At 37.9% G+C, this 123,763-nt stretch overlaps 6 protein-coding genes and 2 non-coding genes across 11 annotated transcripts; 3 read left to right on the top strand and 5 right to left on the bottom strand.

Annotated features, from left to right (window-relative positions):
- Window positions 1-3,753: 3,753 nt before the first annotated feature.
- On the bottom strand, window positions 3,754-30,203 carry lmf1 (lipase maturation factor 1). Its single transcript, XM_042507798.1, has 11 exons — window positions 29,989-30,203; window positions 28,460-28,769; window positions 26,916-26,926; window positions 24,488-24,636; window positions 15,827-15,892; window positions 8,765-8,932; window positions 8,187-8,367; window positions 6,990-7,143; window positions 6,302-6,485; window positions 5,284-5,396; window positions 3,754-4,512 (listed from the first exon to the last, which is right to left on the bottom strand). Exons 1-11 carry the CDS (start codon window positions 30,197-30,199, stop codon window positions 4,326-4,328), a joined length of 1,734 nt encoding a protein of 577 aa, XP_042363732.1. The 5' UTR covers window positions 30,200-30,203; the 3' UTR covers window positions 3,754-4,325.
- Window positions 30,204-31,903: 1,700 nt separating this feature from the next.
- On the top strand, window positions 31,904-35,435 carry LOC121958699 (transcription factor Sox-8-like). Its single transcript, XM_042507795.1, has 3 exons — window positions 31,904-32,471; window positions 34,114-34,364; window positions 34,641-35,435. Exons 1-3 carry the CDS (start codon window positions 32,005-32,007, stop codon window positions 35,378-35,380), a joined length of 1,458 nt encoding a protein of 485 aa, XP_042363729.1. The 5' UTR covers window positions 31,904-32,004; the 3' UTR covers window positions 35,381-35,435.
- Window positions 35,436-38,288: 2,853 nt separating this feature from the next.
- On the bottom strand, window positions 38,289-74,659 carry LOC121959189 (arf-GAP with dual PH domain-containing protein 1). 3 transcript variants are annotated; one of them, XM_042508401.1, is made up of 11 exons: window positions 74,380-74,659; window positions 60,368-60,495; window positions 55,701-55,792; window positions 52,559-52,641; window positions 47,050-47,162; window positions 46,799-46,945; window positions 44,770-44,853; window positions 44,517-44,579; window positions 43,718-43,789; window positions 43,364-43,592; window positions 38,289-39,635 (listed from the first exon to the last, which is right to left on the bottom strand). In XM_042508401.1, the coding sequence occupies exons 1-11, from the start codon at window positions 74,468-74,470 to the stop codon at window positions 39,607-39,609; spliced, it is 1,131 nt and encodes a 376-aa protein (XP_042364335.1). In that variant the 5' UTR covers window positions 74,471-74,659; the 3' UTR covers window positions 38,289-39,606. The 3 variants fall into 3 exon arrangements, with proteins under 3 accessions (XP_042364335.1, XP_042364337.1, XP_042364336.1); XM_042508403.1 differs by having other exon boundaries at window positions 38,290-39,635; window positions 60,368-60,451; window positions 74,380-74,398; XM_042508402.1 differs by lacking the exon at window positions 60,368-60,495 and having other exon boundaries at window positions 38,290-39,635; window positions 74,380-74,445.
- Window positions 41,019-41,091, bottom strand: trnar-ccu. Its single transcript has one exon. It is a non-coding gene; the product is annotated as a tRNA-Arg (tRNA).
- On the bottom strand, window positions 41,654-41,726 carry trnar-ccu. Its single transcript has one exon. It is a non-coding gene; the product is annotated as a tRNA-Arg (tRNA).
- A 1,526-nt stretch (window positions 74,660-76,185) lies between the features above and the next one.
- On the top strand, window positions 76,186-78,057 carry LOC121959249 (cytochrome c oxidase assembly protein COX19). The gene is made up of 3 exons (XM_042508476.1): window positions 76,186-76,356; window positions 77,529-77,640; window positions 77,742-78,057. Exons 1-3 carry the CDS (start codon window positions 76,275-76,277, stop codon window positions 77,833-77,835), a joined length of 288 nt encoding a protein of 95 aa, XP_042364410.1. The 5' UTR covers window positions 76,186-76,274; the 3' UTR covers window positions 77,836-78,057.
- A 21,047-nt stretch (window positions 78,058-99,104) lies between these two features.
- LOC121958468 (RNA-binding protein with serine-rich domain 1-B-like) lies at window positions 99,105-107,295 on the bottom strand. Of its 2 annotated transcripts, none has more exons than XM_042507405.1 (7): window positions 106,995-107,295; window positions 104,915-105,061; window positions 104,476-104,646; window positions 104,230-104,332; window positions 101,593-101,746; window positions 101,230-101,368; window positions 99,105-99,826 (listed from the first exon to the last, which is right to left on the bottom strand). In XM_042507405.1, the coding sequence occupies exons 1-7, from the start codon at window positions 107,216-107,218 to the stop codon at window positions 99,535-99,537; spliced, it is 1,230 nt and encodes a 409-aa protein (XP_042363339.1). In that variant the 5' UTR covers window positions 107,219-107,295; the 3' UTR covers window positions 99,105-99,534. The 2 variants fall into 2 exon arrangements, with proteins under 2 accessions (XP_042363339.1, XP_042363340.1); XM_042507406.1 differs by lacking the exon at window positions 106,995-107,295 and adding an exon at window positions 106,624-106,667.
- On the top strand, window positions 107,259-108,437 carry LOC121959112 (solute carrier family 2, facilitated glucose transporter member 11-like). Its single transcript, XM_042508298.1, has one exon. It carries the CDS (start codon window positions 107,259-107,261, stop codon window positions 108,435-108,437), a length of 1,179 nt encoding a protein of 392 aa, XP_042364232.1.
- Window positions 108,438-123,763: the final 15,326 nt, after the last annotated feature.

Here is a 123,763-nt window from a genome sequence, read left to right as displayed (position 1 = left end):
ATAGCACGGCCAAAGTTTCCCAAAGAAGGAGACCTTTCAGGCTCTGGTTCGTAGAAATCAGAGGAGTGGGAGGATAAGGCAGGTGACCAAGATCTTACTTCTATCATCCTCACTTTGGGCGCCTTGCGGGGAGAAGAAGGCCTTCGTCTTAGCTGCTTTCTGGTGGACGAAGACTCATCAGAGGATGAAATGCTCTCACCTCCTTGTCCTTTCTGCCTTCTAGTGTATGAAGGCATCTTGTCTGCAGTAGAGGAAGGTATAATTTTCACTCTCCTAAAAATTATTATCGATGTCTGACCCTATTCACGTTGCAGATCAAACACTAACCATCCAAGAAACATACAAATATCTTGAAGTATTCCTCGACTGTCAACTGACTTATCAGCATCGCATTCAGAACCTTACTAAAAGGTATCGACAGATTATTGGACTGGCCGATTATTGTGGCCGATATTTGGCATTTTAACTGATTATCTGTACTGGCACTTTACTTTCAATCATCGCCTATAAAATGAATGAATTAACAAGTGCAAAGAAAGCGTTGGCATGGTAGGAACTTTTAGTTTGGAAAACCTCAGTTAGCTATTTTTATCTATTCATTTTTATTTAAAACAGTTATAGCCAGAGATAATTTTTTCAAACTGAGATTTCATCCCACATTAAAGCAATAACCTCTATTATTCATTTCAAACAAACATGCAAACACTATCTAACGCAAGGACTTAGCTGCAACTACTGATTCAAAACTCAAATACCATCTTGCTCACTCCATTTAAGACCTCTAGTATGTGATGTTTAAGTATCTGCCTATCTATCTGTTGTCTTGTCTCTTTCAGTTGTTTTTAGTCCTTTTATTTTGAAATGTGATATGTATTTGTTCTGCTGAACGGGAAACAGTTTTAACTATGACACACCATACACACCAAATGTTACTGTTAATTTCGTTCTAGTATAACTAAAAATAAAATTTGAAAAAAATAAATAAAGGTATCTCACCCCTTTTTCCATGCTGTCCTCTAATGGTCAAAGGCTCGTCTTCAGAGGACGAAGGGCCATCACCCATTTGTCCCCGTTGCCTCCCGGTGGTTGGAGGCTTGATTTTTTCCCACAGCACAGGACTCTCACCCCTTTGTCCGCGCTCAATCATGGTAGAAGGGTTGGTATCTCCACAAAACAAAGGTATCTCACCCCGTCTTTCATGTACCCTTGAGGTGGTGGAAGGGTCAAGGTCTCCAGGAGAGGAAGGTCTCACAACCCTTCGTTTCTTCTTTTTCTCAGGAGAGGAGTACTTCTCTCCTGAAGACCACGGTTTGGGAGATGGATTGGGGTTTAGTCCAAAGACGGATCTAAACATTCTCTCACTGGCTTATTCGACAATGACGTAAGGAAAACTGCAGACATAAAGACACACAGCAATTATTTCACTGGAAATTACATTTCTTTTTCAACCAGCAAACTGAGTAAATTCTTAACTGACTTTCTACCTCCACTAAACTCTGAGTTAAGAAATGATAAAACTGTATTAATCCCCAATGATTTAACAGAAATATAATTACCAAAGTAAAATTAATCGATAAATATTTCTTAGGGTTATTTCACTGTGCAAGTAAAATGAACAAAAGCTAATTTTGAAAAGCAGGTCCATCAAAAAAAAACCTAATTATACTAAACACTAAAGAAAATCTAAAATCATTCTCTTCATTAACATGATATTGTTGCAACTAATGCAGTTGGTGCAACAACTGATAATAGCTGAGCTGAGCGCTATCAAATGTGGTTATATAAAAATAATATAAAATGATTATAACAATAATCAATATAATATAGGTGATAATCGTCAGAAAGTTCAAAACATTAATCTCTATGCTACTATGAAATCTTTGTTTTCCACAATTGGTTCAAGACAAGCTTTTTCTTGAACATGATGAGAATCTTTTTATGTGATAAGTAAACTATAGACAGAATAAACAAAGAGAGGACTCATATTCAGCATATTCAGCAAAATACTGTTTAAATAATATTAAAAATTAATTTCATCTGTCAAAGAAACTGCAGAGGGTCACAACTGCATGAACTGCAAATCTTTAAATTTATGTATAGTCTCCTCTAAATCAAAGAAACACTACAAATGCTATCTATCTATCTTTAACACATGCAATTTAAGCAACAAGTAAATCAGAGTTAACAAATTAAAATTTTGTTTTGCTAGAAAAAAAGTGAATTTTTATCTCATGGTTACAGCACATCTCCCTGTAGATGTATTTAGAATGTAACTAATGAAAAAAGTAAATTACTTGACAGAAAAATGTGCTAAAAGTAAATGTACTCGTCCTTTGACACAATTAACCATAAAAAGGTCAGTAAATAAAGTAGTAAGGTCTGCAGTAAAAGTTATCTTACCTCTCCAAAGGCTGGTGTAGAAATGAGACTGGAGTTTGTCCACTTGTTTCAGTTCTACTGACAATTCTAATGTTTTTTTGTTTGTTTGTTTTTGAAAACAAACAATGCTAGAGTGTAACTAAGAGTATTTTCTTTAGTAGCCTTTTGTACTTAAGTACAAATTTGAGTTTTTTCCATTTTATGTTCCCATGTACCGCTCCACTATGGCCAAAATTCACAGAAATGAACCACATTAAATATGATCATTTAAACTTCACAACAGTTTGTAAATGACTGCATTAATTTACAAAAAAAAAATCCACAATATTGAATATATTATATTAAAATAAAATATGCCTAAAGTAAGAGTATGGCAGAGGAAGTACTTTTACTGCCAGTAAGATGGGAAAAGATGGACCCCTTAAGAAGAAAGTCAATTTACTATAAAATTGAAAAATATTTTTATGTTTTTGCATGTGCAGGATGATGAGGAATTAGCAAACACATTGTTGGGAGACAAAAATTGGTAGAGTTGTCAATTTTGTTGTTATAGCACAAAAATGAAAATGAAAATCTAGACCTGGGCTAGAACCCCCCAAGCTCAAAACAAGCTATCTCACTAAATAAAACAAACTATAATCAATAATCCGCGATTATGTAGAAGCCCTTTAGCCTCACCTCAGGCTGACTGTTTTTTTTCAGGATGTCTTCCTCCAGCAAGCTTAATAAAAACGTTGGCTGATTCTAGCTTGCTAGCTAATATGCTAGCATACTGTTGAAAACACAAAACTATACCACTACTATATACAAATATAAACAATAAAAAGTCACATATTACTACTAAATAATCTATGTAAATTGTACTTTGAGTCAGGATGCCCCCTGAGGGTTTCTTGCCCCAGAAGTCTTTACATTTTTACTTTTTAAAAAATCTTTCATTTCAGCCCATGGCCCACTGATGAAAGCACTTGCATTTGCAGAATTATTTGTTATTCTAACTTAAAATCATTTTTGTTTCATATTGACAGCTTAGTTAGGGAATTAATTTAAAGGGACAAATACTTTTTAAAAAAAAATAGCCTACTGAAATGCTCAATAGGTAAACTAATGTCTAAAATTACTTCATTTACTTTATCACTGTACATATTGAACAAATCCAGTGCAAAATATACACACACATATATACAAAACATTTTGTTCCTAAAATTTCACCCTTAATAGACCCAGATGATCAGAAGAAGCTAGAAAAACTGAGTGCTTTTGTTAAACAGATGGAGAAAATTAGTGACTGCGACGTTTTTAGATGAAGATGCACATTTTCAGACTGATTACGACACTTTAAAAGAAAAACAACCAAAATCAAAGCAGCATAACAAGAGACATTACATTTTTTTATTCTGCACACATTCTTCTTCCATGTCGAAACGTAGTGCCTACATTACCCAAAATGCAACTTGACTGAAGATAGTTTTGGTGTGTTATGACAGTGGTGGTTTGACACAGAGAGCAGATAACAGTTATGTCCCAATTAGCTCAATCTGTTCTAAGCAACAGCCCCAAAATGTTCTGTCAAAAAATGAGTCTCTCATTTTTTGACAGAAAAACAAATGTGAAATGTTGGTCAAATCACATTCAATTTTGGGATTTTACTGGGGTTATTTAATGAGATACAAGTGGCAGTTAAAATTTCTGATATTTTGATGCATCCCTAAATTAAATCTTGAAAAAAATCTCATTGTGAGAAGATATCAGGATGTTTAATTTCAGTTTTTAAAGCAGTTATTTATGAAACACTACAAACTGTAAAAACCTGATGATATATTTGGGTCCTTTTAACGTGTGTTCGACTTCAGCTGCGTCACACTGAAACTGACACTGAACTGACCTCTTTCCAACCTCAACCCCTGAAGTCCTCAGCTCTCCTCTCGCAGTCCGAGGTCATGGCTTTAGCTCCTGTTTGGTCGTAGGTGTGGGTGGGGCCAGTTCCTGGACTGGAAGTAGCCTCTAAGTCCTTCCAGGTCCACGGGAGGGAAGTAAGCTCCGATACGTTTTCTTAGCCACCACTTCCCCTGAGCTGCGCTGCTGCTGCCCGGCTGGCTGAACTTGTACTTGAAATGTTCCCCTCGAACCCATCTGAGACACAGGAGGACACGGACTGGAGTGAGGTCACATGTAACAAAGACATTTTCAATCATGTTTCCAAAATCCCAAATGCACCAGATGTGAATCAATTCAGTTCAGTTCAGTTCAATTCAGTCCAGCTTTGTTCTCATTTCACAGATTAAATGTTAGCAGCAGAGTCAGATGGCTCAGATATTCAACAGCCTAACAGCCTGCAGTTCATTGCACTGTGTCTAATGGCTTGCTTTAACTACCCGTGCTCCTCTCATCCATCCACCTGATCTTATCAGCTCAAAACAGATTGACAGATTAATTATCCACCCCGTGACTCATCAAACTGCTGCTGAGAAAAACACAACTCATGACGGCTTCCGCCTGCGTTGCACTCACACACTCACAAAAACGCCCAATTTAGTTAAGAAACAAAACCCTTTTCTACCACCACACACAAATATAACTTATTCATTTTAATCAGAGGTATATGTATTTGTCCTTAAAAATTCATTGTGAGACAGGGCCAAAAAATTTACATATTTTACATTTATTATTTTTGCATAAGAAAGACAATATGTGCCTGTTGCTTCACCAGAGGGGGCTGTAGCACAGAGAATAATGGGACTGTCATTTGATTTACCTCGTACTGTAATGAGAGCTTGGTCATTAACAGGACAAATATGTGCTTTTAGTGAGATTGATGTTGACATAAAAAGCTTTATGCTAATAAAAGTTAATTATACATTATAACCACCCTGCAGTAAGGATCTCTGCTGCAACTGTGTTTACCTGGGAGTTTCTCGTCCTTGGAAGGGGTTGTGGTCAAGCAGGGAGAGGACTGTGCTGTCATTGGACAGAAGGCGTCCTGCTATGTGGATCACCCACTCACTCTGCTCGTAGGTCTGTATGACGACACGGAGACAAGTTGTTAGAAAGGGAGAGAATATCAAAGAAAAAAATGTGGATTTACAGAGGCAGAGAGATACATAGAGTGTAGTGAGGCAAAATAATCAGGACAAAGGCAAAGAGACAAGGAAAAAGAGTTGGTATGGCATACATTTTTTTGCATAAAATGAACACACAAAAATATACATAAAATATATAAAAGTCTGATAAAAGAATAAGAAACAGAAACACAGATGAACAGTGGCAAACAGATAAATACCAAAAATCATCTTGTTTAATTGATGTAAGAGAAATTACTGCCCTCTAGTGGCTACACACAGTAAAATCCTACGCAGTATTCAACAGCTGAGGCTCACAACAAGATCTAAAACGAGGGGATTTCTGCTGATAAACCAGCTAAAAGGGGGAAACTAATTTCTACTAATTTCTCATTTACTAATATCCCTTTTTTGTGTCTTGGCCTTGTTACCTTCATGTTATCAGAGGTGACAGCATGCTCTTGTGTTCTGAAAACAAAGACGCTGATAAATGACTAAAAATCACCACATTTTGGCACCAACATCAGCCAAACTCTACATACACACACAAAAACATTTAACATCTTCAACACTCTCTACATCTGTGATAATCAGCTTAAGACCCACGTATTTAATTCACAATAAAAATAAGGTGATGGACTCTGGTCCAAGCTAAGCTCCTAATGTCCTAAAATCCGAGAAACCTCCTAAAATCCTAGAAATGTCCTAAATACCATAAACATCCTAAAATGTCCTAAAATCTATGAAACATGTATGGTACTGCTGCGACTGGCCCGAGCTACTGTCATTTTGCAAAAGTGGCTCCAAGCAGAGCAAGTTGAGTATCCCTGCTCTGCATCGTCTCCCGTAGTTGTTCAGTATACCTGAAAGGCAGCAAACCACATGAGCCAGTCCAGCCGGTAGTGGTACGGTGATATGAGACACGGTCGTTGATAAATGTCCCCCGGCTTACACAGGAACTGGTACTCCTCCCAAATTGCTTCGGGGTCTTTGGGATCCTGGCTCAGAGTGCCCTGGAAAATCACCTCAGTACGCTCCTTAGTAATGCTGGACAGACGAGAAATGAAGTTACAGTAGGTATGATGATTTTTGGAAATGCTTTATCAGCTGATGGGAAGAGGATTTGAGGCTACAGAGTTATAAAATACAAATGCAAGACGTGTATGAGGGTACAAGATTTCAAAGTACAGATGGTGTCACATTTTATAACTGCAGTTAGTCATTGTTTATGTCTGGGGCTTTTATCATGAAAGGTAAACAAAAGATCTTGTAAGAGCTGCTCCAGTCAAGGCTGAAAAAAGTAATAAAGTTTATGGAGAATATGGAGCCTCCGTGTTGTTGTTTTATAATCTTCATGAATATAAGCACAACAGGATTGGATGATGCCATTATTTGTGATGCAAAAGCTCCCAGAAATTGATTTTTTACTAATTCTATAACTTTTCCATGCCTGAGAAATGTGATTGTCAAATGCCATGACTTTTCCAGGTTTTTCCATGACCATGGGAACCCTGTTGTCCCTATGACCCCAGTGACCTGACTGCACTGTACCTGCCAAAGGCACCGTAGGTGTTGACGATGCGCAGCGGGTCGAATGACGTGTTCATCACCTGCCTGGAACTGAACAGGTTCATCACCACGGGGATGCTCAGGTAGCCAATCAGAATGCCCAAAGAAATGTTAACCACTCGACGTATGAACATACCTGTGTTACATACACACAAACACACATAGAAAGAGTGGAAGAGCACACAATGCACACACACTCAAGACACTGCTCTGAGTCAAATTTAATTAAATTGCAGGAGCACTGAATGCCTCTGCTCCTGTTTGGCTGAAAGGAGCTGCTATGGTATTTGTTTACTTGTTAAAGTTTTGTTGACTTTTAGAGAAATTATGTCTCTCACGTCTGCAGTCCAGGATTTCAAAATGAGACAGAGTAACCGAGAGGAAACCTGTAATTACAGCTTACATAAAGGTGACATATTTGTTCGTGTCTGGCCTGGAAGGGAAGTGGATTCATCCATTTGCTGCAGGCGACATGTCTACTGTGTGGATCTATGTGTGTATATGTGTGTGAGATGACTTTAAAACTTCCTCAGTGGGAGAGGTTTGACCCGTTAGATCATGGGACAGCCGGTATTGACAAATGTTGGCTGAGTCCACATCACTTCCTTACTACCCGTCTGCCTGCTTGTCCCGCGCATGTTAAAGACATCAACGTAATCCAACTTTTCACACTAAGAGACTTTCTGGGTCTGCTCAAATGATTAAAACACACTCCAGGTAGGAGCCTATTTTATATTCAACATTGTACAGTCAAGCAAAGACACTAATGGGTCCAATGAGACCAATTAGAGAGGGGCCACTGGAGCTTTAACCACATTTTAAGCAGTCTGTATTGTAAAAAAATCATAAAATGTAAGCCACTTCATGTTAAATTCCAATAAAATGGATGTCATACTTTTCCCTGCTTCTCAGAGGTCCTAGTGCTAATCCCTTTTCTTCCCATAACTCTCCCTTTTTCTTCTATAATTCCTTTCCTCTTGTAGCCATTAGCCTTCATTGTTAGATACCAACATTTGCACAAGAGTCTCTGGACCCAGTTCCCCTCCCTCCGACCCTACACAGACTCTCTCGCTTCAATTGTTTCGTCAGTTGCTCTCAAGCCATGATTTTTTTTCCCTCAAATTCACAAACATTTAAGGATTACAAGGACCAATGTGCTGGTATACAGCCCATAAATACCTCTGGTGGGTTTTGGGGTGCGTCCAGCTGCATCCTCATTCTGTATCTCAAGCACTGCCCTCTTGGCTCCGCCTCTAGAGCGAAACAAGAAGGCCAGAGATGCGTCGTCAAAACAGGCCAGACTGGGAACAATGGTCAGCCAGTTCAGGAAGCTGAGGTTGCCACTCACTATCAAAACCACCTACAGCACAAGAGACAGACAGGAAAGACACCCAGGTGAAGCCACAGAAAACATTATCATTAAATGCTTGATTGATTATTCTGCATCACTTTCGTATCACTTACACATTTTATGGAGTTCAACCAACACCAAGACGGTTAAGTGCAGACTTATTTTGAGCCATGCAAAACTGACATGAACTCTGATGCCCACTGCACATGATGCACAAATTTAATTAAAGTGCACAGCAGCACATGATGCAATAAAACACATAAATGTAATAAAACATTCACTTAAATTATCAGGTAAACATGGTTAATGTAATAAAAATAGAACATATAATGCTATGACTGGTCCAAAACCAAGTTTAAATCTAAGACATCTCACAAGACGCCACAATTATCAGCGCCAGTGTTACCTGGAACAGGATCTGGATTGCTCCGTTGACCATGCACATCCGCCTGCCCAAGAAGGTGAAGAACGGGAAGACAAGCTCAATGAGGTGGTTTGACATTGTCTCAAAGCGATGGAACCACCACGGGGAGCGATGCATGTAGTAGGACATGGGGTTAGGAACTGGCTGGGTCTGAGGGGAGAAGGAGGAGCAGAGAATAAAAATGACAGGATTAAAATTTGTGTGACCCAAATTATCTTTAAGAGCATTTTTTCAGAAAAGTTTAAAAGAAATACTTCACTCCCCAAACGAGCATATGCATATGAGTGACTCGCTCTGAGTTACACAGAATTTGTGAAGAAACCTTTGTTCTTCTTGTATGCCTCCACAGTAAATAAAGAGATAAAAAACTGAGAAAAACCTGATGAATTTAAGTTATAAGGGTTGACATTTAATAACAGTAAACCTACATAAAAAACATCCTTCTACAAACTCACACAACTCAGATGATTTTGAGTCTTTCACAATTTTGAGAGCCCTTTCCAACAGGGAACTGAACCAAAAGCGAAACTCATCTATGCTTTCTTCAACTCCATTGATGAAAATAGTAATTTTACCTAGCTGAACAGGGGAGCTGCTGGTCTTCCATAGCCTCAAATCTGTTAGTTTGTCTGTGCTATTGTGTGACTATGGTGTTTTAATGGGTTAATTTGGATTACGCAAAGTCACACAATAGCACAAACAGACCAACTGATGGAGGCAGTGGTAGACCAGCAGCTAACATGTTCAGCAGGGTGAAATTACTGCATTAGAAAAGTTAAACTTTCAGTTCTGTCGGAGAGGGCTGTCTGTCTGGGAAGTACTTAGCATGCGAATTTTACTGCATGGGTTGTGTGAGAGTTTGTAATCTAATGATTTCATGAAGTATTTTTGTTGTTAAATGTGGACTCCTTTGACATCAATTCATGAAGAATTTTCTCCTGTTTTGGATTCTGCGTTTACCATAGAGGCAAGAAATGCTTCACAAATTCATTCTAACATAGGATGAGTAATTGATTTACAAATGGTCATTTGGCTGGTGATGTATCCCTTTAATACTTGCAATAATGCTAAACATAGACTTCTTCAGCTGCTTAAAATGCATGTTTTCTCTGCTTTATTTTGGCACTAAAATCTTGTCTGAGTCCAGGAAGGAGAGTAATTTATGGTGCCACGCCTTGGGGGAAACATTTCCATGTCTAAATAAAGGTGGAACTTTATTTAAATGAAGGCAACACCACCTACGCACAAAAAAGCACCCATACATTACAGAGCTGGGCAGTGTTTGTGTGTGTGTGATTAATTGTGTGTGTGAGAGGTGGTCGCATGCAAACCGTGTAATAGCTGAACATGCAAATAGTGTCAGGTGAGGTGGTGAAAAATAAATACAGCACAGAAATAGGTGGGAGGAAAAAAAAACAAGACACTGGCACACTAGTCTATACTCTTATTGTTTTTATGGAATGGAAATTTTAAAAAAAAGTTGGGGTTATTTAACCTGTAGCTTACCAAAACACCCCTGGAAATCCTAGGGCGAGGAGCCTGCAACCTCAGACAACCAAACAACCCCACCTGACCTGCAAGCTAGCTGCATTACAAGAAACAAACCGAAGCAAACAAAACAGCAACTATGCCGAAACACACCTACGCAGCCCCCTGAGAGTCGAGACAGGAGGGGGATCTGCAGTTTCTCTGTATGTTTGAAAGAGAGCAGTGTGTCAGAGGGGGTTAATAAGGCTTCACCTGGCGCCAGTGGCTTCCGGTGCTCTGTATGTGTGTGTATGTCAATCTACATTACCCTAAAGGCTGCTGACAGTTGAGGTTAAAGCAGAGAAACTGACCCAGCATGGAATAAGGTCCACATTGTAGTATGATTTGTCAGGTGACAACACATTTTCTAAAATAGTACATTTAATTACGTTTTAAACAGCCCCATTACATAAGTATGGAAACCCTAAGGGGCAAGGGGGAAAACAAATCTGGTGATCTATTTTCTAAGTCTGATCTAAATTGTTTTCTTTTTGTGTTTATGACTTAAGGAACAGGTGATAAAAGGTTTTGCCGGGATATTCTTGCATAGTTTCTTAATGGTTTTTTTTTTTTTATCTGTAAAAACAAGTGAAAACTAGAATTACCACCTTGCGGTTGTATGCCTCTGCGAACCAGTCGAGGTTGCAGTCACAGATTACATCCATGTCTGTCCAGACTCATATGTATCTATGACAGTTGACAATGCTTCAAATATGAATGTTGTTATATGAGTTATATGATGCTTCACACACATCTCTCCCCCAGCAGCATCAGCACAGTTTCAAGGTGGACACCCAAGATTTGTGTCACCAATTTGGTATCTGACCAAATGTCTCCCTTCTGTTTCAGAGATACAGTATGATGTTCAAAAGTGCTTTTGTGGAACATAATGATGTCACAGTGAAGCTGACCTTTTGGAAATGAAATGTCATCACTTCATCATTTTATGCTATTACACATTTGTGTAAAATTTTGTCATAATTATCATATTATTTCTTGATTTATGGCATCAACATTTGTGCCAAATTTGAGGAAATTTCTCCTAGGCCTTATTGGGATATCACATTCACGAGAATAAGATGGAAGCAGGGTCACAGTGGCCTTGACCTTTGACCACCCAAATCTAATCAGTCCATCATTGAGTTCAAGAGTGTTTGTGCCAAATATGAAGAAATTCCTCCAAGGTGTTTTTGAGATATCATGCTCACAAGAATGAGACGAACAAGGTCACAGTTAACTTGACCTTTGACCGGCAAATTCTTATTGGACAACCCAAAAACATTATGCCTCCAGGCCAACAGTAGTTGTGGCCTGGAGGCATAAAAAAGTTGTTTTGCTATCATAATGTTAATAAGTTAACATGTTTCATAAATAAATTTAAAAAAGGAACTTCTACATATTATCTTTGCAAAACCTTTTTTCGCCTGTTTTTATGTTATAAACACAGGTGACGAAACAATTTATATCGTACTTAGAAAACAGATATGAATCTGTTTGTTTTACTTCCCCGGGCCTCCATACATACAGTATGTCAGCATGTACCTAACTAGAAGAAATCCCCATTAAAACCATTTTCTTGTATTTCAGAGCCAAATTCGGACCTCAATTAAAGTGACATGGCTTTTGTTAGCCACTATGGCTTTACTTGGAAATTTAAGGATAATGGTAACTACATAAATGTAGAGTAACAGTAGCACGAGAGAGACTATTGCAGAGGCATCTATCATTGCATCTGTGACCATTTGACTTACATTTGTCATGTGGACATGCTAATGCTACTGTATCTACTGAATGTTTTTAGGCAAGTGTTTGCTGGTATATACACACAAAAACCTGACCCTAGACACCTGCTGATACATAGCTGGATTAAAAATAGAGCAGGAACTGACAAGGACATGATAAAGTGTAGACACACACAAGCAGAGGGAAGGCTGTCAGGTGACACAGATGTGTAGAAATCACAGCAGGGTACATTGGAAGCCACACTGTGCTGATTTACACATGAAAATGTCCAGCTTACACTTTGATGTTAGACATGATTCTCCTCATTTAAGTTCATCAAGTACACATGCTGCCGCTGTCCACATTTTCCTGCATTTTTGTTAAAATACTGCTTCTCCGGTACTTCATTTAAAACATGAACGATCTAGACAATATAATGAAGTCTTTGGTTCCTTTAAGCCATTGGAATTTGGAATCCATGCATTGGTGAATTTCTCAATTATTTTGTTTTTGTGTAAATTGTCACTGAAAGGCTCCATGTACCCCAGAGTTTCCTTTACCACTGCATAATTATAGTTGTTCACTGTGCCTTATGAATTACAGTTATTTAGTCTGAATTCAGAGAGGAGTTTTAATGTCTTTAGACATTCAGGGTCCTCAGAGGATGAATCCAACTGACTTTAGTTACCTTAAGACTTATTTTCTCGCACCACCATGAGGTTGACTGTTCATTTTTAAATGAGATGTCTTGGCAACCGATGACAGGATTGATTGCCATGAAATTTGCGACAGATATGCAAGTTCCCAAGAGGATAAATTGTAATTACTTTAGTAACCCTGAAATATCTCAGCATCTACATGATGGATTGGCACCTAATTCTATACGTACATCCATGTGCCTCTTAGAATGGATTTTACAACTTTGCTGATTTTCCTCTAGCACCAGCATGAGGTTGACTTTTCTTAAAATTATTGACATAAATCTTTGCAGCTAACGATTGGATTGCCAAGAAATGAATGGGGGTGAATTTTTCAAATTCATAACTCCATTTGCCTTGAATGGCCTCCAAACAAATAAGCCATTAACACTATGTGAATACTGAGCAACTTGATAAGAAATGTTCAAAAAAATTGCTAGAAATAAGAGGACTGAGATTTTTATTTTAAGATAGGGATAATGAAAGAAAATAATGATGGAAAATCAATATTTTTAAGTAGCATAATTACATATTTTAAATTATGTTACAGAATATTTAAAATATTATTATTTTGTTGTTTTTTTTTGTTGTTTTTTAACATTCTTTGTTGCTAATTTTCACGTAATTTTCTTGTACATTTTCCTAATTTCTTGCTCATTTCATCTAAAATTACTCATTTCCTGCTTCCCATTGTTTTTTAAGAAATCAAGTCAAGTTGCTTGGGTTTTGAGGGGTTAAACTCTCTTAAAACAAAGCAAAAGTACTAAACTTATGACTCACTATCATAATCTACATATGCACAGCAGTGAATCTACATATACAGAGTGGCTCAACCGAAGAATGATTTCCCCCGTTCAGCTGATTTCATTTGATTAATTACCAGAGAGAACTGAGACCATGTGATATTTTACAAGAAACAGAGATAATAAATTAGGGTAGAGAATAAAATATCCAATCTCATATTTCATTTTACAACCCCCCGGGTGGAACACCACTGATTTCCATGGCATTAGCATTGCTAAAACTGATCTGACCCTGGGAACTAAAAGTTGGGGGGGTTAAATTCCAGCAGATTTATAATGCAGTGTTCAAGTAAACCAAATGACTTTTGTTCTCCAAACTTAATAAAAAGGCAGAAACCATAACTGTGACAGTTCATATATGAGGTATATCATTCCTGATCATGGGTGCATAATCTCTGCTCCAGTTATCCAGCCCCACAGGAGCCATTGTTCATTCCCACTGCATATCAGGCTGTGTGAGATATTGTATTTATATGTGTGTGAGTGTCATCTTCAATCATCGGGTCCCAGAGGAGCCAGTGTATTCCTGTCTATGTTAATTACAGAAGACAGCCCTCCTCCCTCTGCGGCTTGGTAACACAGAGCAGTGTAGGTCTGAGTGGTTGAGCGTTCCACAGGGGAAAAACAAACACCACCCCATGGTCCGCACAAGAGGCTGATTTATTGAAACCCACAACAGCGGTGACTGTAATGTGTTGCCCTGTGTGGTTAGCCTGATGTGAGTTCACTGCTGTCTTGTCATCTTTCAGGAGACAAAGCCATGGCACAACATTTTTGTATATCTAGATCAATCTTGAGACATTCAGACTGTCAAAGAAAATGGGCCTTTGGGAAATTTAGAGAGTTATGCTGGCTGTCTTCCCACAAGAATGATTCAATATAAAACTGTGATGCAACAAGTGCCATCTAAGCTGGTAATTTGAGAGCTTTTGTGATATCTTTTGTGCCCAGGGTTCATTGCTTTGTGGTGTTTTCTCTGCTCTGTGCTTCCCAGGAGTAAACAAACAGCCTCAGGATTTTATGGTGAGAAAATCTGAGTTTCTTTTATTTCCTCTGTCACTCATGATAACTACCTTGCTCTCTTTCACTGCTGTTGCAGCTACAAACATCAGTGCACATATTGCAGATTTTTCCCATGAAAGAACAACCAAGTACCAAGTGCTCTGCACAGAAAAAAAGCTTTCATTCAGTAAGTAAATCTTAAATTTCAATTTATATTATCAATAATTGTTCATTAACAATTGTTCAGATGACTACACTCAGTTCTGTTTTAACATATTTTGACTCCGTGTTCTACTTTTGTAGTCCAAAACTTTATTTTTTTGGTTGGGTCTTACCACTCTCATCAGTGTCATCTTCAGTAGGCCGTTGTTTTCAGCAAAAAAAGCTCTGATAAACCTACTATACACTAACTTCTCAAACTGCTAAGTTAAAGCCTTGCTAGTAAAGACAGCAGAACAATTCCAGCTTCTTGAATGTGAGTGTTTTTGATTTTCTCTGTTTTATATTATCATTATCTCCACCAGAATAATTATGTCTGTCCACAGTTATTCTCAGAAACTACCAGACCAATCAGTCTAATATTTGTTTGCACATTTATGCCTCTATGCTCAAGTATCTGTCATGGCTGCAGTGATTCATAATTGTTGAAAAACTTGTTTTATTGACTGTTAACCATCATTGATGGCGGAATCCTCACTCAACTCAACCAGCCAGTATTTGGTCAAACATTTTCAACAAAATCATGCAGCAAAAAAAAAAACAACCAAAAGGTATTTCAAGCAAGCTGCTAGGCTAAAAACAACAATCCTTAATGTCCATTTTAGGCCACATTTTAGGCCAAAACTTACATCTGTTGAAAAGTTTGATCCCATTTTACACCTGAGCAAGTAGGCACAATAATCTCACAAACTAATGAACCAATCAGCCTAATATTTTGTGCCCACATTTTTGACTGTATACCAAAGGACCTCATTTGATTGCAGTATTTTACAATTATTGAAACCTGTTTGATTGACTGTTTTCTGGCATCATAAACTGCTGACTCCTGCCCTTCCTGGGGTTTACAAGTGATTTGAAAAATCACGTAGCAAAGGCATGGAGCAAAAGGCTTTTCAAGAAATATGCTAGGCTAAAAACAAGAAGCCTTAACATCTGTTGTAGGCCAAATTTTGGGCTGAAACTGACATCCATTGAAGAGCTTGGTACACACACACACACACACACACACACACACACACACACACACACACACACACAAACAGTACACAAATAATAAACTCTGTGTCACACACCTCGTAGTGGTAGTCCATGCAGGTGAGGTCTCTCCAGCATTTGTCGCCTCTGATTTTAATGAGACCCTGAAAAAGACAGAAAACAAACAAACATTTTACAGTTTATCATGTGCTGCACTCAACAAGTGGTGCCGATGTAAGTCATGTCAAAAAAGCAACCATCAACAGTGTATAAAAAAATCTGATTGCAGACAGCATTCATTTAAATCCCATATTTAACTGTTCAAAAGGAATAAAACCCTCATCCTGGAATTATTCATGAATGGAGCAGGCGCTATAAATGCATTTACCTCTATAAATACATGTTTCAACTGCACATTATGCTTTTGCCATATTAAAAAATACATCATTTGTAGATAAGAGTCTGAAAATCACATGAATAACCACATCAAAATTGAACAGATAAAAGTAATTAGGAAATGGAGTAAAAGGAAGAAAGTGAAAAAAGAGTAGAGGTGAGCTGATGTGTGGTGTCACTGTGCTGTAAATTCTGGGTCTGAATCACTTGTACCTGCCTGCATTTAATATGATTACACTTTTGTTCTGTTGCAAACACATAGATAGTTTAAAATTAGTTGTGAATGTGTTTTCTGCATGTTGATTCCATGCAGATACTGTGCAGGTAGAATACACCGGAGAATTAAACCTATTGCAAAAACAGTAAAACTAAGCCGCACTAATTAACTATGAAGCAAGATTCTGTTACAGCGTTGCCTATTTCTCAACTCAGCTGTTTTCAGAAACATTATCTCTTACTCTTGTCTCTTCTGTCGTCATTCAAAAAAAGTTTGTTACTGTGCCTGAATCATCTGCAATTTTGATTTTATCTGCTTATATTATCAAAATGTGTTGCGTTTTCTTAGTGTGTGTATGTATGATTAACTATACTGTGTGCCTTTTTTATCTTGATGTTGTTTGTCTTAACCACTGATCATATTATATCTTTACATTTTGTATTTATTATTTTAGGATGCCTTTTAACATCTGGCAAGGGACAACAGATGAAAACTCCCCAGCTATTTAGGGTGCATTTGCATTTGTTTAATGTGGATAAATGTACATTATACCTTCTTAAATAAATACATTGAAAACTACTAGTTAATAAGTGAACAGGACTGAAGAAATCAGAAGTGTTGTGAAGCATGAAAAAACAAAAAAATGTTCTCCATCTCTAGGCTTGTGTTTGAAATAATGAACTCAGGAAGTACTCTCCTATCAAAGACTCAGGTATTTTGGGAAATGAAGGAAATCACTAACTGAGGTAGATGATGCACAAAGGTACAAAATTACTCACAGAACTCATTGGGTACTTGGAAATAAAATTATTTTTAAAAAGACTAAAAGTGTCTAAAACAGGATTTTTTCATGTGAAATAGGAAATAAAAAACAAAACTCAGCCAGAGACACTGACAGAAATGTGTCCTCCGCTCCCAGCCTGTTTTTCACCAAATAAACTAAGTAAATACAGCGCTATCCAGGACACGAGACTGTCAATATTGACACATCAGCCCGCCATGTGCTCGGCATGGAATGTGGAATAAATCAGCCGCTAACCAGATTTAGAAAAACCAGGACATTTCACTCTGTTTATGAGCCTGGCTGTTGACTGCAGCTGCTGGATGTTGAGATGATGCGACCGAAGATGTCGCTGATAATCAAATTCAGTCATGAGATTCTGAAATGTCATCAATTAAAGGCAGATATACACACCACTGACATAAACAGAGCAGTTTCCCCACTGTGTCCAGACCCTCAAGAAGACCACTGAGATTGAAGAGAGTAACAAATACTTTTCTATTTCGACACTTTAAAAATGTAGATAAACTTCAAATACATGTCAATGGTTTGCTAAAAAAAAGGGAAATTCTCCATCAACTTCATCACTAAAACTGTGACAAATTCTGTCAGCATGTTATACTAATTAGTCACAGTGGGAAGTGGTCCGACTTGCTAAAAAAAGGAACTTTACCTCATTCAAAACAACTGAGGTAAAGACCACAAGTTCTGTCTACCAGGTACACCGAGACTGACAAAAAATACATATGACATGAGGTAAACCGCTGAGTATCAATGGCAGAGACTGGCAAAGCAAAGGTTTACCCTGGAATGCAACAATAAAAACAGGGTTTAAAAAAAAAGCAAGGGGAACCAGGGAGGCAGCACCACAGCAGGGTCTAGTTTATGCTGTAGCAGTCTTGGATTCAGCCCTTTGACGAACATGTATACATATAGACACGTATGTATTTTTTCAGCATAACTGTCACTCAAGCAAATTGTAAAAAGCAACTAGGAGATATGATACTTTTTAAAAATGTACTGTTGACAGCATCTGTAGAGTACCCCAGGAATAAGTCCTGAAACCTGGATACATGTTAGAATGTCAGCACCTCCGGTTACCTTATCTCAAAGTCTATGGGTTTTCTGAATGGGTCTTTGGTTTGATGTCTGAAATAAGGTCTGTAGTTAACATATGCTTAAGAGACTTTTACATTTTGCTCATAAAATACATCAGTAAATAACCAAATTGTGACCTTTGAAGCTTTAATGTGTCTTAATCTGCCATAATCCAGAATCCAATTGAAAAATCGCATAGGTTTTTTGATGAGGGAGCCTGTGCAAAGCTAACTTCCGCATTGACCTACAAAACGTCATCGCTGGGGCACTCTATAATATTATGTTTTAAACTTAAACAGCACAAGTAGTTCCCCTAAACATTAAAACCACTGACAGATTAAGTGAATGATATTGCTCACCTCATTACAATGCCATGTGCCATGTGCTGGTGTTCATGTACACACCACCTGAGATTCTCCAACCACCCAAACAACGTTGCAGACCAAGTATCCCCACTCATAGCAGCAGTAACAACAACAACAACAACAACACCCTAGTGCAGAACATTAGAAAATAGAGCCAAATTAGAGCCCTGCAAAACAACACTAATCTTCATCAACCAATTATTTGCCAGCTCCTTGCTCATATGAAAAAAAAGAGAAAAACTATATTTTTAAATTAGGTTAGGGCCACTATGCAGCAGAGAAGCATCATAGGACCTCATCTTCAACTACATCTCAAAGTCACTGTCACCCCAGATATTTATCATAACAGTCGAGTCGAACCTATCCATTCCAGTCTGCCAGTTGTACACCGACATCCTGTACCAGTCTGCATGCCAGCAAACACCGTGTCCCAAAATCCTTAGCAACAGGCAAACCAATCTGATCTTCACTCACAAAACACATTCTCACGCTAACACTAATCCCGGTTAACACCCAAAACTCCACACCTAGCATAGCATTTCCAACTGTTGGAGTGTTTTAATAGAGATGTTCCTGCCAGCAGCAAAATGTGTAATCCAATTCACAATCACTGTGCCAGCACTTTAAACAGGAAGCTCATAAATATCAGCAGAAAAGCAGAGAAATGAATTATTTCAGAGTTTCTTCACAAGAAATCTACTTAGGCAGCTCATTCTGTGACATAGCATTTAATATAGAGTCCCATATGAACTGGCCTTATCGTGTATTATTTTATTTAAGGAGTACTTTACCCCCCAAATGACTATACTGTATGTAAAACAGTTACTCAAACAGTTACTTGAATTTGTGAGGAAAACTTTGTTTTGTAGCAGCAACACTATAAATAGACTACAGTAAATACAGTATTCGTCTACTACTCCCTTAGCATATTTCCTGTTTGTTTTCTCTTAGCAAATGATATGCTATCAGTAACTGTTAGAAGGTAAATCTGGGTTATCTGTTACCAATTTTATTAGCCTGTTTAAAGTATACAGTTGATAGCTGAAATAAATCCCTAAGGCAAAGACTAGTACAGGAAGAAAAACTGTCCTCTGATATTTTGTTTGTGCCATGCTGGGAACTATGCATTCACTGTAAATCCAACTGACTGGACTAAGTCATCAGGAGCTGAGGGGCCTATTAAGACACTAACAGACTTAAAAATGATGAAGAATGTCCAACATATGAGCCAATGTTGGAGGCTGAGGCAACTATAAGAGGGCACGCTAAATGTATTACCCTCGCACAGTAATTAAAGGACATTAGACTATGACTACACTAAGGTCAGTAAAACCTCAAATTAATTTAAGGAATAGGCAAAAACGTTATCAGGCTGCATATCAATCAGCACTAAAAAGCAAGCTTTTAAACTCTGCTCTAATGTAAACCTGACTAATTGTGCATCCGAATATTTGCTGTATTTCATACTTTGAGCCAACATGGTCCTATCTGATCACATTAGCTGCACTTTTTTGTAGCTTATCGCCTGATTACCCACACAAGCTGCTGATGTAACCAAGCAGCTGCAGCACAAATCACACTCGCTGCTTTATGTCCCAACACAATTTGCATGATGTATTAAACGCATCCAGCTTTGCTGATACGGACTCTAATATAATCAATTAATTAGCAAATATTTCTATGAGAGCACTCTTGTTTAGCAGAACATATGCTCATCTGACATTTGTTTAATTCTGGCAGCCATATGTTGGAACTGATTATGTTTGGGCAACCTGCTGTGCCATTAGTGTGCATTGAAGTTCTTTTTGTTTTTATTATAGTGAGCTAGTTATCGCCAATATGAAGTGGTACCTTAATTATCTTAGCAGATTCTGTGGTTTTTATCAAAGGTAACCTAGGTAACTAGAGCATATTATTTATCTTTTGGCCTACACATTTGAGTTCCTCTATATCCTGGGTCTTTAAGTTTTAATGCATGTTTTTTGTTGTTGTTGTTGTTGTTGTTATTGTTTGTTTGTTTTTCAGAGTTAAAATATGTCTACAATATATTGTCTACAACAATGTGTGTGACAACACACATTAACATGAATCAAACACGTTGGCAAAGATAAATCAGCCTATTCATCAAAAAAGTCATTTAACTTACAGAAGACATCATTAATGACAGGCTAACTGTCACCATACTGTGTGTAAAGATGAACGGTGCTTCTCCTCTTCCTCCCACTGTACAAAAATTAAGCCATCTTGTGGTAGTGACATCATTTGGAGCTAGAGTTTGCGCAGTAGCTATCCAAAGTTCCCGTCCATACATCCCTCCAACCAATCGCGAGCAGCACCTTTGATTATGAGCGTATAGGCTGGCACACACAGCTGTGAATCATGATGTCAAATCTCTTTTTATGGTAACACTTGAAATTACATCAGGGTGATTACAACTATCTAAAAAATCATAAACCATCTTTGGGGAAAAAATGGATTTGACATGTACTTTAAGTTTTTTGTTCCATCCATGCTTGTCCCATCCCATCAAGTTAGCTCACTAATGCTATATCGCTGTGCAGCACCTATCCATAATGGCAGGCGAACTAGTTTAGCTCACGGTTAGTTTAACGTATACAAATTGGCTGTTTTAACCACCAGCAAAAGTGCAGAGGTCAAGAATCATGCACTTAAACATTTTACTGCTGCTGATTTAGAAGCTACAGGCAAGTGCAAACTAAGGAAAATGCAAAATTATTCAATGTATAGACACAATTTTCTACAGTGTACATAGTCGGGGGTCCCTGTTCCATCGCTCTTTCTGCTATCAGGTCCTTGACATAAATAACCTTGAGGACCTCTGCTCTATATCAATGCAATACTTTTCCACAACACCTTCATTCATTTTTATCTTTTAAAGAAGTTTCTGTGTTGCAACAGCTGGTTAAGATTAATAACCGCATAATGCAACATCATTAATAGTCATACAAAGTCATCTAAATATAAGATAACCATTTAAATGCATTTAGAAAATATTTTATCCCCTTGATGATGTGACAGCATGTACCATGATATGGGGACAGAAAAAGGGCATCGCTTTACATCACAGATTAAAGTGTGTAACCAGTGTGACGATTTGGCATATTTTAGAGTCATGCTGTGAAAATACATCCAAGAAACATAATGGGTGGGCTCATACACCCCATCTCCCACTCGCTTTCAACAACTGAGGGGTCCTTTGAAGTGTGTGTTAAACCATGTTGTCCTCGCAAGCAGAGACTGTATCGCAGTCACAGAGCAGTGGTGAACCACAGGCTGTCAGACAGATAAACGACTGTGACCAGGGTGGATCAAACATTGAGGGACTGCGGCTCGGGCAGGACTGCACTCGACACACACACACACACGCACAAATACACACAAATACACACACACACACACACACACACACACACACACACACACAAATACACACACACACACACACACACACACACACATATGCTCACTGTGAGTCCTCCTACTTGTCCACCTAATGTCTAGGAATGTTCAATACACATTTGAGTAAAAGGTGAAAGGTGAGAAAAAGACATGACGCTGAGTAGCTGTGAGGAAATCATAGCCTGGTGACACTTCTTCCCTTTGTTTATTGTTGGACATCTGGATTTGATTTCCTGACAAAGTGCTCAAATTTTCAAGTTCTGGATGTCTGACATTCTTACTAGCGCTCAAATGCAGCATTATTACACAAGAAAAAATGAAAATCTCATTGTGAAAATCCCAGATCTGGATTATCAACTAAATCGAATCATCTGATTCAATTGGTCTCCAATTGGGGAGATCTGTTTAGTAGATTTCAGAGTATTTTACGGTGACTCCTACACATACTTTGCACACTCTCTGTCAGGGTATCACCAACGCTTTCTGCTAAAGTCACTGGAGGGTATTAACCAATGCAAACATTCAAATTCCAAAAAATAAACACAAGCAGAATTTACAAAGTTAGACAATTTCCTATTAAACGGTAAAGTATAATGTCAGTCTTTACTCAAACTGTGAAACATGTAGGATAGTGGCCAACTGTGATGAAGAGATGAAGTTAATATAATACTGGAAAAAACTGACATTATTGGAGTTGCAACAAAACAATTTTTTTCCATATCAATTAATCAGTTGATTAGTTGTTAATTGATAACTTATTAGTATATAAAACATTAACAAAGTAAAAAATGCCCATCACTATTTCCTGGTATCCAAGGTGTTGCTGACAATTGCTTTGTTGATCAGCAGTGTCAAACCAAAAAATATTCAACTTAATGTAATGTAAAAGGAAGAAAAGCAGCACATTTCAACATTCTGTCAATCGATCTGTCGTTGCACAGCACACACATAAATAACCAAATCTCTTCTAGCAGTTGTTAAAGTAGCTCTACAAAACTTTCAGAGTATATATGCCTGCCATGATTAAAACATATGCCGCCACGTGCTGATTTGTTTTTTCGGACCCTCATTAGGAGAGCTATTAAAATATATATACCATTCAGTTATTCATTCACCACACTTTAGAAGTGCAGAGTTTACTCTGGGCACAGACGGAGCAGTAGAACAGCTGATGTACTGAAAGCGAAACTTAACTGTTCATTATGCTGTGTCTAACAGTTTGCTTTCCCCTGCCACTGCAGCAGCTGCTCTTATCATCCAACTGATCAGATCAGCTCTGATCTGATTGACTGATCAATTATCCACCCATAACTAAAAATCCTCAAACTGTGGTTAAGGAAAAGAAAATCTTATGCCCAATTTCCACCTGCGTTGTGTTTACAGACCCATAAAGACATCTGAATTTAGAGAGGGTGGACCCCTTAACCCCAAAGCTTCAAGTTGTATTTAAACACCAGATACATGCATTATTAAGCATACTTGTCTTATCAAGAGTTGAGCTCCAAAACCTGATGTATATTTCTGGTAACAAAAATATAATGTCATGGGCAAAAAAAAAATCGTACATCCTTTTATAAAGTTATTAAATTCTTTTTTTTTTTTGTTACCCAATACTTTACAATTACATTTAGAGCATAAATGCAGTCAAACATACCATAATGAATTACATTTCTGCAATCACCTATTCATTAAAAGTAAGTGCAGACAAGGTGTTTTCAAACGGGAGTGATCTGATTTGACAACTAAACTCTCAACATTGTAGTGACTTTGCATGTTGCTAAATGAATGGAAGTCTCTACAGCTGTGAGTCTACACAGTCAGACGAGACTGAGGTGGTTCCCCCTCGTGTTTCAGGTCTCTTCATGGTCCTAATAGGAAAAACCCCGCGGGATTTCTGGTAAGTGCAGTGATTGGCAGATTAAACCAAGCCGGTGGTCTAAAATTCACCATGGAAACTGTCAAACAACCAGACATGTTGTTTAGCCGACCATATATTTGGGTTGGATTTCTAAATACTGGCAGTGTTTTCCAGCAAAGCACTGATCCAAAAGTAACGACCAAAAATCAGGAGGACTAACACTGGAATATCCCAGGAAATTATACTGTTGCAAAATGGTTTTTATTTCTCCATGCTGGTTTGCTGGATGTGTTCAGGTGTGTGTGTGCAGGACATGACTTTCTGCTTAAATTTACAATATAAGCTTCCTCCTAGACAGAACTATCATTAATGTCTGTGCAAAGTTTCCCAACAGGAAATACGTTAATCAAGGTGAGGGCAGTGAATGGCTTTTAGGAATACTATATTTTATTGTGTTTGACAAGTTAAACAGCTGCTAGGAGAGGTTACATGCAAAAATACATCCAAAAATGATCTCATTGTTATTTTTTGTTGTTTTTTAGCCATAGCAGTTGCGCTCTCTTGTTTCACTGGTACGAGAGATGAAACAAACCCTTGTATGTATTTGTAAAGTGTTTTACTCACAGCGCCAAGCATGATGCGAACGATGAGCCATCTGAAGGTCCAGATGCTGATGAGAGAGGGGGGACAGAGACGGGGGACCTGGGACAGAGTCCACAGCGGACACAGAAACATGGCCAGAAATCCCGTCTCCAGCAGCTGACTCTCCCAACCTGGACAAATCATCAAAGCATTATTTGTAAAAAATTGTTTTTTCTAAGGAAAGAGGCAGCATGCCACAGAAATGCAAACAATGGTTCATGCTATAAGCTGCACACTCAGGTTAAAGCACAGATATTGATTTGTGAGCTATGAGTTGTTTATAGCTCACACTAGTACATGATGTAATGTCATTAAACAGGATATTTCTGTTAATCAGTGATGGACTGACCCCTCAGAAACTTTGCTTGGTGCTGCTTAAAGCAGTTGATCATTTCAAACATGGTAAGAGCTGATTTTAATTATATGCGCTTATAGATATCAGTATGACAACACTTTGCAATGACAATTCTAACATGCTGATGTATAGCTGGTATAATGTTTACTGTGTTTAACACAATAGTTAGCATGTTAGCATGCATGCATTTGCTAATAAATGGATATATACACTATGTACAATATACTACCGATTCGTACAACAGTCGAGACATGTGACTTAAAGGGACACCCTAAAATCAAAAATACAAATTTCACTTCTTACCTGTAGTGCTACTTTATTAATCTAGATTATTTATTGTGAGTTGCAGAGTTTTGGAGATAATTCACAGTAAAGATGTCTGCCTTCTCTCCAATATAATGGAACTAGATGGTACTCGGATTGTGGTGCTCAAAGTGGCAAAAAAAAAAAAAAAAAAAACACTTAAAAAACTCAACAGCAATGTCTCTTTCCAGAAAAATGACCTGTTTACTCAAGATAATCCACAAACCTTGTTGTGAGCAGTTTCATGTTGGATTTTTATTCTTAATTACACCCGCCGTATGTATCATGGTGCAGGAGGAAGTCTGCATCTCATCTCATATACGAGAGGCTGGTGACAGTGCGAGATGTAAACATTAACGGCGTCTTCCTTGGCTGAGCTGTAATGTTAGTTAGCTCCATGGTGCTAGGTGAGCAAGCGATAGATGCACACTTCCTTCTGCATGGTGAAACAGTTGGCAGGTTTAGTTTGGTAGAAAGAAAATAGTTCCGACATGAAAAAGCTCACAACAAGGTCTGTGCATTATCTTGAGTAACCAGTCATGATTTCTGAAAAAGGAAGGTTGTTTTTTTGCCACTTTGAACACTACAAGATGAGTGCAATTTAGTTCCATTATATTGGAGAGAAGATAGATAGCTTAACGCTCGATATCTCCAACAATCTGAAACTCACACCAAAACAATCTAGACTGATAAACAGCACTTCAGGTAAGAGAAAAAAATATGTATTTTTGATCTTGGGGTGAACTGTCCCTTTAAAGCTGCAAATGTCAACCTTGTTTTGGTGCTAGAGAAAAGGTCAGAGTATCTTCAAAAAATGGTCACAAACTCCGTAATAAGGGAGTACGGACACGATGTGAAGATTGTTTATCAAAAGAGAATATGAGTTGATCATTGAAAATGGGCACGTTATCCCAGAGACTAATGCCCCAAACAGGCCTCTGGTTTTCAGTCTAGACTTGAGAACAATCGGAGGAGCTTATTCTGCAGACTGGAAGCTGCACTGTCAGCTGCAGGGTGATAATAGACCCAAAAGCAAACAGAGAGTGAGGGAGAAAAGACAGTGAGAGTGAGAGAAAAAGAAAGAAAAAAGTTTTTAAAAAAGAGTACCAGAAGCCACAACTCCCGACCACAGACACTGGCCTGGCGTCTCTGACTGACAAAGTGTCATTAACCAATCACAGGGCTGCCACTGACCTCGCCACTTATCTGGGCTGGAGCCCTGCAGACAACCTCCTATTTATACTTTCCTTTCTGTGCTCCCTCTTTATTATTACCTTCATGACAGTTTATTGGGTTCACTGAGTGAGGAAGCACATCAGTAAACCGTCAGTCTGTGAAGGACTGTGTTTTAACCCATTAACTGGTGGTAAACAATTTGGGAAACAATCATGAGAAAGCTGGAGACTCTGAGATTGAATTCTCAGTGTAATCTTACAGGGTTGTCCATCTCAATGCTCTTAAAAGAAATAAAAAATGTTTATCTCTTCTGTAAAAATATGCCTATTTCTACTCCAAACACATCTGTCTGACTATCTACATGAACGCACCAAATGTGTTAAAACACGTCAAGTTTGGTTTGAGAGACTTTACCCTGTTGGTTTCACAATAAATAAATGAAAATGACATCCAAACCTGAGATTCTTGCATAAACGCTCTGCCTCAAATCTTCTATTTGATGTGTAGGAACAAAGGAAGCAGTCCGGGATTTTGTGTTAAGGTTGAAAAGTGGTGTTGACGGTGAAGTTCACTTACCGAAAGAGTACCTTGACAGAGAAAAAACAAACAGGACACGTCAATATTATAAATGTGGTGCATTCTTAAACATTTAAGGAACTAAAGAAAATTAAATAAATAGCTAGGTTAACTAAATTTGAAGATTAAAATAAAAAAAAGATTTAAAGCTGCAATATATTTTTGCCACTTGGGGGCAGCAGAACAAGCTGGAAATAAGCCCACAGAAACAGCACAGAGTTTTGAGGCCAATTTTAATGGTGCCCAAAAGTTAAATCACACTGCCACGTGATGTCACACTTTTTCTCAGACTTACATTGTGAAAGGAAAGTCTGGAAAGTGGTGGATACATTTTCTGAGTGTCAAACCACCACAAAATGACTCACTTTACTATCAGTACCATTCAGTCCGATAACATTTCAAAAGTAAAAAAGCGCTGCACCATTTTAGTTATTACCATTCTAGTTAGTGGAGTGTTAAACCAGAAGTTATCAGTTTAGCCGGCTAATGTTAGTTGCCTCGAATGCTGTATCAAGGTCTCTTAATACATCCATGGCTGGAAATAAAACAGTGACAATTTAAAACCTTATAGAGTAGTTTTACAGGTGTTATGGTAAACCTGTCCTCTTAAGAATATTCTCATTTATGTTATTTTCTCATTTCGACCTTCAACTCCAAATCCATTTTGGTGTCTCAAGTTGCTACTGGGACTGTAAACAATGAGCACTGCACCGCTGGCTACACTGGAACCTTCCAGATGTTGTTTGTTGCCCCCAGAGGCTAAATCACTGATTGCGTTCAGCTTCTGAGATTGGGTTTAAATTAACACTTCGATACACTCCTTGATGCACTGAATAAAGAAATTAGATGAAAGCAGCAATTTGATATGAATTTGACAAAACTGGAGATTATTTTCTTTATTTCAAGCTGCAATAATTCATTTTTTGTCCATTTGGGGACATAGAAAGCCGCAGACGGACACAAAACTACACCGACACAAAGTAAGCATTAATTTGGAGTCTTGTCTCTGTCCTGTACAATATTCACCGTCTTTTTAGCTCTGTTTTTATCTCTCCACCAACTAATGAGAGAAATATCTGGCTCTTTAGATGCTAAATGCTCCACTATGTTCATCAGCTAGTTGCTAACCTTGTGTGCTATTTTTTGCTGACTGATTTGTGAGCACTGGATTTATGAGCTTTTTTGATGACAATAGCTATCTTATGAGACTGAAAACAATGTTGAAAAGAGCAGATTTGTGTGCCACATAACCAAAACAATAACCCAAAATAGAACGAAAGGTTCCAAACAGCAGGGAAAAACACTTGGGGTGGCAAATTTGGGTGATAATTCTGTGTGGGTTCGTAAATGCAAACACAAAAATCTTTATTAGTGCTACTTTGAAAAAATCACGATGACGGAAGAAAAGCACAATCTAAAAGAGTTGAAATTAAATCTGATAATCTAGTTTGCAAAGTTGTACAAGGGCTATCAATTCAATATATCATTTCCATATAATCGCTGTTTAATGGGAGTATTTATGTATGTGTATATCCTAAACTCACCACAGCTGTCCCACGCTGACCAGGGAGTGGTAAAGCACCCACAGCGTAAACATGATCACCATATTTGCCATTCCCGTCACCAGGACAAACGCAGACAGTGCCATCCCCACCAGTGCGATGCCGTCCAGGTTGGCGTCCATGTCGCTCCAGTCCAGTAGCCAGAGGATGGAAGGTGTGTACGCGAAGGCGGCCATGCCTATCTTTCCCCCCACGTAGCGCTTCACGCTGTTGAGGTAGCTCTTGCAGGGCATTAGACCGTGCTCGCCTATCAGCTGCTTGTTCTGGTTGTAGGCAACGCTGAACGCCACAACTACAGAAAAGAAAGCAGACAAGAGGGAATGACGGCAAAAACACAAACATGGATTAATGCTCATTTACTTGATTAACATTTTATTTTACATAAAAAGTGCCAGAAAGATGGATGTGGCATATTTCCACCTTACTACATCTTTTTGCATCACAAAGGAAGGGAAATTTTACATGTGACAGAGTGAAATGTCTTCTCAGGAATATCCTCATTTCTAAATTGTAAACAAAATAAAAGGATGTATTTGAATGTCCCTCCTCTAAGCCAAATAAAAAATATAACTTTCTTCCCAGATGATGATTTTTACAATTCCCGTAGTGACAAATATTTCTAAATAACTTGGCAAAAAAATGCATCACCCTCCTTTCACCATAAGTTACTTGTCAGATTTTTACAACGTACCCTTTGAAAAGTGAAAAGTTGAATACAAAACTGTTTATTTTGGGGAAAATGTTTGATGAGATCTGTAGAATAAAGTGATTTTAATGAAATAGCACTATTGTAACCTCAGATTTGTTTTTTTGCTGACAGAAGCTACTCCCACTTGATGTGTTCAAGGACAGTCAGGTATTTGAAAATCCAGTGTTGTTTTGTTTGTTGGTAGTTTTGTTTTCAGGCTTTTCTGGTTATGATAAATGGTGAAATTTTGGCAATTTTTACAGAAAACATTGGAAGGTGTGTTTTCTTTAAAACTGGACGTAAAATAAAGACAAAATACAACGATTTAAAGCTGTGTGCCCCTCCCCTAAGCCAAAATAAAAAAACACAAGTCCATCCCAAGAGCTTGCCTCCCACTTTTGGCACCATCTCCTCCCTTCACATAAATAGGGAACAGTCCCTATTGAAAATCAACACTTGCAACACTCAATTACACAACCTTTTATATCACATTTGTTTTACACATATTAAATAGTGCACTGATCTCTATCATTGCAGAACACCGGCAAATCTACCAGTGACAGAGACAGCAACTTCAAGAACTAACATGAATTCATATTTTATAGATTTTTAAGGCAGAGTTGACGTTACGGTTAGGAATGAAGACAATAACGCACAATTTCTACGCCAGAACAATAATTGAATACAAACGACAAAGCTAACGTTTCAAGCGTCGTAGCTTTCTAAAAAGCTGTCTATAAACAAAATTATGACTATTTATTTTACTTTAGTGTATAGTACGTCCTGAGAATGAAAACTTGGCGGTAAAAGTCAACATGCTTACAGTAAATGAAGGCGACGGAGCGCAGCAGCACGATACGAGTGAGCCAGTAAGTCCCTGTCTGTAGCGACTGAGGTCTCTTGTCTTTCTCCGTGTCTTCGCTGGTCTCTGCTCCATATCTTTCACCGCTGTCAGGACACTTTGACTCTGTTTCACCGCTAACGACACGTCTTTTCCTCACAGAGCTCTCTGAACTGTCACCGGTGGCCGCCATGTCTGCGGACCTCACGGTCACGTGACTAAACACACGCGGAAGTGCATTATTATTATTATTATTATTATTATTATTGCTTGGAATGAAAATAATACCGAATAAAAAGAAAATGTGAAAAGATAAAATAATGATTTAAAAAACAAATGTGAAACGTTAGGAACTGCTTGCTATTTATATGTTATGTTATTTCATTTTTGACTATGGGGAGGGACATACAACTCATAATGGTCCTATTTTATATTTATTTTAAATACCCATTGAGCCCCCACAGCTGTCAGTTTAAAAGACACGTTTTATTAAAGAACTACCAAAATTAAACTATTTATACCATCACCACATACTGTAAAAGCAGAAATTATTGTCAAATTTTAAAATTTTGGCAGTCCTTGGGCACACAATGTGTGACAAAAGCCTTCAATCCAAAAAATCAGTTCATTCTATACATCTCATTTAAATTTGTGCATGAAAAATTAACCCTTTACACTGATAATATCCTGTAAAATATATCAATTCTGTACCCTTATATGCACCACTATAGTGACAAACCAAGGCTTTTTTTCAGTCATGGCAGGAAATATGGTTATTTGTGGTGGAAGGATCAGAAAGGGAATAAAAATATTTGTAGCTTCAGGAACGGTCAAGATAAAAAAATAAATAAATCGCATCTAAATCACAACTAAACAACACTCCTCCTCTGATAAATAGAGCACTGTCCATTATCGCTACCTATTCTATGTCTTTTCATCAAAATAAATAAATTAATTAATAAATAAATATCCATAATACTTGCTAAAAGTATCTCGCAATGATACGTTGTGAGCATGTGCAGATTATGAGACAATGAGGCCCTGGGCACAGATATTCAAAGGGCCCCAACTCCTGCAGCATAGGAGCAAGACACACAGACTTTGCAGTCGTTCTGCAACTCCTTTGTAGTCGTTATGCTACTTAATGTGGCGTCACTTTGTAACCATTTAGTGTCTCCATGTGGTTGTATTGTGTCTCTGTGTAGCCATTTGTTGTCTCCTTGAGGTCATTTTGTATTTGTTTTTTGGTCGTATTGCCTGTTTTTGAAGTACTTTTTGTGAATTTTTTTGCATGTCTTGTGTGTGTGTGTGTGTGTGTGTGTGTGTGTGTGTGTGTGTGTGTGTGTGTGTGTGTCTTTAGTCTTTGTGGTCGTTTTGTGTCTCTTACCAGTATATGTTAATTTGATTGACATTTGGCAGGTGAAGACCCAGGGCCTCCCTAACAACTACTGTGAGCTCATATTTTGCCTATTGAAAATCAAAATAGTCACTTGCCTCAGATAAATGTAGGCTATAAGAGCATAAGATATGTTACCTGTTTCTGAAATGTAGTAAAATAAAAAAGGCATATCCTAAGATAAATTCAAAATACTTAGGCTAAGTAAAACAGTTAACGCCTGCCTCTGAACTTAGACAAATCGATCAAGCAATGGAGGTCAAACTTTTATTGCGTAGATTTGCATCTAAACGATCATATTCATGAAAGTTATTTAACTTGTAAATGTAATATTGAAATTTTACAATTATCTGCCTCCTCCTGCGTCCTTATGCCAAACTAGGAGGAACTCTGCGAGTAGAAGTTTGCAAAGGCCAATAAGACACGAGGGGTGGAGAGATGCAAGTACTAAAGAGAGTACAAGTACTAAAAAGAAAACAGAGTCTCGTCAAACTTTGCCTGTCTGTTGAGAAAAACTTGAAAAGGAATAGTTCAAGACGAGAAATTTGGGATTTTACCTGATTTCGGGGTGAAACAGTCTTCTTACAGAGCCGTGCGTATTTATGCACTTGGAGAATCCTTCCGGAACCGAGACATATAGCAACATTTTACCAAGAATGACAGAAGAGAACAAGTCTATGACAGACCATCCGCGCAGTCCAGCAGGCAGCGACAGTTCCGTGTCCCAGCATGGATCGGATTCAGAGTCCCCGGCCTCTCCAGCGGGCTCCGACGCACAGGAGGCGGCAGCGCGCCCGCCAGGGATTACGCACAAACAGGAGGGCAGCGAGGAGGCTGAGCGCTTCCCCGCTTGCATCCGCGAAGCGGTGTCTCAAGTGCTGAAAGGTTATGACTGGTCGCTGGTACCGATGCCCTCTCAGGGGGAGAGAGGCCTTAAGAGCAAACCTCACGTGAAGCGGCCGATGAACGCGTTCATGGTTTGGGCGCAGGCAGCGCGGAGAAAGCTGGCGGACCAGTATCCTCATCTGCACAACGCTGAGCTCAGCAAGACGCTGGGCAAACTGTGGCGGTGGGTACTGAAGACAGAGAACCTCTACTTTAATGAATCAGCAATTGGTATTGCATGCAACTTCATCTGCAGATCACCAGAGTAATGTGTCCCAAACCCAAATCCTACTTTCCCCTCACTGAATTTCATTCAAACACGATGATTTCTTTAAAAATGTAAACAATCTTCTCATAAAACGGCAGCTGACAATTAAACACAACTACTAAAGTCATTAAAATCCTGACAATTACCTCAATGGAATTTTACATAAATACAATAAAAGGGATTAATGGCACACCTTGCAAAAATACCAAATGATGTAGAATTAGGCACACAGAGAGGGGGTTAAATTAGTTTTTCCTCCATGTGCAAACAAACATTGTTTAAGGAATAGCTAAATTCAAAGCTGACTGGTGTGTAATTTTCTATTATCTAATCCTAATTCAGTTTAAAATGCAGTCAGTGGTGGAGGAAGTTACTTCATTTACAAAGTAAAAGTAGCAATATTGCAATATTAAAATACTTCATTTAAAATGTCACTTAAAAAAGGTTATGTGAGTATTATTAGTGTTATTAAATGTCCATAAAGTCTCAAAAGCAGTCATGTTAAAGAAAAGAGACCCTAAATTGTTGGATTTAAATTGCATTCTACTGATGTTGAGGTAAGACTAATACTATTAAATACACTGGATGGTTTTATATATAACAGTGCAGCATACTTTATTATCATATGTTGTGTGTGTGTGTTAAGTCTTGTTCTGTAGAGTAGCTCCTAACTCTAGTTGTCAGATGGTGGAGAAAAAAAAATTGCCATTTTCTTTCAGATTTTTTAACCCAATCATTAGACAAAATGCTGGCATTGTGTATTTTTTGCAAACAAGGATTTATACATTAATATGAAGTAGATACTTCAAAACTTTATGCATCTTAAAGGTTCAACAGTGCTGTGGCTAATGTGTGGTTAGGTTTAGGCACAAAAAAACACTTGGTTGTGGTCATAACAAGGTCGAAAAATTACCGGTCGCTAAAACTCCCATGTGTTGTGGCAAAAATGCTGCTAGAAATTTAGCCTCTGCAAAAATGTCTCTGTCAAAAAAAAAAAAAAAAAAAAAAAAAACACTTTACATTGCAATTGCCCCACTACATAACACACAGTGATGTCTTGGTAAAAAAAAAAAAAAAGTTAGTTAAAAGAAAAACATTTTTTGTAGCCCTATCCCTGGTGAAAACACAGCCACTTAAAAACACTCACATGTGATGGGTATAAGCTGCTTGAAACACTTGTGATGACTCACTAAAAACAACAGTTTTTGTCATTCTTTAGTGTCAAAGTGTTTTCTGAAGCTTTGCAGGTTTCTTGCTTTGGTGTCACAACATCCACCATCCTCTCCACCTCCTGATGCCAAATCTCATATACAAAACCATATTACATATGTTAAAATGATACATATTAAGCATACAAAAGTAACATATGAGTGGTTTGAAGAAACGACAATGCCAACATTTTTTTCTGGCAAAACATTTGTGTTTTGATGACACTGAACACAGAATATATGGCAACATGTGTATGCATTTTGGAATGAACATATATTATATAGCCATTGTACTTACTGGTATTTAAAAGTCCTTCCATAACCCAATAACTCATCCATTTCTTCCTCAGACTCCTCTCTGAAACAGAGAAGCGTCCCTTCGTCGAAGAGGCCGAGAGGTTGAGGATGCAGCACAAGAAGGACTATCCAGACTACAAGTACCAGCCTCGGAGACGCAAGAGCGCCAAACCGGGACAGGATGACTGTAGACCTGGACTGGTCCAGCAGCAGCATCAGCAGGGCTTGTATAAGTGTGAACCAGGGGTGGTGCGGCTGCCTGGCAACGGGGAAGTGCACCATCATTACCATCTAGACAGAACAGGTGAGATATAATCCAGATATCATCAGGAAGGGTCGACCGGTATTGGTTTTTCAGGGCCATACCAATTATTAGTTTTTAATGGATTAATCTTTTCGGTGATCATTAGACTTAAACGTCGACAAAGATGATTGGCAAAATGCCATATATTGGCCCCGATAATCAGCCAGGCCAATAATCTGTTGATTCCTAATCATCAGAGCAAGTGTTGCAACTTACCTTTTCTTACCTTTATTGCTTCAGCATGGGGATATTGATTGGTACTTCATTGGTTTTTAGGTCAGTCTCACGGACCTCCAACACCTCCGACTACCCCTAAAACTGACCTCCACATGGGGAGCAAACATGAGAGCCAGCGGCTTGTGGACAGCAGCACCGGTTCACTTCCTCCTACCAGCCGTCAGAACATTGACTTCAGCAATGTGGACATCTCAGAGCTCAGCACTGACGTCATCAGCACCATTGACGGATTCGACGTCCACGAGTTCGACCAGTACCTCCCTCCCAGCAGCCATGGCTCCACTCTTCTTACTCCACCAGATAGCAGCCACGGACACAACAACCCTCCTGGATCCTTCGTCCTGCCCAGCATCCACTCGCACCCCCACAACGTCCCTACGTGGACACCCAAAAACATGACTGGAGTGCCACCATCCTCCTCCAGTCGAGATGGGTTCCACGAGGACACCAGCCAAAAACCTCAGATTAAAACTGAGCAGATGAGCCCACGTCACTCCTCGTCCACTCCTCCACTGCCACAACCTGAGTACACCTCCCTCAGTTCCTCCACTTCCTCCTCATCCTCCGCCAACCAGTCTGACTACACTGACCTCCAAAGCTCCAGTTTCTACAGTGCCTTCTCCGGCTACCCTGCCAGTCTGTATCAGTACCCGTACTTTCACTCCTCTCGCAGGCCTTACGCTACACCTCTTATCAACAGCCTGGCTTTGGCACCTCCTCCACACAGTCCTCCCTCCAGCTGGGAGCAGCCGATCTACACAACACTCAGCAGGCCTTGAAGAGGAGAAAAGTTTGGTCTTATGGACAAAAAACTTAAACTCAGATTGCCTCAGAACAGTGGCCTACCTAAATGACTTTATGGGAGTTTATGGGATTTCTGAAGGACAGTGCTGATATCTGTTGGCCAAATCTTTATGTCATGCGTCAGTATGTTGTTACATTTATTCATTTTAATGCAAAGAAATTTGTAATATTAACAATGAATTGGTGTTTTGACTCTTTTCTGAGTGAAAAAGGACTGAGGTGTGGCATTTTAACTGCACTGGACACAAAAATGTTCCATTAAATCTCCACTCCAATGGAATTTTGGTATTTACAACAGAGAGTTTCAGGTTTAAAAGCAGTTCTTTCACTTAACCTGACTGAGTGAAAAAGTTCATTTAACCCTTTGAAACCTTAGCAAATTGGCTTGATTTACACCAGAAACATGGGAAAAAAGGCAATAAGCAATGAAAGAAGAAATTACCCTAAAAGAAATTAGTCAAAAATATCAGAAAATTACCTGAAAATTAGTGGAAAAAGGAAAGGGTTTCAAAGGGTTAACCTCACCTTCAAATCAGTGGGGTCCAATGTCAACTTTAAAATGTTTTCATTCAATCTGGAGGGATTTTTTCCCTTTCATATGGTGGAATTATGATTTTTTTTTTTTTTTTTGGCAGCAAGATAGTGTTTTATTTTTAACCACAGGGACAGAGACATTGTGTTTCTGTCTTCCTGTAATGAATGTAGACTGTCAATGATGACTCTGCATAGCAAGCAGTAAGAATGAAAACACAAAACCTGCTCAACGTGAGAGGACAGAAATGTTTTTCCATCAGCCTGATTTAAAAGATAATGTCTGTTGAAGCTGGTTGTATTAATGATTTTAAAACCATTTAAATTAATGAAAAAAATAAAAATATAAAAAAGGCGAAGCCACCCCTCTCCCCTGATAAATAAAGAACAGTCCCTTATACATGTAGGTGACATTAGGAGCAGGTTGCAACAAGGTGCCACTGTGGAATAATCAGGAAAAATGTAGATCTCAACATTACAAGATGCAAAAAGAATTGGATATAAGGGTCAAAGTCACAACACTCAACAGAATCTGATCCTCTTGCGTTCACTGCTGACCTGTTGCTCTCTGCTGCTGCATTTCCAGTTTGTTTCCAGTCCAACAGCTGCTCCTGCTGGGTTTCCTGTGAGGAGATTAGCTAATTTCACAGTCCCGGCTCTGGCTGGAGTGTCGGCTGCAGGGCCTGATGGACGGGACAGCTGGATTTAAGTTTTCCATGCACTGTAAATGAAATGCTCTGCTGACTTATGACAAAGAAAAGAGCCTCAAATTATTGTCTAATCTGACTTTAATGTTTTTTATTTACTAAATTAAAGAGTTTTATAGAATAACTTAAAAATGACATTCTAACTATATTATCCCAGTCAAACTCTATATGAAGCAGCAGCTTGACTATTAATAAATGTGCTGCAGTGTGTGCCAACACCTCACAGACCAGACTATCATCAGGACAAACACGGCTGCTGCTGAGCTGACGTCCCACCCGCCTTTAAACACTTCCTGTGTGGGTCCGAGCTGCCTGCAGCACCTCAGTGGCTCACTGTCTGCGCAGTTTACCATGACAACCTGGTTGCCAACGACAACAAGACAGCCAGACAGAAGCAACATTGATTTACCCATAATTCCCTAATGCCCTGGAGCCAGTGTGCGTGTATGTGGAAGTTTGTGTAAGAGTGGCGAGATCATCAGGTGACATTTGGTTCACACTTTGTCCCACTGTGAGTGTGCAACTCTTACAAGTGACCTGTGAGCGCCATCTGCTGTGAGATATGATAAGTGAACAGCAGTGGTGGCGAAGTACATGAATTGTTTAATATTTCAGTACATGTACATACTTTGAGTATTTCCACTTACGCTACTTTGTACTTCTCCACTACATCTCAGAGGCATATATTGTATATATATTGTACATTTTACTCCACCACATCTGGCCGTTATTAGCTATTAGTTATTAGCTTACTATTAGCCCTTCAAAACTTGGAGCGACATCAATTTTCCTGTGCTATTTTCAAACACCTTCATGAGTATTGACAACCTGTGAAATCTGAGCAAATTGGTTTGATTTTCTTTTGAAAACTTTGAAAAAAAAGAGCAATGAGCAGCTTGGCAAGAACTGCTCTAAAAATAAGAAGTTTTGAACAACTATTTTTGAAGAAACTAGAGAAAAATATCCCAAAAACTATATTTATAATTGCCATGATTATATATTTAAAGTTATTTTGCAGAAGTATCATTTTTTGAGGCACTATTTTACTTAATAATTTCCTTTATTTTTTCACACATTGTTTTGGGCTCATAATGTTTTTCTTGCCCCACTTTCAAAAATATCAAATTCAGACAGAATTATAGGTAGCTGTCACATATGAACAGACAGAGGGAACGCAGGGGGAAAATGAGGAAATGTACGTAATAGTAAACAAAACATTCATTCATTGACACTTATAAGAGCTACGTTACATCAACAGCCACAGAAAATAAATTAGCTGTCACCTTACATTATGTGGTAAATAATCCATGGATGATTACAATCTCATCAATTTCATTTCACACAATAAAATTCCATGACTTTTCAAAAACTTTCAATATTTTTTACGAATTCCATGATTTTTCCAAAACTTTTAATATTTTTTTAATAATTCCATTACTTTTTCCAGGTTTTTTTTTACCCCTATATATACTGTGGGAACCCTGCATATATATTGTGTATGGATAAATAGCCCATACAACCCAACTTCAAAAAATCAGAACTATCCCTTTAAGCAAAAATCTCTTATTGCCAATTTTTTCCCAACAGCTGAAAAAATGGCATTTTTTCATAACAGAAGTGCTCCATCTGCTGGATAAATGCACCTTACTGCACTTTAAATGTTGCATTGCCTTGACAGTGCTCAGGCTTAAAAGTAAAATAAAGTTCCCTAGGGGCTTTATAGGAAAACTCTGGAATCAAATTAATTGCTGGGGTCTGTGAATGACATCACTACAACAAAGTCTTTGTAAAATAAACCTAACCAATAAGAATGAGGGCCAAAAGTATAAAATTTGAACCCAAGTCAAGCAGAATTATCCTTCAGTCAAACTACCTAAAGTTGGAAAGCATCATATTTACAGTGTGTCGTCCCACCGAGCTGAAATGTCTTAAAACACTGAGGAAAAATCAAACACGGCCACATGATTTCAGGTTCATCTGTATTCATGTTAAGATTTTCATAATGAAACAAACCATCACTGTGATTTAAGGGTCAACACAACCATGTGTCTTTTAAAACAAGATGCAAAAGAAACCAGTTGTAGAAGTGTTATATAAATTACAATCCTGTCACATTACAATCCTTTAAAGCAGCAATAATAACTGTCTACGATGACTCAGTATGTTTCAACAGTACAAATAAATAAAGAGAACAGCTGTTAGATTGAGGTTGTAAAAGAACCCTGTCTGGATGCACATCAGCCACCTCCAGCTACGTTAACAGCTACGGTGATCACTGAGAGTTTGTCTGTGTGTGTGTGTTTTTATGCATATTTGTTGTTAACAGCACTTTGTAGGTTCAGGGTTTAACAGGGTCTCAGTGCCAGAGGTTCAACCTCACAGCGTCCTCAACGAAAACATCACGATTCCACACACACACACACACACACACACACACACCCACACACACACACGCACACACACACACGGTAAGCCACTGTCATCAAAAACTGTACATTCAATAAATTAACAATGCATTGTCTTTGTTAAGCAACCAGTGAAATGACTCTAGATTACATAATTACATTAGATTACAGAGAGAATGAACCGTTCACGAGACGAAATTTGAGATAGGGGAGGTCGTTGCAGGGAAGGGGTCCACACGGCTGAGGAAAGGAAGGATGATGATAATGTATAGCACAAGGTTGGTAGGCGCAATAGTGATGACATCATCTACCCTTTGGCCTCGGATCACCAACGTTTCACCCCATGAGGGGCCTTCAGTCCCGTTAGAGTTCAAGTTTTCTACACAGATAGGCTTGAGTCCCTCTTTCTATTTCTTCACACCATCCTATAACCCACTCCTGTCCCCCAAAACCACACCCCAGCGCCTCCCGCCAACGTTCTGTGGTCACACATTGGGATTGTCTCTTGATCTGAATGAGACTGGGCCGGTCCAGCTGAGTTGTGGCTTCCTGCAGTCTTCAAGGCTTGTGTTTAAAATGGGCCTCCACTGAAAAGACAGACACAAAAAAGGTTATGTTATACAGAACAACATAACTAATATGTCTGTTTCATTATGGTACCTGTACATCTGATCTTTGGTATTTGAGGTGCACTCATGCTTTCACCTTAAAGTTGCTCAGAGTCAATACTTCAACAGTCAGTGTTGTCTTAAATTAGATTTGCATTCACTATTTCCCACTTTTAATTTCCTTCAAAATACACTCAACAATAAATCAAAATGCAGCAATTAGAGCAGTGTGATCATATGCGTAAAAAGTATGTTTTTATGATTAATGCCTGTGTATATGGCTATCAAGGCATCATTAGAAACCCCCCACACCCCCTTAATTTTGGAAATTTCCTTTTACTTGACATGTGCTCATTTGGTTGTCTTTTGTTTGTTTGTTTTTAATTGTCATACTTGCAGTGATATTCATCTGTTTATGTCTTTTCAAGTTATTATGTCATAATAATAATAATAATAATAATAATCAAAGAAAAAAATGCAACAATTTTGTTTTTTCTCCCATTTTTCACAGATTATAGATCTAAGACTTTTTTATGCACTAGTTTTTTTTTACGGTAAGAAAAAAGTCACATCTGTGGCGTTGTGTTGTGCGATCAAACTGCATGTTTTAGGTTGGCCTTTTATTTGTGACCAGCCCAAGACACACCTGTGTACTAATGATGTTGTTAAATCAGTACCTTGATATGTCTCACCTGTGATGGCTCATCTTGGCAAAGGACAAGTACTCACTGACACTGATTTTAACACATTTGCAACCAAAATCTATCTTATGAGTGCATTAAAAAAGCCTTAAATCAACGCAAAAAAGCGACCAAAAAAAGTTTTGCATTTGAATTTATGTTTAGTATAAATTGACAAACATTACACATTCATAACCAACACACTTTATTTATAGAACTAATTTAATATAAAGACATGCCATACAAGACATGAAATAAAAGGTACCCTGTGATTTTTTTGTGATTTTGTAGTTACTGTTTCTCAGTCAAACAGTTATGTGTATCTTTGTGACCTCATAATATTCATATCCTTCCTAAAAGAAAATACAGGGTGCAATTTTAAGAATTAAAAATCTACTTTTTTTGTCTAATGCTTTCTTGATAATAGTCTGCTTCATCTGTATTACTAGATTAAGACCAAGCTGTTTCAATTATTCATTTTGAGTATGAATATGGGCAATAAATTCCAGTATTTTTCTTCAGAGAATGACAAATGACTGACAGGCTAGATGGCATGTGACTTAATACAGAACGAGGGGATGAGGCGTGACTACAAATGTAGCATGTAGACATCAATGGGTCAGTCAGAAAGCAGTGAAGAAGGGCAGCCACCTGCCAGTAATTCACTGTTGAGTTTAAATATCACCCCAGATGGGACTCGAACCCACAATCCCTGGCTTAGGAGGCCAGTGCCTTATCCATTGGGCCACTGGGGCTTCACAGTTTATAAGCCAACCAGTTCCAACAAAGCCAACCTGTTCAAAAAAACTAAAATTATCACCGCACACCAGTTAAGATGCACTTACAGTTTACATCCATGTCTGTGAAAACATGGATGCTTCACACACATCTTCCCTCCGGCAGCAACAAAGTCTTTTTGCAAAATATTATGATATCACAGTGGAGTTGACCTTTGACCTTTTGAATATATAATGTTATCACTTTATCATTTTATCCACTTAGACATTAGCGTAAAATTATGAGTTATGACCAAAAACATGTTTCGTGAGATGACAGTGACCTCTGAACACTAACTTCTACTCAGTAAATTTTTGAGTGCAAGTGGGCATTTGTGGCATTTTTGAGGAAATTCCCTTGTAACAAAGATCTGATTGGATTACATGGTTGACCCATTCAAAGTGAAGACAAATGTGATTTTATACTTGTTGGTGTGTCAGTCAAAAAGCACACAAAGCAGCAGGAGAGACAACTGGGACCTGGAAAATTACTGCCAGCAGAGGACTGAGTTTTGTTCTGCCACCTCTCTCTGCTGTCAATCACCCCAGATGGGACTTGAACCCACAATCCCTGGCTTAGGAGGCCAGTGCCTTATCCATTAGGCCACTGGGGCTTTACATTCTTGACTTTCACCACTTCTATCAAAATGCATCCAGTTCCAATATAATACAACACCATGGGACGCACAGTGTGTGGTTTTCACTAACATAACAATGGCCCCTAATGCTCCTGTAACAATAACAGAGAGAAAACAAAAAGAACAGAAAAAGGAGTGGGAGAACATGGAGGCTGGCTCGCTTATAACTGGGATAGATCACCATGGCAACCTATGCTGTATGGCTAACCTGCTCCCGAGCAGGTTGAATTCAGAGGATTTGATCCAAATGTGTAAACAGCTTGACCAATCACATCACTGGGAAGTCATCTTTGCTACAGGATGCTGATAAGATGATGGATGCTGATCTGATTTTTTCAAAACAACCGATGAAAGAAGTACAAAATGAGCTGGCACTGAGTTACAGATGCTAGCGAAAGAGAAACTAGACAGGAAGCGACATGGTGATGTCAGTTGGTTCTCATTACAACAGACATATATGGAAGTAAATACTATACTAAAGGCATATATGGTAATTATTCTGGTGACTTTACTCATGTCACTGTGTCAGTTAGAAAGCAGAGGCAGTGACCACTAGTGATACCAGTGCAACAAACAAACAGAAAGAGGAGGGGGAAACATATAGACACAAAATAGAGAACTATCAACAAGAACCGTGACGTTGTGCTAAAATGTGTCACTCATATCTGCGTGTCAGTCATCAACCTGCTAGTAAAACACTGCTTGCAGAGAACAGTTTTGGTTTATCAGCCTCCAGGCAATCAGAGCCTAACATTCAACTTCAGCATTACTCTGCTACCAGTCACCCCAGATGGGACTTGAACCCACAATTCCTGGCTTAGGAGGCCAGTGCCTTATCCATTGCCACTAGGGCTTTACACAACACTGAAAAAGGCATACCTTTTTTTCCCAGTTTTTCATGGCAACCATTTTCTGTTCTTAAAAAAGCCTCTCCACCCTGCTGTTCAGTACAAAAAGTACAAATATGGAACAAGGGTTGTATTGATTTCCGATGTTTGAGCCAGCAGCACAGGTAGTAACGCTGGTCACCCCTGAATCGACATCTGGGTGAAAAGTGTGTCCCAGCAGGATGGGACAGGTGTGACATTGTGATGATGTGTTATGTACCACTGGGAGATTTGACTCAAAGTAGTTGACGGCCATTAAAGATTTCTGCCGACTGGGGAGGTCCAATGAGGTCCAATGAGATCAAGCCCCATATAAAAGACAGTAAATGATTGTTATTGGCATGTTATGCCATTGTTATTCTTTAGAAGAATATGCCCATCTCGTATGTTACACGTTACACTCAAAGAGCAAAGATGTCATGATGTAGGGTCATCGTTGCAGCAAGATTTTGGGATCTGTGTCAAAAGAGCAAAAGTTATCTTTGTTTACCTTTGTTAGAAAGAATTTTTTTCAATTTCTAATATCCACTGCTGTAGTGATTGCTGATGCTGATTTTGTTAGGATATGGACAGGGATGCCCTGGATAACGTTTCCTTTCTTTGGAGAGACCGATGAAGAAGTTAAAATCACTGATCCATAATGCTACTAACAGTCAGTGTGCTTTTAAACATAGAAACACAAATACCAAAAATAAAACAGAAATAAGGCCTTGAAATTTCGCCCACCTGCATATTCCTGTGGCCTCATTGGTCGATTGATGACCCTCTGAAAGGCGGCTATCCAATCCCGTTGCTCGGCCTCGGTCTCGCAGGCAAACAGGAACTTCCTGTCCGGCGTGACGATGGTGATGCCATGGTTCCAGTGGTAGCCCTGGGTGGAAGAGGGCAAGCCGGACAGGACGGTGTAGCTGTTCTCCTTACTGCCAATGAACACTTCACCACGGGCGTAGGCATCCTGAGACAGAGAGAGAGAGAGAGAGAGAGAGAGAGAGAGAGAGAGAGAGAGAGAGAGTGGAGGTCCTGTGAACTAACTGAGTGATCAGTCAGGACAAAAGGAAAAGTGTTAAAGGCGCTTCTTACCAGAGGATCTTTGAAATACATGAGTCTCCTGTCGTCCATAGTAAACCACCTCTTCTTGAAGCCCTCTGTGTGCTGTGGCAGAGTGAGAGAGACAATTACACTCTGAGGTGAAAATCTAAGTAGGTCAATAAGGTTTCTGCAAGTGTCAACAAACTGAGGCCTTTTGTTAGGTTAGGTAAGAATTAAATGTGACAAAGTCTTTGCTTCTTAAATGGGCATTTAAACTAAAACTACTGCCTTGCAGTTGTATGCTTCCATGAACCAGTTAAGTTGCAGTTCACTTTCATGTCTGTTAAAAACATGGATGCTTCACACACATTTCCCCCCCGGCAACACAGAAGATCTATTTGATCGACACAGTTTCAAGATAAGAGTCACCAATTCTGTATCTGACCACATGTCTCCCCTTCTGTTCCAGAGGTATGACGTTGAATCATGCCCAGAAAAGTGTTTTTGCGGAAAATTATGAGTTCAGCTTTGACTTTTTGGATAGAAAATATCATCACTTCATCATTTTATCCCATTCGACATTCTATTGAGATTTTGTCATTATTAGTGTATGAATTCTTGAGTTGGCCAAAAACATTTACTGAGGTCACAGTGAGCTTTGAACACCAAATGCTAATCAAGTCATCCTTGAGTCCAAGTACACATTGGAAACCATGATGCTAATCATGACCTACAGACACTTTGGTCAGATTTGGGCAAACATAACAGTGAAATTGAGTAAAAACAATATTATTATTCCTGATTTGACATTACAGCGGTTGAATCCAGTGAGTTTAACCATGGCACAAACCTTTGGACCTGTTTTCTCCATAAAGCCCTCCTTCATGAAGTTTCGGGTCAGTTTGGGCACCAGCTGGAAGAGCAAAGACAAAAGAGAATCATATAAAATAAAAGCATTCATGTAATATTAACAATAATACCTGTCACAAAGGAAAGTGGTCTATCATAAAGCTAATGAATAATTTGTAATGCTCTGTTCCATTCTTGGGTTAGGAGTGCGTCAACATGCTCTGTCAGAGTGTGCTGTGTGAATAAATCCTCACCTCCTCGTCACTTGCTCCAGGGAAGGCCACCTGTAGGTAGTGGAACCTGGCCGCTCTGATAGCATTGAACCAGTCAACCATCTCCTATAAAAAAAAAATAAAATAAAAAAACACCCTCAGTGGCAACATGTCACACAGTATCTATTCACTTGGGCTCTGGGTGAATAATGTGTTTTTTTTCCCTCAGATGCAAGTGAAGGCATCACTAAGGTGTAGTGAAAGGCATCTGTGCTGTGCGGATGCTGCAGTGCTGTCGATAACTCCACCACAGAAGGAGAGTGACGGTGACACCAAATGAACCCAGTGAACTCCTTCTGTCACAGCCTTAAGAAATCCGTCTCAGCCAGCAGAGGGAGCAGCGCCACTACTGTCACAGACCGAATGGCTTATTTACTGTATATCTATCTTTTCTCTTGGCTTTTCTTTTTTCACTAACTCTCTCTCTGTCTCTTTTTCTTAAGAAACACAGGGCACATACATATATAATTAAGATGTTCAGAATCACAAAAGTGAGAGTATATAAGTTTAACTGTTTCTAAAATTGACATAACTTTGCAACTGCTTTATCAACTCCTTTCTCTTTCTTAGAAAAAAAAAAGACTGTGTTTATTGTCTTGGGAAACTATATGGCGAAAAATGGGACCCATAAAATGGACTGCAACCATTGCATTTATAAAAATAAAAATAATGTCCTCAAGATTTGCTGTTGACTGAGCAAACTACACAACATAAAAAGCTTAAACTACTGCTACAAAGATAACAAATAACACAAGATGCACTTATCTGTATTCTAGTCCACCAAGTCATGTGGAACTGATTAATATGTGAAGATGGACAGCACTGACATTTGGGATCTAGGCCTTGACCTCATCACTCCCCACAAGGCAAGCTGAGCACAGCAGGGAGTGTGGAGTGACGTTAATAACTCCCCTGGGGAAGGTAAAGTCAGACCCTACAGGTGGACACTGCAGTGGTTGTGGGGTTTTTCCATGATGAAATTCAAGTTCATTGAAGAAAACAGCCTAAAAAAAATTAAACATAGCTTGCAAAAACAATATATCACATTGGACATACAGTGCAATCTGCAAGTAGTGAGAGTGCAACACATTTTATGTTGTTTTACTCTTTAAATTAACACAGCACCCATAACGTTAAAGTCCTGACTTGCAGCTTTACGGCTGCATCCACACTTTTTTTCCATCACGCTCCAAGGTTTTGAACAAGGTTCTGCACCCTTAGAACAGTCTAAGGGTGCAGGACACACCGAAATGGCTAGGGTGACAGACGCTCAGCAGTTAAAAATTGACCAATGGCCGACCATCTGCTTGATGTGTCAGGGTCTTCAGACCTGATTGGCTCTTTTCCCTGAATCCAGACATCGAAACTTTTAAATAAAATTTAAATGTCAGCACTTTACCCTTGTAGTCACTGTGTCAGAGCCAAAACAACAAACTGTGTCACTATCTAAATACTTTCTGACTGCAGTGTAGCTACTGGAGCTACTGTTACTCCAAAAGCCAAAATGAATTATTAAGGGACATTTCAGAGTCCAAGTGTGTTTAGTAAAGAAGATAGCATGCATATTATATTACTGTGTTAGTGCCCTGTATTGCTGCATTCTAGGACTTGACATGGAGCATATCAGAAGAACTAAATTGTAGCACATACATTGGAAAGTCTTTTAAACCATTTGAAACCCAAGAAAATTGGTTTGATATCTTTCAAACAAACATGGCAAAAAGGCAATTAGTAACCTAAGAAGACATGACCCAAAAATTAGCACGGAATGAGTAAAGTGACTAGAAAATTCCTGAAAATGAGCACAAAAATGAAAGAAAAAGAAAATGACCCTAAAAAAATATAGTAATTTAAATCAATTGTTACAAAATATATAAAAAGCTATGTATATATTTTATTGGGTAACATACTTTTAAACCTGAAATTTTAATAACACCCCACCCTGATGTCGATCCAGGTTTTAAAGGGTTAAAGGGCAGTGTGTACAGTCACAGAGTTCATGTGTGTGTACCTTAGCGTCACTGTGGTAGACAAAGATGTTCCTTGTGCTGTTGTCTTTCAGGTAGGTAATCTGCAGGCCGCAGGGGTTGCCAATCTTAGCGGGCTGGAAGGTGGCGTTGAGGGTCTCGATTTTCATCACTGCTTTGGGATCCCTGGCCTTGGTGGAGGAAGACACGGACAACAAATAAGACACTTCTCTGGCTTTATACCATAGTTTCTGTGGTAAACATGCTTTAAAATCTGCTGTATCATCTTGCTTACATCCTGCTTGTTGAAGTATTTCAGTGCCCCCTCCCTCTCTGACAGGATGAACTTTCGGCTAAGAAACTGACCGTTGTCTCTTCCTCGTTTCCATAGAAACCCCTCTCTGTACCCTGGGAAAAGAGAAAGAGAAAGTGTGTTTGAGGCTCTGTTATGTAAGAGCCATCAGAGCAGATGAGAGATTAAAACAGAGGAGACATTTATAACAGTGATGGTGCGATTTTGTAACTGGTTGGTGTGAGATGATACCTCGATTTCAAAGACTGTTTGAAATTGCATTTAGAAGACGAGGATGAAAAAGGAGACGGAGGGAGAGAGAAAACACAACATCCAAGTGGCAAACGAGACAAGAGAGGGGAGACTTTATCGGGAAATGCAGCATGAGACAGCACAGAGGGAGACTTTATTGTCACTAAAGAACATCCTTTTTCATGTTAATGATATGCTGCTCTATTTATAGCCCGTAATGTCTTCCTCCTTGGTCTATTTTGGTAAACTTGCCCACACTGCCTTCTTTTCTGTCTTTTCTATTTCCGTCATGCTGTGATGTGTTTTCTCTCTAATCTGGATCTTTTTGTGGCTTCAGGGGAGAAAGACATCGGAGTATAATCAGGTGATTCATTTGCATTTTAGTCATTTGACTGTTGTTGTAATCCAGAGTGTTTTATAATGAGCAGTGACTGAGGAATAAACTTAGACTTAAAATGACACGTAAGGGATAAAAGTGGAGTTAATTTGCCTCAATTATTAAAAACTAGGGGAAAATGTCCAGCAAAAATATCATTAGAATCATTATAATTTTATATTTTAAATTATATTACAATATTTTTGCTGGTTTTTGCAGTCATTTTGAATATTTTATTTATTTATTTATTATTTTTCTTTTTTTTTTTTTTTTTTTTTTTTTTGCTTATTTTTAGGTGATTTTTTGCAACTTCTTTCTAATTTCTTGCTACTTTTTAGGAAAAAGCGAATAAAAGAAATGGAATAACTTCATAAGAAAGACTTCTAATGTGTATGAAAAAGGAATAAATGGATAAGGGGAGATCAATAGGTAACAAGCTGTCCTGTGTGTAGGATTTAGGAGGATATATTAGCAGAAATGGAAAATAATATAATAAGTATGTTTTCTTTAGTGCATAATCAACTGAAAATAACACCTGTTGTGTTTTTGTTACCCCAGAATGAGCCGTCTATATGTAAGCAGGTCCTTGCCTATGGAGTCTGCCATGTTGCATTGCCATGTGTCTACAGAAGCCCAGAATGGACAAACCAAACATGGGCTCAAGGTAGGGTCATTTTCACATTTTCATGTATGCCACCTTAGTAATAAGCTATACTGCAATGAGCAGAGCCAGAGCTGCACTGATTTGTTATGTGAAACTGCTCTAATAAAGTTGTCCAGTCCTGCATCATGCATATTAGAACCATCTCCAGAATCAAATCACTATTATCTCATTCAGACCTTTAAAAAGTAATTCATGCACCATTTTTATCCAGACTCGAGTACTGCAACTCACCCCTCTCTGGCATAAATCAAAAATCACTTTCCCGCCTCAATTAGTTCAGAATGCAGCAGCAAGGCTTCTCACTGGTTTTAACAGACGACATCACATCACTCCAATCCTGGCTTCCCTCCATTGGCTCCCTCCATTTAGAACTGATTTTAACATTTTACTGATCACTTTATAAGCTTGTCTGGGTCTGGCCCCAAGCTACATAACAGAAATGTTGACTCCATATGAGCCAGTTCGCAGCCTTAGATCCTCAGGTGGCGCCGTTCGGGCTGTTCCAAAGTCGAGACTTAAAACGAAAGGTGACCGTGATTTTGCCATCAGTGTATTGGCTCATCACGGCTTTGGAAGGACCTGCCCGAGGAGATAAGGCTACAGAATCACTGACGTCTTTTAAATCACTTCTCAAAACCCATTTATGGACTTGCTTTTATGTGATGTTGTCTTTTTATTACTGTTATTTATTTTATTTTTTTATTTTTTTTATTTCCTTTTATTTCTGGTTTGATTGCGTTAATTGTTTCTGTTGTTGTTGTTTTTGGACTATTTCTTTTTATTATTTAATATTAACATTATGTGCCCTGCATCTTGCATTATTTATCCTGTGGTTTTAATTTCATTCTAACTCTAGCCTTGTTTCTTCTTGCTTGTGTTCAGTAGGACTGTCTGGCTTTCTGTTGTCGTACCGCAGGCTATATATCTCATTTCTGCTTTGCTTTGGTTGTCAGAGCAAACTCTGTTTTTAAAAGAGCTATATAAATAAAGTTATTATTACTACTATTATAATGTGTGATATTCTGTCAAGTTTCTGCTCATGTGTTTGTGTACACTCCATGTTTTATTTTGAAATGTGTTCTCATTGTGTCTAGTGCTACTTTTACTTCCTGAGTTTTCCTGCCTTTGTTGATTGCCTCATATGTTTCACCTGTGTCCTGTTTCACTCCCTATTTAAGGCCCACTATTTCCTCTGTTCAGTTGCCAGATTGTTATTGTGGTCCCTGTAGTGTGTTCATGCTCTCCAGCCTTTTCCTTGTGTTGTGTGTATCTGGTTTCTGGATTCTGACTCTGCTACAATTAACAGACTTTGTTTCTTGTGGATTTCCCTGAATGAATTTTTCTGCCTTCACTGACTGATGTGTATGACCCTTAATCACCTCAGTAAAAAATTGGATTTGATAAACAGATAATACATCCATGATAAACAGTGTTTGGTGCTTTTCTCTGCATCAGAGTCCCAGTTTTGTGCTAAATCATTATATATTTGGTATTTTTACTGTTTTTAACTTTTTAAAACCTGATTTCAATATCAATTTTTCCTATGTTGCCTTCAGATGCCTCTCACAAGCTACCTGACACTTTGAAGCCTGAACAAATGTGTTTGATTTTTGTCAAAATTCTGTCTTGTGTACCTGCTTTGATGTCCCTTTGATGCTGTAACAATGCAAATTTCCCAATCATGGGACTAGTAAAGGATTATCTGATCTTCAAACATGGGGAAAACAGGCAATGCCGGACTTGGCAAGAAATGTCCCACAAATTGTAAGAAATTAAGTAAAAGGTAAAGAAAATGACCTGAAAATTTGTTTTAAAAAGGGGGGGGGGGGCTTTAAAATATGATTATAATCATTATAAATTTCTATTTGAAATTGCACTTTTTTGGGTCTTTTCCTTGTTTGGTTTAGTTTAGGTTTTTTTGTTGTTTTTTTTTACTTTTCTTTTGCTTAATTTTTTGGGCCATATATTGTTAACTTGCTTATTGCCTCCTCATGTGCGGCAACATGCCAAACAGCATCAGAGCTGTACTGATTTGCAACGTAAAACTGCTTTATTCGTTGTTTTCTACTGGTTTAACTCAGTGGATCTGTTTGTTTTGGAAATAAGAAGACCTCTGTGAAAAACTCTGCTCCTGATAAAAACCTTCTGAACAATAAACACTGAAGGAATTTTAACCGGGAGAAGTTTAAGCTGATTTGAATCTGCATTTCACCACTAGAGGCCACCAAATCCCCCAAAATCTTACACACTGCACCTTTAAAGGGTTGGTTCACTTAAAATCGAATCCTTTATACACAATTTCTTAACCCCACTGCCCTCTTTTCCATCTCCTTATTCAATGTCCGCTGCCATTGATTACCTCTCTTCTGTCCTTGCGTCCTTTGTGTGTGTGTGTGTGTGTGTGTGTGTGTGTGTGTGTGTGTGTGTGTCTTTGCAGCTGTGACTTTCTGACATGAAACATTCACCTACACTGGCATTACCTCATCGATCGATAGCCCTCCTTGTCCCCACCCTCGCCTCCTTCCCTAACACTCTTTTCATTCCTCCTATCCTTTGCATAGCCAATCAATATTAACATTGGCTGCTGTGGAGGCCAGGTTACTGCCAGTTGTATATCTCAGCCACACACACACACACACACACACACACACACACACACACAGATGTCATGCTCCTCACACTGAGTGATGAGGAGAGCATGAATGCACAAATAGAGATAACAGAATGACTCATATTATAACACTAAGCACATGTGTGCGTGTGTGTGTGTGAGCATGGTTCTCCATTGTAACAATAAACGCATGAGGTCACTGCAAGCCAATCAGAAAGCTCCATCTTCAACAAGACGTGAAATGTATACTAGTTGACACACACATTTATCCCACACACAAATACTGAAACCTCATCCTCCATACACACACACACACACACATACACACACACACACACAGAAACACATTGTTTTAATGGCACTTCTGTTCTCCTGCAGTAACAATTACAGTGTCACAGCATGAATATAACGACAGCACTTTAAACTGCAAACATATACACAACCACTTAGGAGAAGATGGATGAAAATGAGTGTTTCAAAGTCGCCGATGGATGTTTCAGGATAATTGAAATCCAGCTACCGGCATCCACTGGGGGAATGTTTGTCCGAGGAGTTTTCAAGGTTCTGCTTATCGAAGGGTAAACAAAGCAAGATTGGCACAACAACAGAGCTGCCATTTTTGCTTTTTTTTTCTTCAGATGGAAAAACTGTGTGTGAGCGTCATTGTGCAAGCATGAATCTCTGTGTGTAGCAACAATATTGTTGTATTTTTTGGGGTCTTTGTATTCTGAAAATGATTATTTAAATTATCTGTGATCTAGGCCTACTTCACTGTGCAGTTTCACAAAAAACTAAACATTACTACGACAAAGCCCAACATTTTTGACTTGCAAAATGATGTTTTAAAGATTATAATTCATGGCACAACCTAAACGGGATCAAAAAATAATTTGTCTCCCGTCGTTGACTACGGTACATCGTTTTTTCCAAAATAAAGTCCCATGGAAAACATTGGAAGAAAAGTGTCTTTGGATCTCTAAAGGCTAAATGAAGAGGTGAGGAAAGCATTATGGAGCTGTGAGGATATTTTACTAGTCCTACCTCTTAAGATTAGCTGAGACTCAAATGTTGCAGAGGGGCTTTTCAGGCTTTCTCTGTATGCAGAGCATTACCAATCTATGACATTTTAACTTTTTTTCAAAGCTGCATTTGACATTTTGGGAAATAGGCTTATTAACTGTCTTTCTAGATGATACGTTTGATACCTCACTCAAATCTCTGCAGTTCGCAAGAATGAAACAAAGAGTATACAATGTTTATTTGTGAGCTTTAGTGGTGGTGGTATGCAAATTTTCTCACATTTGGACAGAGTCATGCCGAAAAGTAATTATGGAAAGCTAAGCTTCCTGTCTCCTGGCTCATATTTACCACACAGACGTGAGAGTGGAATCAATCTTCTGATCCTTCTGTCGGCAATAAAGTAAATTAGTGTATTTATTAAAATACCAAAATATTGCTTTAATAGTGTAGCTGAAAAGTTCTTTCAATGCACTGATCATAATAAAATATTCAAGAATTCACCTTCCAAATGGCAAAAAAAATCAAAAATATCAGCTTGGATGAGGGTCTTCACAAGTACAGTAATACATACATGTCAGTATGCAAATACCTGCAGAGTAAGGCTCCTGTTTTTCAATAAACTCAAACTCATTCCTCTCGTACTTGGCTCTGATCCACTGCTCTCTCAGCATCCTGAGAAAAGAAAAACACACACACAGTTAGCTCTTACATCAGTTACACACTCACTAACTGCTACAATGCTACGAAAACCTTTTTTTTCTATAATTAAAATGGCTAATAATTAATAAATAGCAAATAAAACCTTTTTTGTTTGCTGTAACTTGTCATTATAAATTAAATGTTGATTGTGCAGTGTAATAGCTATGAATAAGGACATCATCGACGTATAGATATATTGTCTGTGGAGTGCTGCAGTGATGACGTTTTTCTGTGGGCCGATTCAGAAGTTAAAGAAAAGTGAACCAGGTTTCAAAGGGTTAATCTAAATGCTTACTTTCTACAACACTCACAGACATGTCTCTCACTGTATCGCCTCTGTTACCACTGTTTCTACCAAAGCTGCATTTAAAAGAAGCAATCTCAATTTTTCTTCCTCTTCAGTGTGTGAAGAAACAAATGGCAACAGCCAGCACGTCACCATGCCAACAATCTCTCTCATCTTGGCTCTTTCTTTACCTCTCTCAACCTTTCAATTTCCCCTCCAGGCTGCAAATAACCCTTCAATCAGCATCGAGAGGTAACGTGTCGTACTCTTAGCAGATATCTCTTTGAACGACACCTTCTAGTGACACCGAATTGGAACTAAAATCCAGAGATCTCAGGGGAGTGGAGAGAGTGAACTCTAAACACGATGGCACAGACGCTGAGAAAGACAACTCTCTTTCATCTGAGCTCTGCGTGTCTTAGTTCTGTTTCTATTTCAATCAAATTGTGTTGGAGGGAGGCAGACAGAGATGAACGGACGAGCCGAAAATGCCCAGGTAAATCTGTGTCACAAGCTCGGCTTATACAACCAAACTCTATGAAAAAGAAAAGGAAAAGAAGAAGTATTACTGAAGGCAGGTTCAAAAATATACATTTGTTGGTACAGAATAGTCTGTACTGTCTAGCAGCCTCCAGATAAAGTTCAAATGTATGCTTACACAACTGTGAGCTTGTTAAAAAAGCTTAAACTTCATTTATCTTCTTTAGTTTTAAAACATAAACATGAAATAGTCCACCATGGGGGCTTTTTGTATAGAAAGAGGAAGTGATATTAAAGTGATAAATGCAGTGAGGTGTGAAACAGTATACTATATCTCCATTTACAGTCACAATGTCCCTCTGTGCAACACAGTGTTTGCATCACTTTAGCACTTATCAGCATGCAGTGTTACCGCCTCTGCGTTCAGCTTTTTGTTTCTTCTTTTTTTTTTTATCACATTCACTTTGAGGCAGTGTGGGGAGAGGACTGTGGAGCTCCACATGGGCCAATATCATATACAGAAATAAGACCTTAAAGCTGCACGAATGTTTTTATATTAACAATAAATCAAATGACTGCACCCGAAAGGGTTGTTCTTTATAACATACCCACAGATAATTAACACTCTATAGCAGTGGTTTTTCCTTCAAGGATGTCTGTCAACTGTTTTCCCCACAAATACCCACTAACATCTGTATTTTGCATGTTATAGGAATGATTACAATCGGCATTCGCACCCCGGTCGAATGACTCTGCAATAGTCAAAGGTATTTATCTGCCTTGGCTCTGATCCACCCAACACCCGGGTGAAGGCGTTAATTTTGACCCTTTACTGGTCTTCACTAGCATCTTGTAAAAAATTTAAAAGTTTCTACCTTGAATAATAATCTATACTTTAATTATTCACCTAGCTTTCTTCACAGGCATTAAGGAAATGTTGAAATGCAGGCCCATTGTATATTTAAGACAAAAAAATTTAATTAAATATTAAAAATTAGGAAGGCCTCTTGACCCCCTGTGAAGCTTTTGTTACTCCCAATGGACGGGTCCAAAGCTTTGCAAATATTAAACCTCACCCTTTTTAGATTTTTTTTAATTACCTTTTAGCTCTACGGTGTTGAACTAAAGGGTAAAAAACATCAGCTGCATGAGTTTTTTGTTGTTGCAATGGCTGCTATCTGCAAAGATAATTGACAGCTCCATATCAAAAGTTAGCTGTCTTGCTCTGTCTTTTTCACAGAAGACACTTTGAATTGTCATTGTAGGAAAAGCAAGGGTGTTACTAATAACACTAACGATGACTTTGTTCTATGGAGCCATCATCAGTCTTATTGTCTACACCTGTGCTTTTGTCAAAATGTCTGTCATTAAAAAGGCAGCCTAATGCTGCGTTCCATTCAAAGTCAGAGGTCCAGATATTCAGACCTCCTACTGGAGAAAGTACAATAAAGTGCCACTCAAAGTCAGAGTGCCTACTTTAGATCTTAGGCCAAATCCATGTACAACACTTCAGCGGTCTGACGTCACACAACAATGGCAGCATCCATGGAGGCGTACATTGTAAATGGTGAGAAATCATCTAAAAGGCAACATAAAGTATATTTGCATGTATTTATTTAAAATAATACATTTACTATAATATAATAAAACCTGTTCTGCATGTAAATTGATGTCAAAATATTAGTATTTAGGATTATATTAGCATTTTCTTGCCATTTGGTAATGTGCACCTGGAACTCTTGGAAGTCAGAAGTTTTTTTGACCTTCTGACCTTGAAATTCTGACCTCCGATTTTGAATGGAACACAGCATTACTGTAGCCGGCTAGCTCCTGTTAGCAATAGCAACAAAAAATGACACACCACTCTGCCTTTTTACTATTTATCGAGGAAACAGTGGTCAAAACATGAGTGAACTTACAAGTCACCTTTAATATTTTGTTCAGTAAAGGTTAAATTACATATTGACACACAAACACTGACCTTTAAGAAAGACTGGTGCCAAAATTAAAGCTCAGTGGAGAACTGACTGACTCAATATTTAATGCAGGCAAAGTGGATGTTGATGCAAAGTGTTTTGATACTTTTTAAAAATAAGTCTGAAGTCTGTAGCTTCAACAAACTATTTTCTTTTAGTTAACTAGCAAGCAGGCTTCAGTTGGCAGCTATTTTCTCTTTTCAGACAATAAACTGCTTGTATGAAGCTCACACTGGCTGCACCTTCAGTGTTTGGGTTTTGAAAATGACAATAAAAGAAACAGCACTTACTTGCAGTCAGTGTGTGTTGGTCTGTAGTAGAAAGCCGGAACCTTCTGCTCATATTTGGCCCGGGCTGCACTGTTTCCTGTAGCAGCCATCAACTGAAAGGGAGACAAAACAACACAAACTGGTGATCCAAATGAATCCAATAATCACTTTAACAGAATATATATATATATATATATAATACATGTCTTTCAAACACACTTGCGGGTTTTGGAGTTCTGGGGATATATTCAAATGAATAAAAGACACAACTATTTAAAGTTGAATGTCCCTCTCCTATGCCATATCCAAAAACATAACTCCACAGTGCTTAAAGAATCATTTGAAGTGCCTTCCTCCATTTTGCACAACGCCCCTCCCTTGTATAAATAACAAACATCCCCTTAAAAAAGCACAAAGTCATACATAGGACATGAAATGTTTGATGCTCCAAATTTTCTGTCAGAGGTTCCTCTAACCCTCTGTATGTAAAATAAATAAAATAAAATAAAAATAAAAATTATATAAAATTAAATTAAATTAAATAATAATAACTTTATTTATACAGCACCAAGCTTAAAGGTCAGAGGCAAAAACATGTTAGGAAGAAGACATATGATAAAGAGAAAAATATATTTAAAAACAATTTTAAAGAACCCGCTCATAAAAGTAGCCTAAATAGGATAAAAAGAATACAAGCATGAAACACAGAATGTGAAATAAACAATAGTCATCATAAAGTCATCATAAAATAGTGGGATCGAAACGAATAAAAAGAATAAAAAGACAAATTAAAAGATAAAATAAAAAAAGAATCAGAAAAGAAGAAGAAGAAAAATGACATCACAGCAAAAAAGCATGTCTAAAAAATTGGGTTGTAAGTGGTTTTATATGTACAACCCCAATTTTGGAACCAAGCCTTCACCTTTGCCTATATTTTTCCAAATTACTGAAAGTGTGCAACTTCAGCAACACCACATATTTCTCCTGTACTATCACATGGATTTCAAAATAAAATCTAATAAGAGAAAAGGAACACAAACTGCTTTGCTCCTTGAGGACGTTATAAAATAAATAATGCCAACACTTTTTAAAGCACATGCACATAACAGCAGCCGTGACATTTCAGTGAAATAGGACCTGCAGAATGGTGACAACAAAACTACCAACTGGAAAAATAACATTAAACTTTAAATAAGATGACAAAAAATGGGCTAAAGCAAAGAGAATCTAAAGTATGACAGAACTTCTTTAGCTGTGGGATTAATTGTAGAATTGGCTACACTGCACTGGGACGTGTCTGCCTTCTTCCCTCCATTGTTCGTTTCATCCAAGGATAATCCCTGAGCCCAATCCAGCTGGCTGAATCCCTCAACGCGCCTCTCTTATCCTCTGAGGGGCTCTGGGAAAGGATGCAGCACTGAGGTGTTTTATTGTTGAGGTCAAATAGCAGCAGAAAATTTAATATGAACCTCGAAAGGAAGTCAAAGATATCAACATGTGACACACCTGCTCCCAAACAGGGATGCATTCAACACTTCAGATGTGACATGTACATAATGTCCATGTCATCAAAGCAAAAGACAGGGACATTTTGGAGCTATTTAATAATCACCTCGGCTCCAGTATCCACTTTTAGATATGCCTCCTCTTTGTGCTCACTGCGACAGACTCTGAGTTGCAAGCATCTGAAGAGCTTCACATTCAGTTATTACTCATAAAATAACCAGATATTCATGATTACATCATCGACATGGCAACAACAAATTTTACCACATAAGTCTGTTTTTAATTTTCGATGGCACCACATTAAAAAAAGAGCTGGGACCTCATTAATCAACACATGCATACTCCCACTTTCACACAATAACAATGATAAATCTAATTTGTTCTACATGCATCTACTTCAGTGCACACAAGTCCCAGTACAGTAATGTACAGTTATTTTCTGTGGTCAAGTGTAACAACTATAACCTTGATTGTTTTGGTGTTTTTTGCTTTTTAGTGTTTTCTTATTTTTTTGTTCTTAGTTTTGCAGCTGTCTGACAATACCTTTCTCCATGCTACTCTTTTGCATTGTTCTTCTTCACCTCTGTGAGCTATTATTAGGGCTTCAACATTTGATACATATACACACACGGATAAAGTCTCCTGCCCATGCTTTGTGTACATCAAGGTGTTATATCATGTTCATAAGAATGAGTCTGATGCAAGGTCACAGTAACCATGACCTTTGACCACCATGATCCAATCACTTCATCATTAAATACAATGGAACGTTTGTGCTGCATTTGAGGCAGGTCCTTCAAGGTGTTATTGAGAAATCACATACACAAGAATGAGACGGACAAGGTCACAGTGACCTTGGCCTTTGGCCTATGACCAACAAAATCTAGTCAGTTCATCACTGAAGCCAAGTGAACGTTTGTGCTAAAGTTAAAGAAAATCACATTCACAAAAATAAGATAGACATGGTCACAGTGACATTGACCTTTGACCAATGACCACTAAAATCTAACCAGTTTATCATTGAATCCAAGGAGATGTTTGTGCAGTAGTTTTTAGAAACTCCCTCAAGGTGTTTTTGAGATTTCATGTTCAAAAGAATGGATGGACCTGAAAACATACATACATCCAGCTATAGCTATTGTTGGTACAAAGGCATAAAAAGGATCAAATGTAGTTATTGTTTTTCTGCAGAAGCTTCTATACTACTTGGTACTGGGTTATTTTGGTCAATACCCTAAAGGTACTGAATACCAATACCCAGTTCTTCTATTTTTGCTGTTAGACAAAAGTGTCCGCTCTGATTGTGGATGTTTTATTGGAATGGGACCAAAACAGCTCCAGAGGTCTCAAAAATAAAAGTCTGGCATCTGAAAATCACCCCTAAACCCTCCCAGTACTACAATTACAGAACAGGAGATTCAACTCAAAGCCTTCACTTTCCTTTTTTCCCCACACTACAATCAAATCCAATCATCCAATCATCAAATACTCTTTGGGTTTTATCTCGAAACGCCCACCACTGCACTATATTACTCTTAGATTTTGCCTTGCACAAACTTGCTGTCCCCTTAACATCCCAATTATTGTCCTCCCAACTCTCAAACCTGCTGTTTTTCCTTATGACTCATGCCAGCATCACCTCCCTCCAAAGTCCTTTTTGTCACCCAGTGGTGGTGTTAAACCGCTGATCCATTCAGGGGACATCTTCACTCTTCCGCAGCAGAGGAAAAGCTATTTTTTGTTCCAAACGACAACCTCAAAATATGCATTTCTGTGTTTACAAATTCGCACAGAGCTCATATTTCTTGCTGACATGTTTCTGAAGGGGGTGAATTTGCGAGGCGCACAACAGCTCAGCTTCTTTTTACACATACAGGAGGAAAGTGTAAACAGTCTCACTAATGGAATGGTGCTTTATTGATCCTTGTGAGGAAATACTCCCCCCCCAAAGAGAGGTCAGAGGTCACGATCAGCCGAAGATCAATGTTCTTGAGGAGATAAGAATTCATCTTACACAAGGACCACAGATATGTTTAGGCACTGGTATCACAGACAATTTAAGCATTTTACCTGATTTAAATTGTCTTCATAAAGCAAGATTTCCTTTCTTTCTGTTTTAACCTAACAAATCATCCCTAAACTACAAGTTCTGCACAAAAATAGGCAGCAGCCAGCGATTTGAGTTAATGAGATGTGCAACAACAGTATGTGTCAGCAAGCAGAGCTGCTACGGCTCTATAAAAACCATCACTTTGCCTTTATTTCACTGACATGTTTCCCCATCCTGCTTTTTTTCTGTCATATTGTTAAAAAAACAAAAACGTCGCCTGACTGGGCTGTTTCCATAGAAACAAAGAAAAAAAATTTTAAATGATGGGACAGTTTTAGAGTCTGCAGTTACCATGGGCTCCATACTTCATAATATTAGTCTGTAGTGTATTCATATTCATGTAATTCAATTACCAAATGCACACAATCAGCATGCACAATTAAGAATTTGGACTTAGTTAACCCGATGAATCCTGAGTGAAGCAATGAAAAAAAAAACGATGAACTTTGTACGTTTCTATGGCATAGCTGACCTAGTTTTATGAAAAGCAGTGGCATGCATCTTTAAGAAAAGGCCATGCAATCATCAATTTTCTTGTGCTTAATTTTTTTCTGAGATATGACTGAGAATCACAATTGGTCCGTGTCTGTCATACGAGCCGTGCACAGTCTGCCTTTCTGCACAAAACACTTGTTTAACCCTTTGAAACCTGGATTAACCTGGACTTTTGTTGAGCTGCATTCAGATGCCTCTTTGTTTAGATCTTTGAACTGTAGGCAAATTGGTTTATTTCAGAAACATAGGTAAAACAGAGATGAGCAACTTGGCAAGAAACATCCGCAACATGTTTCTTGCAACTTGGCAAGAAACACTCTAGCTTTTAAGAGATCTATATTTAAAATTATAATAATTATATTTATTTTTTAAACTATTTTTATTAAAGAGATAAAGGCAATTTAACCAGGCTTTAAAGGGATAACTTGAGAATCATAATGCATTAAGCTGAATGAATTGCGACAAAGATAAGGGGGAACTGATGTTTTATTTAAGATGTGTGCATGTTTTTAAAAGATATGTCTAAGGTGGGGTTCTGCAATTCGAGTACAGTGTACGGTTTCTTTTGCAGCCCCACCTCCACGTCACTGGCATCCCACGTGTCCTGGATAGACTTGACTCGGCTGATGTGGGGAATGCTCCGGTGAAGGAGCGAGCAGGCCTGGCAAACAAACACACCCAAAGTCAGCGACGCCCAGTCCGGCTCTGCAGGAGAGAGAGAGAGAGAGAGAAGGGGAGGGAGGCAGGGGACATAGAGAGATCAAGCATGGAGGTGAATGGAAGAGAATTGAGTTTGGGGAGCGTTAGAGAAGGGAGGAAATGAAATTGGGAACAGAGAAATGATAGAGAGAATGGCGATGGGGTTGAGGAGAGATAAAGGAGGAGGGGTGAGGAAATCTTGTCATAAAAGCGCTGCAACAAAGGGAGCAGCAGCTCAAGGTTCAGGCTATAAATACTGAAAGTGCTGATGCTGGCGCTGTTAGGGGGTAATAGGAGCAAAGTAAATGAAGCAAATATTACAAGGGACTCTGGTCGAGTATGTCCCTGCTCATAAAGTAGAGCAAAACATGATTTGGGGGAAATCCTATTTTGCTCACTGACAGGAAACAGACTGCCTGAGATCTGATCAGAATGCAGCCGAGGTAGTTATCAGGTTAGGTACATCACCAGGCTCCAAAATGCATACACACGCGCACCTTGCAAATAAACACATTTCTATACAATATTTTGCACTTTAACCCTTTGAAACCTGGATCTTCACCAGTTTTCTTGAGCTGCACTCAGGCACCTCTGAAAAGCTAATTTGACCCTTTGAAACCTGAGCATTTTTGTTTGACTTCTTTCAAAAACTAAAATAGCAATGGCCAATTTGGCAGGAAATGTTTCACAAATTGCAAGACATTAGTAAAAAAAAGTGACAACAACTTTCATAAAAATAAGTTTTAAAATTTAGGGAGGATTATTAGGATTTAAAAAAAATATATATATTATTAGGAAATTATCACAGAAAAATTATATTCATAATTTAATAATTCTATATTTAAAAATATGTTACAGAAAAATATAACAAAATATATAAAATAAATACTCACACACCCGCATCTATATACATTCATTCATTTATTCATTTCATTTTAATCCGTTTTTTAGTTCATTTTTTAGGTTTTTGACTTTCATTATTATTGTCAGTATTTTTTTTGCTAATTTTTTGGGCCATGTCTTGTTAAGTTGCTCGTTGCCTTCTCCCCCTGTATTTAAAAGAAATCCAACCAATTTGCTCAGGTTTCAAAGAGTTAAAGAAGATGAGAAATCAGACAAGTACAAACACACACACATCCTGGCTTCACATACACACACACACATTTCTGCACAGACCATATGCTGCTTATTGCCAACATGAGCATGTGACTAAGCACACATTTTGACTGCATTTCTACAAAAACCAACAGCCCCATCAGTAGTCAGACAGAATGTGCAAAAAAAGTTTTTTTTTTTCTTTCTCTGCAGCGTGATGCAGCAGCAGCAGCATCCGTGGGTGTTCAGCAAAGGTACATCTGAGTCACTGTATCACACATAGACTTTGATTCTGTCCATGCAAATGAAGATGTCAAAGTCAGAGAGGCAGAGAGGCAGAGAGGCAGAGTGTCAGAGACGGTGGCAGGGAGAGAGATGGAGAGAGACAGAGTGTGGTGAGAGCTGAGTGTCAGAAAATAAGGGAACAGAGAGAGATGAAAATGCAGATTGGAGTTTTATGCTGAAGGTAGAAATAATCTGATGGGTCCAAATAACAGCTCAGTGAGTGTACAAGAAGAAGCACTTTAAAAGTGCAACTTGGTAAATGTAATACGGATTTCTCTTGTTTAATGTTATCTGTGACTCTGGGAGACTGTGATAAGCCTTCCTCACCATTATCTGATATTTTATTGACTGGGAAATGAATCAGTCAAATTAATAATTAACAAATTAACCCATTAACACCCATTTTCTTGTGCTGCATTCAGATGTCAGATGTTTCTTTTGAAAAAAATTAACAACTCATCAAGAAATGTCCTGTAACTTGGAAAAATATTTAAAAAAGAAAAAATATAATGTAAATGGAAAACGTGACAAGGAAATTATCCTCAAATTAGCAGTTGGGATCATTAAAAATGTAAAAAAAAAAAAAAAAATTTAAAAAAATGTCCACACAACTATATTTATAACTCTCTTAATTATATATATAAAAATATGTTACAGAATTTTTTTTGATTATTTATTTTTGGGTTTTTTTTCTCTTTTTTTTTCTTTTTTAAAATAAATTTTTGCTTATTTCCATGTAATTTTCTTGGTTTAGGGTTAGGGGTTAGAGTTAGGGTTAGGGTAAGCCTTGCTAATTTCCTGTCCTAGCCAAATTTCTGAGCTTTCAAAGGGTTAATCAGTCACATGCAGTCTGTTAAAAAAACAACAACTATATAACAGATTTCTGCAGATATCAGACAATTAAATTTAATGATTTTTGTTAAGTGGCAATTTTGTGGCAGTTAAGACCTAACAAATTCAAATTTAAGACTATATAATGACGTTTAAGGCCAGATAATTATTTTAAAACCCTGTAAAAGTGTTTTATAATACATTATTAATGATGCTGGAAAGTATAAATCTGCATTTAACTAAAAAGATTTTCCACGATCAGTGAATCTGTCTATTATCCTTTGTTTCTTAAACAAAAAGATGCAATTCACTACCTTTATGAGGCTGCTAAAAGCATCTGCCTAATAAGTCATAAATAAATTTGGATCAGATGGTCATTTTCTTTTACTTCAACTATTTTTTATTTTCACTGCCATTTAACCTGCCAGTTACATTTCAAGGGTCCAAGGTGACATCCATAAATGCTTTCTTTTGTTCCATTAGCCTTCAAAACCCAAATATATTTAGTTTACACTCATATTAAAGAGAGAAAAGCAGCAAATCCTCACATTTCAGAAAGCAATGGAAGTTTGGTATTTTTAGCATGATACATGGGTTCTAGCATTTCTAGTATTTCAGCACCTTTGTAGGATTTTAAGACATTCCTAAGACTTTAGGATGTTTGTAGGATTTTAGGATGTTTCTTGAATTTTAGGATGTTTTCCGGATTTTAGGAAATCTCTAGGACTTTAACATGTTTCTAGGATGACGTTTTTAGGATTTAAGGACGTTTTTCGGATTTTAGAATTTTAGGATGTTTCTAATTTTAGGACATTTATAGGATTTTAGGACATTTTTATGACTTTGGGACATTTTGTAGATTTCGAGACATTTCCAGGATTAAAGGACGTCGTTAGGATTTTAGGACGTTTTTAGGATTTTCAGATGTCTCTAGGATTTGAGGACATTAGGGGCTTAGCTGGGACCTCTTTTAGGGGGTGTGGGGATCCTCCACTGACACCTTTTTAATAAACAAGATCTATTCTGATGCTGTTTTATGCACTCTGGCACCTTATATATACTAAAAGAAAACAAAACAAAACAATTCCCCGTGTGCATCACTTTATTTTCAATGTGAATTAGAAAATGGTTGTGGGGCCACCCACAACCCTATCAGGGGCCAGATTTGGCCCATGGGCTGCAAGCTGTATTACTGGTACAGGCCAATGTAAATACAACTTCCATATGCTAAAAAAATCAGCCAGGACTGATATATGTGTGTGTGTGTGTGTGTGTGTGTGTGTGTGTGTGTGTGTGTGTGTGTGTGTGTGTGTGTGTGTGTGTGTGTGTGTGTGTGTGTATTGCACCAAGTATTTGCACACGTGTTAACATGCATAGTTTATGCATGGCCACAAGCAGCCATGAGTGCTATGTCCCCGACGGGCAACACTCAAAAATCACCACAGTCTCTCTCCATCTCTCTCTCTGCAGCTGCCATTTTTCACACAAGGAGGCCCTCAGCATGGTGCGCGCAAGCCATGTGAATACACACATGCAAGCACTGTGAGAGCGTGGAACACTCAAGGGAATCGTAAAAGAGAGAGAAAGGGGGGAAAAGAGGGCAAAAAAAAAATACTACTCATGCATTTCTGCGTCCTCTTGAGGCTGGAGAAAGCATAGATGGAGATGCCACAGAGCCCGACTGCGGAGATGAGGAGGTGATGGAGGAGGAGAGGTAGGAGGTGCGGAGGAAGGGATGGGAGGAAGAGTGTGGGTTCTTCATCATGCAGAGAGATGATGTGAGCGCACAAAATCCCCCGAGGGCCGTTACTGGCATCTACGATAATCTTTCTTCAATTTATCTCTTTTAACCCCAGACAAGTAGGCAATATTTTTTATAAATGTCACCTAAATCTTGAAATCATTCAGGATTGTGATCAAGCACAAAGCACTTGAGATGGCGCTTAGATGCACGTAAATCAAACCACTTGCCTTTTTTTTTATTTGTTACATCTCCTTTTATTGCCAGCAACACGCAAAATACACACCTACACACAACCCTGCTGACACGAAAACACACAGCCATTCAGCGGTGAGGTCATCGCCGTCTGAGTCAGGCCTTATGGAGAAGCAGACAGCACTCATAGAGATTACTGTGGCCGCATGACTGACTAACCACACACACACACACACACTCACATAGGACTTCCTCCTTTACATGTTCAGAGACAGGATTGCTGCGAATGACAGACACACAGTTGTAGCGAACAGGAGGATGAAAAACTCCTGATGTAGTGTGACTCTCATTTTGTTTCGCCATGCATATGCTGTTTGTTAAAGAGCTGCTGCTCCATCTCGGAGGAATTGTAAAGAAAAAAGTCAAATTTCGCAGGCGGCGCTTGCTGGTGAGACAACAGAGCTTTTGATTCGACGGCACCAGGTTGAAGAAAGGAGTGCCTGTGGCGTTACTGCAGGGCAGATGCGGGAGAAATGAATGAGGGGGCATTTAAACAATGGCAGCCCCTGTGCCTGTGAGCATTTGCAGGCACTTTTCTGCATCTGCAGCAGTTCATTTGTATGTCTGTACACATCAGTCTGTTGGCTGCTTCACGGTGGGGGTTAATGACTTGACAACAGAGGTTGTGACCCTCTCGTGTCTTGGCTAAACCCCTCAGGCACTGGCACAGGCTTTTATTTCTACAGCAGTCTTATATTTTACTCAACTTTTGTCTAACCTCATCTTGACCCTGTATTTGTAAAATGCCTGAGTCTTTCAGAAGAAAATCATCAAGGTTTCTTCATTTCTAAAGGCTATTTTTTTATACAGCACGTGGTTTTAAGGGTGAACATACAATAAAGTTTACACATAAGATATTCCAATTGAATCTGTTAAATTGTGTCTGTGTATGGCTGCAATTTGTGTTATATTTCTTGCTGTCGTTGAGGTAGGGTTTCCCACACAATCATTTATGCGTGGCGGCCTGCCATGATCAAAACATCTACCTCCACACATTGATTTTGTATTTTTGGAGCTGGACCATTTATCAGGAGTGCTATTGGAATATATATACTGTGCGGTTATGCATTGCACCACACTGTCGAGGCAAAGACTATACTCTGGGCACAGACAGAGCAGCAGAATGCCAGGTGGAATGCAAGTGAAACTTAACGGTTATTTATCTAGCCTACAACTCAAACCTCTTAAACTGCTGTTGAGAAAAAAAAAGGAACTCAGACCTGCAAAAACGTTCGAATTTAGAGGGGACACAGAATGACAAAGTCATTTGCTTTTATTGAATATTATGCCTTTAAATCTTAACTCCAAACAGCATGTTTGGTTTGTTGAGTGTATTTATTTTTGAAAAGCGTAATCACAATCCCTTTTTTTTTGATACACAAGATTAAGTAGATTTAAATACCAAATAATCTGAGTACTTAATGGATGGGAACTTAGTTCCAGTTGAGAACTGGTACCACTTTGTTCAGACTCAGAGACATTAAAACAATTGGGTCAATGCTGATAACCTATACAGGCCAAGTTTTTTTAATGCACAAAATTCATCAGGAATCGATAAAAATTCGTACTGATAAGCAAAATCGATAATGGCATTGGTATCAATAAAATCTCGTCAATTCACATCCCTCATTATCATGCAATCTCTACAGCTCCTTTCCCACTATACAAAAAACACTACAAACAACACAACAATACACTCTAACATCTGACTTTTGTATTGAATGAACTGGTATCTTTATCCACCATGAAGTGTCATGTCTTTGCTCAAATTAACCTAAATAAATGAATACAGTACTGGCCTACCAATAACACAGTTTTTAAGAAGAACAAGGGGTTGACGTCATCAAATGCTGCACTTTGACCAAGGAAGTTTAGGACAACCCACCATTTATCAACAGTTCCAAGTTTCCAGCCGGTGACCTTCAAACTGTCTGTTTCAGCAAGCTGTTTCAAAGACACGTCAAGGAATTGACATTTTAGAGCAGATGGCTCCACAGAGAGATTTGAGGCCTGTTCTCTGTGATAGTGCATACATGAAGATATAATCTTAAAGTCACAATTTCCAAAAATTGTGTGCATAAGCAGGAGTTTGGGTTAGTGGAGGAAGCTGCAGTAGTGAACAGAGTTGGAATGTTGGTATAGATGAGTGGTCAGTGAGTAAAAGGTTATAATGATTGCGCTGCATACCTCCATGAATATAATTTATGCAGCTGGTAGCCAAGCAGCTGAAGAATGAGCCACTGAAAGTAAAGCATGAATGGAGCAGCTGATGCCAATCAGCTAATGCAAGTGTGACTTCAGTGCTCTGTCGTAACTGATGCAATGCATTCGACAATCTTTTACCCTTTTGCATCTGAAAGTAACACATATATGCAGGTTTTTTAAACGCACTATAAACAGGAAATAGAATCTTTTTGCACCAGACAGGAGCTTTTAACAGGGCTCTGCGGCAGACTAGGGGGCTTTTTCATTTTTCTTGTCAAGTTCAGTGGCATGAATGTGCTAGAAAAAAAGGAGCATGGAGCCAAGTGAAATGTCACAGAGGTATCTTCTTTTTTTATGTCAGTTACTTATTTAAATGGAGATTCACAAAGGTTGAATGCACTTTTGTCGACAAATTTGACAAGTTGACATTTGACCCTTGAAACCTGAGCAAACTGGATTGATTCCTTTTAAAAACATGAGAAGGTAATAAGCAACTAAAGAACAAATGACCCAAAAATTAGCAAGAAATTAGTAAACAGTACAAGAAAATTACATGAAAATTAGTTAGTTAATTAATTAATAATTTTGTATCCTAATTTTGTATCATATAATTATGATAATTATAAACAATTTTTCTCTAGCTTTTTTCTAAGTTTCCCTTAACATTTTTCTCATGCCTTTTAAAAATAATTTTCTAAATCTACTCATTTATTGCAGTTTGTGAAACATTTATGACCAAGTTGCTCATTGCCTTTTTTTCCCCTCTGTTTTTGAAAGAAATTGAACTAATTTGCTTGGGCTTAAAATGTTTAAATATTTGTGAGAGGCATCTGAAAGCAGCACAAGAAAAGTGATGTCACTCAAGGTTTCAAAGGATTAATTATCTTACTAACTACTAAACTAAACTGCAGATAAAACAATACAATGCATCTATGTAAAGATGGGAATAAAATTTTCAACTTATGCAGCAAACACATTACCAACAATTTAAGTAGCTCGGGCCAGATCTCACTTACTCACACCAGTTTTTATCTCAACACTTGCAATGGGAAATGCAGATAAGTTTTTGTTTTCTCCAACTTTCCTTAAAAAACATTGACAAATAGTCTGGAAAGCTATGAGCCCGCTGCCATAGGAGCCTGAACCCCCTTCCTATCTCATCATCGTTCCTGCTGTTTCTGCTGTTCGACAAACACCTTCCTTACACACCCCAGAGGACCGCTGAGGCTTCTCTCCGGTGGGAATTACTCGTTTGTGTGTCCTTAGCGAAGGACAGAACTACAACGCTGCTGAGCTACAGAGAAACCCTGCCGTATAAGCTCCCAGCTCAGCCTCGCAGCGAGTCTCATCTGAGCACACCAGCAGAGAAAAGATAGGGGGAAAAAAACGCAAAGGTAAGGAAGGGCAGAGTAAGAATGACTAAGCATTAAAAAAAAGGACAAATGATGTTGCCACTTTGTGAGTTTTCAGACAAATTACAGCAGGCTGTCTGTCTGCTTAATGGATGTTGTATCTGAGATGGGAAGATGAGACAAGGTTAAGGGAGGACAGACAGGTCACTGCTGATGATGTGATAGTCTTAGTTTACTCTGTAACCTGCAGATTCACATACAATAGACAGCTTTCATGTGATTTAATGCTGCAGCCATATTGGAGACCCTTAGCATTGCTTTTCTTGTTATACAGATTTGGTAAGTTTCTGTGGTGGGTTTGATGGGAGAAAAATTTATCACTGGTATATTTCACTCTATACGTGCAAATTGTTGCTTTGTTAGCGAATCACATTGAGGTTAACACATTTTATTAACTTGTTCAGATACATCATTCCAATTGACATTACCTTTCTAGGATGTTTAGATCTTTGATGACTGTCATCTGATTCCACCCAAATGCACTTAATTATTTGATGGGATGTCTGTAAGCCAATCACACTGTTACACATCATTTAAAGTGGACTGCAGTGGAGACACACCCTCTTTTTTAACAAGCATGGCCGACCATGAGGAAAGGAGGAAGAGCAAGGCACGTTTCAGTCTATTAATCATAATGTCGAAGTGCATAGTTTGTGTTTAAACTTTATTTAAAGTACACATGAGATGTTATACTGCATACACATGTCAAAATATCAAATATCATCTGAAAGATTTATAGCTTTTACTCAGAATCCGGTGAAATGGATAGTGGATCTAAGTTCACCGGAATATTAGAAAGAATTGGTCTTGATAAGGTTTGATAAGGTAATGAAATAAGGTGATAATGATACAAAACCTCAGAAATCGAGGATGTTTTTAGTCACAATCACAAAAACGAGTATATNTCAAATATCATCTGAAAGATTTATAGCTTTTACTCAGAATCCGGTGAAATGGATAGTGGATCTAAGTTCACCGGAATATTAGAAAGAATTGGTCTTGATAAGGTTTGATAAGGTAATGAAATAAGGTGATAATGATACAAAACCTCAGAAATCGAGGATGTTTTTAGTCACAATCACAAAAACGAGTATATATATATATATATATATATATATATATATATATATATATATATATTCAAGAAAAATAAATTATCTTACATTTTTTGTTGAAAAAAGTTATTATTATTGCCATTTTTACTATTTGCATGATTTCTGCATTCAGATTCTTCCTCCACTGGAATGGACATTAAAAAACCCCACCTAATAAAGTATCTTTAAAAAAAATGCTAATGATTTATGAGTGAATGAATATGAGTAAAAATCCAACATTACAATTTTTTTTTTTTTTGGGACATAATTGGGTTCTGACTTAAGGGTAGCAAATCTTTGCACATGTCCACCTTAAGACAGTTGAATTTAGTCATGCATCTTTTTCTCTTTTTCAGCCTTCCACCCACACTAAAACTATTTTTCTAGTCCAAAAGCTGAGCTGAAGTTGTGAGCGGCCTGATGAAAAAAGTGATTTTCACTTTTTGCAAATAAAAGTACATAGTAATAAACAATACAGTATGTGACGTAGTATATGAGCTGACTTTGTCATCGGGAAGTGGAGGGGATGCTGGATAGAAGCAAGATGATTTTTACGCAAGATAAAACCACTTTTTGAGACTAAAAAAACAACAAAACAAGATTCTGTCTTGTTTAGCATGACGTTACTGTGTTTCCACCAAGGACTACGCCACAAAAAGTGACCATATACCCACATGTGGTCACTGTAGCAGGCCCTTATTCCTTGATGTTATTTTCCTCTTTTCTCGTATATTTTAGCTGAATGTCACAGATCCCCCTGAGTTGACTGGAGGGTTACTCAGATCACTTGTTTCACAGGGTGTGGGGACTGACTCCTAATTAAGAATTGGGAGCATCTTGGTGCATTTCCCCTTTGGGCCAATCAGGGTTGACGACACCCTTACTGAAGGCTTATGAGAGGTGAAGAAAGGCACACACAGACACTCTGATCTTTCCTAAATCAAATGCAGACTTTATGTTGGCTGATGTTGTCAGCCAAAATCTCTTGTTTTGAGGCTTCAATGCTGTCTTTTGCTGTTTTAGAGTGATTTTGTGCTGTCTGAAACCTGCGTAGAGGGAATATTAAGGACCTCTTTTCACTAGGTCACCTGGATCTGGGCTGTAACGATCACCTAATGCCTGCAGGCTTTATACAGTGATTTTGTTAATTGGTTTATTTCATGGAGACCCAGTATAACCTATATGCCCATATATAAACCCATTTGGTTAATAATAAAATAACATGTTTGTTATCAAAGAGGTATTTGCTTATTACTGTCATTATTACGGAGGAATTTTTAATTGTGAAGATTCATGTGAAATTTGTCTCTACAAGTGAATATTTTTATATCAAGTGGTTTGGAACTGCTTTTCAAGTGTTTTTCCAACCACCTGAAATCTGGGGAATCAATACCGGAATCAATACTATCCCCATTTCAGAGATGGCTGCTAAGCTGCAGACCTCTGCAGACAACTGTTTGAGGCCAATAAACAACAAATGTGTTTCCAGCAGTGATAGTGTCATGGAAAGCAGTCGATTTTTTACAAGACATTTGTACCTTTCCAGTGGGGATTGTGTCACCAAAACCAGGGATTTTAAGCCAAACCATGATCTTTTCTTAACCAAGTGGGTTTTGTGCCTGAACCATGGAATTGTTGAAAACTAAAAAGAAATGTGAAGTTTAAACTCCGCGGTTTACAGACACATGCAGTGCCAATGTGTATTCTGGCAGTTGGGTTTCTGCTACGCCTTTAATTATTTAGAGATTCATCACTTGACCCCTGGTGTGTATTCCTACCCCCAGGTCAAGAAGCTATGGTTCATAATGTCACATAATCTACTAATGGCAAAATACCTCTTTATTTTTAACTTTATAATATTGCTGAACACCCCCCCCCCCCTCCCCCCATCCACATAAGATGGATGAATTATCAGTTTTTTTTATTTTTATTTCTTTTTATGACCTGGATGTCACATATTTAGAAATCACTCTTACACAACGACTTTAACAAATGAACCACTATGATTAAAGAATTCTATGACCTATGTAGTTTGAGAAATATAATCAGATTACAAACAAAGGTAACAGCCATCAGCCCCATTTAAATTGCATGAAATGTGACATTTAGCAAAATAAATAAGATAAAAATAAACCTTGACTGTTTTCAACTTGTTTTAATTGACTCATTATTGTATTATGTTGCTTTATTATCATTTATGATTTAAATATATATATATATTATTTACTAGATTATATTATATTATTTATTTAGTGATTGATATTGTACAAATTTAAATTGGTTTTTTAAAAATTTTTTTATTATGTATCCATGTCTCTCTTGAAAATGACATCTAGATCTCAGTGGGACTTACCTGATTAAGTAAAGGTTTATATAAATAAGTGATCCTTGGGTAATTAAGAAGATAATGCTAAAATCCATTAGCAATCATAGATACCTCTCCTTGCCTTACTGGCTCATCTTGATAAAGTATATGTCAATAGGTTTTCAGTGTTAAATCCACATACCCTTGCGATGTCCCGAGTAACCTTAGTTCACACCTATCCTCCATCGTACATGTTTTTCTCTGTACTTTGCTGTGCTGAGATGATTTGTGGTGTTTTGAGCTGTAATGAAACTGTGATGTTTCTTCGAAAAAAGCCACTGAGATAAGATCCTGTCCCCATCTGGGACGGAGCCGCCGAGCCAGCATCAATAATTCATATCTTGACCATTATGAGATATGAATTATGAGCCTGGGAATGCCTGATCTAGTAGCAGAGGGATGGAGAAAGATACGTTTGGTTGATGGATGGCTTTCCTAACCCTTTTCATGTGTGCAGCCTGAAATTTCCTGAAATGAGCCCAAACACAAATGTGGAAGAAAGCAGCTGTTTGATTTAACTTAAGTTATACTGCTGACTGACTACAAAGCAGCTTCAGAAGCAGTTGTGTTTGCATGCCTTGCTCAAGGGAGTCTGAGCACTTGTTGAGGGATAAGAAAGCATGTATGAGTCACTACACCAGCTGAGATTTTCCAAGCTGTGATCAATCAGTCACCCTGCAATTACCAGCTTCTCTGACTAGTTGGCAGCTGCTGCACAACACGGAACATCTGTCCCGACTGCGCTTCACCGAGGCTAAATTCGATTGCTGCAAAGGTGAAAGTGGCAAAACTGATGAACATTCTCAGCAGGGGAACAATCAGAGCCAATGCTGCCTCCAGGCACTGTGGATCATTGCAGAACAGTTTAGGTCAAATAAGGCCGTATGGGTATCGTAATTGTGCCAATTTTCCCTAAACAAGACCCTGGAGCCATGCAAGTCTGCAGCCGTCTCTGTGAGGCTGTACTAACGCACACTGGTGCTTTGAGCTAAATGCTAACCAGTGTGTGACATTGAGATAATTTACAGAATAAGTAAAAAGTTTAAGTTGCTAGTGTTGCCGGAGGGAACGTGAAGGGATCACTACAGTCAGCATGATGCATCCTCTGGGGACCATGAATATCTTTATGAAATGTTGATACATTATGTAGTTGTTGAGATATTTTACAGGATCGGTAAAAAAAAAGCCCACTGGTGATGCTAGAGGAAAAGTGAGGGGGGCACCACATTCAGCAGGATACATCCTCTGGGGACCATGAATTTCTCTGCAAAGTTTTGTTATAATCCATTGTGCATATTTTGAGATATTTTTTAAGGATAAGTAAAAACTTAAACTAGTTGATGGTGCTGGAGGTAAAGTGAGGGGACCATCTGAGATATATCCTCTGAGGAACATGAATGTTGGTATAAAAAAAAAAATTCCTCTCTTGTTCCTCTCTATTGTGTAGATGATGAGATATTTTACAGAATAAGTTAAAAATTGTAACTCCCTGGTGCTTGAGAAAAAGTGAAGGTATCACCAAAGTCAATACGATTCATCCTCTGGGAGCCATGAATGTCTTTAACCAATTGAATGGCAATCCAACCAATAGTTGCAAAGATAGCTTGGTCTTAGTATGAATAAACTGGCTATAGCATGAATTGCAGTTACGTAAGTAGGTCGTACTGAAAAGCAAAAGGCCACATAAAAATTTTAGATACTTTAAAGCTGCTTTTCAACATACACACACACACACACACACACACACACACACACACACACACACACACAACACAAACTCACACACATAAAAACTAACCATGCAGAGACCCATTTTTGTCTGCTTATTTCTCAACAAGATAACACCCTCTGGTCAAAATGAAATCCCTCTTCAAGTGTCCACTGCTCAGAACAAAGCTATCTAATTTTGCGAGAGCGCCTCCGGCTCCAAAAAGCTGCTCCGAAACAGCCAGTCCTCAGAGGAGCCGTAACCAGGGCCAAGGAACAGGCATCCTGGGCGGGCTGGGCTCCAATCACTGGGCGTACGGCCCGTACTGAAGCCTCTGTGGCCACTCACTGGTTTATTGCCATTTCAGTGAGAAGAAAGGAGGGGGGAGAGAGGATTAAAGGGGGAATGCATGGGGAGAGGATAGAGAGAGAGGATGGAGAGGTGAAGAAAGGGATGCTTAATGGAGAACACTGGTGAAATTAGTGCATGAAAAACAAAAGAATGCACACAGCTATAATTACAGAGCTGTATGGTGTTGCTGACAGTGTAGAACATGATGACACCAGACCACAACAGCAGCACACAGTGGACACACTAATAGCTGTGAAGAAGGTATCATAGTTGGCATGTTTTTGTGCACCCTCACACACCATGACAGACACACTCAGGAGTGTTTTATATGTTTATGGCTCAGGCTGAGTCCAGAGTCCAGTCTCTTAGGCCTTATTTTACCTGCAAAAAGGGTGTTTTCAGGTGTCCTGCCAGGCCTTTGTCATCAGATCTGGACCAAATTCACTCAGACTTGTTGGGTTTTGAAGCACCAGTTGGATAATCACAGCATCTTACATGCATTAACTGCAGATGCATGCGCAGGCTACATTAGTATCACTATCGCTTACCTGGATTGCCGCAGTCCGCGCACGTATCGTTGCCCGGTCTCGCCAGCACGTCTTGCAGGAGCCGGTTGTTCCCCTCCGGTTCCAGAGCCATGGTGAGTTTATCCGTCCAGCCTCACCGCGGTGGAGAGCAGCCTGCGCAAGAACATCCACTGCTGGAGTCAGACAGCCAGACAGACTGACAGACTGACTGCTCGATCACCTGTCACCTCCAATCTCAAGTGAGGAGGAGGAGGAAGACTGGAGACAGAAAAGACACTGGAGGAGACTGAACGATCCGTGCCGGTGCTGGAGGAAAAACTCTCTCTCTCTCTCTCTCTCTCTCTCTCTCTCTCTCTCTCTCTCTCTCTCCCTTCCTCTCCCTCTCCCTTTCTCTCTTTCTCTCTCTGTCTCTCTCTCTCACTGATAGCTTTATTAGTGAGTCTCACTGACTGCATATAATCAAGCTTATATGTTACCACCACCACCTCCTCCTCCTCCTCATTCACTCCCTCCCCTGCCTGCCTGTCTGTCTCCTCTCCCCCCTCCACCCCTTCTTGTCAAATCTTATGAAAGTGAGACATCCAGCGGTGGACAACCACAACACATTTAAGTGCGCATCTTGACTTGTTTAAAATAGTTTGAAAAGTTAGCCATTATATATAACAACAACAATAACAGTGACTCACAATGACAATAATAATGTAATAACATAATAATAATAAAATGTAACATAATCCATTTTAATAAAAGTTATATAGATATAAAAACACATCAATGACTAACAATAACAGTAACATAATAATAAATAAAAAAAATAAAAAAATACAATAAAAAAATATTTTTTTATATTTTTAACATACATTTTAATAGAACAGTTATATAAAATATAAAAAAACAACAAAAAAACAACAATGACTAACAATGATAATAACATAATAAGTATAAAAAATAAAAAAAAAAAACAACAACAACAACAATAATAATAATAATAATAATAATAATAATAATAATAATAATAATAATAATAATAATAATAATAATAAATATAAACAAACTATTTTTAAAATTAAAATATTATATTATAATATAATGTTTTGTTTTGTTTTTTTGTATAATATTTGTATAATATTCCATCAGTAGGCTTTATTCTGCCATATTGTGCATTATTACTAGGATTTCTCTCTTTTTGAAAATTAGAATTCTGCTATTATTTCTATTCGCAGGCTCTCTGGTTCTCTTTTATCAGAATGTGTGCAGGAGATTGTACGTTTATGTTCAAGTAATATTTATTTTTTTTCAACCAGTTTCATAAATAATCATACAGATAACATGAAATCCTACCCCTTAAAATATGAAACAAGTATTTACTTCCTCTGACACCTTGTCAGGCATGGAATACTTAACCTGTTTTATTTACTTAATATGTCTGCTGGGTATTTCTTTCTTACTTTTTAAAAAATATTTTTTTTATATTTTATTTTTTGCATGTTCGAAATTAATTTAAATCTAATCAATTTTTTTTTTTTACATATTAACAATGTAAATATAATAATATACATTTTATAGCCCAATAATACAGATCATAAACTTGCTTCAAGGGGCTTGATACAATTGTTAGTTTATTATGGACAAAATAACAGCCAAGTGTATAAAATTACTTAATAATCCAGAGCTCGATCATTTTTGATGGTTATTTGTTGTTTCTTTGTTAAGTTATTTTTAGACTTAATCGAAAACCCGATCGATCATCATCAATTCGTGTCAATCGACTAGTAATGTCTGTTTGTTGCGACAACAACCCGATGTAAAACACGACGTCATATTCATGCGACAACAGAGTGCTATTGCCTTTCCTTCTGTTGTCCACAGAAAAGTTGCAGCTTTTTAACTTCGGGCTCTTTATTTATAAGACAAATATGTCCACCGCGATGAATTTCAGCTCGAAGAGTTTTAAACCTCGGGCTCCTGACAAAGGCTCGTTCCCTCTGGATCATTTTGGTAGGATGAGACACTCAGAGACACTCACACTGTCCCGTTTGTCCCGGTGTGATAGATTATTCTGCTCTGAGAGCTCCTCTGTCTGTGGCTGCTGTTTTAATTATCGGTGAATTCATGCAGAGACAGACTGTATAGCTGTTAAACAGCACCCTGTCCACGTGTTTCATGTAAACACACAGCTGTCCTTTCAGGGTGAGGACAGAACAGCTAAGGACGCTACCTGTCCCTCTCCTGTTGCCGTAGCTCGCGTTACAAAAAGACTCATTTGCGCTAATTTTAATGTAGAGAAAATCTTGGTCAGCTCTGTGACACTGAGTGATGGAAACAGTGGTTGAGGAAGTATTCAGATCCTTTATTATGTAAAAGTACTAATATCAAACACTGAAAATACACTGTTAGTAAGTTAAGTGAGCTATTATCAAGAAAATCTACTTAAGTATTGAAAGTAAAAGTAGCCAATGCAGAAATATCTTATACACAAACAAAAACCTTCAAAATTATTCAAAATAAAATTAGATTAACTTTCTGTTAATGCGCTAATTGATGAATAGACTGATTATTGGATTATTGCAGCTGGGCTTTTATAAAACTATTTGCTAATTTAAATTTTTAACAAAACACAATTCATATATATAAATCTTTTAAATAATTTTTAGTTGTTTATTTAATTAATTCATTTACTTTTAACCTTTTTTTTTTTTTTTCTCAACAAACAGAAAAAGGCATACAGCATATTTAAGTCACATACCAGCTCAGATACCCATAGGGGCTACAAATAAGGACATTAAAAAGAGATTTTTCCTAGAAAATTGAAGTAAAATAACTTTTTAAAAGTGTTCATTACAGAGGAATTATGTGTAATTTAGTGAGCTGAGGATCTAATGGATAAACAAACAAAAAAAAAACAGAAGGGGGGAGAGTTATTCTATGAACAGTGTCCAGTATGACCTTCTACAATTGTTGTTCCTCGATAGAAACTTCAGAAAGATTAGATGCAGCTCCCTCCAAGGAGATGGCCTCCAGGAATGCACTGTGGGATTGTTACTTTTACTGAAGTTAAAGATCTGAGTGCTTCCTCCACCACGGGGTCATTGTAACACACAAACTGCCATACAAAACTCCTAAATCTTTAAACGTATGTTAAGCATGCTGAACGTGGCTTATTATTTCAGGAGAATGTAAAGCCTTCAAGGAGACGTTTATGAAATGCCTGCGAGAGAACAACTTCGACAACTCAAAGTGCCGACTGCAGTCCAAAGACTACCTGGAGTGCCGCATGGACAAGTAAGACACCTCATTAAAAATCCAGCCTACGACTCTTCGAATTGTCATTGTCGTTTTTTCATCAGAGCTCGATCATGTCCTCATGATCATGTGTTTTCCAGTCAACTGATGGCCAGGGAACCTCTGGAGAAACTGGGATTCAAGGACCTGATAGATCCTCCTCCCAGCCAAGCCGGCGGAGACACTAAACCCTGATGACACAAGTCCTCCAAAAGCACGTTAAAGGTAAAGACTGCTGAGAAGAACGGCTTCAGGGACTTTGAGAAATCAGGTCTACAGGAGGACACTTTGGTTCGCCTTCGGGCCTCAGTTTGTTACAGACAACAAACTAATTGTATCAATCTTTTGTGTACATAAGATATAATTTATAATATATGGAGATGCTATTTTGGCTTGTGAATAAATCTTTTGTGTTTATTCTGAGTGTAGATTGATTCCTGCATTTGATACAATCCAAATGGTGACACCTGCTGGCAAAGTGCAGGTATCGTCTTGCATTTTGTGTGGATGGATGTCTTTTTTTCCCCCTTAAAAACAGTGAAATGACAAAATCCACTTTCTATGTTGAAATTATGTATCCCTGTGTTAATTGAATGTGATAAATATTAAATATGTGCAAGATTTTTTTTTAATTTAATGTAAAAAAAAAGAAAAAGCTGCAGATTTGCTTTGCTAAAAGTATTTAGTGCAGTGGTATGATGCATGTGTGGATTCAAAACAAAATAGCTTAAGCATTACTGGATGATATCGGCGCTCTATGCCACAAAAGAAAAAGCTGTATCAGGTTTTGCTTACACAGGTAATAATTGTTAGCAGGATAAATTCACTGTTGGTCTTTTTGCAGGATTTAATCCACATAATAAAAAAATGACTATACTTATCCTTTAATGATACAGTAAAGGAAAAAAAAAGGCATCTTAACAAAGTGAGTGTGTTAACATTTATTTTTTTATTTCTATTTTATTTAAGCTTTGTTATATTTTTCTAAATGACAAAATCCTTCACAGATTTTTGAGGTTTGTGTAAATGCACATCTACAGACAAAACTCAACATCTCAACATCATGGAGAAAGGTTATATAAGACTTTAGTTTAAAGAGTCCAATAAAGACACATAGCTAATATCTTGATATGTATTAAAACAATGGGGATTTTTAAGTTGAAAAATAAGAATATTAAAAAAAAATTGTGCTGATGATGCACATGCACGACTCTCCCTCCACCTTAAATTATTCATGATGCATCATCTTCATTTTTGCTGTTGAAGACCTTTCAGTAGCAGCATATCCCTCTCTGTGGAGAAAAACAAGTAGAAAATTAATTAAAAAAAAACAACACACATTTAAGGAATTCACATCCCTTTAATTTATGCTGCATTTGATTTGCTGCAAATGCACAATATCACTTATCCAGGGAATATGGGACAAAATAAAATTGTTAAAAATTAAATTAAAAATTGCCTTTCAACACCCTCAACACACAACACAGTATACCAATTTGTTTTTACTTTTTCGATTTAATTGGTCTTGTCTTCTCCTGCCGTGTCCAATTTTGCACTGTCCTTTTGGTCTCACACATATTGTTGTCCCTATCATGTCTCTCACCTGTCTTGTGTTGTATCACGCAATAAAAAAAAAAGGAAAACGGTAAAATAAAAACAAATGTTTGTTCATTACATTTGGACATGTTTCACTGTCAAATTTCTTCCCTGAAAGTCTTTTTTCCAAACTTACTTTTTGTAACCTTTGCAGTCGTCTTTTGAGCCATTTGGCCTTCGGATCCACACAGTGGTGGGTTTTGTTCGCAGTTGTAAAACTGTAGAGTTGCAAAAAAAACAATTCATTCATATTTCTTTAAGAAAATAAAAGGGAAAAAAATAACAGATTTAGTGCTGTTCACATATTTGTCTTACTCTACTCTTACTTTTGTGCAGAATTTAATCTGACCAAACTTTGACCTGCAAAATGGTGTCGGCTAACCTCCTGAAGTAGGTGAAAAAGTGTTTATTTCCTCATCTAAAGTAACATTTAGCGGCAGAATTAAATTGTTACTAAAGGACGGTGATTGTGTCGGAGTTTTCTCAAATTTGTTTTGCATCATACCCCAAACATAGACAAAATGAATATTCTTTCTTACAGGAATGCATGTATTCCACAATGAGAAAATGTTGTTTCTTTCTGTTCCACGCAGGAAACAAAGGCCTCTTCAATGTGAGCCTTTGAGACGGTCGCACAGCAGGGGGGGATGATAACTCCTGGGGTTCTGGGCCAAGGCTTGTAACACTGAGACTGCCCTGAAATGCAGCACACACAAAGATGCAGATTAACATAAATAATACATGGTTCAGATTGCATATTTGTTTTTCTCTGTTATAATGGTCCCTGACAATAGATTCAACAAATATGTCATAGTCATATGAGCCTACACATTCTAGTAAGCAAGCCTTTGGAAGCAAATTTGCATTTCCCAGGATAGAAGGAATAACCTGCCCTAAAAAAAAAAAGAATAGATTGTAAAATATAAGGTTAGTAAATAGTAGATGGTAAAAAAAAAATATTAGAAGGTTGAAAATGGTTTGAAATTTGATGGTGAAAGAAAGTTGCTAAAAAATAGATTGTGAAAAAGTAGATGGTGGATAAAAATATTTTTGTCGGTGGGAAAAAATAGGTGGTTGAAAAAGAAATAGGTGGCAGAAAAATTAGATGGTAAAAAAATATTAGATGGTAAAAAAATATTAGATGGTGAAAAAAATAAGTTGTTAAAAAAATAGGTTGTGAAGAAAAATAGGGGATTGAAAAAATATAGAATAAACAGTAAATAGTGGGAAAAAATGATTAAAAAAATCATGTTGAAAAAATTAATGGTTTTTTTAAGGAGAATTCTTTTCCCACCATATAATTTTTTTCTCCCCTACGTCCCTTTAGGGGCTCTGTAGCCATGAGGCATTTCCCTGACAGTCAAGGTTGGTCACCCAATGTCACAACCTAAATTCAAAACAAATATGAACATCTAACAATGTTGGTGGCTAGTTTGGTATCTATGTGTTTTAATGCTAAATTCCTGTGATTTTAACTATCTTGGCTGCCTCTAATTCTGTGTGTATTTGTTAGACTCAAGAGAAAATGACCTTTCCCTGTTGTTTTTATCTTATCCAGCACATTTAGTGTAGGTTAAAAAGTGAGTGATAAACATTGTCATTGGTATTATATTGAATATGTGCCTATGCAAATGCTATTTCACAAACAGTTTATCATTCTTAGCTGCCTGAATTGACTGCTGCAGTCAAAAGGTTTGTAGTCAAAGACACACTCACCTTGCTCAGGGAGGATCAGCAGCATCGTAAAACACATGACACACACTTCAAGGCTAACCGAGAAACGCATCCTTCCAGGTGTGACCCTATAAGGTGAAAACGTGGTGGTATTGAATAAAGAAGAGCCTGATTCCTAAAACTCACTGAACAAACTTTTGTTGAATCGTGTATAAAGAGGCGGAGAGTTTGTTGTTGAGGGAATGCGTGCTGGGAGAGATGATATAAGATGACCTGCAGGGCGCTGCTGCACAGCTGCAGAGAGGGATGGCCAAAACATCTGGATGACAGCTGTTGACGCCACAGATTTGAGCTTCACTAATACCCCCAAATTCCGAATGATTAAAATTTGATAAACCCGGCCATAAGTAGTAAGATATCTATCAGAAACTGGCATGAGGTCATCGGTCTCACGGTCAGTGGGAACACACCAAACTAATCCTTCATTATTGAGTAACATAACCCGGCGTGTTTTGGAGCAGCAGCTTGAGCAGAGAGGACTTGTTTCCTCCAGACACATGTTTTTTATTTCTGAAGTTCACTGGTTAATATTCAAACACGAGTTGATGGTGTTGGAAAATAATTGAACTGCTTTACTTTTTTGTTTTAAAAAAGTTATATCCAGTGAATATAAAAACCCCAGATCACTCTGAGAAATCTACTAATTCAGATAACCCAAAAACTGATTTAGATGCACTGTACAGCATTGGCCTACATAGAAGAGGCTCCACCTCAAATGCTGTATCCAAGTCTTTAATAATAATAATAATAATAACAATCATGGTAATAATCATGATGATAATTATCTTTATATGTATAGTGCCTTTCACATAAAAAGCAGCTCAAAGTGCTTACAAGCGAGAGTGCTCAAATTTAAAACCTAACAATATATAGAATTATATATATTTAGAAAAATGAAATAAAACAAAATAAAAGCTGCAGACAAGCCAGAGGTGGAAAACAAATTTTAAAAAAAAAGAGAAATAATAAACAACAAAAGTCTATCAGTAAAAGCACATAATAAGAAAGTCCATGAGAAAACACAACCATAATAAGCAATACATTTATCCATCCATTTAATACATCCATGCTCTCCACTTGACCCCACTGTAGAAAAATGAAAAATGAATATCCCTTATGTGGACACTGCCACCTTATGCTGGGCAGTCGTGCTGACCTTTATTTGTAAGGAGCATCTTGACGACGGACAATACGATGTTGCATGTGGTCAGTAAGTTGGCATTGGTGCAGACTCGTTGTTGGAGGGTTTTAAAGCCACTTCACTACCTGCTAGCTGGTTTGGAACAGCACTTAATGTGGCAGACAGTTTTTGTGCATGCAGAAACAGAGCGGAGGTGGGGAGAGAGGGGGTGAAGGGGGTGGTTTGGGAAAGGCCTAGTTTGAGAGGGATTGGCTGAGAGCGAGGGTGTGGTAGGGAACTTAGGGTGGAGCAACAAGACTGACACAAGACAGGTGTGCAGAGAAGACTGGGAAGAGGACTAACAAGACTGACAGAGGACAGGTGTGACTGCAGTGTGTTTGGCTGAGCCCTGGTGTATTGTTTATTACTCCATCAATTTGAACTTTGATTTTTCGTAAGGGCCTGCTCATTTTTGGGGAACGTTTGTTTGGATTTTTTGATTTTTTTTTTTGAAGCGATAAATCAGTTCATAGCTTCATTCTGCGACTCTCCATTCAAATCAATCGACTCTTAAACCATCTGAGGCACCCTGGATCATCCAACAGTGAGTACAAACTATTGATCTACTATGGTGTCTGTCAGTGGCTATATTTGAATTATTTTAATGCAGCAATACTACTGTTAGCAGCATGGTTACCTTAGCTTAGAATGAAAAGAAAATTAGCCTGGCTGGTACAGCTGATTTACATTTAATATATCGACTACGTATTATCCCAATATTGCATTGAAGTGTGTACTCCGTGTTACAGCCTATTACAAGCAGGACCTAGACCAGTAATACTCTCACCCCCAATGGGTGCCAGGTGCCCTCCCAATCATTTTCTAATATACAATATTTTTTTTAAAAAGTGATTCACACAGGGGATTGTAAAAAAAAAAAAAAGCAACACAATACCTGTTTATCAAAAAAAGTGTCAGTGGAGGGTCCCCAGCACCCCTCCACAGAGGTATGAGCAAAGCCTTTAATGTCCTAAAATCTTAGAAACATCCTAAAATCCAAGAAATGTCCTAAAACCTTAGAAATGTCCTAAAATCCAAGAGACATCCCAAAATCCGAGAAACATCCTGAAATTCAAAAAATGTCCCAAAATCCTAGAAATGTCCCAAAATCCTAGAAATGTCCAAAAATCTTAGAAATGTCCTAAAATCCTAGAAATGCCCTAAAATCCTAAAAATGTCTTAAATCCAAGACACATCCTAAAATTCAAGAAATCTCCTAAAATCCTAGAAACGTCCTAAAATTCAAGAAATGTCCTCAAGTCCTAGCAATGTCCTAAATTCTTACAAGCATCCAAGAATTCTAGAAATGTCCTAAAATCCTAGAAGTGTCCTAGAATCTGGAAAATGTCTTAAAATCCTAGAAACATCCTACAATCCTTAAAATGTCTGAAAATCTTAGACATTCCCAGAAATCCTTGAAACATGCATGTGGCTGCAGCGACTGGCCCCTGACCTCCTGTCATTTTACAAAAGTGACCCCCAACCAAAGCAAGGTGAGTATCCCTGACTGAGACCCTCTGGCTGAGTGGACACATTAACTGCCACCATCAGGGAACTTGTCACCACCTGCTTTGAACAGAAGGGAAATCTATTTTCTCATTGTTAAAAACATGCATACTGTGAATAAAACTACACTCGCACAAGGTTTAGTTTTTTGTCTGTAGTTGTGGTGTGTCAGTTGTCCCCAAACACAGCCGATCCTAAACCAACAAATAAGATTAATGTGAACAAGAAAGAGGAGACACTAGAAACTTTGGCATAGCAATGATAGTTACCTTTCAAACTTAGTTGGAGTTTAATTGCTTTTAAAAATATGCTTAATTGCTTTCTTGCCAAGAGTTACATGAGAGGATGTAAAATGTAAAAACTTTAAACCGCATCAGGAGAGGAACAACTGTAACGCAACATTATGATGTAAGGTCCTTTCTCAGTAATTGTTTATCTTCTTCTCTTAAAGTTCCTTAAAAAATGAAGTTGTTTGATTTCCCTCATGTGCATCCTTCCAAAGAAAGAGAAAGTGTTCTTTTCACTGTGTGAACTGCAAAATATCCACAACCTTTAACTAGCAGCTGCTCTGCTAGACTGCAGAGGACCAAATATCCTGCAGCAGCATCTGTTCTGAGTTTGCCTCAAAGGCCTTTGTTTGAATATCACATAATGGGCAGCGTAGTATGAAAATTAATAAAAAGCTTTCTCCGTTATTAATACAACATGTACACAGGGCGCTGTCCTCGCCGCCCCGGCTGCAGGTTCAGCTCCGACTTGTGGTACTTTGCTGCATGTCATCCCTTCTCTCTCCCCTGTTTATGCTTGAGCTGTCCTATCTCTAATAAAGGGAAGGAAAAAAAACCCCAAAAATTCTTAATAAATAAATAATCAGTTTATCTGGGACCAGGTTGCAAGGGCAGCAGGCTGAGCAAAGTATTTCAGACGTCCCTCTCCTCAGCAACATTTTCCAGCTCCTCCTGGGGAACCTGAGGCCTTTCCAGGCCAGATAAGATATATAATCCCATCAGCATGTTCTGGGTCTCTCACCAGTTGGACATGCCTTGAAAACCTTTAACAGGAAGTGCCAAGGAGGCATCCTGATCAGACCTCCGGACCACCTTAACTGTCCCCTTTTGATGCAAAGGAGCCGCAGCTCAGCTCTGACTTCCTTCTGCATCTCTAACACATTTTACGCCCAACACGATTGTGATTGCGATCATGATCACATTTGTCTCAAAATTGTATCTCTGCGTGCACCACAGTGTACAGAAAGCTAGTATGGTGTCAGCTAATTTAGCTAATAATGTTGCACCACAGTTTTATTGGAGCGCTGAATAAAGTTGAGGCCTGCACAACTTTCGTTTGCCATAGTATCACGCCCGTCGGCAGCGAGTATCAGGCGTCAGTTTGTGGCTTCGTATCACCGGCCCCCATTGAAATAAAGTCGCCTTACACAGGAAACTCATTCCAGCTGCTTGTATCTGCGATCTCAGTCTTTCACTCAATTCTCTACCAAGGGTGTGACCATATGTGAGGGTCTCAACGTGTTTTCCAATATCTGTCTGATACAATTCAATAAATTCTCCCTACCATATAAGTTTGCCTTGTAAAGGCTGTGGAAGTCATTGGCAGTCACACATTGACTTCATGCAAGCGGCATAGGTAACCCTTTGAAATGTGGATTGACCTCAACTTTCTTCAAGCATTTGCAAGCAAGTATTTAAGCCTTTAAAACCTGTTTAGGTTGGTTTAATTTCTTTTGAAAACATGAACAAAAGGCAACAAGCAAGAAACTGGTCAAATGTACAGAGAAAATGACCTGAAAATACTTTATCTTTTAAAGAGAGACAGAGAGAGAAGTAGAGAAAATGATTAGAAAATTAATTATATATTTTTTTAAAAACAGGACATTTTTTTCAAACACATAAATTTATGAATTTTATCATAATATATTTAAAATGATGCTATATATATATACATATATATATATATATATATATATATAACTATGTATACACACCATTTTTCTTTTATTGGTACATTTCAGGTTTTTCTAACTTTTTACTTTTTTTCTTTTAGCAGATTCTGGGTAATTTCTTGTTAGGTTGAGCATTGCCTTTTCCCCATGTTTTTGAAAGGGTTTGGGCTTTCAAAGGGTTAGACAGAAAAGTTTTTGAGGCCAATATAAGGAAACCCACACCCTCCACACAGCCATTTCAGAGAAATAGGAAGGCAGCTTCACAACGTATTGAGTGCTTACTCAGAGATTTAATAAATAGGATTCCTCCCTGTAGGGTTGAAATATATGGGAATATGCACTGTTTTCCGCAATTGACAGTGACAAAAAGTAACGAAACACTGTTAAAAAATCAGCCACCTTTAACCACCACTAATACCTCATGTTAAAACTGAAATACTGCTTTAATGGTACTAAAATATTTAACTTTGAACCAATCTGTCTGAGTGAGGTTTGAATTTCTATCTTGGAATTCAATATTTACTACTGAAAAACTTAAAAATAATTTAATTTTTTTTAATTTAATTTAATTTTTTATTTAGGGTTAATAAAGTGTGATCAGAATTACCAATATTGTAACCTAAAAACCCCAAAATTAACACAATGCATAATGCCAAAATGTCAAACCATCCTAGGGTTTTCTTATTTTTAAAATCTTCCAGAGAGATTTTTAGGGCTGTTTTTACTAATAGGGTAACATACACCAATGGCACAGAGACAATATTTTTCAAAATGACCTTTATTAGTTTAGAAGATGGTAAAGATTACTGCAAATGCATCACTAATATCATTTAATGCATTTGAAACAGCAGAAATAAAACATTTAATCCCGATAAAGCAGAAATAGATATCTAAGTTGAAAGTCACAGTGCACCGTCTTCATCTTGGCTGTTGAGAGCCTTTCAGATGATTTGGCAAACTATTCCTTTCTGTGAAGAGAAACAGTTCAGTATTATAGTTGTTTAAATATCCTACATTTATGCTGCATTTGATTGATAAAACACTAAAATCCCCAAACCAATAATAAAGTTAATTTCCTATTTGTGAGGTATGTTCCCTTAAGCCCTTGCCTTAGTTCTCTTAGGGCTTAAGAGAACTATTAAATTAACATCATCAATCATCATCATCGTCAATAAATAGCAAACAAAAAGAAAAAGGAAACATCAACAAAAAGAAATCTGCACAGATAAAAATTCCCTTGATACGTTTCTTTTAGCTGTTAATTTCAAAGTAAGAGCGTGCTCTCCAGACTTACTCTGTCTCTTAACAGCTTGAGTCTTTTTGGGAGCCAGCTGGCGCTTGGGTCCACACAGTAGCAATAGTCACTTTGATTTTTGAAGCTGTAGGATTGAAAAGCCAACGTCAGAAACCAAAAGTGTTTTTTTCATACATACAAGATCACTCGCCCACCTCCAGAACACAACAGCTAGGCTTCTTACTGGTTTTAACAGACGACATTACATCACTCCTATCCTTGCTTCCCTCCACCGGCTCCCTGTCTGTTCAGAATTGATTTTAAGATTTTACTGATTACTTTTAAAGCACATATGGGTCTTAAATGGGAATAAATTTCAGAAATTTCATTCTTTTTTAAGCCCACGTGTTTTTCACATTTTGTCAAATAAAATTGAATATGTAGTGATTTTTGTTATGTGCAGACCTTAAACTAATAACTAAGGAGAAATCTGGACACAGTGGCTGGACCAGTTTGTTACCACTAATCTAAAACCTCTTTCACCATTCATCGTCTATGAACCAGCTCAAGATTTTTGACCCTATGACAACACTATTAAGTTTAAGTACTCCAGTTTTTGGATTTGAGAGAGAGTTGTTCATGTTAACATATATTTTTTTGTATTGTCCGATAGGCTACTGTATAAATAATGTGTACAAATATTGAAAATGGACATAGTTGTCCTTTAACTTGGTGCCAGATATCATCTTACACACCACGACACAAACAGAGCTAGAAACTGAAGCTTGTGTCTCATTGAATACTTTTACTTACATGTATGCATGTATTTTACAGTTGTGGGCTGAGTTCTCCTTCTGTTCATAGCAGGCCTTGACAGCTTCTGAAATGCGGGCCTTTGACACTTTTGTACAGCAGTCAAAATAAATGTTTACTTCACCAAACCAGTTAGGAATGATGGAGGGTTTAGGCATGGTGCATTGAAGTTGCCCTAAAATAAAGAGTATATAGAACATAGACAGTATTAGAAATTGGGTCATTAAAAAGTCTTCCATCAGCTATATTTATCACAGGGGTATTTTTGAATTCAGTTTGTGACTTTATACAGCATCAAGTCAAGTCAGTTTTTAAACCCATAAATCCTCACTTATATTCAAAGTTACACTCACCTTGTGCAGGAAGGAAAAGCAGCACGGTTACACACACAAAAAAAAGCCCACAGCTTGCAGAAAAGTGCATCCTGGCTCCAAGATTGGCAGTGTCGTCTGCACAGTAAACCTCTGGTTATAGCGAGTAATGAAGAGCCAGTCACTGTGCCAACACTCAGCAGTGAAGTGAACAGTGACTTGCATTGGTTTAAATAAGGACAATATGATGGAAGACGCACCTTTCAAAAGAAAGAGGAACACTTATTAGTGGTTAACTGATGAATTTGTCAAAGTTTCCTCCCTAAAACAGTTTTGAAAAAAAGTGTGTAACACATAACCATTCCTGTTTCAAAACCACAATTTATACCTCATGTTTAAACCAAAGTACCACTATTTATAAGGGACTGTTCATAATTTATGAGAGAGGAGAGGGTGGTGCAAAAAGAGAGAGGCATTTCAAATATATGTTTTCTTCAAATCATGTTAATTAGCATTTTTTTTTTTGTGCTCATTTTGGATAAATTGAACAAACATTCACAAACCCTGTTTTCCAATCACACATAACAACACTTTATTTAAATATTAATAAGCAAGTAATTATAAAGAAGCGTAATAAAAAGAAAATTAAAAAATAAAGAGAAATAATAGTAATAAAAAAAACATACACACATACCTAGTTGTACACCCAATACTTACATACAGTATATTTCTTAATATACCAATAATTACACAAACATAATTCCTTAATTAATGAAGAATCAGGGGAGGGACTTTGTTTTTTTTTATTTTTTATTTTGGCATAGGAGAGGGACATACAACTTTAAATAGCTGCATTTTGTTTTTGTTTTTACTGCTGTTTTTGAAAAATCACCAAAATTATTATTATATTATTTATCACAGAAATTACAACCGGATTTTCAAATTTCTGACGGTCCATGAACACATCAAGCACAATGGCTGTGAGCAACATGCACACACACGCACACACACACACACACACACACACACACACACACACACACACACACACACACACACACACACACACACACACACAAAAAACAGAACCAAATTCGATTATATTCTTAAAATAGTGATATTTTATCAAAATCACTACACATTATTCTATGTGTCATTTAAAATGTAGCTTCACTTCTAACTTTCAAACATCAGTTTTTTTAATGTTGTATTTATGTTCGGAGGGGGTCATGCATGCAGCTTTGAACACAAGTCTCTCCGCAGCGCTTTATTTATTTATTTTTTTTATTCATTTTTACATGTCACACCAAGCCCCCCCACTTTAGAAATAAGAAATAGTCTCCTTTCAAAATGTCAACCTATTCTGGACTTTATTACACCTTTTTTAATTGTAAATCTTCCAGAGAGATTTTTAGGACAGTGTACACTAATATGTGCTGTTAATAAACCATGTAGAACAAAACATTTTCAAAATGATCTTTATTAGTTAAGGAGATAGTAAAGAGTCTGACAAAGTAGTAATTTTAATGTATTTTAAAAGCAGAGAAAGTAAAACATTTCATCTAAGTTAATAGAAAATGAAACAGAAATAAGTGTAAAGATATCTGCACAGAAGGCCACGGTGCATCATCTTCATGTTGAACGTCTAGGGTCCACCATCGGTGGGCAATCTATTCCATTCTGTTGAGAGAAACAGTTGGAAAGTTTCCATATTAATGAATTAATATTAATAGGATGCAGGGAAGATATAAAGACACATAAATCACCACAGACTCAATATTTCCTTGATACATGTCTTTTAGCTGTAAATTTTAAAGTAAGAGCATGAGTTTCAGACTAACTTGCGCTAAGTCGTCGATTGTTTGTTTGAGCCAGCTGGCCTCTGGGTCCACGCAAAAGCAATGGTTTTCCTCAGTGACCAAACTGCAGGGTTAAAAAAAAAAAGACAGATAAGAAATCCAAAAAAGTGTTTTTATACCTAACCAGTGTCCTAAGCTAGTGGTTGCCATGTTGTCCAGTCTCGGGGTCCAGATATCTCTTCAGTCCTCAGTTCAAGGTCCACACATTTGATAAATAACAACATATTCACATATTCAGTTTTATTTCACAAAATGTCAACAAACGCGTTGGCTTTAGAACACAAATATATACATATATAGCATATTGCAAGAATAAACAGAAACAGCACTTATATATACATATATATATATATATATATATATATTTATTTGTATTTTTATTTATTTTTTTTTCCCAGACTTGACAAATTTATGTGAAACTTGCAGCCCTTTAATAATACACCCACGACCCATTTCCTTGACCATGAAAACAGCTACTGTAATATTGTTGCAGGACATACAGTAACTCCACATAAAACCTCAAAATGGTGTTTATATATTCGATATTAGATAAATGTAGTTTCTAGACTCATGGCCCAAAATAAATGCAAAGTGATGTAATAGGTAACTAAATAATACAGATGTTCAGTTGCCCACGTTCTCCCTCACATTCGTCTGCTTGTGATTAGCTTATATAATATATACACACCACAACACACGTAGGCAGAGAGCAATGTTTGTGTGTGATCAAATACTTTTACTTACAGGTATGCATGTATTTTACATGTAGTCGAGCCCTCCACCTGTTCATAACAGGCCTTGATAGTTTCCTTAGGTTGGGCCTGTGAGATGTTCTGGCAGCAGTTTAATTGCTTGCCTTGTAAAAAAATAGGTTTGGGAATGAGGCCGGAGGATCAGCACACTGAAGTCCTAGAATGCAAAACACAAAGACAGTGATAGAGCTGGAATGATGAAAGCTCTAATCAGCTACAGTTAGCTTACCACCAGTTTGGGTTGAAATCAAGCTGTGCCTTAAAGGAATAGTTCTGATTTTTTAATGGGGTTGTGTGTGGTACTTTTCCATAGGCAGTGTATTAGATACAATAGATTCATCGGTGCGCCCCAGATTGGAGAAGCAGGCTAGAGTGCGACTTTACTGGTGAGGAGGGGTCAGCAACAAAACGGATATTAGCCACCAAAATAAAAGTTCCACAAAAAAAAAAAACCAGAACAAAAAACATTAGTTTAAATGCACGCAATATTGAAAGTAATTGCATTGCGTTACTTTAACGTCAGACAGTAATTTCCACTGAGAAAAATAAGTGGTTTTCTCACTCTCTTCATCTCCAGAAAAGCAGTGACTTATCATTTCTGAAGACAGGAGCTGCTGGTCTGACGCTTCCTCAAAGAATTAGTTTGTTGGTGTCATTGTGCGACGTCAGTGTTTAACTCTTTATAACCTGAGCAAATTTGCTTGAAGTCTTTCAAAAGCATGGGCAATGAGAAACTACATATGAAATGGCACAAAATTGAGCAAGACGTTTGTAAAACAGTTACAAGAAAATTACCTGAAAATAACCAATAACAACAAAAAAAGAGGTTTAAAACAAAAAGAAACAAGAAAATGACCTTAAGAAAGTGCTAGAATAAAAAAAAAAAAACTTTTTCTGTAACGTAAGTTTAAATATATAATTATAAGAATTCTAAACATAGTTTTCTGGACATTTTCCCCCTTTCTGATAATATCTAATAATCTCCCCACAACTAATTTTCAAGTCATTTTCTTGTCACCTTTTACTAATAATTTATGTATTCCTTTATTTTTTTTCAATTTACTGGCCGTTTTATGCCAAGTTGCTCATTGCCTTTTTTCCATGTTTTCAAAAGAAATAAAACCAATTTTCTCAAGTCTCAGAGAGGTTTAAATGTTCATTAAAGCCATTTGAACGCAGCACAACAAAACTGATGTTGATCCAAGTTAAAGTCACACAATAACACAAACGTATTTACTGATCAGCAACTGTTGTGCTCAGCAAGCTGAAATTGCTGTTTTTGTCTGTGTGAGTCTGGTGGCTTTGGTTTCCCCGTTGAAACATGCTGTTTGTCAGAAAGGTGAAACAGTCTAAATACTCAATATGGCAAACTGATATTGTTCTTTTTTTGTTGTTGTTGTTTTTTGGTGGCTAAAATGCATTTTGTTTCTGACCCCATTCACAGCTGTAGATTTGCCTCCATGTAGGACTCAAGCCTGCTTCTCCAAACTGAAGGTGTGCAGACTGATATTTACTATATGTAATATACAGACTATAGATAAGTACTTCATACAATCCCACTTTAAAAAAATCTGAACTATCCCTTTTACACAGTATATTGTGCCATATCACCCTTAGTTCAGAGGCAAGTCTTCACTAGTATTCAAAGCCATGCTCACCTTCCGCAGGACTGAAAAGCAGCATGGCTACACACATAACGGTCAGGCCACAGCTACTGGAGAAATGCATCCTGGGTCCAAGATTTACAGTGTCTTCACGCAGTAAAGATTCAGTGATGGCGTCTGATTCTGAGCACTAACTGCCAGAGGAGGAACGACAAAACTCTGAATTTCAAAGGAAAAATCCCCCTTATATATGCTGCGAATATGACGAGACACACACCCCTCATTACTCAGCCGTAAGAAAGACGAGACATCCTTGTGACCGGATTCCCAACGCTCCTCCCGAAAAAGATAAAAGTTGACACTGTAGTGAATAAAGGTGCAACACTATTGACTCACACAGACAAAAATGTTTTCTGCAGTTCAAATTATGAACTTTATTGTCAGGAGTTGAATCACACTCAGCCAGCTCTACAAAATAGCACACACACATACAGACGGCGAGTAAAACCACAAATGTGTAGATCAGAGGATCACGGGAGTGACACGTAAAAATCAGGTGGGACAAAAAGGAACGCAAATTCCTGATGGATCAGTAATTCACGCAATAATCATTTGACCTCTTTGTAATTTCAATGTAATAATGACTGTCACATTGCTTACTGGTATTTAAAAATAATTTTTTAAAAAACTCCACTAAAAATGTTTTCACAAACAAATATTTACTTAATTTTGTGAAGTTGTATAGAGTTCAGGTTTACTGTTTATATCTGTATTCTGCTGGTTGCAAACTAGTCAGTCATATATGTATTTTCTTAAACATTTTAACTAAACAGAACTCACAGATTTCTAGACATCATCACTTGTAAAAACCTCTTTGTCATGATCAAGTTAATTTAAACTAAGTTGGTTTATTGAAGTTGCTAATCCTTAGAGAGAGCAAGGTAATTTCACTTATTGTGTGTTGTAACAACTTCATAAAGTCAAGTAAATACAGCTACATTTCTAGTGAACTTAACACTAAGATATGAGGTAAACAATGTTTTTATTAACTGTCCTTTTTCAAGACAATCACTTTCCAAGATTATTTTAAGTAAGATCAACTTGTCAGATTTGACAGTGAATGAGAGAGAAAGAGTAGCTCTTCTGGCATTATTGGGTGTTAAACATTGACATTGATTTTAAAATCTTTCAGAGGGATTTTTGATGCTGTTTGTACTAAAAGGGAAACCTATACCAATGACACAGAGACAACATTTTTCCAAATAATCTTTATTTGTTTAGAAGATGATAAAGATTCTTGTAAAAGCAATCCTAATATCATTTAATTTATTTAAAAACAGCAGAAATGAAGCATTGCATCTAAATAAAACAGAAATAGTTAGATATCTGCGTAGAGGGTCACGGTGCATCATCTTCTTTTCAGCTGTTGAGGGCCTTTCACATGATTTTGCAAAATATTCCTTTCTGTGAAAAGAAACAGTTTATTTCAGGTTGAAAGATTCCATATTGTAGGAATTTAAACGTCCTACATTTATTCTGCATTTGAATCTCCAAACCCGTGATGGGCTGCAGAAGTTCAAAGTTCCTGTTTGGGTATGTACTCTTATACCCTTACCTTAGAAAGCGTTTATCGAATTAACATTGTCAATAGTAGAAAAGAGTCAGCGGGAAGAAAAAATAAAAAATCAAGAAATAGAAATCTGTACAGATGGAATTTCCTTGATACATTTCTTTCAGCTGTAAATTTCAAAGTAAGGGCATGGTCTTCAGACTTACTTCTTCTAACTTATTGAGTCTTTCTTGGAGCCAGCTGGCACTTGGGTCCACACAGTGGCAATGGTCACTTTCAGTCTTGAAACTATATCATTGAAAAGCCAACGTCAGACAGAAAAAAACATTTTTTTCATACCTACCCAGTGTGGCCTTAGCCATCCATTAAAACAGCTACAGTAGCACAGAAAGAACAGTAGTTTTTTAAGACGTTTTGGAAAAAACACATTTGTTTGCTTTCATGCTGAGACTTTTATGAAAATGCATTTCCTGTTGAAAATGCATGTGAATGTTTGCAGCTGAATTAATCCAAAAGAACTGCTAAAAATGTAATTCAAATGCATTTATTAAACTGTTGAAAAGCCTTTAAGCTACAACATAAAACTGGCAGAACTGGAGGATGAACTGCATCATCGAAAAAAGCTGAATGCTGAAATAGATTGCTAAAAAAAATGATTTCATGATTTCTTTGAATTACCAAGATTTTTAAAAGGCAAAAAATAGCTAAAAATGTCTTAAGGAAAAAAAGTTGCCAAATATGTTAAAAGAAAAATAAAATTCACATTAAAAATTTTGACTTTTTTTTGTTTGTTTTTAATACAGAGGTCCAAACTAAGCCCCCAATTTCCTCACATCCTAGAAATGCCCCTCGTTTAAACTAATTGCACTTTATGGTTTGAATATGTTTTGTGCATTTTTTGTTTTAAGCCTACATGTTTTACACATTTTGTCAAATAAAATTGAATATGTAGTGATTTCTGTTTTGTGCAGACCCTGAACAAATTACTTAGGAGAAACCTGGACACAGTGGCTGGACCAGTGTGTTACCACTAATCTAAAACCTTTTTCACCATTCATCATTTATGAAGCAGCTCCAGATTTTAGACCGTATGACATAACTATTAAGTTTAAGTACTCTAGTTTTTGGATTTGAGACAGAGTTGCTCATGTTAACATGTATTTTTTTTTTTTTTAATTGTCCTATAGGTTATGTATGAATAATGTGTATAAATATTGAAAATGCACATTGTTGTCCTAAAGGACAACTATGTGCATTTTCAAGTGATATCATTTCAAGATATCATCTTACACACCAAAACACAAACAGAGCTAGAAACTGAAGCTTGTGTCTCATCGAATACTTTTACTTACATGTATGCATGTATTGTACAGTTGTTGACTGAGTGTTCCTTCTGTTCATAGCAGGCCTTGACAGCTTCTGAAATGCGGGCCTTTGACACTTTTGTACAGCAGTCAAAATAAATGTTTACTTTACCAAACCAGTTAGGAATGATGGAGGGTTGAGGCATGGCGCATTGAAGTTGCCCTAAAATAAAGAGTATATAGAACATAGACAGTATTAGAAATTGGGTCATTAAAAAGTCTTCCATCAGCTATATTTATCACAGGGGGTTGTTTTGAATTCAGTTTGTGACTTTATACAGCATCAAGTCAAGTCAGTTTTTAAACCCATAAATCCTCACTTATATTCAAAGTTACACTCACCTTGTGCAGGAAGGAAAAGCAGCACGGTTGCACACACAAAAAAAAGCCCACAGCTTGCAGAGAAGTGCATCCTGGCTCCGAGATTGGCAGTGTCGTCTGCACAGTAAACCTCTGGTTATAGCGAGTAATGAAGAGCCAGTCACTGTGCCAAACCTCAGCAGTGAAGTGAACAGTGACTTGCATTGGTTTAAATAAGGACAATATGATGGAAGACACACCTTTCCAAAGAAAGAGGAACACTTATTTAGTGGTTAACTGATGAATTTGTCAAAGTTTCCTCCCTAAAACGGTTTCTAAAGAATGTATATGTAAAAGGAGACACTGTTTTCAGTTATAACATGATGTGATATGTGAGCAAAGAAATTGTAAATAAAGACAAATAACCATCCCTGTTTAAAAAACCACACTTAAGAACTCATGTTTAAAGTAAATAACCAATATTAATAAGGGACTGTTCATTATATCATTTATGAGCGGGGAGAGGGTGGTCCTAAAAGAGAGAGGCATGTCATATATATTCAAAATATATTCATTTGCTGTTTTGCTCATTTTGGATAAACAAAATAAACATTCCCAAACCCAATTCTCCTATTACACATTTTCTCAGTAAAAGGATAGGTTGGGGTGTGTTGTTGTTTGTTTTTTTGTGTTTTGTTTTTTTTTTTTCTTCTTATCTTGATGATAATATAATCAATATCATGTTATCGTCCTCTATTTAACCTAACAGAGGTCAAACCAGGCATCTCATCATTAAATTCAACTTCCACTTTGTTGGAACCAATAAATAAAATACCTGCTGCATGTGGGCGTCCTGAGTGTCATGATCCCACTGTTTTCCTGCTGATGTCTCAAGTCTTACTGCTTAAAAGTTCTTTTTTTTTTGGTTTGGCAGTGTGTGAAAACTTAGTTATGTATTCTTTACCCTGTTGGTAGTGCATCCACCCACAAAGAAGCGTTTAGACATTTTCGTGTGTTTTGCTAGCCAGTGTAAATGACAAGAATGCACCTTTATGCAGCATGTCAGTGGAGACAGTGTACACTAATGTATGCTGTTAATAAACCATATAGAACAAGACATTTTTCAAAATGATCTTTATTAGTTTAGAAGATAGTAAAGATTCTTGCAAAGTAGTCATTTTAATGTATTTTAAAAGCAGAGAAAGTAAAACATTTCATCTGAATGAATTGAAAATAAAATAGAAATAGGTGTTAAGATATCTGTGCAGAAGGTGCATCATCTTCATGTTGAACGTGAAGGTTCCACGATGGGTTGACAGACTATTCCGTTCTGTTGAGAGAAACACTTGGAAAGTTTCTATATTACAGGAATTTTAATGTCGACTATAACAATCTACAATGCCTGAACCGATTATAGGAAACAGGGAGGATGTAAAGACACAACAATAATCACAGTCAATATTTTCTTGATATGTTTGTTTAGCTGTAAACTTCAAATTATGATTTTTTGACTCACTTGCTCTAACTCCTCGAGTTTGTCTTGGAGCCAGTTGGCATTTGGGTCCATGCAAAGGGAAAGGTTTTCCTCAGTGACAAAACTGCAGGGTTAAAAAAAGACATATGCATATATATATAAAATATAGTTTAAGGACATAACTGTGTAAAAATAGCGTTTTTTACTTTATATCAGATAAATGTAGTTTCTTGATTCATGACACAAAATAAATGCAAAGTGATTTAATAGATAACTAGATAATACAGGTGTCCAAATGGCCACGTTCTCCCTCACATTTATCTGCGTGTGATTAGTTTATAAAAGGAACACATCGCAACACACACAGGAGAAAGTAAAGCTTGTGTGTGATCAATACTTACATGTATGCATGTATTTTACATAAAGTCAAAACAGGCTTTGACAGTTTTCTTAGTGGGGTCCGGTGAGACTTTCATGCAGCAGTCCACATTCACGTCCATTCCATAGAAATGTGAGCCTAGGAATGGACGTGTGGCCTTGGCACACTGAAGTTGCCCTGCAATGCAAAACACAAAGACACTGATGGAGCTGGACTGATGAAAGTTGTGGTCAGCTATGTGTACTGCAGTAGTTTAGGTTGAAATCCATCTGTTACTCAAACCCTTTGAGTAACCTGAGCAACTTTGCCTGATGCCTTTCATAAGCACCAGCAATGAGCAACTTAATAAGAAATGGCTCAAAGCAGACATTTTTTTGGGATATTTTTTCCTTTTTGGATAATATCTAATAATCTCCCCTCCAGTTAATTTTATATTCATTTCAAGTCATTTTCTTGTCACCTTTCACTTTTTTTCAGTTTTCCAGAAATTTCTTAGTAAGTTGCTTATTGTCTTTTTCAAGTTTAAAAAAAAAAAAAAGGGTTGGGGTTTAAGTGCTTGTGAAAGCCACTTGAACGCAGCACAATAAAACTGATGTCGATCCAGGTCCTAAAGAGTTAAAAGAGTTAGTTCAGATTCACCAAAGTCACTAACTGATCAAACATTTGTAGACCAGCAACTTCTGTGTTCAGTGAGCTAAAATTACATTACTATACAGCCCCACTTAAAAATATTTGAACTATTCCTTTTACATAGTACCATATGCTGTTTAACCCTCAAGTCTTCACTAGTATTCAAAGCCACGCTCACCTTCCGCAGGACTGAAAAGCAGCACGGCTACATAACAGTCAGTCTACAGCTATTGGAGAAATGCATCCTGGGTCCAATATTTACAGTGTCTTCGTGCAGTAAAGATTCAGTGATGGCATCTGATTCTGAGCACTAACTGCCAGAAGAGGAACGGCAAAACTCTGAATTTCAAAGGAAAAATCCCCCTTATATATGCAGCGAATATGACGAGACACACACCCCTCATTACTCAGCCGTAAGAAAGACGAGACATCCTTGTGACCGGATTCCCAACGCTCCTCCCGAAAAAGATAAAAGTTGACACTGTACTGAATAAAGGTGCAACACTATTGACTCACACAGACAAAAATGTTTTCTGCAGTTCAAATTATGAACTTTATTGTCAGGAGTTTAATCACACTCAGTCAGCTCTACAAAATAGCACACACACATACAGACGGCGAGTAAAACCACAAATGTGTAGATCAGAGGATCACGGAGTGACACGTAAAAATCAGGTGGGACAAAAAGGAACGCAAATTCCTGATGGATCAGTAATTCACGCAATAATCATTTGACCTCTTTGTAATTTCAATGTAATAATGACTGTCTTAATCAGATATATCTGCTAAAGCGGACACACACTGCTTACTGGTATCGAAAACCCTCATTCACTAAAAAAAAATTTCACAACCAAAGATTTGCTTAACTTTATGAAGTTGTATCAAGTTAAAAATGACAAGTTTAATTAAAATCAATCTTGAAAGTTTTAGCAACTTCAGTAAACCAGGTTTGCTGTGCTTTATATCTGTACTCTCATATCTGTATACATGTTAACTGAACAAAACTCGCAGATCTTCAAACTTCACTTGGTTTACTGACGTTGCTAACACTAAGAAAGAACAAGGTTATGCCACTTGTCATTTTTAAGTTGCGACAACTCCCCAAAATTAAGTAAATATAGTTCAAATTAAAGTTAACTTAACACTTAGATATAAATAAACATAAATTAAGATTAATGGTTTTTTCCTTTTTCAAGGCTATCAGTTTCCAAACTTTATTCTAGTAAGACCAAGTTTTAAGTGACTGACAGAGAAACGGTAGATCTTCCAGCATTTTCAGATGTTAAACAAAATATCGGCATGAAGTATTTTCACACGCTTTACAACGTGTCTGGAGAGGGACTTAAACATGGCGTGACTCGCTTGTGTAGCTGCCTTTGTAATTACGATTTCCTGTAAGAACTAATGCCGGACAAATGTTGAACGCAATACTGATATATATAAACAGCAGCACCATTTAAAATCAGTAACTCTAATTTAAAAGTGAACATTTTGGCTGTACCACGTGGATTTCGTCTTAAAGACATTCGTCAACTTACTGGTTCAGCGATAAGAACACAGACGCTAGAATCACATGTGATTCCAGCTGATGACAGCGTCTGACGTGAACACACTCAGCTCACCTGATTTCATACTAATTTAAGCACTGGGAGAAATAACTGACTCAGGAATACAGTAATGCTGTATGTTGGTATCCATGCTCTCATTATGTGGTTTCTGATTAACCGTAATGTTTGTTCACACTGACTAAAAAGACACAGCGGAGGACCAGATCCAGAGGAGACGCAAAGGAGGAGGAGGAGGAGGAGGGGGTTTCTTCCCTTAACGGAAGAATTGGAGCTGGAGCGTGACCTGTGACGGCGGCGGCCTGGTGACCGTGACCTGCGACGCACTGGTGAGCGTCTCCGTGGAGACCGAGACCTGGGTGAGAGACAAAGTAACACAAAGTGACAAAGCAGGTAGAACTAGAATAACCACCTCCGTGAAACAGTCAAGTTGCATATTAAGTTTACATCTTCCCCCGAGCAGCACAGAAGAAACGTACAATCTGCACTTTTTTAAGTGGACACCCAAAATTAGTGTCACAAATTCTGTATCTGACCAGATGTGTCCCCTTCTGTTCCTGAGATACAGTACAATGCTCAATCAATGGCTAAAAAAGGTATTTTTTGCAGAACATTATGATGTCACAGTGATGTTAACTTTTTTGGATGTAAAATGTCATTACTTTGTCATTTTGTCATATTTGACATTTTTGCGTAGTTTTGTCATAATTAGTGTATGAATTCTTGAGTTATGTAGAAAACATGTTTCATGAGATCACAGTGAACCTTCAACCACCGATTCTTATCAAGCCATTCTTGAGTCCCTGTGGTTGTTTCATGCTCATAAGAATGAGACAAATGCAAGGTCACACTGACCTTGACCTTTGACCACCAAAAATCTAATCAGTTTGTTAAGTCCAAATACACATACCTAGGTGCCAAATTTGAAAAACATGATTAATGAAAATCTATTTTTAATCTATTTATTATCATGTCAGGGCACTTTTAAGACTTTTAAAAGATTGATTTAAGACATTAAAATAACAATTAACCATTTAACACATGGATCGACATCAGTTTTCTTGAGCTGCATTTAGATATCTTTCACTAGCATTTACACGTCTGAAACCTGAGAAAATTGGTTTGATTTCTTAAAAAAACAAAAACATAAAGTACAGGGTGGAAAAGAAATATTCTGAGGGGGGATTTTGAGATACTATAAAAAAAAACAAGGGAAAATATCCAGAAAAGCAGTTTTAGCAGTTTCTTAACTTAATTTTCTGTTTTTTGTTTTTTTTTTTAATTCTGTTTTTTACATTTTGTTTTTGTGGTTATTCTCAGATAATTTTTCTTGTGACTTTTTACCAATTTCTTGGTAAAGTTCCCAAGTTTTTAAAAGAAATCAGCCAATTTACTCAGGTGTCAAAGGGTTAAGGCCTTACTTTTAGAATAATGAATTCAATGCCTTTAAAGACCCTGAAAAAACAGACTTTGTTTGCAAGGCCTCAAGTCTGGAACCTTTCAGTTCAATTTTCAATATCCACAGGGTGTTATCAATGGCCATAGACAAAATGATAGACTGACAATTACCAGACCAAGTTTCTGAATGTGTGTGGGGGATCAGACACATCAGCTAGTGCAAATAAAACATTAGCTCACCAATTCATCTGGTTCCCAGATTTTGAGGGTCGCAGCAACCAACAGTCAAGCATAGAGACTGGATTATAAGCACCATTTCCAGCATTGACGCTCATCACATGCTGTTTACAGTCTGTTTACCTTCTCCTCATCCGAGGCGGAGTGCGTCGCCACATTGGTGGAGGAAGCATCCTGCGTGGAGGGGACAGCCTGCGGGGGGGAGGGCGCACTGTGGGAGTCAGTACAGCCGTGACGGTGATCTCCTGCCCGTCAATCTGACCTGAAAGAAAAACATCCGAGAAACTGGGAACACTGAAGGTTTGGCATGATATCAGAATTACAAATGAGGACATAAATTTTAAATATTAGTGTCACAAACAGCCTGCCAGCCTCTCGTCTCATCTTCACTGCTTTCAACAGTTACTCATTAATCTTACTTAACTGCTCTTAACAAGAACGTAATGCAATCTGTTCAATCTTCCACGTTCCTCCAATTCCTCTCACCTCCGTCCATGTGTTTCAGGGCCTTCTCCGCCTCCTCGGCTGTCTCGAACTCCACGTAGGCGTAACCTTTGGACAGGTGAGGGTGGATGCGGTGCATGGGCATTTCAATCATCTTGATCTTGCCGTAAGTGGAGAAGATCTCCTGGATGTGTTCCTTTAAAGCAGAAAAACATTTAGATAAACAGGATTTTTTTATATGGTGAATAAAATACATTTCAGCTCCTAGAAGGAAAAGATAAACTTTATAAAACAGCTTCAGGTAGTTTTCAGTTGCAAAGCTTCAAATTGTTCCTCTCTGAAAACATTAAACATTCCTCTGCTGAGGATGATGAGAATACTTACATGCAGGCTTAATGATTTTATTACAAATAAATGAAAACAATAACCTTCTTACATAACTCAAGTACTAGAGCTGAGTTATTTATCAGTCTTTTGGAATAACTCATGCATGTCTCTTCTTTCTTTTTTTCTTTCAAATGTTTTAAATTATGCTTGTGTGCAAACAAGGTAATGGAGCCTGTGAACATCACTTAGTGGGTTTCCATCTCTATTCCCTCTCTAATACTGTGTCACTAATTGTTTGCTGTTGGCTCATAACCTAATTCAAGTACTCGGCTCCGGCAAAATTAAAGAAGTATTTCACTGATATAAAGAAGGCTCTGACATAAAACTAGGCCTTCTCTGCAGTATGGAGGCCCAAATACATTTCAAATTGGTGCAACATGACCACAGAAAACAGAGAAAAAAAAGGATGCTTTTGCTCAAAAGGTAGAAAAACTTGAGGCATAATGGTCAAACAATGACCAGATGTTGATTTACAGTTAAACAGTAAGCTAAAACATGTTTCTGAAAACATATAAAACTCAGTAATTGAATCTTTAGCTTTACTGTTCTGCAACCATTTTTATTGTTAAGGAGGCAGTGTGGTGCCCACTTCCTGTTTACAAACTCTTGCCATTATGGCGTAACGTGCCCTCAGAATACCTTACTGACAACATTTTGGGCAAGAAATTGGCAGTGTAGTAAGATAATCTTGATAAATATTTGCAGAATGTAAAGCACTGTTCTTCTAAACACATGCTGTTTTGATAGTTGTTGTTTTGATTGCAAGCAATGTAAGCATCTCATTAGAACCATGACCTTAATTTGGGCTATTATGTCTGAGGAAAAATGTTGTTTCCTAAGACTAGAACTTAGTGTTGTCACAAAACTGCAGAAGCAGAAATAATGTGTTTTCATAACTTAGTGGTAAACCAAAGCAAGTAAACAGTTACCTAACAGCAGGCATTTCCCCCAAGTGTGTGTGTGAGTATCCAAAGCAAACAAACAGTTACTAAACAGCAGACATTTTGTGCTAGAGTGTGTGTGTGTGCGTATGTGTGTGCAAGCATGTGTAATTGTGTGTGAGCGTGCATGCGCGCGCGTGTGTGTGCGTGTGTGTGTGTATGTGTGTCGCTGTCAGAGAGAAGAGGGAGCAAGAAAGGAGCTGGTAACGGTGCATCAGTACTGCAGGAAATGAGAATTTAAGCTGTTTCAAATATTCAGAATCTATAAACTAATAAATCCATATTTCTGACAACACTACAAGAAAGTTATTTGTTGTTGCCTTTTGCTCTGTAGCACAAAACCTACATGAATCTCTCAAAAACTTTGGAAAAGGTTATCTAGTGAGTCGAGCAGCATATAACAGCAGCAGCATCTCCGTGAGCTGCCGTCCTGACATCAGTAGAGTAGTAAACAGGATTCGTACAAACAGGAACCAGTCACTTTCAAGAAAGTTTTCAAGCACCCATTTTTATTTTCAAGTATAAAATAATTTTCTCCACAACCATCTGTTGCAAGAAAATTGTGCAAATTTGTAACTGGAGCAAAAATGCTACCAGGGCGTAAAATCAACCTTTTATTAATTAACTTCTGCTTATTTACTGCCAAACTAAAACTTAAAACTCATGCTAACTGTTGAAACTACTCTGGAGCGAGTGTTTTGCAGGCGAGTGACGAGGTGAGTTTTTTTTAATGGAGGTGGTGGGGTCTTTCTTTATTTGTGTGCCCAGGGGCCCATTGTCTTGTAATCCTCCTATGGATTTGTTGCGCAAGAGCATTTGAAGCATGTAAAGTGCGCAAGTCTAACAGTCAGTTTTGAGTTAGCAGCCCTGCAGTTAAAAATGGGGACATTTCCGGGGACAGCTCCAGCCAGGGACAGGCCACCAAAAACAGGGACGTCTGTCCATTCTAAAATAATGGTTACGGATAGTAAAGTTACTGTAACAAGGCTTTTTTTTTGCCCAGAGGACATTACAGCTTGTTCTTGTTGTGGAGCTAATGATTCTACCCCCTGTCGTTTTTGGCTAACAAAGCTGTAATTATCTTCTTTGACTGCTCTACCATATGGAGGTTAGTGTGTCTGATAGACTGACACTCATACGGCATTATCAAATAACTGCAACCACAGCCGTCCTTTGCTTCCTAGTTTTCAAACTTAATCTAATACATTTCATAAAATAATGAATCATTCTGTTCTCCTGTGAATTATATTCAAGTACTTTTCAAGGTATTCCAGGACTTAAATATCTGAGTAGTGAATTTAAGTGTCTCAAACACCTCAAGCACCTTGTACAAACTGAGTAAAGCATTCACCTTGATAACATTTCTGGTCAGCCGGCCCAGGTAGACCTTGGTGGGTTTGGGTGTGGGGCTCCGACGTCGTCTGTCCCTTTCCTCCTTCTTCGCTGACTTTGACCTACGGTGACATTTACATTGTGATTAAAACTGTAATAATAAGTTGCTGTCTGGTGTTCCCTGTCTGCAGTGTGAGAGCTTGCAATGTTCCTCAGTTATAAATTACTGACACAACTTGCTTAATATTTAAGATGAATCCCATACTTGGAGCGTGATCGTCGTCTGTTGTTGTGGCGCTGGCGGCTGGGGCTGGGTGAGGAGGAAGAGGAGGAGGAAGAGGAGCGGGAGCTGGATGAGCCGGAGTGGCTGGAGGCAGAGGAGCTGGAGCCACTGGAGGAGCCTGAGCTGGAGCCGGAGCTGCTGCTGGAGCTGGAGCTGGACGTAAATGAGAGCAGGTTTTAGGACAGTTTATCTTAGACTGTCCAAAGTAGACGAGAAAGACAAACACTGTTGTGACCTGCTGTCAAAATCAGAAATTAAAACACAGCACAGTGCAGCTGGGTGTTAACAAATGGATAAGGACTGCTGAAATGAGACCACCTTTTGCCTAACATTTCCTTATCATCCAATGAAAAATGAACTGATATGGAAAAACAAGCAAATCTGTAGCATCTAGTATTACTTTCTGAGAACGGCCTCTGACCTGCTACTTCCACTGGAAGCACTGCGCCGTGTGCGGTTCTTCTCTCGACCCCGGTCTTTTTCAGCTCCCTCTTTTGTGGCTCCTGACTTCTCCTTACCTCGTTGTTTACTCTTGTCATCCTCCTTCCTCTTTGTTGGGGATGGCGCCCTGTTGAAGGAGAAGAGCGTTAACAAAAGTCAGGATTTAAGGCACTGGAGAAAACGTAACCGAAATAAAAATTTGACACTTTGATGACATTACAAAATGAAATGCAGGTATCTATGGCATCTGGTGTTTCCAAGCAGGAACATCAATACTAACTAGACGGCCTTGCAAGTTGCTATCTAGGATTTAAATACATAGGTATCTGATGTGGTCTAAAGTATTGAAGTAATAGTACTTTGTTAAAAGATTTAAGTATTGTTTGGAAGTATCTGCACTACTTTTTCTGTCCACTTTTAAGTCGGTGTACATGTTAAGAAGAAAAATACTTTGTTGTACCCAGAATTCTGACCACTTGCTTTTTTACAGCACTTACTTCTACTTTTACTTTCAATACCTAATCACATATAATAAAATTAATTTGGATACTTAAGAACAGTAAATATCAGAGACTTAACTTACTTCTACCAAAGTAATTTTTTTGATTAGTTATCCACAATTTTACTCAAGTATGGCTTTCAGTTACTTCATCCACCATATTGGTATATTGCAGTAATGATGAAAAAAATATATTTTGAAAATATGTGCATTATAAAAAATGTCAGACTGTTTACAAAGGGTAAAACGTATTATAGCTACACAACTACCTGTGCTTACCAGCACTGATTTATTAAAAAACAAAACAAACAAAAAAAAAACACAGAAGACTTTACATCGAAAGTATTGGAGTGCTATCCTGCCAGGTAAATTTCATATACATGGCATGAACCCAAATTTGCCAAATCATCCCCTTGTTGAAAAATTTAATTGAAAGATTTTTTTGGTCTGATACATTCTCTGGAGCTGGAATATTGAAGAATAAAATGTCTGCTATACATTGCTATAACCTGCTATTTCATTATGTGTCTACTATATGACTATGACATGCTATCTCTTTGTTTTTGTTTTTTTTCCTTTTTTTAATTGTTCAGTTTCCGTCTGTCACTTGTCTTTTTGACATTATGTTGTTTCTACGATGTCTGACTCCGCATTATTTACTTTTTCATTGAAAAGGGGGGTATTTGAATGCTGATTATTCATTTTAGTGTCCTTTGAAACTGGAAATAACAATTTAATTTCAATAACTTGCACCACACGCGGTAATACCGGCAGTGTCAGATCATTCAGAGACAGAAGCGACTGCTGAGAATTTCACTTGTCCCATAAATAAACCCATTGGGGATATATAAAACGAAATGGATCAATTTGCACTTAAAATATGCTAATGGGGTAAGTTAATTTGACGATGCAGCTGGACATTTTCTCCAAGTGGTTCAGAGAAATGCAACACATCGCCTCGGAGCATAATAATAACTCCATGTCACGATAATAAACGTTAGCTCAACAATCACTTGCCCCTGTTAGCATTCGCTAATGAGCTAATATTAGCTAAGCATGTTGCGCTCATACGCACACACGCGCCTGTTTAAAAACAGAATACTGTACGTTTGACATTACTACGTTGCTTTTTAATGTGCATACATTTATATTTTTTATGTAAACAACGCGAACCGGAGACGTTTACTCACATCTTTCCTCCCACTCAAGAGGGTAACAGTCGCATAAAGATGACGTAATGCTTGACATCAACCAATCAAAAGACTGAACGTACACACGCGACAGTGACAGTATTTTTGAACAAATAAGTTATCTATCTATCTGACTGTCGCTCTTATGAGGACCGTGGGACACAGAGAAGGACACATACTTCTCTGGGACAAGCCTACAGATGAACTCCGAAGGTGAGCCAGAAGAAACCAGGAAAGCATCAGACGGTGGCAGGATCCTGGCTTTGACTGTGTGCTGTGCTGCCATTGGAGGCACCTTCCAGTATGGCTACAATATCTCAATCATCAACGCTCCCACCAGCTACATCCAAAATTTCATAAATGACACCTACGTGGAGCGCTGGGGCATCGGCTTGGAGTCCCCACAGTTGACCCTAGTGTGGACCCTGGTTGTGTCTGCCTTCTCGCTGGGCGGGTGGCTCGGAGCCTTGCTGGCTGGGCCTCTGGCGGTCCGCTTCGGCAGGAAGAACTCACTACTTCTGAACAACTCTTTTCTGTTTGTAGGTGCCGTGTTGGTACTGACATGCCAGGTTGCCAGATCATTCGAGATTATCATCTTGGCTCGTTTCCTGGTAGGGGTGAACTCAGGTGTGAGTATGAACGTCCAGCCGATGTATTTTGGGGAAAGTGCTCCTAAACACCTCCGAGGTGCTGTGGCCTTTTCCTCCGCTGTTTTCACTGCTTTTGGGATTTTCTTGGGTCAGGTTGTGGGACTCACTGAGCTGCTGGGTGCAGAGCCTCTTTGGCCCTACTTGCTAGCTAGTAACGCTTTGCCAGGGTTGATCCAGCTCCTTACCCTACCCTGGTTCCCTGAAAGCCCCAGATACCTCCTCATTGACAGGGGAGACAGGGAAGCATGTGTGCGGGCGCTGGGAAGGCTTCGAGGTGGGGAGGCTCCTGTGTCAGAGATGGAGGAGATGCTTCAGGAGCAAGAGGAGCAGCAGCAAAAGTCTGCAGCCTTAAATTCAGGATCTGCAGCTCCTGCCAAGACGCCCTGGTCCCTGTTTAAGGATTCTGACCTGCAATCGCAGCTCAGAACAGTCATGGCTGCCAGTAGTGCCATGATGCTCTGCGGCAATGACTCCATCTACTTCTACGCTTCTTACATCTTTCTCGAAGCGGGAATACCACCAGAGAAAATCCAGTACGTCACCATCGGCACAGGAGCATCTGAGCTAACTGCTTCTATACTCAGCAATCTACTGATTGAACGTGTAGGCCGCAGGTACCTTCTTCTGGGAGGGTACAGTCTGATGTCTTGCTGGACTGTTGTCTTTACTGTAGCTCTTACCCTCCAGAGTCACAGGGTGGCCGGGATGGCTTATCTCAGCATGGCGTGTGTGTTCGCTTACATTCTCAGCTTTGGGTTGGGCCCAGCAGGGGTGACGGGGATCTTACCAGCCGAGATCTTTGACCAGGCAGCTCGGCCGGCAGCGTACATGGTGGCTGGCTCTTGTATGTGGATAAGCCTGTTTTTGGTGGGAATGCTGTTCCCCTTCATCGTCAGAGGCCTGGGGAATTTCTGCTTTCTGCCATTCTTGGCTGTGTGTTTGATGTCAGCTTTGTTTTTGGGGTTCACTCTACCAGAGACTAAAGGGAAGACACTGGCTGAGATTACTGCAGAGTTTGATAGAAAGAATGGTGTGAAGAAGGAGAGGCCAGACATGCAGGTAGATGAGCCCGTTCAAGATAATTACCAGCTTGGTAAAGCCTGCTCCTTTGCTACACTGATGCCAGATCCTGATCTTGACCAAAAGAATGAGACTGAAATTTGACATCCTTCAGGAAAAGTGTATACAAATCTAGGAAACCAATTGCCTTGAAAAAGGTCAGTAAATATTACTAATAATATATTCTTACTTTATGTTTACCAGTACATTATATCTAATTGATAGGTATACTTAAAATGTTGTTGTATTTACATCATTTTGTGAAGTTAAACTTAAAAATGGCATGTGAAATAATTCGTTCTTTCTCAGCGATAGCAGCTGCAGCAAATCGTTGGTCTGACTTAACTGAACAGTCATGTTTATTCTGTAAAGTTTAGGAAACTGATTGTGTTTGATCAATATCACAACAAAGAACAATTAGTTCGCAGGATTATTTTCATTTTAACAAAATTCCATTCTTCGCATCTTAAGGAAAGACTAGTGTTTGTAAGAAATTGTACAATCAAAACAAATTCATAAAACATCTAAAAAAAAAAAAGAAACATTCAGATTAATTATTTGTCTTTGACTTTGACTCCATGCGGTCTTATTACAAATATCGATGTCAATCAAGCTTCAGCCAACTTGCAAAATACACAAAACTGTTCATTTAAGTCCGACTAACTTGATTTGCTGAAAAACTTAAGTTAGTATCATTTACAAAGATGAAGTTGATTCACTAGTCATTTTTAAGTTGCAACAACTGCACAAATCTAAGTAAATACAACTAAAATTTAAGTTGAAATGACAATTATGTATGAAATATACATGAATTAACAACAAACAGTTATATTTACTCACCTTTATCATGGCAATCGGTTTCCCAGATTCATAAAAGTGAGATCAGCTTGTGAGTTTATAATGTAAATGGAACAGGCAGTGCCTTTGTTGCATCTTTATGCACTTTCAGTGTTGGATAGATCACTCCAAAGGTGAAAATTGAAGAGTCCTATTTATGAAAGGTGTTCTCTGTGTAATGACAGAGACTGAGAATGACTCATTATTTAATTTAATTTTGTAAAAATTAATTTATTTTTTATAGCTATATCCTTCTCAACACATTTGAAGTGAGAAATAAGTAATGCAGTTGCAGCTTTAACAACAGCAAAACTACCAAGTCGCATTACTTCCCAAATACACATATTTCCCTAAAATGTTACTATTAAAAACTCCTTTTCATACACAGTGATGTAGTTTTGCTGTTGTGAAATGCAGCTCCCTTTCACCGCAATTTATCAAGAATTTTTGGATTCCTCATTCACTTAGTTAGAAATTGTCTTTCATAACTCACTGAAAGACTTATCTGTTATTACTAACAATATGGCCACATAAAGAAAGCATCCGGTTACATCATGATCTTTTTCCACTTGAAGGCTCTTTAGGAGCACAACACTGTAACTGGAAGGTGAATGATTATCTTATGAAGAGCAGCATTCTGTTAAAATGTCCTCTCAATCTCTAGGGAAAGTACTGGAAGGACTACTGTACTTAATTTTTAACTCGTTTCCATCTCCCTTTTTATTCAGTACTCCCTGCTTTACAACAGTTAAAAAGCAACGTGATAAACATTACTAATTGAAAAGAAACATTCCCAGACCTGCATAAAACTTGAATTACCCCAGTCAGTTGATATTTCTTATAATTATCATATGTTTTCACCGAATTACATGACTTTGATCAACGTTTGTACCTTTGTTAATTTAAAAGGATAGTTCTTTTTTTTTAAGTGGGGTTGTATACAGTACCTATCCATATGCATCATCTTACATACAGTAGATGTCAGTTGGCAGTCTGGAGAAGCAGGCTAGAGTCCGGCATGGAAGTTAGGCAATGTACTGCTGTGGATGGGTCAGTAACAAAACACATTTTACTTACCTAAAAAAACATTATCATTTTACGTGTACACCATATGGAGAAGATTTTCACTGCTTTACCTTTCTGGTGGCTAAATTTTTTTTTGTTGCCGACCTCCATCCAAAACAGCACATTTCTGAGCTCACATGTTGGATTCCAGGCTGCTTCTCCAAACTGAAGGCGCGCTGACTGACATCTACTGTTTGTAATACACTGTCTAAGGATAAGTACCCCAAACAACCCCACTTTTAAAAATTTGAGCTATTTCTTTAAGGTTTCAAGGAAGCAGTCAAACTGATTATATACCTAAAATGTAGCTGCATAACTGATATTCACTTTAACTCTCTGAAGGTCTTGACCTTAGCAGAGGTGTTTGCAGCAGACTGGGTAATCATTTGAATTACATGTACTAAAGGATTGTTCACTCTGATTCAACACTTCTGCACTCGGTTGATAACAGTACTTGTTTATTGTGTAATCTACTTTGTGGACATGTCCGTCCAGCCCAGTGACCCATGCTTGTGACATTTTACACTTGATCGTGATCTCCCTGATGTTTCTTTATTTATACGTCAAACAAGCCGTATTAGTCAGATTCACACCCAAGGTGGTTTTCCTACCGGTGCTACTAACAGCATGATTCCATTTCATCACCTCTTGAGATGTTTCCTGTGAATACTCATGCACTGAATTTTCGAATGCAGCTCTGCCAAACAGCCAGTAGATGTCACCAATGTTTTGTTTTGTTTTTTGTTTTTACTAATAGTCCAAATTACCGTCTCTTATTCCCTGAAAAAGTCAGGTAAACCCTTGCTACTGTAGCACATCTATTCTGTGCACTGTGAATGAAATGCTGCTATTGCATGACGCTGTCTTTCCAAAACATGCTATGACAATCCTCTGATTGTACGGATACTGTAAAATCTCACTATATGATGTTTAGGCTTTATTTTGTAAGAATATTCATTTTGCACCTATTTAATGGTATTTAAAATAGATATACGACTGACCGTAAAATTAAATAAATAAAAAACCAAAGTGCTGACTACGCCATCGTCATTGTGATTTGGTTAGGTTGACTTATTCCGCCTGTCTGATCCAACTGCTTTCTTAATTACATTAGTTCCCTCCTCAGCGCTTTCATGCAACTGCTGCAACCCACTCCTATTAAATCTGTCAGAGTAACGCTGTTTATTTATGGAAACAAGTGCTGTTTGAGAACATCTCACTCTAAAGTGGGGCTAAGGTTCAAGTGCGCTGCTTCATAGGACTCTATTACATCATTTCAATGTCTCCTGGCTGTTTGAAATGCAACTAGATGACAGAAAAATTGGATTTATATTCAAGTGTGTGTGCCCTGACTAGAATAGGTTTTGTGTGAGTCAGAGCTGCTGTGAAAACACTCTTGCTGGCCTTCAGTTTGGCCTCCAAAATCAACAGGCCTTTTCTTGTGAAGGAAAACAAATAGTCTTCCTGTTTCAGTTGTCGGATGATTTAAAGATAAAGTTGATTATCCACTAGCAAAACAGGTTACACTTCAAACATACTGTAGTCCTTAACAGATGGACCAGACAAAGAGAAATATTTAAACCCATTCACACACAGTAAACTGTTATCACACACTGGGCTGTTTTTAGAGCTGACGAATGATTTGATGGATTCTGTGTTTACCAGAGCTTTGGGTTATAGTTTAACCTCTTTAAGGACATCAAGGGTTTAACATACATTTAAAAAAATGAATCCTTTCAACCGTGGGAGAGACAGCATGACATTTATGGCTTGAAATCTCTCACCAATCTTGATTTCTTTGACTATGGGAAAATTACAAAATATGGTAATTCGCTTTTTTACAGCTGTCTGGTTAATATGATAGTACAACCACGGAGATATGTACAACTGGAGAATGCAAAACGAGGCAATGAATTAGCATTTTAGCGTTTCTGGTTCCCTTGACCACGTGTTTTTGAAGCCCTGACGAGGACCGGTAGTGGTCGAAACATGTTTTTTAATGGTTTAGCCACTACTTTTGGAGTGCCTGATTTTCCTTCCATTTAATTCAAGAAACCCACTGACTTTGAGACGAGGGAACCAAGAGTGCAGAAATGCAAGCTCATTTCCTGGTTTTAGGACTTGTGTTACACTCTATAGCCTAACACTTAAAAACAGTTAGCTTAGCCTAGCAAGACTAAAAGCGGGATAACAGCAAGCCTCTGCCCATCGGTTAAAAAAAAAACCCTCTGCCTTCCACCACGCCATAACTTTTTTAAATTTTCTGCTAGGTGCCAAAACCAATAGGCTGAACCTCTATGCTCCATTGCTCAGTGTACTTTGCTCTTTGGTTAATCCTAATGAAGTTTGCTGACTCATTTTGTTACAGCCATTTAATCATAGTTTCAATTAATCAGTGTAGCCCGTTTAATACATTGCAAGTCTGAACCTTAATTTTTAGCATTTTTACAACCTGCACATACTATATCATATAGTGATACTATATCACTATATCATTTTAGTGCAATTTGCAGCCAGTTCTCCTTTGGTTTTCTTTTCAAGTTACCTTCTTAGCACCAGCTTTTCCTTTTTGTTTTTCTTTACATCTTACATACAGTGCAGTACAGTACAACTCAGCAGGATGCCTGTGATTTCTCAACAGGTCAGGTTTGTGTATGACTGAATCTGTATGGGGTGCACTTGCACATTTACTCCTATACTGTAGAATTAAATTGCCACTTGACAAATCAATGTTTAAGAACACGAAGACAGCCTGTGAGTGTGAGTGCACAGGTCTTTGTACCAGTCCAATGTGGTAACAGTCCGTTGAGATTTTACCCAGCCCTCCCGCTGTCTGAGCCAACAGTTAGTCTATAAAATAAACTTTTCTTTGAATGTCACTTTCTCTCAGTGAACTTAAAAAAAATGTACCCAGAACTCAATATCCAAAGCCTTTCTCAGACTCACACACAAAAATAAAAAAAAAAGTGGCAGTAGATATGACATTTGAGTTTTAAATTTTGACATTTAAGTAGGACAATGGCCTTAGGCTCTGTCATTATTTGAAAATGGATGAATGGTTTTTGTCATAGTGTTGGAGATGGCAGACTATACTGTATCATATTTGACATACAGCTTGATGTGAGATTTGTGATGCACTGGTTCAAAGAGGTGCACCTGTTATTAATTTCTATCTACTCCGAACATTTCTGGTCCCAGATGGGGCTTCAGTGGCCTTGGTGAAGTGGCTGGTAAAAGGAAGTCATAAGGAGCGATAGGGCACGTTTCATCTTGCTGCATATTTCTTTGCGTCTTCCTCTTCAAATATAGAGTGCGGGTTTCTTTTGGCAACCAGAAGTGGAGTGCAGAAAAACTGGGGAGTTAAGAGCCCTACCTTTGATCCTACTTCTATGAATACACAAAGAGGACAGGTATGGAGGCCAAAAAATTAGTCATTCACGAATAAATAAATAAAACCGAAATAAATAAAAGAAAGAATAGGTGAATTCTAAAATAAATAATGCATAAGTAAAGGTAAACAATTAAACAGGACAAAAATAAATACTAGTCTAAGTAGTTGTACTTGGGATGTTTGTTTTGGTAAATTTTGCTAAATAAATGAAATCAGACTGGGGGGGGTTTGGTTGAAGAAACATTTTATTATTACAATCAAAAATTGAATTTTGAATTTGAATTTGAATAGAAGCAAAAGTCTCCCATATAAAAATAAAGATGAAATAAATAAAGCTAAAATAAAGGGGAGATTCTCTATCAGTTGCAGGGTTTTTTTTTTTACACATTTATTTATTGATACTTAAGTAATTTTTCATTCTTCATACCTGAGAGAGTAAGGCAAGGAAATTGAGATACAACATGATTCGATGCCCCCGCCAAAAAAGGAAAAAGAAAACTGCAGAAAGAAAATAATATCAGGTATTATTGTCTCCCCGCCTCTTGAGTGTTGTGTGCGTCTACATCCATATGCAGTGGACAAGAATAGTTTGCATAATAAAAGAGGTGATGTCTCCATGTGCCCCTTTGCAACAAAACAGGCTGATGATGCTATTATGGACTTGCCAGACAGCCTCATCATCACCATTGTTTTCGTCGCAGGCTGGCCTGTACCTCCGATGTAAGCAGATATCATGGAGTCATTATTACTGTTTGACCCTTTGTCTTGGGAGGGGAAAAACAGGGAGAGGCATGCACTTCTGTGCCAAGTTATTGAACAGCTGAGAGTACAGACAACAAGACTCACTGTTGTCCACCTTGTATATGAAGGTTAACCTCAAGTTCTGATGTTAAATTGCTACCGCTTTATCCTGGACTTGAGTGCTGAGATTTAGTGCCATATGATGCTCTAGGTTAGGGCTGCCCAAACTGTGGCCCACGGGCCAAAGGTGGGCACCCCACGCTCAAAGTGGTTCCAGCATGACAAAAACATACTCATGCACTTTGAATTTATTTTTTATAGTGGATGAGTCTGAAATTTTTAGGGACAAAAACACCTTGAAAAAGAAAAGTTACATATATTTATTTGTACATTGGCTTTCTGTCCAGGGGTGAAATGGGAAGATCAAAATCAGTCTTGTGTCTGCTCTAAACATGCTCCAATCAATACTTTTATTTTAACAATAGATCAACTGAGTGAAAATGTGAAAGGGCTTGCTTGCAGTTTATGTTGCCCCACCATCTCTTCCTGTTGTTCTTCCAGAGTATTATTCAGCCCGTCATTCTGTACTGTTCCACCTGCCTCTTTAACATGTCTTCTGTCACTAACAGGCCCAAAGTCACACGCATAACCAACACCGATGCCAGGATAATTGGTATCTTCACACCCAACCTCACAGAGCTAAACGTCAGGGCCATTGCACGCATTGCCACTTCAATGGAACAAGACATCACTCACCCACTCAATCTCCATCTCACCCTATTGCCCCCTGGGCACAGATACAGAGCACTGAGGTGCAGAAAGTCCCACAGAGCTCGATCCCTGCGGCCATAGCTGCCTTTAATAATAGGCCTCACTGAACAGGCCTGAGTGTGTGCCCCTGTCTGTGTTGCTACTGTGCTGTTTGTCCATGTTGGTTATAGTGACTTTTACAAAGAGGTTGCGCAATAGGGCTATACTGAAGTCTCTCCTTTCTGACAATGCAGGAAAAAATCATCTCCCCTCTGGGACAAAATTACAAGTCTCCAACAAGGATTCATTTAATTTAAGATTAGCTCTAATAAGAATTTAGTAGGGTTTAAATTAAATTAACTGTTTAAACAGCTGCTTTTCTATAACCTAAATTCCACAGTTTTGCTTGTTAGAAAAAAAAGTTGCTAGCTTAATGGTACTTGTGGTGGCTTAGCAGAGAGGCCGAGCAAATATGAAAAAAAGATCATTTTTATATTATCAACTGCAGCTGTAATCAGTAAAACAACCTATGGGGCTTATTTTGTCCATTAATAAAAACCACAAAAATAGCTGCAAACCAAAAACATTATCATTCCAACTCTAGTAAATACATTTTCAGTTTGCAAAGCATTCTGTACTCAATTTTAATTATTAACGACAATTAATATTTTTTTTCCATGAATAATTAATCTGGAAAGTAAAATAAACAACAATTTTTAAAATCAAATGGTGACAGAGTGCATAAAAAAGCAATAAATAGAAGTTTTGCATCAAAAATGATTCCTGTGGAAGGATCCCGCTGTACCCCCCTACTGAGATTTGGGCTAAGCCCCCAGTGTCCTGAAATTCTAGAACCTCCAATGTGCAAACATGTGATTTGCATCCAAAATCAGAGCCTCAGTGTAACTGTATTGTCTGTTTTTTGGGGGGTTTTTTTTATTCTTGTTTTTTTCTTAGCATTTGCAGTTATCCATTGCATTTCTTTATTTACAGTGACTGGTCAAATATTCAGGAGGCAGGTATTCTGGTGTGGTTCTGCTGCTCTGTTGTCAGTCGCATCCTGACAGGAACCCTGGGATGTGACCAGTAAGCCATGTGTCATAAGACCTCTGTCCCGATGTGTGTTGTGAATGTGAAACACTGATTTTTTTAAGTAATCAACAACATTGATTTGTGCTGCAGATGTTTGTAATAAAGACTCTGTTGGTTTGGTACTTTTTGTTTCTGTATGTTAAACCAGGCTTGTGGAGAAGTCTCATGATAAAGTTGCTCTTGCTATGTTAGCCATATGTGAAAATCGTGTAATATTCTGCATCTAATAACAAGCATTTTCTATCTATTATGCTGAACCAAATGCAAGTCCATTTTGTGTCTACTTATAAATTCAAATATAATGAATCTCAAAAAGGAATTTAGATGTTTATATGCACAAGTTAGGATAAAATATGTGCAGTCTTACCTCATCACATGAGAGCCACTATCATTAGCCTTCAGCTACATGGAGTGCCAAAACCTGTAATAGTTTTGGACTTGTCTTGCAGGTGGCCTTTGGCATATTGACAAATTCATTTGCAGGTGGAAGCAAAGGAGAAAGGTTACAGTCACTCTGTAACAGCATCAAAAGGAGTTCAGTTCTCCCTGCCGAGCACTTCCTATCCCAGGATAGCCCTTGCTGGCAAACTGTGCTCCCATTACTGCCTGCTGGTAAAATGTATATATAAATTTACAACTGGAGCCCTATAAGGAGTAAAGAGATTTTCCTTTTTAGAGCTGAAACTTCTCCTGGTTAGAAATCTTTCATCGTTAATTGTTCAGGAGTGTTTTTTTTTTTTTTTACTAGGAGCTGGATTATCTGCAGAGATCTCCTCCTCTCCAAGTCAAATGGACCAAGTGAGTAAAACCAGTAAAAACACCAAATTAAATACTTTCATGTTACAAATCAATGTTTTTACAACACTGTTGCAGATGGTTGCATGGTTGCAGTGGCTGATGCAAAAACATGAATGGCTATATCTAGAGCCAGTGTTTGGTTTGTCCTTCCCCGCTGCAACATGGTGATCTCCATAAACAAGGACTTGTCTCTTATGCAGTTATAGAATCTCATTTTAAGGTAAGGGAAATAATTCTCATTTTCAGTCCTACACACTGTGCATTTAAATAAAAGCAACATAGACCTACATGTACCACAAAAAAAGCGTAAGGCTGATAAAACTGTGTTGCCTCATTGTAGATCAGGCCCTCAATGATTTTGACCCTCTTCAAACCCAGCCCTGCCATTAAGAGGTCCTGTTCCTCTTGATGAGAAGGTGTAATGCCACTGTTACTAGGTAACAGATATACCGACGAAATGAAAGATCTCCACACTCTGTGGATTTGGAGGGGTTTAGCAGAGAGACTCTGCTTTCTTTCACCTATGCCATTTATTTAGAGCATGACTGGAAGGATTACTTGTTTGAAATGTAGTGGTTCTACACTACTTCCTAATTTCATGTGTGTGAATGTGAGTGTGCATGTGTGAAAGCGAGAGAGAGCATTATCTCTCAATTACTGCAAAAATGTGTCTGAATTTTGCCTGTTAAAAAACAACTTATTTTGACTTCCAGAGGCTACTTTATATGAGACTTTGGATGAAAGAAAGCATTGTTACATTTATTGATCTCCCCTGTCATTCCATTTGGATGCAAGTCCTTTACATTTTTACATTTCCTTTACATTTAACATTGAAATAATAAAAAGTTGGGGGTTGCAGTTGTTGTTGGATGGTTTGCAAGCCCACATTTCACTCCTTACAGTGATTGACTCTGTGGCCTCTTGTGTCTGAATTATTAAATGCAAAATGATTGTTATTTGAATATAGCTGTAATCAGAAACTGTACCCAAATTGATATGGAAAAATGTGCCCATTTTCCAGTTAAGTCCCCACGATTTATTGTCTCCAGGGAGCAGCTACAGAAATTGTCATAAGATGACATCATCGCCACAGTTCACTTCTCCATTACCATTCAGCTTAATGAGCTACTTTTCAAGATCAAATAGAATCTCTATCAGCTCTATCTAAACAATGAGGTCTCCTAGAAAATTATGGATTGCTTTCTCCTGGCGGAGTGAATCTCTTTGCCATAACTGTCACTTAGTTTAATAATGTAACAGGCTGGACTGCCATGAAATTTAGAGTGGTTATAAAACTGCCTGAAGCTATGTCTGAAAGATTTTAGTGGACACTGTAGCAAGTATTTTTCATCACCAAGTATCATAAAGACATACAGTTGAAATCTGTTTAAAGACCGATTTAGCACCAGGAATGAGCCTTAAAACCATGAAATGAGTTAGCATTTCAGCACTCCTGGTTGAAGGTTGAAGGTTGAAGGTTTTTGAATGGGTTTTTGATTAGATGTCCAAAACAAATTCTGTGGTTAACACAAGCTATGAGATTTCAAAGTTTTACGCCACAACATAAAATGCATCACTAAATATACCACTTGCAAACTTTGAAGCTTTTATGTGTCTTGTAAAAAGGCAGTTGTTAACAAGTGGCTAAATGAGACCACATAACGTCGTCAAGGTGAATCGCACCAAAGTCTTTGTGGTGGTGTTGTTGAGTCATGTGACTGTAATTCATTTATAGCCTAATGTTAGCTTATTACTTCAGATGATTGCATTTAGGCTTCAAAACTCCTACAAGTGTTGTTCATTTGTGAAGATTATCTTATTGACAGACAAAGCAGTTCTTGTTTGCTAGACAGGTTGTCTCAGCAAATAAAACATGCTAATGATATTAGCATAAGCCTATAACATTTTAAAATGCATAAATGAGCCTGTGTAGCAGCTAGCAGCGTTTCCCTTTATTTGCAAGAAGTCGGGAACAACAGCAACGTTTAACAAAAGAAATGTTCGACTCCCATCAAAACTCACAAGGTTCTCCGAAAAAATAATTGCCCAATTTTCACTCCCGTTTTTATTTTATAATTTGCCTGATGGACTTGAATAAGTGAATAATTGACCGTTTATTACTGTTGTCAGGAATAATGATTCATCAATGCAAACGATTTGTTTTTTGGCCAAATTTGACGTGTTTGTCCTGTATAATGTGTTCAAGAACCACCAGAAATCTGAAAATCCAACAATATTTTCTGTTTATATTGTTTCTGACGATGATAAATGGCATAGTTTTGGCGTTATTTTTTGTGATTTTAGAGGAGATATTTTAATGATGAGACATGTAGATTAAATGATTTTAATTAAATATTACTATTTTAAACTCAGATTTGGTTTTGTTTTTCTGACGGGAGCGTATGTCCCATATAATGTCCTCAAGGACCACCAGGTATCTGAAAATCCAACGATAATTTATGTTTTGTAGTTTCTGTCTATGATAAATTGAATTACTTTGACGTTATTTTTTGTGATTTCAAAAAAGAGATTTTGATGATCATCTGGGCCATTTAAAAAAAAACATGAAGATAAAATATATACAAAATAAAGCCATTTAAAGTTGAATGCCCCTCCCCAGTTTTTTCCCCAGTGCTTAAAAAATTATTTGACATGCCTCACTCTTTTTGCACCACCCCCTGCCCTCTCATAAATAATGAACACTCCCTAAAAAAGGCTACTTTGTGGTGGCTTTATTCTCCTCTCATTTTATTGTTTCAAAGCTTTGTTTCCACTGATGGAAATGGTTTTCAGATTACAGAAAATACAGGATGCTTGCATCGCCATGACGTGTAGTTACATTGATGAGGTGCTTGTCAGGTAGACAATGGTGTCAATGAGGTATAAACCCTACCATGTAATTTGGCTCTTTCTCATGGCAACAGGACATCCAAATGTGCATTTTTAGATCAGAATAAGAGTTGCTCAAGTTAAGATGCATGAAGTTTTAAACTTGATCACATAGCACTATACCACCTAGAAACTGTGTGTGTGTGTGTGTGTGTGTGTGTGTGTGTGTGTGTTTGTGTTTGTGTTTGTGTGTGTGTGTGTGTGAGAGAGAGAGAGAGAGAGAGAGAGAGAGAGAGGACAACACTTTTATCAACAGCTCTCTTTCCTCATGGCCTTGATCTGTGTATCTGACAGCAGTTGTGTCAGGAGGCATTAATCAGGGACTTTAGGGAAAAAGTAACCTGATTTAACCAGCACATTGATTTCCTGATGGCCTTATTGACCTCTGATGAAGACCAAAACAGATAAAAATAGGAAGAGAAAATGAAGATAAATGAGGAAATAGAAAACAGAACAAAAAATAATAGAAAAAAAACAACCCATAAAAAGCCATTTTCCTAAATGTCACCGATAGATGAAACACCGACAGATGAATACTTTGCGGGGCTACTAAATAGACACTTACTCACTCACACAACATGACTGACACCCATGGGAGGTCCAAAGCAATTCGGGGGGACATGATTGATGCCGTGCAGCCATGGAAAGGGGCAGGCACAGCAGGGAGGCAGCTCTGAGGGCAGTCCCCCTGTGGGCTCCTCTGGATATCTCGACAGGATGATGGAGAAAAATCGCCTTATCACTCTCGCTCATCACCTCACTGGGTGAGAACACATTTAACAGTGAATGAGAGCCATTGCAAACATAATGAGGCACCTGGCAAGCACTCTAATAGCAGACTTTCATCCAATTTGGCCATAGCTGTCATCAGCTCGACATAACAGCGAGTCGGTATGGAGTGAGAAAAGTGTTTTCTGGGGGGCCCATATGTGTTTGTCTCTGCTTTGGCATTGTCGTGATGTTTTGTATTTACATATTTTTTGTGATGTAGCTGATGTTTTAAACCAGAATACATGTGTACTAAAAATTTAGTATGCACATTTCCAATACGTTTTAATGCAATTTTCACTTCTTTCAAATCTGGGAAAATTCACTTGACAGCAACTCAACTCTTTGAAACCACTGGCTTGATTGCTTTCAAAAACATGAGAAGAAGGCAATGGGCAACTTAAGATAAAATGCCTCCGAAATGAGTAAGAAAAAAGTACAAGAAAATTGCTTGAACATTAGTAACAAAAACAAAAAACAACAGAGAAACAGGGAAATTTAAAAAAAAACAAAAAACAAAGAAACAAACAGAAAAAAACAGGGAAATGCCCTAAAAAATTGCGTTTTTAAAAAATTATATTTTAAAATATCTGCAATTCTGTAAAATAAAATATAATATGTATATAAAATGTATTGTCATTAGAAATGTAATTCTCTAAAAATGTTCCCTAAACATTCCCTCTAAACCTACTAATTTCTTTAAAGTTATGGGACAATTCATACCAAGCTGCTCATTGCCTTTTTTCTCATTTATCTATTTTCTTTCTTCTAAATTTAAAATCTAAATCTAAATTTTTTGAAAGAAAATGCACAAAAAAATTGCATGGGGTTCAAAAGTTTAACCCTTTGAAAACTGATAAAACAGTTTTATTTCTTTCAAAAACATGGGGAGAGGGCGATGGGCAACTTAGGAAGACTTGGCCCAAAAATTAGAAAGAAATTAGAAAATTACCTAAAAAAACAAGCAAAGAGAAAAAGTAAAGTAAAGTAGTAAGTAAAAATCAACAAAAGAAAAACAAAGGAAAGAACATCAAATTTAAAGATGTACTGTGTTGAAGAAGAGATATAGCACAGAGGAATATAAGTGTGTTTTGTTTGATTTTTTTTTTTTTTTTTAACTCAGGCAAGATATGACACTGCAGTCAGACTTGATTGCCACCTAGATTTGCTAGAAAACAACTGTATTTTGCATTTTTGCCAGCAGGGCGCAGCCATCTATCAAAATGTTAGCTGGTGACATCATTGGGTTGGTTGGCTTCTATGAGCATTGAGAATGACATAGTATTTGTGATTGCTTTAATAGTTTTAACTTAATAAGAGTTGATACCACAGAGGTTGAGAGTTTTGATGAGATACAAAGAGCCAAAGTTTAAAAACCACCTGCCTTTTTGAGCCAGTAAGACCAAATATAGTGATAAGACCTACTCCCATGGAGTTGGTCGTCAGCGGAGAAAGTGAAGAGCTGCCTTACCTTGAGTGACGTTACATTCAGTGTCAGGTGTCTGCGGCTGACAACCCGCACAAAACACTTCTCCACACCAAATCAAAGAATAGCTACATGTAGGCACAAAATTTGTGATTTTGATACAGCTGGTTTTAATAAAGAGGTATTGGCAGATATATTTTCTATATTTAGCCTGTTTATTTTGTGATTGTCCCTCAGCTCGCTTGCCTCGACACTGCTCTGTTTTATTTCTGTCTGCAGAGGCTGGACCTGAAGGCAGCACAGTCAGTGACACGGGACTCAGCTGGGCCTACAACTTGGATAAGATCTCTACAAACAGACTCCTGTGGCATTCATTTTTACTCAAAATCCATGCAGCGCGCACTCACATCATTGTACTATTTTCTGCAATTTTCAACAACAAAAAATATTTATGAGAAAATATTTTTGCACAACTTGGAATTTTTACTTCTGTATATAATGACTTGTTTCTTCACTACTTAACTTTGAGAGTTAAGTCTACAAACATTAATCATTTTAATTAACATAAGTTTGAATTTGTGATTGTAAATTCCAAAATAATTTGAAGTAGACAAATTCATTTAATGACACAGACTTCTTTAAACATAAATTTTATTTAATTTAATTGATTCTAAGATTTTACAGGGTAGAGATGTCTGGTCAAAGAGGAGGAGGAGGAGGAGAAGGTTGGTTTTCCTCACAACAAAGGAACACACTCTATATTTTTCTTAATATTGACATTTTTACAGTTGTGGATTGGTATTAATAGTTTGCCTGTGATGTTGCAGTCTCATACTTTCCATGCTTTAATACATGTACACATAGTCTAATTATGACACAATGGGCCCCTGGGCCTGGACATGTGGGAGGCCCCCTTTGTGTGTAATGTCTTACTTTGTGCATGGCTGGTATTTGTAAAGACAAGCTTAGATCATCCCTCTCATCACCTCGTGTATGCATTAGCTATCCCTGTACCAGCTCATTATACACTACACTGAGCAGACACCAGGCTGTACACACACTCATTATGGTTTTTTAGCAAAAATAACAAGTAAAACTAAAGTGTTGATGTTTGGAAATTATCCTCTACTTCTTGTAAACTGACTGCCTACTGAGTTCTGTGTTACTGTGTCTGTAGACCAAAAAAAGGCAAATTTGTCATGGAGACATACCAGCTGAGGAAACATTAAGAAATAGATGAGTCTGAAATGAGGTTCACAGGTTTCACTTTGTCATGTAGCTCATGTGCAATGTAAATAAGAAAAGAACCAATTTTTTATAACAACAAACAAACAAACAAACAAGTAAATGGCCTGAAAAAAGAGCTTAAAATAATAGTAATTCTGTAAAATGTTTTCATAAATGATAATGATACTTATAAATGCAGCTCCCAATAGAGTAAAAAAATAAATAAAAATCAGAATCTAACAACTTTTTGCAGTTTGTGGGAAATGTATTGCAAAGTTGTTTATTGCCCTTTTGTCTCATTTTTTTCAAAAGAAAGGGAAGCCATTTGCCATTTTTCAATCAAGGTTAAAATACTTGTGAAGGCCTCTAAACGGAACACAAGAAAAGTGAGTTCCATCCATCCAGTTTTCAAAGGGTTAAAGGCACCAACAATAACTATATCAATTA

This window comes from Plectropomus leopardus, chromosome 19 (genome assembly GCF_008729295.1).
Source record: "Plectropomus leopardus isolate mb chromosome 19, YSFRI_Pleo_2.0, whole genome shotgun sequence".
NCBI lineage: Eukaryota > Metazoa > Chordata > Actinopteri > Perciformes > Serranidae > Plectropomus > Plectropomus leopardus.
Note: the sequence above shows the minus strand (reverse complement) of the source record. Positions and strands in the feature narration are given on the sequence as shown.

What these genes read in the sequence shown, in the direction of transcription:
- lmf1 (XM_042507798.1), bottom strand. Translation starts at nt 30,199, where the DNA reads ATGGCGGCCACCGGTGACAGTTCAGAGAGCTCTGTGAGGAAAAGACGT. An exon ending in CTCCGTCGCCTTCATTTACT is followed by an intron (nt 28,770 to 29,988) that starts GTAAGCATGTTG and finishes TCTTTTCTGTAG; the next exon opens with TTGTGGCGTTCAGCGTTGCC. An exon ending in CAAGGACGAGAAACTCCCAG is followed by an intron (nt 4,513 to 5,283) that starts GTAAACACAGTT and finishes CCTGTGTCTCAG; the next exon opens with ATGGGTTCGAGGGGAACATT.
- LOC121958699 (XM_042507795.1), top strand. Translation starts at nt 32,005, where the DNA reads ATGCACTTGGAGAATCCTTCCGGAACCGAGACATATAGCAACATTTTA. An exon ending in ACGCTGGGCAAACTGTGGCG is followed by an intron (nt 32,472 to 34,113) that starts GTGGGTACTGAA and finishes TTTCTTCCTCAG; the next exon opens with ACTCCTCTCTGAAACAGAGA. An exon ending in TTACCATCTAGACAGAACAG is followed by an intron (nt 34,365 to 34,640) that starts GTGAGATATAAT and finishes ATTGGTTTTTAG; the next exon opens with GTCAGTCTCACGGACCTCCA.
- LOC121959189 (XM_042508401.1), bottom strand. Translation starts at nt 74,470, where the DNA reads ATGGCTCTGGAACCGGAGGGGAACAACCGGCTCCTGCAAGACGTGCTG. An exon ending in GGGATGCCAGTGACGTGGAG is followed by an intron (nt 55,793 to 60,367) that starts GTGGGGCTGCAA and finishes TCTCCCTTTCAG; the next exon opens with TTGATGGCTGCTACAGGAAA. An exon ending in TGGAGAAAACAGGTCCAAAG is followed by an intron (nt 43,790 to 44,516) that starts GTTTGTGCCATG and finishes ACTCTGCCACAG; the next exon opens with CACACAGAGGGCTTCAAGAA.
- LOC121959249 (XM_042508476.1), top strand. Translation starts at nt 76,275, where the DNA reads ATGTCCACCGCGATGAATTTCAGCTCGAAGAGTTTTAAACCTCGGGCT. An exon ending in GTTCCCTCTGGATCATTTTG is followed by an intron (nt 76,357 to 77,528) that starts GTAGGATGAGAC and finishes TTATTATTTCAG; the next exon opens with GAGAATGTAAAGCCTTCAAG. An exon ending in CTGGAGTGCCGCATGGACAA is followed by an intron (nt 77,641 to 77,741) that starts GTAAGACACCTC and finishes TGTGTTTTCCAG; the next exon opens with TCAACTGATGGCCAGGGAAC.
- LOC121958468 (XM_042507405.1), bottom strand. Translation starts at nt 107,218, where the DNA reads ATGATAATCTCGAATGATCTGGCAACCTGGCATGTCAGTACCAACACG. An exon ending in GCTTCCAGTGGAAGTAGCAG is followed by an intron (nt 104,647 to 104,914) that starts GTCAGAGGCCGT and finishes ATTTACGTCCAG; the next exon opens with CTCCAGCTCCAGCAGCAGCT. An exon ending in CCTGAAACACATGGACGGAG is followed by an intron (nt 101,369 to 101,592) that starts GTGAGAGGAATT and finishes TTTTTCTTTCAG; the next exon opens with GTCAGATTGACGGGCAGGAG.
- LOC121959112 (XM_042508298.1), top strand. Translation starts at nt 107,259, where the DNA reads ATGAACGTCCAGCCGATGTATTTTGGGGAAAGTGCTCCTAAACACCTC.